The sequence below is a fragment of the Vanellus vanellus genome, assembly GCF_965231255.1.
Source record: "Vanellus vanellus genome assembly, chromosome: 11".
Taxonomy (NCBI): domain Eukaryota; kingdom Metazoa; phylum Chordata; class Aves; order Charadriiformes; family Charadriidae; genus Vanellus; species Vanellus vanellus.
In genome coordinates, this window is record NC_138916.1 from 2,667,785 (window position 1) to 2,811,963 (window position 144,179).

Genomic DNA, 144,179 nt, shown 5'->3' on the forward strand with positions numbered 1-144,179 from the left:
CCATGTATTAAAATATTCTATAAAATCAAGTGACCAAAAATCTATAGCTCTAAGAATACCTGGTTATCTTCTTTTTTTGTTGTTTTTTTTTTTTTTGTGTGTGTGTGTTTTTTTGTTTGTTTCTAATCACAATTAAACCTAAACAAAAGAAATGGAGAAAAAAAAAGGGGGGGGGGGGAAGAAAAGGAAAAAATGATTCATGAAAGTCTAATCAGGAACTGAATTGCACAGCTGACATAACCAGCTCTCAGAAGGAGTCCTCACAAATTGGAGGGCAGTTTGGATCTGACAGGTTCCAGATCCCCTGTGAGCGCTATGGATTCTTTCCGCCCACCAGCAGTCAGAGAAGCGGCGCCTGCAGCGCTGGCCCCAAACACCAGCGGATGTGGTAAAGAACCTGAGGACATCTGACGTGGTAAAGTCACACGCCCAGGAATTGAGCTGCAAGGCTTCCCGAGAAGTCCAGTCCCTCCACCAGGAAAAGGAGAGAAGCTGGAAACAGACTCTCTAGAGGAATGAGGAGAACTTTGGCTCAGTGTCTGAGCCAGCTCTTGGGGCAAAGATGGCTGGGAAGCAGAAATCAACTTGATGTCCTGGTTCAGACGTCCCGGTGGCACAGGCGGCGTGCTCTTGGACTGCAGGATCTGCGGAGGTGGGCTGGCGGTCTGAGGCAGGAGCAGAGATCCGTGAGAGCCTGAGGCCCCAGAAGGGCCACATTGAAAAGTTCTTGTTGCCGCTGGGCTCTGACTAGGAGGACTAAGGCCAGAAGGGGTATAACAGGGAGAGGCGACACCAGACTGTTGTAGTGGAGACATGGAGGCAAAAGGTGGCCGTTCTTGATGGAGCTGGGCTATCGTTCCAGTTAAAGATCCTAATGCACTTGGATGTGTTTGGCACAGGCCTGAGGACAGCCCACCAGAGGCCTGTGCCAGCTGGCTTAGGCTGGAGGATGGAGAGTTGGAAGAAAGAGGGGCTTGGAAGTGATTCATTCCCCCCAAAGTTCCACTGCCCGAGAGCTGCTGTAACTGTCCCCCCTGCAGTGGTCTTGTGGTGGGCTGGAACTGGTTGAGAAGACTGGGGGGTGAGTTTGATGAGAGCTGGGTGAGTGATGTTGATGGGGAGCTAGTTGTGGCTTGCTGGAAGTGCCCAAATCCACTGCTGGAAAGGGCTGGCTGCTGCTGCTGCTGCTGCTGCTGCACAGGCTGAGCTGTACCTAAGGGTGATCCAGAAGGTGCCTGTTGGAACTGGCTCAGTCCCACCGAGGATGCGCCGCTCAAACCCGGCTGGCTTGAGCCACCTGGAGGGGATCCCACCTGGAACTGGCCTAAGCCGGCGGCAGCTGAGAATCCTGCGAGCTGCTGGATGTGGAAGGAAGAGGACGAAGGGGTTTCTGCTCCTGGTGTATGCAGCTGGGATGGAGTACTGGAGGGAGAGCCAAGGGCAGAAGGCCCAGTTGACGGGATTAGAGACTGAAGCCTTTTCAGCTGTCTTGGAGTCTGGTTGGATTGCTGTCCCAGGGAACCCAAGACAGACACCGGAGGACGGAAGATGGCTGTTGGGAGGCGTGGGTGGTGGGTCAGAGCTATAGCGACAGAAGTGGTGGCTGCTGCAGCTTGCAGGGGTGCCTGGATCAGTGGAGTCCAGATGACAGGGGTGGGTGTGGATGCAGCAGCGGCAGCAGCGGCGGCGGCAGCCTGGACATTGTGAGCACAGTGGGCCATCTCTCTGTCGTGCTGCACAATCTGCTGGATGATCTCATTCTCTTGGTAGTTGAAAACACCCGAATTGAGGTCATGCTGGACTTTGTGCAGCAGAATGGAATTTTTCTTGCCTGTAGAGAAAGGGAAGAGAGAAAGAGTCATTCTGATATGTCAAAAAATGGGAGGCCTCCTCAAAGCTTTCTGCCAGACCTTCCTCACATTGCTGGCGCTGTCTCCCCTCTACTGTCATTATGGGATCTGTGTACAGTCTCTCTGCTCCAGCAACAAGATGACAAACATCACATCTTCTGCTTTTGTGGTATGATCAAGAAACCTCAAGATCCCATAAAAATGTGCCCAACAAGACACACGTTCTTAGTTAGACAGTAAAGCCACTTTTGGTAAGCGTGGCAAACTGGTATCAAAGCTTATGAATCTGGAAGACTCTCATTTTGCATCTCATAATCTGTACTTCCAGTAGAAAAGGAGGATAAAACCAAAGGCTGTAATTTTTCTTTGTTTACAAAGGAAACCCTCAAAAATATAAGTCCAGTGAAGTCTCCTGAGTCTTCAGCTACTCTCCAGCAACACCTTTTCCTCATCTGTCTTATGCTACTTGTTCACTCCAAAGTCAAATATGTGTTTCTAGAGGGAAGGCAATTTCTCTATGAATAAGGGACAGACGGACTTCGCATGCTGGAAAGGCTCAGCTGGCCCAAGTAAGAGCCCTCAGACATGCTGCAGCTACCATCTTACTTGGCCGTGCCCTTCTAGCCCCAACTATAAGGAAACCACAGGCTAGCAAACGTCACGTTCCAGCTGGACTTCCTCGCCTGCAGCAAAATATTAGCTCAGCGCTTTGCCTTTTCAATGGGCTGGAAAATGTGGCGTAATGAGTTTGTCTGGCCTGGGAGTGCACCTGGCACCAAAAGGCTGCACTCTCCTGGACTGAAGGACACAACCATTCAACGCAGGAGGATGAGATGCTGCCAGTGATGCCCTTTCACCAGAGCACAAACGCCTTCTCAAAAGAGAAGGTTTCTGATGTGGGCAGGTTCTCTGCATAACGGCTTTCATATCTCTGTTCTCATAACAGCACGCAAATCGGTACCTGTGCCAGCATTGATTTATAAGGAGCTGGGATATGCTGATTTGAATGATTTTCTTACAAAATTGGTGTGAATTAGATCCCTGTTCTTGCCTTTTCAAGAGTCCTCTATCCTAACAACATATGCCAGTTTGAATTGATAACAGCACCTGCCTATGGGCTTCCTTTTCACTTTTGTTTGGATTTGAAGGGTTCAGCCTAGTAAGTTCTGCGTGTGCGTGTGTCTGTGTGCGTGCATATGCCTACCTGGTCCTCTGGTTGCGTGTCTGTACACAGCTCGTTTTGTAGCTGAAGCTCAGGGGGCGAGTGTAGAAGGGTCACCTCTAGATGAGGCACCAGCCAGTTTGGATCAGATCAAAAGCTTTATTAACCCTCCTCCTGAACCAAATGTATCCTCAGGCCCTGCACCCATTAGCAAACCTCTGCTCTGATTCAAATGTCATTTCTGCTGGTTTCTGTCTGATCACTTCTAGTTCTAGACCAGGACAAACAGACAGCGTCTTGCCAGTTGCTGTGGATTTACAGAGCATGAGATAGAGGCAGGTATGGAATGGAGGCCTGGAGGCGAAAGGGCCTCTTTTTCTGAATTTTAACACCCAAATTACGTCATGCTTTAAAAATTAAAGGCTGGCGGCACAGCTCATGTCAATTAAGTTTTGTGCAAACAAGGGCTTGTCCATTAAACTCGTCTCCACGCTTTCATGAAATCACAACACTCAAGATAAGTCATCTGTTGATATTATCCACTAAGACCACAATATGATATTTAATTTGTCCCACACGGCATTCTAGTTTAAACTGGTCAGCTGATCGTTTCCAAGAAGGAATGGTTAAAAGTGGACTGCCGTGTTGGGGAGTAGTTCCCAGTTAGATTCCAGAGGAATTTGCTTTCAATCCTATGCCAGTCAGATCTCAGCTCTTTGTGTACAGATGTGGGTACACCTCTGTGCATAGATGACATCCAGATTGTTGGGGTTTTTTTAACTGTATGGTGTATCTTTTATATCTGTAATAGATAAAAGAGTCAAGAGCTTAAGGACATGCCTGTTACTCTAGTCAAATGTAAAATCAACCATCTGGCAGAAAAGAACTTGAATGACACTCTGAAGAGCGTAGCTGGTATCCTGGTGTCCTAAAAAGGAACTCTGAAATGGTGGAGTCTTGAATATAACGAGTTAAGTTCCAAATCTACCACCAGAAAAGGGTGAAATAATTGTTGCACAACTAAGAAGGAAGTTACAAAGTGTAAGAGAGATACTAGTCACAAACACATAAAACACCAGGAAGGCATACAGTATGATGTTTTAGTTCTAGTGTCTAGCTGCCAAGCATGAAAAGGTACAGAAAATATCCACAGAATCAGGCTTGAAAAACATCAGTGAATAAGTACAACGTATTCAGCTTTTCTCAGAGAAGAGCTGATGATACTGATTCATAGGGAACTTTACAGACGAAGGAAGCTGCTAAAAACCATTCCCTTTGGTTCCAGAAGGACCCATGAGATATGGTGATTTCAGACAAGCCCAGAAAAAAAAAGAAGGAGCAATCTAACTGTAATTGCAATTTAGCATTGGAAGAACACGCTAAGCGTTTTGCCTTCACTGTACATTTTAAATTAAGCGTTTATCTCTTTATAAAGATGAGGTGTGACTCTAGCAACTGAGTGCTCTGCCATAGTGCTATGCAATTGTCCAGAGCGGGTACAGCTTGCAGGTACCGTGGGCTGAACTGCACCATAAAACCAGACCACTAAAATGTGGACAGAGTTTAGATTCTGGATCTGCAGCTGGTGTGTTTGGGATGTGTCTGTTTGGGTAGTGCTCTGGGATGCTTAATGCTTTTGTGTTTTACCTACTGCTAATCACTGCCTCCAAAAAAAACAGTGAGGCATACGGACTGGCCTTTCTTTTCTCACCTTGGAGAAAGACACCAGCGCTGGAAGGATGCAGTCCTGAAGGTAAACAGCTTTCTGAGCCGCTAATGGCATTACAGGCGCTGGAGAGCTTGTCTGCACTGGAAGTTCTTGTGTAGGATACGTATATAATGTCTGTTTCATTGTATACCGGACTGGAATAGGCAGCACCGGCTATCGCCTGAACAGACAGATCCTGGTTCTACCTCCCGTCCATGTAGCCAGGCACACTGGAGGGAGCGTGACCGTCACCTTTAAACTTAAGAGCATTTTTGCAGTGAACATACAGTGAAAGGGAGTGAATGGCACAGAGGGGCACACTGCACGCACACAGACAGTAATTTCCACCTGGTATCTACTAGAATCACGCACGCGCTCGCAAACAAATTAGATCACAAAGAGCTTCTTAAACAGAAACAGAAATACCAACTGCTCCAAGTCTGGAGAGAAGGAACAACCTGTCTAAATAAAATTGACAGGTAAGAGAGGATCTGGCAGGCACACTTGAGTTAAAGAAGGATTCAGGCTGCAGGTTTGTAATCATGCTCTTTCTGGAGTTGAAGGTACAAATCCCAGCATGGGGAAGCTGTAGCTATCTCACGCAACTGCAAGGTCAGGATGTGGATGGGAGACAGCATGCTGAGTTCAAAGCAGACAGGCAAAAAAGCTGCCTTACCACATTTGCTTTCTTGATAACAGACTGTAGCAAAACCCAACTGAGGAGGAATGGCGAGGGTAGAAAAGGAGAAACAGCAGATGTTGCTAGTGCAGCTTTCCAAAAAGCTCAATACCAGCGGCTGCGCTGTGTTTCCATCATTACACCTCATCTCACTCTTTTAATTCCATGTCACCTGTCTTTGGCATCTGATTTGTTTGTCTGTGCTTGAATAGCCTGCAATTTCCAGTGCTGCCCTCAATTCAAATGAGAACCCATAGCGATGTTAATCAGAGCTGCGCGGATGAATTGAGGGGACTGATGTTTTCATAACCGGAGTTCTTGACGACACAGAAAGAGCTGCACAGCGGACTCTGGTTTCCTTGGCAGAGCATAGAGAATATGCTAACATTTTCCAAACATACATACTATATACTGGAAAATGGCTTGATCAAAGGTCCTTAAATTTGTGTCAAATTGATGAAATAGTCCCAGCAAAAAGCTTGGAATTATTATTTTTTTAGTTTTTAAAACAGAACGTTTCAGTTTTCCTTTGAAATCGCATTCCACTTTACTGTCTTCCTAAGCCCAACTTGAATGTCTCAACTGTTGCATTGGATCAAGTTTTTCTTTTCTGCTTTGCCAAGAAAGTCTCAAATTTCTGCCTCAGAACATTTAAAAAATTACTGAAAATGTTCTTTCAGTTATTGAAGGGGAGAGGAATTTTTCAAAATCATTTTTCAAAATTGTAATTGTTTGGCAAACTGAAAAATGAATTGGTTCCACCATCTAATTAATTGCATCATTTACATGATGTTTCCACACACCAACGTAAGTCTTATTTGTTGCTTCTGGAGAAAATCCTCCTTCCAGCCAGCACCAGATGAGAAGAGGCACACAGCAGAGTCCTGGTGGGACAAAGACATTTTCCTGGCAGGTCTGACTAAGGTTCTGCATGAAAAATAAGCCAACAGTGGAACGAGGTAGTAGGAGCAAGTTTGCTTGGGCCGGTGGCTCTGAGATTATTTCTCCCCCTCATCTTATTTATGAAATTGCTTCAGTTTCAAATTCATTTTTCCTGCCCTGGATTTATTGCCACAGCACCTGCCTCAAAAGGAGAGCAAAAAAGACAGCAATCAAAAGGACTGAAAAGGCTGATTAGTTTGGCTCTCTGTAACCCTAATTGAAATGATGTTCTGCAGCTCACAGCTACACTCGGTGAACCGCAATAGACTCCTGTGTTCTTGCTAAACCAGTGAGGAGCTTCATTAGGAGAGAGGAAAAGGGACTCCTGTTTCCCCTTCAATCTAATCACTGAAGCACAGGAGGCTTACGTTACAGAGTTTCTCCTTCTGTGCTGTTTATCCCACATAAATTAAAGTGGTGAGCAAAGTCTAAGGTACTAAGATAAACAATCCACTCAAGCATTTCTCCTAAACCCAAAAGCACTATACAAATTCACCGAGATGCCACGCAGCTGGCGTAGGAGCCATCCACAACCACCTCATGCACCAACTCCTCCCCCTCGCTTAGTTTGAGGTAGCTGAAGGCGTCTTACCTTTCTACAGAGGAGAGAGAAGCTGCCTTGGGTTTCTGCAGGGTAAGTGGTGTGTGATAACCTGGTGAAGGGAAGACTGCGTGGCTCCCGAGAAGCCACTTGGGCTGGATGTGCCCAAGAGCAGGACCAAGGGACACTTCAACTAATGGAGCTGCAGGAGCACAGTCAGGACTTAAGGCTAAAAGGTCTCCACGGCCCAACTGACTCTTTTGTTCTCTTTGTACAGCGCCTAACACAATATTATTTTTTCCCATAGTCAGACAAATATAAATATCATAAATGGAGTGGTCTGGGTTCTAAAAATTCCCTATTTTCCTCACTGCAACAAATAGGCTAAATACAGGGGTAAAAAAGGAAGCTATTTAGAGCCTAAAAGTTCATAGCAAAGTTACATGGGCTTTGGAGTAGGGTATGTAAAATTATGGAAACTAAGCAAATAGACGTTGCTCCCTTAATAAAGAATTGCGAAGTCAGATTTTCCTCAACTGTAGATAGCGCACAAAAAGGCAGGGAGAAAGGCTCATGCAATTCCATAAAAGGAGCCAGCGCTCAACAATAATTCTTCTATCAAATAATCAAAATTAGCCTTACGTTGTTAAAATTCTGCACATACACAGGGGAAATTAGCTGTGACTTTCTGTTCATTTCTCTATTCAGTTCTGTCTAAGCCCACTGGATGCAGTTTAATAATTCAGGTCACTAAATTGCCTTCTGAATTTGCATATATTTGAAATAATCTCACTTTATTAGGCTGGCTTATGCCCTGGCCTGCTGTCAAAGTGGCTGCCCCCTGCCACATGGTTACTTCTTTCAGGTCTTCGCTTCTTATTATTCATGACTAGGCACTAAACATCCTGCTTGGATCACTGGTTGCAGCACAGTGCTCCCAGCGCATTGCAACGTTGAAGGTGGTCTTTGCCCTCCCTTGCCTATGGCTTACTTGTGTCCTGAGCTGGTCTCCTGTAGTAATGCCGCTTGCTGCCATCGTCCCCAACTGGCAATTGCAGGCAAAGAAGCCCTGGACATACTCAATAATTGGCAGTTCATCACAGCTTACTTCTGTGCCCCAGGGGAACTCTTCTGCACTGGGATATATTGGTTGGAAGGTCTCTTGCTGCACCAGCTCTTGCCCTGTCTTAGAGTTCATGTATACAGAGATTTCAAAATAATTCTTAACTCCCAATATATGTGCTCTTTTCCTGTTCAAGCCTGACTTTCTCTCAAATGTAAGTTAACTCACACTGAACTACATTAACCGTCTGCTCAGAATCGAAGTAGCTCTTGGAAGCAAAGCAAACCCGACTGGATGAGCTCGAAGAGCATCCACAGAGGAGTTCAATGCACTTAACAAATCTGCTCTAGAAACTAATTCAGATTAACTTTCCTGAGAGCCTGGCTGTGTAAAAACATTACAAATAGGATGCGCAGGTCTGGATGAACTGCTCTGCAGTAGTTGCCATATGTGTGCCCTTATGCCACGATGCACACAAGGCTGTGCCCACCTGCATACTGCAGTTTCATTTCTCTCTTGCCATGGCTGTACCCTTTGAACTCTGGTGGTACATTTAAAATACAACAATATCTCCTTCTCCCCTGCTCTGTCCTCTGCTAGCCTGTGTGGAGTTACACCTGTGCACAGTGGTTTTATTGCAGGAAAGCCAAATACCGTATTGAAAGGGAAATAAATTTTAGCAGTGTAGAGCCCATTGTACTGGGGAGGTTAGCTGAATCTGTTTTCTTATTACCTTCCAAAAAAAATTTAAATGACGAGTTCAAAAATTTAAAATGGACAATTCCCTGTCTTTCCCTCCCCATACAGCTCAGGCCTACCACTGATTACTCCTCTCCTATAAAACCAATAGAGATCTTCCAAAATATGTGGCATCTCGTTTAACAGACAGAACACAACCTTTAACTGGGCCAAACTGCTGTAAGTCAAACGATACACTGTGAATAATGTTATCTGATGAATCTCATGACAGGTAACCAAAACTTAAAATAAATGAAGCACTTGCCCCCTGGTCTTTACAGTTATGCCTATCACACAGAGCTTTGCAGAAAAAAAAAAAAGGAATATATAGAGCTATCCAGAGCAAACTGTTTGTGAATATCCATGAACGGGTCTAAGAATTGTATAATTCTGGAGTGCTTGTGATGCCCTGTGCTGCCTGAAGCACGGTGTCCTGGCTGTTACTTAACACTGGAGACTGAAGCCAAAGAGCTGCCTTCTCCTCAAGTGGCAGAAGTGCTTGTGTCTGGAGCCAAAGCTCCTGCACTCAATTCTCAGTGCCCTACTGGAGCTGACAGCTGTGACAGGGACAGATTCTGGAAGACTCTGGACATTCTGGCACTGTTTTTCTGTCAGTTGTGTGCTTTGCAGTGTGGTCTGGTCGCAGATAGCTACTGGACTGCCTTCAAGGCAGGGAAAGTCCCCTGAGTCTAGAGCTATGGGTGGTAAGCCAGTCCTACTTCATTTAATTAAAGAGGGTGTTGAAAATGATTTTAAAAGGTGTTGGAATGGTAAAATGTTATCTGAACAGATGTTTTATTTTTATAGAGATAGCAAAGAGCCGTGGACATGACTCTAAACATAAAAGAAATCTGTGAACTTGGGGGACCCGTGGAGATGAGGCATATATTTCATATCCTACCACTCCTCCAACTCTCTCATTTCTGCTTAACGTCTCCCAGCTAGCTAACTATCCATCTGTGGCACCAGTGACTCCTGCCCAGAAGATCAAACTTCCCAGACAACTTGCACCCTGCAAAGTAGACATGGGTTGGGATAAACCGAGGTGACCAAGGTCATGCACAAAGTCAATGACAGGTCTCCTGAGATTTCATCACCACCTCCCCCTGTTCCTTCTGTTGGAGTGTCTTAGGCTTTATTTTCCTTCCAGAGTTGCATGAGAAGTGGCACTTCCATATTCAGGTGAACAGGGTTGCCAGTTCACCTTAATTAAGCTGAAGTCATTTGCATTCATTCAGGGCTGGTGAGCTGCTGATATCTTTCCTTAGGCTAAACAGAAAATACTCTTAGTCTGGGCCTTCACTTCCAAATAAAAAGAAATTCAAATATTTAATTCCTGCTTAAGTCCAAGTTCCTACCCTCCATTGCTAGATAGCATTTCCAGGGTGGGATTCACCTAAGCCATTTTAATAGCCACCTTAGGAGAAGATGAATCATACTCTAAATGCCTTTTTCTCTCTGCTGACTATAAAAGTCAGATGCAGATCTCCACATTGTACTGTTGGAAATGATGGGAGAGGATTTCAAGTCAGAAGAATACACACTGTGGCATTTGAACTTTGATTCCTCATAAACATTTATGTTTGTGGGTTATTCAGGTGATCAGAAAGGACACAACACACGAGAACCTATGTTATCTCGTCAGCCACTGATACCCTCACCTGCTCAGTACTTGGATAATAAGATTCGACCTCCCTAAAGGACTGGGCAGAGTTCAATGTGATTTGGAAATAAAGCTTTCCCCAAAGCACACACGCTCTGTCACTGTACACCTGGGCGACGGGAACTTGTATCTTTACATCACCTGTGCCTGTATCAGCAGCCTCAAATAGGCAGCATATATATCTCACTCTCTCTCCTTATGACCAAATCTGCTTGCTCATCTCACATGTGCAGCTCTTTGGGGGTCACTCACCTACATACAGTAAACAAATTTGGGACTACAATGTGGATCCAGTGTAAAATTTATGCTGAGTACATATTGTTTTATTTATACACATTTCAGTCTGTTTTATTTATTCTTATGATCTTGCACGGCACCTGCCACGAGGGAGCAGGCAACTAAGAAGCATTCAGAGACTGAGCTCCACCTTTGTTAGTATTATTTTCCCTGTAGAAGAGATGAACTGAGGCACAGAGCAAAGGCATGACAAGGACAAAGAGGGAATCTGTGGCAGAGCTTGGCACAGGTCCCAGATCTTCTCATTCACAGTTCACCTAGCCTGCCACAGGCCAGCCCTTCCTCGGAGGCAGCGGATCCCAGAGTATTAGTCATGACCTAGACAAGCAGGGTTGCGAACCCAACAGGATTTCAATTGCAGAAGTGTGACCACCAGCTGACAAATAGGGCGCTCAGTCAAAAAGTTTGGGAACAGCTATTGTCGTGGCTTGTTTATATGACAAAGCTTTTAAAACTCCTACCACTATAATATTTTTAACAGACACTCTTGTACCATAATAGTATTATGTAATTATATTTAGAGATGGGTATTGTGTTGTCTAAGCTTTTCTTTGTTTTTTCAGCATCTGCAATGCCTGGAGGAAATGCAAGGTGCTTTTAATCCTGGGTTAACTGGGATCCTTGTATCAAAACATACAGGACTGGCATTCAAAATGGATGCGTTTCAAACTACGTGGTGAAAAAGTCTGATTAAAATGAAAAAAAATAACTTCCTCTGGCTTTAAATATGCCTTCAGTGACCTTGTGTATGACCAGTGACCTTGCTATGGATAATAAGCAACCTTATGACAAGACATTTATGGTATTTGTTACAGCATAACGAACAATGGAATATAATTGCCCCCCAATATTTTTCGAACGCACCAGTGAATTTTGATTTGACAATATTCACAACCTGCATTGTATTTACTTTCAATGGACATTTGAGCGGTTGTGTTTTACAAGTGCAAATACTTGTGAAAATCTAATTTTAAGCTTCAGTGGTCACTGAAAGCCAGTTTCAAAGCCAGTCAGGAGCAGAATGATGCGACTTACGTAACTAACTGACACATCACAAACTGGGACGATTCACAGATGCTTGTCAGACAAAGAATTACTCGCTGGAGAAATGAACAAATCATTTCAACACACAAATACTACAAAGAATTTTATAGCTTGGTCAAGAACAAGAAAAAAAGGAAGATTTAATCAGTTACAAAATGATCATTAATCAGTGATCAGCCTATTTTTTCTGAGTCTCAATCTTCAGACCCTGAGCCTGTGGAGAGTGTGATATTCTGCAGGTTGAGGAGTTCCTTAGAGCCTGAAGTTACTCAGAAAGCTGAGTTAAGCAGGGACACAAATCTTTGTAGAATCCCAGCCTTAGTCAATTCATAGAAACTAATCCCTTCCAGTCTTTAAAGAGCTCTGCAAGTGCAAAACACCTGGGAAACTTCTTCCCCGGCCATGCATGGCACAGGCAGGACGCCAATATCAATTTCCCATTAACAACAGAGGTTAGAAGGATACATCAACATGCTCTTTGCCAAGCGATCGATGTAGCTGACAGCTCCCTGGGGGGCTGTGCCCTTCATGCTGCTGCACTGCCCACCTACCAGCGGGAAGCAATGGGGGCACGCAGATCAGGGTGCATCTGCCCCTCTCCTTCCCCTCTGCCTAGCTACAGGCTTTCAAACTGCATTTGCTCTGCAAAGTGAACGCCTCATCGCACCTCCAGTCAACCACTACTGCTCCTGTTGCTTCAAGGAATGAGGTCTTACATTCTCATCCTGCCTCCCTGCTACCTAGACAAGCTTAGACCATGCTTTCCAAATCCTTCGTGTAGCAGGTAATCCTGTAAACACCTCTCCAGTCACAGTGATTGGAGGGACTGAGATTTTTCTCCCTGCTCTCTTCATTCCTCACTCCACAGGGGCAATCCTGGATGGATCTTATCCTGGTACCAGAACAGTGATAGAGCCCTCTGAATCATTTCATGTACTCAGCGAGGCATGGGCTTCTCAAGGACATGTTGTCATCCTGGTAGAAGGTTGTTAGTGAATGCACCACTGACTTGGAAAGAGGCTCCCTTTGCTTCCATCTTGTGTACAGATCCTGAACTGAACACAACAGGAACCAAACATGTGGTCCTGCTTCTCTTCATACCTGCCTTCTATGAACTGCTGTTCCTTAACTTCAGTACTCTAGAATAATGTCTCTACTTTCAGGAAGAGTCTCAGCAGAATGCAGTAATCTTGACTTCCCTATAAAGTCACATGCTACACAGCTACTGAGTTGCTCTTTATGGATGACGCACGTTTCAGGGGAAGGTGAAAAAATGCCTTATCTATAAAGACAGGGATTTCCATGGGATCTGCCAATTTCAGTAGGGTGCACATAACTCCCTTAGGCTCTTTTGGGAAATTCCAGCCAGAGAGTGTTGGGCACCACGGGGTTGGAAGGTGCTATGAAGATGCTATTTTGCAATAGGAGAGGATGGAAAGTTGAGAGCACAGGCAGCTCTCAAGTCTGATTGCCAGGGAAACAGGGGCAGCACTAGGATTTTCAGTGTACAACTCTGAAGGTCTCTGCGTTTTATATGGCACAGGGACTGATGCTGCCTCAGGTCAGCAGAATGGCAAAAGGAGGGAAGGACAATGCCGGAGCTCTGCACCAAAGGGCCTGTTATTCCAGTTGCTCTGTGTCACTTTCTGACCTTATGTTGACATTTCGCAGCTGCACGTGGAAGGGAATTTCTCCAAGGGGAAGAATTCATGCGAGGTTCTTTATGCGGGTTCAGAATTTTCCATGAATTTTATTTACGTGTGCAGCGGCACACAGAGCAAAAGGACACCCTGCCCACTTGTATACACAGTCCCAGAGAACATCAGGCTGGGAAGCTGAGTGGCACTGACCTTCTAAAGCCAAAGAATTTGCGATAATGTCAAGCTGGCCCATCCCTGCTTGTGCCTGACGTTACATTTTGTTAGCGGTTTGCTCAGTCTAATTTAAATAACCCAAGTGATGGGACTATTGCCACTTACACTAGGGCCTCATTAGCATGGGCTTTGCCAAACTCTACATATTTAGCTCATAACCTTTTCCTCTGGGGTCACACTTTCTGATTTGCAGCAGGTAATGAGATGCACAGAATACAATGTTCCTGGCATGAAAAGCCCCAGAGGCACCGCACCCCTTGCTGGGATGCCAGCTTATTCCCTACCCCCCTTCACCCTCATCCTCCTTGCCTTCTGCAGTGCATTCAGACCTGCACTGACCTTTTTGATTCTGAAAAGCAATGAAAATGCATGCAGTTTAAAGAGATGTATAATAAGAAGCTAAAGAAGTTAGACTGGGACTCAGCTCTGCAAAGACTTCTTGCATGACCTTGTATATGTCACTTAATCTCTCTGTGTTAAACGTCTCCGGCTGCGACTAAGGAATGTTATCCTGGTCGTCTCTAGTTAGACAAGGATGTTTGCAGCACAGGTTATGTCTCCCACAGGACAGGAGAGCATCCTGGGATGGGGCACTATGAGCTATACCAATTCAATAATACTCCTTGGTTAATTGTCTTTAATTTGGGCTATGGAAGGTTAGATTTTTATCGATTGTTTCATGTCTTTGTTCAATTAGGTGGCTATTTCTACTGAATATATTTATAGTTGGACTCTAATGGACAGCTGGGCAGGTTCTTTGTGGTTGTGTTTTGCTGACAACTTTGCACGAGAGTCTCTCTAGGATCAGAAAGCACCTGAGGCTTTCCCTACAGCAATTCCTGCTTCTCCAGTTGCTTGTCAACTATGACCAGGAAAACACTTGACCCAAAAAGGAGCATTATGGTCTGGATTTCATTATGCATGAAGAGTATTCTTCCTCATCGACGTGGTTGCTAGTTTTTGTCTTATAAAAGTTTAATACAAATAACCCATACAGTCATATCCTAGCCAGCACCCCTGCAAAACCAGGTCACACTCTAACAAACACCCAAGTCCCCATGCTGAGAGATGATTTCTGCCACAGAACATTTTGCTGAAATACTGGGGTTTTCTTGCAGGACTTTGGGCTCGCAGCCTAGTCTGTTTTCTCTTGAACCTGGGAGGCTGTGGGTATTTACATATTCTGAGCTAAAATTTAAGATCTAGTGAATTCACCAGCATGGCCCTGATGGCCTCCGATTGCCAATCTTGGTTCTTCAAAAAGAACTCTCAGAAAGGGAAACAAATGGAAGCAGGAGTGGGCAGAAATGTGTACGTGTGAAAGAGAGAGAAGGATGTGGATTTAATTGATTGTGAATGGGGTTCCTTGTAGTAGCTGAAGTCAGGCAAGGAGAGACAGGCTGGGACCTCAGTTCACAACTCAGCAAAGGAACTAAGGACCAAGCCTGGAGATGGGGTGCCAGGGTAGCAGGTACTGGGAAGGAGACCCTCACACCTTCTACTTACCAATTCTGTCCAGCCTGTCAAGCGCCACAGTTTCAAAAGCTCGCCGCATCATGGGATACTCTTCCAGCACCTCGTTGAAGTTGTCTACCGAGAGAGAGTAGAGCCGGCAGTAGGTATCAGCTCGCACGCTGGCTGTGCGCCGGCCACGGGTCAGCAGGCAAATTTCTGGAATGAAAGACCCAGCCTGAGAACACGCGGATAGACACTATCACCCCTGCAATACAAGACCTGGCACTGTCACTCACGGGCGGTCCTGCCTGCCACCCAGGCTCCTTGCTAGCTGGACTCTACCTGCATTCCCACTGAAAACATGAGCAGTGGTAATATTCTGCATATGCAGTAGCATTTAAAAATACCAGGGGGCTCACTTGTGTCAGCTGCTACATACAATTGCACCTCAGGGATTCTGCTGATCTAATTAACCAGTCAAGTTTTGTTATGGTGGATTATCAAAGATACCATTTGTGCATTCAGAGTGGAGAAGCTGTCTTTCTCCAGCTCCTCATGGGCACTGGGAGCAGAAGGTCAAGCCGTGCTCTCACTGAAGCTAATTGTCTCTCTAGATTTGTAGTAAAGGCTCTGTGCTGACCTAGGGCCTTGGTGCCTGGTAGTAATTTTGATCCCTATACCCGGAACGTTTGTCTTTTCAAAGTTTTCATTTTTTTGTAGATGTGCCACCAGCTTACAGATTGTCAGGGAAAGTCAAGTTCATGGCACCTACTAAGTCTTGGCGTATTTACACTGCAGTCTGCTACTCACAGGACGATGCTCAGCTGGTTACAGAATAGAAACCCCTGGACTCCAACATAAATGCCTGACTTGGGCACAGACGCTCCTTGAATACTCAGCGGAGAGCTCCTGAGTCCTGCTTTTCCACTGATTACACAGAGTATGGGCAGCTAAGACAGGCACTTAAAGACAGACGGTGTGACATAAAGACTGACACCACTCTTCTCTCTGCTGTACGTTGGGTGTCAATCCACCAGCACGACTCTCAGGATCCATTTTGGGTCTACCCCAAAGCACTGGTATAGCAGCACTACAAGGTTATAAGTGCATTATTACGCTGCTGTCCTAAGAAAATCATGCTTATGAGGCAGTGCCAGCTTTGAACGTGTGTGAGGAGTTGTGTGTATGGTATCTAAAACACACTGAATGTCATGGGCAATTTTAATCAAATCTGTCAGAGTCAGGTTATCCTGACTGTAACTCCAAATCCCAGCAAACTGACCCAGCTTGCTAGGGAGGTACAAAATCCTTGTACTTCAGGTAGGTGCAGACAGGTTGTTTCACAGGAACTAAGAGGCTAAGAAGTGTGTAGGAAATGTAGGATTTTTTAATAGAGAAAAGGCCTTACAGAAGGGAAGGAAAGGCAGGTTTCATTCTGCCACCTCTCAGTAGGCCACTAATTGTGGTGCACTGAAACGTGCTTGTATTGAAATATGTATCTACCAGAGAGGGCTGGAGCACCTCTCCTCTGAGGACAGGCTGAAAGAGTTGGGATTGTTCAGCCTGGAGAAAAGAAGACTCCAGGGAGACCTTACAGCAACTTTCCAGTATCTGAAGGGCACCTACAAGAAAGCTGGAGCGGGACTTTTTACAAGGGCATGTAGCAATAGGATGAGGGGCAATGGTTTCAAACTGGAAGAGGGTAGATGGAAGAGGGTAGATTTAGAATAGATATTAGGAAGAAATATTTCACTATAAGGGTGGTGAGGCACTGGAACAAATTGTCCAGGGAAGTTGTGGAGGCCCCATCCCTGGAGGTGTTTAAGGTCAGGTTGGATGGGGCTTTGAGCAACCTGGTCTAGTGGGAGGTGTCCCTGCCCATGGCAGGGGCATTGGAACGAGATGATCTTTAAGGTCCCTTCCAACTCTAACCATTCTATGATTCTATGACCTGTCTGTCTTGGGCTGTCAGCGTGGCCTCTACAAGGCTCAGCTAGGAGGGGGTGTCTCTGTGTTACTCATAAGAGCAATATCCTAAATCTTCTCTTACAGTCATGCTAGTTTCATTGTTCCAGAGCTCTGCTGCTGATACATTACGCCTGCCTGCTGACCTTCACGACATTTTGCTGAGCCACAGGCTGGGGAGATGATAGACTATGTTTTTTCCTCCGTGTTTATACAGTACCTCCTATGATAGATGCCCGACAGTAGGGCTAGGCAACATATAAATGTGCTTGGAGAATTGAGAATGCTTCATTTTTTTTCTTTAGGTTCTCAGCTTCACAGATCTGTCAGTTTGCTTGGGGCAAAAAGAAATGAACCTACAAGAACTAAGTTTCCCTTCTCTGTTTTGTTATTATTTATTGTTTAGATTCCTGCACTCCCCCTGAGTCCCAGTCACCTCCCATTGCACAATTTCCTATATGGGAAGCTGCAAGACAGGTGGGATGAACAGAGACAGAGGGTGGAGGAGGAGGTGCCTGGGGTATCAGTTCTACATGCTGCCATGCCTGTGCGTCCAGGACAAGTTAAGGAACATATGAGCAGTAGCAGTGGGTAATGCTGTATAAGGGTGATTGATTAATTAACACGCACCTCCAAAGTAAGAGCCATCTGCCAGCTTGGTCTCCTTGTTGCCTTTGGTGAGGACGCTCACCACCCCGTGCTGGATGAAGTACATCTTCTTGCCAATGGTGCCCTCCCGGATGATGTAGTCCCCTGGCTGAAACACCTCGAACCGCAACTTGGTCAACATGGATGTCACAAAGTTGGGATCTGCATTGGCAAAGAGGGGCATGGAGGCAACCAGCTTCCGGCAGTTGAAGTTTATGATTTCCTGACCATGATGTGATGCAAAAGAGAGGGAGAGAAAGAGAGAGAGGGAGGGAGGAGAAAAGATGGGACAGGGAGCAGAAAAGACACACACATATATTTAGTCAACTTCTAATAACCTATGAAGATTCCACACTTGACCTGTACCTTAGAAAGTGGGGAAAAAAATGCTTTTCCCTTAGTGTGGCTCCCCCAGTGCAGGCTGGAATGGGCTCTGGATGCTTTGAGCATGTAGCAGTGCAAGCTGAAGCTGACAGCTTGACACATGCTTCACTGCTTTCATTCATATGCTTTCTTTTTAAGCAGGGATGATACCTCCCAACCTCCCAAATACACACAATATACTCCTTTCTGTAGGAAACCTTGGACTGTGAGAGGTGCACAGCACTGGTGAAATGCTGGATGAAAAAGCCCAGGGCTCCTCTCTGGGAAAATGTAATAACTCACCTTGGCAGCCCTACGTTTTCTGTTGCCCTTCCTTGTCAATGAGGTATTAAACAGCAAAGATGTGCCAAGGTGCTTAGAAAAAGAATTATCCTGAGCAGCTGGGGACACTGTCAAGAGAGGGGAGGGAGAGGTGCCCACCAGTCACTGGGGCATGGGCGGGATCGTCAACCTCAGATGAAGAAAACCCAATTCAGCTGTTCAGCTGTCATACAGCAGACAGGGACTGTGCCTCCTCCTGTGGCTTGGTGTCACTTGGAGGGTATGACAGCACTTTCCACTGCACAAGAGCTGCTCTATGCCATGTCAGCTCAGATTCAGAAAGCGGCAGAAAGTGATATTGAGTAAATCACCTCAGCACAACGCTCCCCAGCCAAGCAGGGAAGCAGGATCTGGATGACTGGAGTGGGAAGAAAGAGGGCTGGGGAAGCATCTGTCTCCTCCTCACTGGGGTTCTTTTCAGGGTTCTTTTCAACCCTTTTAGACTCTGGCAGAACTAGTTTTAATATGTGGCTGGCAGATCCTCAGCTCTTCTCTCTCTTATGGAGATACATGACTCAGGGAAAGACAGAAGACCATTTCTGGTGCTTGTGGGTAACATATTAGAGGCATGTGCTAGGGAGAACCTGCATTTCTAGGCTTCAGCTCGGGGAGGGGGTTTCTGTAGAGAATCCTCTCGAGTGTGGGCCCCTGCCAGGAGGCTCCTCCTTTCCTCTAACTCCATAGGCTGGTACAGCTGATGGATGGGGCACAGATGAGGCCAGCACACCGCAGAGAGGTTTATATAAATACATGAGATACAGGTTAATATTAGGGAGCACAAGACGGGAGCTTACTGAGACACTGTACCAGGCAGGGATGCATGTGAGCATGAGGAGGGAAGGGGTCTTCCAGAAGAGTGAGGTAATAGGAAGGCATTTTCCAGAGTACTCTCCTACAGGGGTTCTTTGGGAATAGGGAGGATGTTGCCAGACATTGCCATGGCCTCAGAAGGTGCCAAGATGTACCTGTTCACATGATGAGTGGGTGGCAGGGCCTGCATATTGCAGCCCCCACTGCCTTTATGTCAGATATCACTTGTGCTGCAGCAATTAACAAACTCAGGCAAGAGTCCTGCAAATGCCAAAGGCCTGGGCTTCTCTCTCTACAGCAGTGACTCCTGCTGTGACCAAGGCAAGGGGATACCAGACATACACCAGTGGGTAGGGCATTCACTCCTTCTGAATGAAACTGCCTCCAACAGAGATGTAGCCAAGCGGTGGACCATGTTCTTCTCGGCCTTACTCTCCTAGACAGTTAGGCACAACAGAAAAGCAGGTAGAGCCTCAAGCAAAATGGGGTCTTTATGGCTGCTCAGACACATGGATATGCTGTCTCTGCTGGGCATGACACTAGAGCACAGACACAGCCAGTGCTAATGGGAAAGCTGGCCTCCCACCACTCCCATCAACTGATGGTGTCCTCTGCAAAGCACTGGGACAGGACGCTGCACACCGGGAACTCCACAGCTGTCAAAGATGACAGGAACATGCATTGCCCATTCACTGCCCCCTCCTTACCTCCCGGAGGGGCTCACTCAGCTCTCCCAGGATGCTCTCTTCATCAAACATCTTCCCCTGGTAGCGGTGCTCATAGTAATCATGGATGCGCTGCCGCATGTCTGCAGGGAGCTTGTGGAAGGACATATACTGCTCCACTTGTTTGTACTGCACAGGGGAGAGAGGAAGAGAAGGAGTTACCAAGACATGCAACAAATGGCACCTACTCATGGACAAGCACATGGTAGACTGTACCCATACCTGCATCCTTCATGTCAAGCCAGGCCCAGGCAGATATATCTGGTGCAGGAGAGAGCAACTGTCTGAACACATGGGAAGTCTGCAGACACCTTTGTTATATTCCCCAAATGGCTGTCCCATGTCTTAGCCTTTAAACTTATCCTCAGCGAGTTACTCTGTGGAGACAACTCCCCATTCCCTGGCTGCTGAGCAGCCCAGGCGCCTGTCCCCCCTTACACATGCGGCAAAAGCTGGGAGCAGAGATGAGTGAGAAGTGCTCAGCTGGGAATCTTCTCTCAGCAAATAATGCTGAGCAAAGACTGTCCAAACCCTGTGCAGAATGAGGGTACGAAGTACAATGTGCCCTCAACAGAAGGTTTTCCCATGGCACGCAGCAGAATGGTGGCCAGGGTGTATGACCTGGCAGCTTGGCTCTAGACCAGTAAGTGATGTGCAGCACCTCGAGGCCTCAGCCAAGCACAGGAACCCACTGTACCAGGGGCTGTACAAAACAGCAGAACACAGGCCTGCCTTGGATGTTCACAGTCACAGAGAAACTGAAGGACACACAGAGGCAGAAATCTGTCAGTTATTTGACTGAAGCTGCAGTAGCCGTGGCTTGCCTTTCCTCTCCTCTGTGTTCTCGTCTACCCAGCTATGACGGCACCTTTGCTTTCCCACCTAGGGCTGCACAGGTCCAGATCTTCTTCGCCTTTTGCCAGGTCCCTATTGCCCAATGCACTTGTGCTATATAACCTGTCCATATTATTACCTAACAATTTGCATTTCCACCATGTCATTTAGAGGGGAATACAAGGGCACACGGACTGATTCCAGAGCACTATTTGGGGGTGAATGGTGCTTTCTATGAGCAAATGACACCTCCTCAAGGGCACAGGACTGTCAATGGGTCCACTTGCCCTGAAGGTGCTGCAGGGACAAGGTGTGTACATTGCAATGGTCATGCTCCCTCCCACTGGTACGCATTACAGAATACGATCCTGAGCATGTACCACACTAAATAATGCTGACAAAAGGATTGTGCTCTCCCTTTGCCATCCCTCGTTCCCCTCTTCCCCCTGATAAATCTGTCCCTGAATGTCCCTTTACTGCAGCTTGTGCTGAAGTGCCTAATTACCAAACTTCTGCTCATTACAGACCTCCCTTGCACACACCAGTGTCACTCTGCTCTCAGTACAGTCTGTGCTGGCACTGCCTTGCATGCTAACAACTTGATCTGCACCAGAGAGGAGAAGGAATTACTCTAAGAAGCCAAGGTGGCAGAGGGGACACTCGGGGTTTCCTGGCATTTCCAGAGCTTTTTGTCTGTAGCTAGCAGCAGAGGAGCTGGCTGTAAATATTCATGATCACTACAGCATGATCAAAGTCAAGCAAGTCACCACCTCCCCACAGGGAGCCTGGCAGAGAATTGGCAATGAACGCTGCACTTTATTATTTGGATTGCCAAAGTTCTGTAGAGACTGGCAGGGCGTTGTGTCAGACAGCGCTATGCTGGGCGCTGCACAGAGTCTGCAGCTTGTGAATGAGGAAGATAAAGGGAGCAGAAACCAACATCTCACATGTGGACGACTCACTGGTCTGAGGACTTTGCAGGTGATGCTCTTGAATGCAGAAAATTTAAGGGCTTGGCTCAGATGCCTAAACATAGATGTCTCTTACCACTGGAGATGCACTGCAGCATTTGAGACATCCGCGGGACCTGGCAAATCGGACACAGGACATGCAGGATGCTCATTATAGAAAGGGAAATCATTAGGCACTAGCTTTGGCTGACTCAGGTTTATTAAATTTATCCTAAATCCACAAGCAGTTCCGCTTGTTTTAATGCTGTATTTTTGCTGAATAAATAATTTGCCAAAAATATCACCTTATACTCTCAGTTTTTGCCCAATGTCTTGAATTGGAACATTGACCATTGTCACAAGATGCCTCTCATCACCTGCTGCCAGCCACCTGCCCGCTACCCCTCTTCTCTCCACCATAAGCACTTGCAATCAATCTTCATCTGACCTTTGCTTCTCAGGAAAAATACCCCCAGCTTCTCAGATTCACAACCACCAGTTGGATGGGGTGACTCAGACTCTTTGCTTATTCACTACTGTACATGGATTTATGGCTTTGTAACAAAGAGCAATAAATTACTGCTCTGCAAAGTCCCTAGGGCTTGTCAGATTCTCCTACAATCACTGTCCCTAGATAAGGCTCAGAGTAAAAGCAGGACAAATTTACTTCACCAGAAAGAAAAAGGTTCTGCTTCCGATTAAAAATTAAAAACACGGTTATAAATGAAAATTGTAAAATAAGAAACCATAATTCTCTGTCACAGTTAACAAGAGGTACACATTTTGGCTCTCCTGTCTTTGCTGGTGCTACCTCCTCTCACCCATGCCAGCTGGAGAGTTTTGTGGGCTCTTAACTCTCCCTTGTGCAGAGATGGAGTCCTGCAGAGGTACTCAGAAATGAAAACACCAGCCCCTTCTCTTTACATTGGATGAACTGAAGATTCATGTGAGGTTTTCCTCCTTTCCTTGGAGCTGCTCAGCCAGACTGAAGGCCACCACTCTTGCAGCGTCAAGCACCAATAGCGACTAACCAAAAGGCCACTAAAAAACTGCCTGAGGGAGGGTCTTTCAAAGTATAGTGGGATGAACGTGTCTCTTCTCAGTGATAAGCTCTAAACGAGATCACTCCTGAGGTCACCAGCACCACTCAGTGATGGGACAAAGCCAAGGGGTAAGGGTAATCGTGTGGTGAACATCAACAGCAGAGTGCATGGGGATTAGACGTTGCCTGATAACCCTGAATTTACAGGTCTTCCTTTTTTTAATGGAGGCCTTGATAGCGTCCAGATCTGGCACTCTCTCAAGCCTCTTCATGCCCCCTTGAGTTGGCATCCCTTTGAGTGCCTTTCAGATGTGGCCAGGCTAACCTGACAGCCCCCTTTTGCCTCCTTTCTCCCTTGCACTTGTCTGTTCAGTCTTCTTACTTGCCTCCATGTCCTCAGTCTGACCTGTGCTCAGAGGAACGCGCAGAGATTAGTGGCCTCTCTGAGTTCAACTAAAAAGACTCATTTAGGAATTATTTAAATCTCTCTGAAGACAATCGAGTCCATTTAAATCCTAACTCATTTTCTTAAGTCTGTTTTTCCTCAAATAAGCCCTTGAAGGAGGTATTAATATATCAAAAGGGAACCATTTAGCTGAGGATTTTTCCTTCTAGAACTGGCCACTTTCCCTAGTTGTCTCACGACTCCCCTCCCCTTCTACTAAAGCTCAGATCATTCACAATCCAAAGGGAACTAAATATTTTTAACTCCTTCCATGCCCTCAATCTCTATCACGAACCCTCCTCTCTCTGGCGGTAATAAATCCCTGCCTGAAAAGGCTGGACTATTTCCTTGCCCTACTTCTGAATATAAAAAAAAGATCCTGCACCCGAGAAGGGCTGCTCCCAGCCCAACCCTGGCGTTGATACCTCTTTGAGTCCTCTTTTGGTCCACACACATCACCCTTCAGAGCTTCAGAGAAACCTTGATTTCCATTTTTGCATCTCAGTTAATTCAAACACACACACTTTCACAGTATGCCTGCCAACGTGGGCTCACACACATAACCTACTGTAATGAAGGCACTTGGGATGCTTGTCTCCTTCTATCCAAGGATAAATATCCATTTCCTACACTGAGCTGTACGTACTGCTTGCATCCTTCCAGAAACAGGCTGCAATCACTGTGGGACAGAGTTTAATCTTGGCTACAGTCTCCACATCTGGACTCCAATGAAGTCAACAGAGATGCACTTGTGTAAGACAAAGGACGATCAAGCAGAGTAATGCATTTTCATTTAAGTGAAAAATTATGAGGCTCTGACAGTATTTCAAATGCTGGTAGTATATATTCTGTGAGACTGGAGTAAGATATACATGAGCAGCCACCATGTACAATGCTGTGACTCTCTCAAGTGGATTAGGTGTTCATGGGGTAAAGATCAAGTCATGAGATTCACCACATGGAGTGTCTTGATGGGACCCAGTTGCATCTTGTTTTATTTTCTCTGACCTATGATTAGAAGTAGAACAGTGCAGCTCCCCAGCATTTAGTAATCATCCAAACCAAATAAATCATAGAATCATAGAACGGTTTAGGTTGGAAGGGACCTTGAAGATCATCTAGTTCTAACCCCTTGCCATGGGCAGGGACACTTCCCACTAGACCCGTCCAACCTGGCCTTGAACACTTCCAGGGACAGGGCATCTACAGCTTCTCTGGGCAACTTGTTCCAGTGTCTCACCACCCTCACAGTGAAGAATTTCTTCCTAATATCTATTCTAAATCTATCCTCTTCCAGTTTGAAGCCATTACCCCTTGTCCTATCACTACATGTCCTTGTAAAAAGTCCCTCTCCTGCTTTCTTGCAGGCGCCCTTCAGATACTGGAAGCGGCTGTAAGGTCCTCCCTGGAGTCTTCTCTTCTCCAGGCTGAACAACCACAACTCTCTCAGCCTGAGATAAGAGTTCCTTTTTTTTCTGACTCCCATTTTTTTGTCTTTTAAGCCATTCATATTCCCATCCTCAGGGTTTGTTCTATGACCAGATACACATCTTAATCAAAATGATCAAGACACACATTCTCCTGGAGTCAAATGACTCCAGGAGTGAGTGATTTAAGGGAAGAAAAGTGAGTTTTTGTAACTCAGTAAAATCATGATGACCCTGCTGGTGCAACCTTTGTTGGTTTCCTTTTGCAGAGCTCCATACTTGATCATATTTAGCATGAATCCTAGCTTATATAATGTTGCTCTTTTCTCTTCCTGAAATTTTGCTGAGAACTGTAACTGGTGCAGGCTATCTCAGTTTATGCTGAGTCTGCCAACACTTATGAACGCAGTTGGCTCTACATGCATACTCATGCTTATGAGCACTGTCCTGCTGTTTTCCAACAAGAATATAGAAGTTCATAAAATTAAATGTGCACGGGGCTGGCTTCTCCATAGCAATGGGAAAGTGATTGAGAGGAGCTGTATTCAGGCATATGCTGTCCTTCCCATACCCTCCAGCCCCTAGGCAGTAAGAGGATGGGCTTACAGATGAGGCTGAAGCAGGAGCTGGATGCCTTCACGGAGGAAACCAGGGGAAACTCCAAGTGGGGAGACAGCTGGGCTGCCTGCATGAGGGGAATGGTATGGTGGGAGATCAGAGTGTGGTACAGGCAGCTTGTAGCAGGTTGTTTAGAAATTGGTGGTTATTTCAATACCAGAACATCTCAGACCATATCCAGCACAGTACCAAAGATTATCAGGGCTACTTTTGCTTTCTGATTAATAAAGTAAATTTAAACCCACGTCCATCTACTCTTCAGCTTTGGAAGGTATTCGATACCTACATTCTGCAAAAAGCTTTACATAATGTCCTGGTTCTGAGTTCTTCCAAAGACTGGGTTAATTTTGGTATCATGGCACTAGCTCAATTTGCTACTGGAAGATGATTTTTAAGTGTTGCATGTTACATGCTGAAATACATGGAACACTTTTACCCTTACCACAGTGATACCTTCAGAAACTATCTTACCTCTAATCAGGCTCTTTATCTCTTTCTGTGTTCCAAAGACCACAGACACTAGCAGAAAATTCTTGGAGCTTTTTTTCCACTTTCTATTCAACATTCATTACATTGAGGGTGGCTGTACTGATCAGGTGCTGTAGCTGCCTCCCTTTGCTGTTAATCAGTACCTATTCAAGCAAGGATTATGCTTCAGACAATCCCATTTCTGGGCTGTGGGATGTCAACAGACTGAGTAGGGTCAATTATGAGCCCGATGAAACTGTTGTTTGTTTCCTCCCATCAGCTGCATTGCTGCAGTGGCCACAGCACAAGCCAGGGAACCCCACCACGGGGGATGGTGCCGTTAGCACACAGCGCTGAGCTTGCAGTCACACACCCAGAGGACATGGCCTGGCTTTGCTGCAAGCAACGGAAATGTCTGCTAACTTCAGGAGGTCCTAGGAGAGCAGATCCAAGAAATTTGGGACAAATCTCTGCATTAAATATTGTGGGCAATGCCCCGTTTGTCTGCTCTTGCAGGTGCTCAGCCATAAGGTCTGATCCTGTGCATCATGGCAAGGTGGTACAATGGTGAATATACTATGTACAAACTTGTACATCATGGCTACAGAAATAGCTTGTTTTCCATGACTAGCTCCAGCCTGGGAAAAGCACCTGAGGAGAATGACTTACCGGGTTTGAGAGGACCCATCCTAGTATAAGTCAATAGTCCAGCAGAAGGAACTTTTGGACCTGGTCAATGAATCCTTTATTACTCATTAAGCACTGTGAAACTCATTTCACAGGATACTTTGGAGATGTCGGGTCATGTCTCTGGCTCCACATATTTGGAGGCGTGATGGGGAAAGAGAGATCAACATTACTTTCATCAGAAGAGTAGAATGAGCAAGATGTGCTAAAATCTGCCACCAGACAAAGGCTGGAGATGGGGAAAAGGGAACAGTGAGTCTGTGCAATTTGAAATCAGTATTGCTGGGAGCAGCCTTTTGCCAGGAGAGACGGCTCAGCAGGGAGGCTTAGCTCTTCGCATTATGATGTATTTATTTATTTATTTACAGTTCAAGTGCCAAAATGAATTTCAAAACTGATAATGAAGTTTGAAATCCCACACTGGGATACGAAGAACTGCTGAGGCAACACCACTTTCCTTCCCGTGACAACACACGCAGTGCTCGTGCGTGCACAAACATACTGCTCAGACCAGGCTGTCACCGACATTGCTCAAAGAACAGAACTATCTGTCCAGCTTCCACTCTCAGAAATAAGATATCAAAATCCTAGCTATAATCACAGCAAACCAAGACGAATCCCCAACGTAAACCTGCTGACAGAAGGCAATCTACATGGCAGTTTCATTTTTCCTTCTGTAAAGATGTGCTACAAAGACACCGCAATGCTGCTCTTTCCTTCCATTGTTCGCGTGAGCATGGAGTGGGTACTGCATGTACCTCTGCATTTCGTGGCAGTCATAGGCTCCACACAGGCTCTGCCACCCATAAGATGGACACACACACACCTGGGCACTGTCTGCTGTAAGTGCCGACTGATCACACCGCATAAATATCTAGAAGACGTTTTTTACAGCTTCAAAATGGGGCTTCTCTGTAGCACATGGGTAAACAGTTTCAAGGAATAAGAAGTTCACCAATGAAATATTCTTTCAAGAACAAAAACTACTCGACCCCAGATTAGTTAAGACTATAAAGGGAAGGCAATTAGCACTGCAAGATGTTTTTAAAAGAAAATATTAGGTTTTCATTCAACAAACATTTGCATTTTATAACTGACCCAGGATTCTTTCATGAAAAGGATTAAATAACTTTAAAACAATTGACACAAACTTCTGATTTTTTGGTTAGGCTGAACTGAACAAATCATTATTTATACCACTCGGTTACCTGTTTCTTACAAACATTCTTCTAAAATTGAGATGGATGTGGTATCTGTAAAAGGACAGCCACCTTGCAGCGCTGGATGCACAATCCTGAGCCAGCCATTCTCACCAAGTCTTGGCTGCTCACTGCCTGAAAGCATTTAGGGACTTTAAATAAGAGTCAAAGAATGATATACGTTGGAAGGGACCTCTGGGGGATCATCTGGTCCGAATTCCCACTCAAAGGCGGGCAAACCTACATCAGGTTGCAATTTTCTGGCAGCCTCCTTGGAACTACTGTCACATGTGGGTGGGGATGCAGAGAAGGTGGGGTTGGGTCCCCCATGTACTATTCCAGCCATTCTTTAATACGTCAGGGGGGAAGTTGGACTCCTCCTGTAAACTGAAGCTGCATCTAACCTTGTTCCTTTCACTTGCTGACTCTGAACTGCAAACCAGCCAGAAAACCCAGTCCTGATTACAGAAGAAACTACCTAGAGGCATTGCTGAGACACCCAGCCCAGTGCACATCAGAGGCCCTTGCTTCTAGACACAACCATTAAAGAACATCATTTTTTAGCCTTGTTATCAACCCCAAATGCTTTGATTGACAGTAACATGGGACATAATAGTTCTCAGGCTATCTCTTAACAGACTGAGGTAATACACAACTATTGCAGTCATAACAGGATAAAGCAAGGCACTCCAAACTTTTTCCAATTAGGAAATTTGATTAAATTTTGCATTTGATTAAGTTTTCCAGACAGCTTTAATTTCTGGAGTGCTGCACACTCTCTACCCTCTCCTTCAAACACATTACCAGAAAAGTAAGGGAGCTTTGCAGCTTTCCTGACATCCAGAATTGAGATGTTAGCTCAGGAGGGGACTTCTACATAACCTCTTTGGACTCTAAGAATCTTGGAATGCTACCTGAGAACCTACAGACATTGGTGACCAATCATCTTGGGAATGGCACTTCAAATCCTGTCCAGAGTGCTAATGAACATGAAATCTCCCATCCGACAGGTTTGTGGCAGAGTAGATGTGGGAATAATGGCAGCCTTTGCCCAACTCCACGCTAACAGAGTGGCTGACACTAGTTATCTTAATATATCCGCGCTGCGTCGTCCCCAAGGTAGCACTGGCTAAGCCAACCCTGAAGCCACAAGAATTAACACAGCTTCGGTACAGTGCTGCGCTTGGGTTAATTAGCTCTGCTTAAAGGAGAGCTGGAGGGGGGCTAATCAGCAAGGGCATGTTGCCAGGCTAATGTGATCATACTGTATCCAGGACCACAGCTAGGATCTCTGCACCAAATTCCCTGCACGCATTCATTTGGAGGCACTTCAGAACACCAAACTGCATAGTAAACCAACATAAAACCACAGGAGCAGCCATGAAGGGTCAGGCTGAGGGCTCCTCTCACCTTCAGGCTGATGACAAGGCCCGAAATGTTGAGAGTTGGACAGTAAAGTGCTTTTTTGCTTGGATAGCCAGACCACGGGATGAAACTGTGGCAAGAAGGACTGTGCTGATGGTTTAGTAGGGCTGTTTCAGGAACTGAGAGGCGATGTCATTAGTGCTTCGGTAGGATTTATGAAGTGATGCTCTCTTTAGTGTTACCTGCTTGCCCCCTTGCAACTGTGCTGCAGCTGGTGCTTCTTCAGAATATGCAAGTATGTACCCAGCTTCAATATATATATTTTAAGAACAAGAGGCATTGTTCAGGGGGAGGAGGAGCAGGAGAGCAAAGAGCTTGAGAGAATGCCAGTGTAGCAGACAGATCTTGAGGAGAGATGCGGCTCTGGAAGGAGAGATTACGGCTTTACTGGGCTCTGCAATGCTGACAGCAGCAATTCCTACCTCTCATCAGTCATTCTTCCATATGTACCTGAGAAGATAACACAGGAGAGTTGAGCCTCTCTGCAGGATGCCCATCACTGTTTGCATCCTGCTGGGATGGGAGAGCGAAGCCCAGAGTCTCTTTCTGCTTTGTTCCAAGGAGCGTGGCTGCAGTAAGCAGCATAATCACCACTCCCAAAAGCCTCAAGGTTACGGAGTCTGCTGGGGAGGATGAGTGTGTGTGCGTGTGGTGACTTGACATAAATATTAATCCAGCTGAGCTTTGGGATTAGAGAAAGAAATTAATAGGGGAACCTGCAAAAAGCATGAAAATAACTTGCATATCAGTCTATTCAGCTCCTGGGCAGGAAACACTCTCTCTTGTGAGCCACAGTTACTGCAGGTTGTGGGGTGATTTCACAGCCAATGATGAACTTACATGTTAAGGCTTGAGCTGATCCAAGAATAGCTGAAAAGGGCTTTGCGCCTCTGCTCTTGCTTATGGAGCTCCTCCACCAGCACCTTGCACCAGCTTTGGCACTCACTGGACTCTACAGTAAGCTCATTCAACCCACTAATCTGGCAGAAAACTAACTCAGAAGAAAGAAATCAGCTCAGTAAAGGTCTGAGAAGTATGAAAGGTGGTGCACAAGAGTGAAGCGGTGCAGCTGAGAATAGTGGCAGGGAGCACTGGGTGAGAATAGGTATGTGAAGCTTCCCCTCTTTGGTCAGAGCTCTGAGATCAATTCAGTTATAACATGGAACTGCACAACACGCCTTTGGGAAATTTTTCCATCAGAATCCTTCAGGATGGACTTGTAGTAATATTCTCTCACACGTAGGAAATAGACACCAGTCTTGGGTGCAAAGATATTTCGGAGTTAGACACCAGACTGAGGTTAAGAGACAAGAGTCAGCTCCTGATCCTGCACTGTGACCATGTGATTTAGGGCATAACACCCTCTGCGATGCAAGATGGGACAGACAAGTCCCTTCTAACTTTGCCTCTAGGACTGGAAATAAAACAGTCACTTCAGAGTGCCAGATCTAAAGAGCTATTCTGATTCAGAGCTTTTTAAGGGAGGCACAGAGCCAGACCTACATGATGGCTGTGCCAGTTCCAGTGCCCGAGCTGGTGTGAGTGCTCGACACCACATGGGACTCTCCACTCGTACTCAGAAACCTCGGCACTATGCTGTCTTGGAGGGTGAAACTTCCCTCTCCAAATTCTCCATGCTTCCTACCACCCCATCAATCCTATACCACTTCCCGGCCTTGCAGAAATTAGCATAGCATGATGTCAGATGCTACAGGAGGACACTTAGACAGGACAGGGATTAAGTGTCCAAATGTTCAATGAATCCAACCCAGAGTGAGACAAGACTGCTACTGAAGCCAACAGACAACACATCTTGGCTTTTATTCCTCTTCTCAAAAGCCCTGTTTGTACAAGGGAAGAACAAGTTGGTTTGGCAGAGATCTAGACAATATGAAACTTCATCACAAACTCACTCCTGAACCTTGTCCTGAAGGTTACACAAAGCAAAGCCTGTGAGTACAGTTACCAGCTTTAACCACCTGTCCTGTTACCATGTTATTTCTGCTGTTCCTCCCTCTCCCCACTGTCTCCCCATTCTTTGGCTACTCCCAGAACAGCTGCTAAAATCTCTGTAGCCTGAGCCCCTGCTGAGGTGAGAGGCAGAGCCCTGTTTGCAGCCTGAAGGTGTACTCAGCAGAAGTTTCTAAACTGCTGCCTGGTTTTACCAATCAACCTGCAAACTTGTTGAGATTCTTTGCTTATAATATGCTTCAACAGACACATTGTCCCATGAGGACTGAACTAAATTGAGTTGCAGGGCTGCAAATCACAAAGCAGCCTCATTTTAATCATGGCTATTCAAGTGCTAAGGAATGCAGAAAGTAAATACATATTTGTTTTAAGGCCATCATTTGTCCCATTTGCAAGAGGAAAACGAACATACTCAATCCCTGAGGCTTTATTCCTAGGAGAATACCTTGGGAAATGAACCTGCTTTAACCGCTACACATGAAATACACCCTTTGTTAAATCCTCTACCCGCTGCTTTTGTCACATAGCTTTTCTCCTGGTTCTATTAAACCTCTTGTTCACATCTCCAATTCTAATCAGGCTTTAACATCTCACACTTCTTCTGCCACCTCAGCCACAGTTCTTGCTGGCTTACCAGTGACTGATTTCCCTGAGCATTGACCAGAATCCAACTTCCAGGGTCAAATTCTGCTCTTGTCTTCAGATCTGGCTGGGGAAAAAATCATAGTGCCCAGTCCTGCAGGTGTAAATTTGGCTGCGGCTAGGTTGACCAGGTGGTTGGATTTGCAAATCAGTCCTTGACTTCTATGCTACTTCAAACACATTTGAATAAATACTCTGCATACACAGATTTGATCAGCTTGCATTCCTAGTGCTGCAGTGTCCTTCTCTTTGGCACACCTTACTCTCAATTAGAATTAGTCCAGCCAATTTGTAACACAGTGGTAAAACTCTAAACAAAGCCCAGTGCTCCTAGTCCTCCCCACTTCTCCTAGGCTTTTTCTCTCTGTTAGCTCTAGCTGCATTTGAGATCTTCCCTATCCTCAAAGCAGGATTCAGCCTCTGGTCTTCTTTGCTTTCACTCTCTGCGCTACTGCAAGGTCTTTCTGTGGTCCAGCGTTGGAGCCCCCATGTCTCAAACGTGTTCCTAGGCCATCTAATAAATCTTTTCTCCCACCTCCTCGCATGTAGCAACTTAAAATTCACCTTTCTTAAGCCTTGTGCATGCTAGTCATACTTTACCCACTTGAAAACAGCTACCCTTACACCTAATCTAACTGCACCTGGCAGGGTCAGAATAGGGCTAGCATCTAATTCTTCTTCTTCTTAATCTTCAGATCAAATGTATCCATAAGACCCTGACCCTAATACCTCCTTGACTATGGCATTCTCAGCCCTAGTAATTGAGGGCAGTTGCTTTTGTTGATGCCTGAAATTAACCTACTGTCTTTGCAGTGAAGTCCCTTCCTCACCTCTGCGCCACACAGGCGCCTGCTCTTCGTTATACACAGTCACTCTTCAATTAACTCTCCTGTTCTGTGGAGGTGCAAGCCTACCGGTTCAACCAGAAGTTGGCAACAGAAATTTTGCCTGTCTATGTCCTCGAGGGAAAAGTATCATTGCACCAGCACCCCCTTTGCTTTAGATAACAAAATGTCACTGTGCGGACAGCAATATACTGAAGGCTTGGAAACAGGGAAGGAACTGATGCACTCCCATGAGTTACCCTTCATCGGCTGAATCACAGAGACTGGCCCAGTTTGCCCCCTACCATCTTCCAAATTCACAGCATTGCCTTAAACCCACCACGACCAGTTACTGTTACAGCAGTGGTAACTTGAGTAGTTGTGACATTTCTGTCTGTGCCCTACATTATGCAATCCAACAACTGTGCAATTAATTCAATAGCTACCTGGGGAACCTGTTCAGAGCTCCTGAGCTTTGATCTGTGCTTTGGGGTTTGTTACGTAGTTTCACTCATGAGCACTGAAGTGAATATAATCTGGATACTTTTAAAGAAAGTACTTGCTAAACAAAAGCTGCACATTCTGGAACATTCACTCGGGATTTGAAACAAGATCTTGGAAAGGAAAAAGTGACTTACAATTTTAGATACCAGTGACATTGATAATGTTGATCTAAAAAGACAGTCAGAGACAACAAAAATCACCCACTTGCCCTACTATTATTCGTCTGATCTTGCAAGTATTTCCTCCTGAGCGTCTGTTTGAGTGAACGGATGGGTATGAATTACCAATAAACAGCCGTGTGACAAAGACACTGTACCTTTGGCCTCTCACACGGGTCAGTGACAGCCCTGGCTTCCTCCAGACCGTGCATAAACCACCCCTGGGTCACATAAGGGTTGCAAAACCCAGTCCTTACCTTCTCCTGGTACTGACGCCGTGAGGAGTCCAGAGACTGGATTAGGGCTGTGGCATGGCCGATGAACATGGCATAGCAGGTGGCACCGACAATCATGCTCAGCATAGTGAGCCACACATCTGACATGCCAACGGGTGCCTGCTGCCCATACCCAATGCAGAGCATGTGACTCATTGCCTTGAACAGCGCATAGGAATACTGCTTCCCCCAGGAGTCATTCTAAAGAGACAGATAGACAGACAAAGCTTTAGCAGTGGGACAAGACATTCTCTGGGATGAACACATTTTAGAAAAGGATATCTAACATTAGACCCAAAAGTCCATGTTTACATGTTAAACATACAATTTAATTCTTTGATGGCTTGGAAGTGCTGGGCACGCTTTAATTTTTTTTTTTTTAAAAAGCCCAAATTTAGTCACCCAACATTAACTGACTTTGGCGAGGGTTTTTTACAGATTCCATGTACTCTTTCCAGCAAAACTTTCCAGAAAGGAAGCCAGACAGTCTGACAGACTGGTAACCTGGGATAAACTGCAATGATGCATTGGGATATTATCAAAATGACCCACATGTGGGAGAAGGAACTGAAGCAAATGATTACTCCACCGGGAAATGGACTTTAACAGAGAAATGGTAAAAGACAGCCTGAGCAAGGTTGCCAGCAGGAAGATCTTAGAGTGGGGAAAATCACTCCCCAACAATTTAGGAAATGGTCAAGATCTCTGGTCATTACCTGAAGAGATGGGACGGGCAGAAAATTAAGATGATAATGTCCAGACAGCAAGTTCTCAGTGTAACACAGGGCTTTTTTCAGGGAGCTGAGGAAACTACAAATGGTCTCATTTGAGAGATGCAATAAACCACCGTGAGAAGCCAGCTGAAGTCAACGGCTTCTTTTGGACACCCTGTGCTCTCCCACTGCAACTAACACAAGATGCACCTCAGCAATTACATCATGGGATAGGGAAAAAAAAACAGTATAAGTTTCATGATTGTCCTGATTAGCCGGAGTTCATGGAACAGCCCAAGGTACATTTACTATCCTGTGGGTATTATATGCTAGCAAGTCCTTGCCACAAAACCTTATAAAGTAAATGCACTGTCATCACACACAGCTATTACAAGGTATGTGAAAAAATACCTCTGCTACAGAGACATTCATCTCAGCACATAATCTGTACATTCATCAGTCTTCTTTCTGTTCCTAGGAAGGTGTTAACATTATGGATATAGCTGTGCAGATACATGCACCATGGCAACTTAGAAGGTCATTGTACAGAAAGCCTGGTTTGTGGCTTGTCAAATAGACAAGCAATACTTTTGTGAACTCCATTCAGAGAGATTCAGCAGCCTCAGCACCAGTGACCAGCGATGCTGGGAGCCCTGTAGTTTACTGGACACCTCCTTGGAGGGATGTAATCACAATCAGGTGGACGGTTGATGACCTCTCTGCAAACAGCTCTCTGAGCGTCACTAATGTTGATGGAAATTTTTCAGTAAGCTTACAAGTAGTAAACAGAAGCGAAGCGTACTGTTGCTGTTTGTGAGCTGTGGCAAAGAGCTGGAACCTCTGAAGAGTGTTAATGCTTGGTTAGGAGATAAGCACATGGACAAAGACAGGTGATAGCGTTACCCTGGCCATATTCAGTTACATTATGCAACACAGGCCTGATTCACACTGCAACAAGAAGGGCAAAGCAACAGAAGTGACAGCGAAGCGGACACAGAAAAAGTAGCACATTCACAGCCCCAGAAGAGACTGCTCCCTGCTGGCGCCAGCCTGTCTGGGCTCACCTCTCTAATAAAGCAGGAACCTGTTCACCTCCTGCAGCCAACAGAGAGAGAGATGAGACAATGTGGCCACTGGTGTCTCTATTCCTGGCTATGCAGTTGGCTTGCCAATGTGTGAGGAGCCACAGCCCCAAGGGGAGCCAGCTACTGATGAAGGCAAGGAGCATTTGCATTCTGCTGCCTGTACAAGGCAGGAGGAAGGATCCAACCATGGGCGCTGCCTGACATGTAAACACCAAGGGAGTGAATCTGCTTGCTCCTTTGCCTCACCCATGTCTACGCTGTGGCTCCTACAGTCCTAGCCAAGCCAGTGTGGGGCACCCATTTTTCCACCACCCACGTTTTATGTCATGTTGCAGACCAATTTCTGATCTCTGAAGGCATCAAGCATCTCACACACCTTACACAAGCATCCCCACATCTTCACTGTTAACATTTCCAGGAGCCACAGTCCCTTTCCCTCAGCCCTGTAGAACTAGCAGTCACGAAGTCATGGCCCCTGCACCTACAGAACGGCAAATGCTGCAAACAGTATGGCTTTAGCCCATCTATTGCCCATGCTTCAGCAGCTAAGTCATCATCCTGAGACAACAGGCAGTAGCAGTCATACTTGACCAACCTTTGCTTAAAATAGTGCCTCATCTGTAAAGGTGGGCAGCACATTCGCAACTTTGCTGGGGCCAAAGTAGTAGTGCAGGTGTCCTGTCCCATCCCTTCCTTGTTAAATGAATTCCTTTCCCATGCAGGCATTTCTCAACGGCCACTGTAGAAATGCTGCTGCCTTCTGAGTTCAGTGTGGTAGTAGTTTAACAGGGCAGCACAGCTCCACAACAGAATTGAGAGCACGGAGAAAAGAAATGCCGAGCTGAAATTCCAAAGGGAATTTGGGGAGACAGAGTAAGAATAGCTGAGCTGGAATTTGATACACTGGGAAACTGGCTGCCAGGGTCTTTAATGGCCGGGAATGATCAGAGTCTAAGAGGAACATCTGGGTCTCAGGCAGGTTCAAATTTTAAAAGCCATTCTTCCAGCAAATTGCTGCTCGGGAGTGCTGTTTACGAGGAAGCTTGCCAGTGTTTTGTAGGAATTAGTCATCCAAAACTACAACATCCAACATCACTGAGCCCCCGTAGCCTGCAGAAATACTTCTGGCTCCCTGGGAACTCTATACTTACAAGTCGCAACCCCAATTCCCATCAGCAGCACGACTCCCTGTGAGGACAGCCTGCTTTGTGCCAGACCGAGGAGATCGCTGAGTAATGACAGACTGAGGGGTGAGAGCTGGAGGAAAACAAGCAGTGTTTAAAAAAATCCTGAGCAATGTGGTCTGCTGGGAGAAGAGATCAAGGACTGCTGAAAGAGAGGCACTTCCATGAAGGGGAAACCTTTCAGAGCAATTACCTTTAGGACACAACCTCTGAGCTCTTTGAGCATCTGTAAAGAGCACTGGATCCTCACGGCACAGTCTACGTGATGACTCTTTGCTTATAAGTTTCGGTATATGTTTAGTTTTTAGGCCTGCTCTACGCTCTTCTGTTTCCCACAGAATAAGCAGGTCAAGAATGCGGTACTTTAAGCCAGACTAGTAGTAGTGGTTCCAAATGTACTGTGGTCACAAGTTTACTAGCATCGTGGTGCCTTACACTGATACAGCTTGCTTCTATAAGAGCCATACCCCTGTACTCAATATACCACTACACCAGTCCCCACAGTGGGAGGGTTATACTACTTCAAATATACTGGAGTGGCTAAAATGATCCATTAGAGTAGGTAAATGAGGCCTTAAACTACAGAAAGAAAATGACTCCTCGTTAACCAAATCTCAAAGCAAGGTAAAATGGAGCTACAGATCTGTGCTTAAACATAGTCAAGAGGGATGTTATCTCAGACACATGCCAGGCACTAAGACCATTTGCAAAAGGGAGTTAAAATTATTTTGAAGCTGCTTCTAGGACTAGCTCGCTTTTAACATCCACGCTGGCAGGACTATAAGGGTTTCTCTGGGATTAGTGTCTCGACTGCAATGCCTCTGCTCAGATCCATCCTTGAATACTTGGAGACACGTTCCTGGCACTTTTCAAAGGCAATGTTGGATTCTGCAGTACCTTACAGAAGCACCAAAAGAAACAGTGTGGTGTCTTATAGGATGTTCTGGGTCTGATGTACATGTGAGTGTACCTGGTTGAACCCTCACAGAAGAAGATTAGAGAGAGGGGAGACACAGAGAAATACTGGCAAATTCTTGGGGTAGGTGCATAGTCCACGGGCATAATGTTATGCCTGACCTACACTGCTCACTTTTCATAGTATTAAGGAGCTGTCTGTATTGAAAGGGCATATTTCAGTCTTGTGAACTCCCACATTTGTCTCAGCAGTGATCTTATCTGGCCACAGAGTTGTTACTCGGGGTTTGCTACTGCACACCACTTGTGTGCTGTGAAGTAAGGCCTCTGAACATCTCTGCCCTCCCCTGGACAACACTGCCCTTTCCTGGGCAGGGAAAACATACCTTTTGATACAGTTTAAAGGAAGGGAATGGTGGGACAAGAAATGGAGATGATGGGTCAAACTTCACATCAGACAGAACCTGTGTGTTCTGGGCTTATTTCCAAGAAGAGCTTTGCATGGCCTTCATCTAACAGAAGAGGAGATTTTCTTGGGACCCCGTGCTTTAATTGCCCCAGTCAGCATTGCCTGGGACCCCTACCCACGCACCCATTGTCCCTGGAGCTCCATTTCAGCCCAGGCCTGGCATCCATACCTTGCTTGAGCTAGCTATACCTGCACCCAGCCCTGGCCCTGAACATAAATATCTATGTTTTAGCCTCGTTTCCAGCCTTGCCTCTGACTCCATCTCTTGCTGCTCCTAACTGGACTCCCTGGGTAGACCCTGGACATGACTGTCACCCCGCCTTCACTGGAATGGTCAGAGGACGCTCTTATCACAGTTCTGCTCTGCCCACCCTATTTCGGACTGGTAGGACTGTGCCCTAGTAGCATTGCCTGTGCAGGGGTCACCCTTGGCTCCTGGCTCATATCCCATCATGGAGCAGCCCCACTCTTGCTGCTCCCTGACAGATTTTATAAAGCATGATCATCTACTACACAGCTTCATATGCCTGCTGAGTGAGGGCATGAGGGATCTGCTGGACCAGAGGCTTGGGAGGAGTTAGGAATCACAAAGGAGATCCATGCAGGATTGCTCTGTCTTCCACAACACATGCTGCATCAGTTTCTCTTCCTCCTTTCTATCAGTAACACTACAAAAACGTGCTGGGAGGTGGGAAGGGGGGGTTAAGCTCAAAAGGAAAGCTACTCCCCTTCTTTTGGTAGAAGGGAAGATGATTAGTATTTCCTCTGCAAGGTCGCTGCATTTGACATGGGGATATTTGCCTTCCCTACAGGGTTTATCAGTTCAGCACAATACCCAAGGGAGCAAGCCACGTGTTTCCAGCAGCTTTCAGGTCTCAGCAGAGCTCAGATTTCTCTGATGAGGAGCTGCCAGGAAAGGGTCTTGGGGAGATGCTGCTGCCCGCACACATGCCGCTCTGCAGCTGACTCACTAGTGTTTCTCTTTTTAATAAAGTGCCCTGTAGGGAAGCTAATGCTGAAGCCCCTGAGATTGGGGCTGAGCAATTAATGCTGAAAACATCCTTCCCTGCCATTTCAGAGCCAGTTCAGAAAGAAGTCATACAGAGACTCACTCCTCCTACAATTGTTAAAGGTGAAACATGGAGCATGTAGAAAACACCAAGATGAATTGGACCCAGGGATTTATCGAGCCCCTGATATGATTTTGGCAACACCAGACCCTTCACAGATCCCCTGGAAGAGGATCAAACCTTTAGGAAGCAGATGGGAGGTGATGAATCTTCTTTCCGTGCTGTGTTGGAATCAGAGCTGGTCTCATGGACTGCCAAGTGGCTAGGTGGGAAACTCCGGAGCGTCGAAGAGCAGCACCAGCAAACTCAAGGAGAAAGCCTCCAAAGCATGTGGCACCTCACTTTCAGCTCCCTTTGGCTGTAGCAGCTTCAGAAGATTCCTTTTTTCCCTACAGTGGTTCCATCCCAGCTTTTTGGCTCCTGTGTATAATCAGAGCAGTCGTGCACCAAGTATATTTATCTCCTCAAAGCTGTGACCAGGTCAGTACAGAATGTCCCAAAATCCAACCTGCCGACTGTCACAGACAGATGCCGTCCTGGCCTCCCACTTCCTAATCCTGTCCATCACAGCTCTCAAACAGAGCCATTCTGGAAACTACCATCAAGATCTTGGCACCAAAGTCTAAGAACAGCCCAGACCACCAGTTTCTTGTTTCCTGACTCAGTGGTCTCTCCTATTACTTTGCTACAGACTATAGGTAAATTGTTGCACTAATAATGCCATCCACAACCATCACTGGTCCCAATGACACATATGGAAATCTTCTCAAGAGATTAGTGGACAGAACCTTATTGTGAGAAGAAACTATCTGATTCCAGAAAAACTAATCACTCCCTCTGTTAAATGTTCTAAACCCAAGCTATTTTGGGGCTGGCATATTCCTGTACAGCTTCTGGAGTGGAAGCCACCTGAACTATAGGTGGGGTGTATAACCATCTCTCCAGTTCTTCATCCCAGTTTCCTGAGGCTCAATTTCTGAGACAGTCACTGAGATAATAATTTATTTTTTTTCACTTTTATTAAGTGGAAAAAATGAAGGTGATTTAGCTGCAGAGGAGAAGCAGAAAAGATCACACAAGGCAAGTTCAATTCCCAGCTTCACAGGCTCTAAAGGCTGGGAAGACAAGTACTGCAGCATGAGTCCTTGCCTGGTAAAGTCATACATCCTCTTCTGGATAGAAACTTTCTACCTTGCCTATCCTGGAGATTAATGTCCTACTTTCAGTCAGTGCCCCCACCACTGCATTATTCTTCCTCTCACCATGTGTGTTACTGCTAGTTATTGCCTTCTGTGAAGGTTTTCCATGCACCTTGTTGTTTTGACCCTTCAGGTCACTTTGCAGCTTGTGTTGCAGCTCTCATCCGCTGGCCTTTGAGCCAAGTGCGCTCCTCACACTTGTAACTGCAACCCTAGCTTTTACCTCTTTACCCAGGGCTGGATGGGAAAAGCCAACAGAAGCTGTTGCCATCAGACAGCAGCCTCCACCCAAATGTTAGGATAAAGGAAACATCGTTCAAATCTGCTGCTCTGAAGCTGTTCTGCAAGGGCACCATGGCCAAGTCACTTCATCGGATGGCGATGATTTCTGTCTGCACCTCTGTGCTCTCCAGGATGAGGAGCTTCATGTCCTTTTCAACAAGAAGAGCACAAGCACAATGGGGCCCTGATCTTTCATTGCTCCTGCCATATAAATAATAAAAAGGCAGCATGGGGGAAGACAAGGCAGCTGCTGCATGGGTTGTTCTTCTGCTGTAGATAAATAAACGGTTCTAGTCTCCAGAACTGTCAGTCTGGCACCTTTCAACAGTGGGAAGTGAATGATTATTGCAGAGGGAAGAAATGAATAAATAAACACCAAACAGACGACTTTTTCATGGATGCTCACTCTTCTCGGGCATGGGCAGCATGTGCCCACAGCTCTGCATGTGGGAGGCATGGGAAGCTGGCCGTTCTTTTATACATTTTACATTTGTTCTGTTCTGCCCGAGTGCCTGATTATTATTATTTTTTAAGAAGAAATTGGCTGGGGGAATCTGGAGGTTAAGAGCTGCAATAAGAGGCAATTTTTTAAGCTTTGTCAGTTTTTGCTGCTTAATCAACTGGACATTGTCCCTTTGAATAAAAGATCCTGAATTCTCAGTGAGATGGTTGAAAGGTACCATGAACTCCCCGTGCATTTACCATATGGTATAAATCTCCCTCATAGCAAACAGCAGAGTGAGCAGCACAGCTTGGGACGTTATTGGGAAGTCTGGGTACTGATGCCACGACGGGAGGTTGAACTGTGGCTTGGCAAGGTCTGTTACAGCCCACTCTCATGGGATATTGTGCAGCTGCCTAGGGAGAAGGGTTGGTGATCACACCGACCCTTCAAGCAGATACGGAGCAGAAGGCTTAACAGTTTCCTTGAGACCAGTAATGGCTCTAGTACCCCCTCTGCCTCCTGCCTTTGGGTCAGTCTGCCCACATCCCAGTAGAAAACCGTTTCCATTCTTGCTCTTTGCTGTTTCCTGCCAGGAGGGGGAGCCTGGCTCCTGCCTTCTGCTGCAGGCAGCCCGCAGCAGGCTCTGCTGGGGCTGGTTCCTGCTCTGCAGCCCTGGGACTGTCTCGTTGCAGAGATTGCCTCAAAGGAGTCTCCATATCCACAGTGCCATGGCTTTCCAAGTGCCTGCTGGATAGTGGAAGAAGGCTCTACAAGGACGGGGAGTGGAAATGGGAAGCTGGGGGATGCCATGTTAGTGCTGGGAGGTCAATGCTGAAAAGATGATGCTGTGACCAAGGGCCTGGGCCATGAGGGAGCAAAGCAGGGCAGGCACTTACCACCATGCGGTTGAGGGACACCCAACAATCGTCAGGGAAGTCCTGCAGCATAGGAACAAGGAACTGGAGGCAGCCATCCCAGTGACACAGCAGCAGCATCATCCCGATCAGGTTCACAATGCGCACCACTGCACTGGCCAGATCGTAGGTCATGTGGAAGATCTGCAGGGGCCAACAGGGAGCAGATTAGATGGCAGTCCCCCAAACAACCAACCCAACATAATTAGATGCAGTATCAGGGTCAAGAACCTTGCTAAAGTAGCAGAAAAGGCTGCATCAGCTCAGTGCAGGTCAGCCACAGCATGCAAGCAGAACCAGCTGAAAAATAGATTAAAAACCAAAATACAAAATCATAATCATTCACCCCTCTTGTCCTTTGATGTTGCCTTCTAATTTACATTAAAAGCTCCATAACTCATTTTATAAAATAAGTTGGTTGCAAATATTTCTGAAACATCAGCCACTCCTCAGAAATAAACTCTATCATTACATCTTTTTAACTCCAATGCCCTTCCTTGATTTCTATTCTTGCTGAATATATGCTACACACTGACCCATGGTGAAAGCTGTCTTTGTACCGGATGTCAGATGCAGTCTCTGCAAGTATCAAATGGAAGAAAGAATGGCCTCAAACTCAGCACAGACTTCTACAAGAGGCTCTGATTCAACTATTTTCAGCTATTTCTTGTATTCTGCTGCTATATCGCTTCCAGTCTTATGTGAAGGAGGGCAAGGAAAAGGGAAACGAGAAACATGGCAGAGCATTTCTTAGCAAGGAAGCCCGAAATCTGTGAACAGGCAACAGCAACCACACCTTTGCAGTCAGTTCTCTAATGCAAAGGGAGTCTATGACCGTGTTGGCCGTAGTACAGGACACACTGAGAAATCCAGGTGCCCTATTATCAAAGCTGCGTATACAGTCAAGAATTACTTGACGGACACTATTTTTTTCCTGCGGGTGGTGTGTTGTGGAGACACTGGGACTGCTTGGCTCTTTTATGGCCAGCTTTGTGATGGCAGTTAGACACACAGGGCATGCCAGCAACTGCTATCCTGAGCTACATATCTGCCCAGGTTTGGTTTTCCCTACCTTACAACATGCCACAGTCAGAAGAGATGGGCTCTGGCGAGCATGACTGTCCCTGTGTGGCTCAGCACAGAGCCCACCTTCTGGCCTCGTTTGCCATTAACACAGTTCATGAAGAGAGGAGACCTTTAAACTGTCACTGGGCAATGGTTTGGGTCCAGTAAGGACCATACACTTAGTCCTGACAGTGTGCTGGCTTCCAGCTAAAGCAGCCTACTGCATCACCCTGAAAACAGAGACCCTGAACACATCCGGCATCCTCTCCCACATGCTGCTGTGTCACCACGGCAATTTGTGACAGAGCTGGGATGGATGGAGGCCTGACAGCCATACTCCGGCCCTGCCAACATGTCCTACCCTAGCGCCTCGCCTGGAGAAATGTTAATCATTGCTCCCCACATACGGTCTTGCTGTTTCTGGTAGAGGAGGAGTGAAATACTTGGACAGCTGTGTGTGAATGAAGCGGAGAGACTCACTGCTGTCAGCTGCCGTAGCTGGGCCTTCTCAAGAGGCCTCCTCATGGTTTGAAGGCACATACAGCCTGGCTGTTTTGAAGCAGAGCCCCCAGTCTGGTGACACAGTGTCCTAGTTGGGTTTAATGGAAGGGAACAAAAAGCAGAGGCATGTGAGAAGGAAACAAGACTACCGTGAATCAGATGAGGCTGCGTGTCCCAGCTCTGTTCCTGCATTTCCACCCTGACCTGCAGGATGGTACTCCCTTCCAGGGTGTATTTCAATCAGCTCTCTGCTAATCCAGCTAAATCAGCTTGGAGCTTCCCACAGAGCTTGTCTACCCCACCTTGCAGCCCCTCCTGCTGTCTCAGCCCTGGACTCCCCAACAGCTCTGCCTCTCTGCTATGTCATCTGCAGAGTCCCCCTCCACAGCTCTGCTCTTGTACCTTGGCCCTGCCCTGCCGCTTCAGCCCCGCGTGGTCGCACTTTCTGTTCTCTGACCTGCCACCACACCTCTCATCACAGTGTGACTCCCAGTGCAGTTGTAAAACTGACCTCCAAGTGAGCCGTGCAGAGCACACAGTGACACCTATCCAAGCTCACCATTTCCTTAGGGATGTAGCAGGATTAACCGTCAGTACTTCAGATGTAAAATAAACCTGTAAACACAACTTTCTTACGGGGCACCAGGCAGCGGGCCAACAGGCAGAGAGACACTGATACAGGCTTATACAAGATAGCAAAGTAACTTTCAGTTTGCTGTGTTATTAATGAAAATTGATAGCGCAGTGACTGAAACTGCAGGGAGAAGCACACCTTGTGCTTCCTGAGTGCTGCACACCCCCAGAGCACTGCCTGGGCTGCACTGAGCCCCCGTGTAGGAAGACAGGCGTGCAGCGGGGACTCAGCTGCCTGGGAATCACCTCTGGAGGGGCAGGCAATTACGGAGGCAGATGACTGTCAGGGAGGTATCTGAAGCAAGGGACAGGCCATAGGCATGCTATGTGACTATACGGCTAAGTTCATATAACTCCTTGCTGCTCCAGAGATAGTCCTGCTCCTCCCAACCACCCATGGTAGTACGTACCTGCCATCTTTGCCTATACCAGGGATCGGCCTCCTCTGATCCCATAGTGAGTCAGTTCAAGCAGCTAAAAAGGCAGAAAACTTTTGTCATAAATGAAAGGAATTATGGTTTGCCAGTTTAGCTGCCTAAATTGGCTCATCACTCTGTTGTCAGAGCTAGATGTTCAATTTGAACGCCTGTTTCCACACCAGATATTACCACTTCCCCACCTAATCAGGATGCCACGGGGTCATGTGCATTGAGAGATGCCGACATGCTCAATCCAGACCGGGAGGGAGCCACAGAAGAATGCTGGAAACCAGACGGATGAATGATTTGGATAACTGCTTCTGAACCCCATTATTTTTGCTGCATCCAAGATGCAGCTGGAGTCCTCAGTGTCATTTAGTGTGAAAAAGGCCATTCTAGCGATATTTCCGGGCTGAAAAGAAGAAAATATTCAAAATCCAGCATGAAAGGCTGTTCTAGGAAATCTGACTCTCAATGCTGGCTCAATAGGTCAGTAGGAAAACTGAGCACATAATTCATACAGAATAATTCCTACTGGTTTCATCTTTTTTTTTTTTTTCATTATTTTCCATTGCAGAAATGATCATTCTCATTTAGATAACCCAAAGTGAATCCAGCCTATTTGAATGACAGCCACGGGCTATGCTTTTAATGAAGCCAGAGCAGCAGTTTGCAGAAGGATCACTGAATGGATCTTTTGTATCGCCAGGGTTTTACTGTGCTAATGACTTTTCCTCTTCCACCTATGTGTGGTTTTCAAAAAGCTCCAGCCCACCTGCAACCCAGGGAACTGCAGCCAGCGACAGGGAGAAACCCTGTCATATTTAGGAAGTGCCTTCCTTCCTTTAACTTATTAAAAGCAGAGAGTGAAGAGCCTGAGGGAATAGATGATTTAGAGGAAAGGTGAATGGTTACAGAGCTTCTTATATGATGCCTGGGATCTATTCTAGACAGGCTAGGGCAGAAAGCCTTTATTCTTTGGTGCACCTGTGAAAAACCGGAATAAATGAGTGTGTTTGCTTCTTCCATTAGGCCCTGCTGCCTCCTCTCATGCACTAATAACTCACAGATTTGCTGGTGGCTGAGAAATGGCAGCTCTGTGTAAAGCGCATGTACGTCTTGGCTCACACGTCTTCCTTCACCGCTGGGTCACCACCCATCATGTAAGCCACCCAGAAGCATAGGACCCAGTGCTGAAGCACGAAAGGGAGGATAGTCCTGCCTCTGTACTAACACTCCGGGTGCATCTGCCCTTGTAGTGCATCGATGTTGCCATCGCAGAGCTCAGAGAGGCCAGGAGCTCAGTGGCCACTTGGGATTGCCCTCTAATGGCCAGCACTGACTAGAGGGAAGGATCACAACTGAGCTGACGTGAATTTCCCACACAGGTAGGGACAATATCTGCTTTACACAAGGGTGGATTCAGCTCACCTACTTCGGACCTTCAGATCTAGACTGTATCATTAGAGCCATTGGATGGGAACACACACCCAGAGGGTGAAACATCTGGTTTGTGGCACTCGTTTAGCTGAGAAGGAGATGCACCAAGTCTCAGGAATTCCTGTTTCTCTCTGCTGCCCATAAAGTTAGCCTAGGCAATGAACTCCAACTGTAAATGTCTGAACTGCAGGTGAGACAAATCCAATTCCAAATGTCAGTCTCAGGAGCTACCAGCTCAAGCCCACTCCTTGGAATACATTTGCATTCACATGCAAGAGAAAAATAAGAAACACTTGCTGTGCAGCACACAGGAATAACTGTGAAGGGGTGTGAACGAACACCTTTCACTGAGAAGCAGCTCCTACTGTAAATAGGTGCCTGCGTTGCAAGAAATACTGACTCTGGAGAGTGTCTAAGCCCGGGCTGCAGTGCCCTAAAGCAGTCAATAGCCTGCCAGGGAGAGGTGGGAAAGAAACATTCTAGAATAGCTGGTCCACGAGCAGAGGAATTGGCAATTGGAACTTCTCTGGTATTCATAATTAACAGTCAAGGCTTTCTTGTTCTGTTGTAACACAACCCAGGCTGGGTCCCAGAGCACCGTACCTCCTTCTGCCCCTGGAACTGCTTGTGCTGTCTGGCTTTCTGCTGCCTGTGATTTGGAAAAAGGGAGTGAGGAGGAGAAGAAGGACAAAACATGGGTTCACGCTTAAAAGCACCTCCTTCCAAGGGTATTCTCTGATACAGCTAATATCCCTGTTTCCCGATTGTCCAAAACAAGCTGTGGCTTCCGAATCCCTGTTACAAAGCCAGCTCTGTCCTTCTAGCCAAAGGACACCTTGCAACACTTTCTGAAAGGACAGATGGGGAAAGTGGGAGGACCAAAACTTTCCTCAACAAAGTCATCCCTAGTTATATAAGAGCTCCATCTTGGAAATCCTGCTTATACAGAAGAAGCTATCAGGATCCTATCAGGAAGAATCTGAAACCTTGTGAGCCCCCAGTAACTCCTCAATTGGCTCTGTACTGTAGCAGGGTTCCTCAAACATGATCACTTGAGCTGGAAGAAATCAAGGACACCTTGGAGAAGTGGGGGTCTGGCTCCAGCAGTGAAACAAGGGCTTTGACTGAAATCAAAGTTGTATGTTTAATTAGGTGTGTTGTTTCATGTTGGCACGCAGCTCGGTGTGCCTATCCAAATGAACAGGTCACCAGAATTTCTCAGACCCTTAAGAGCAATGTTGCATTAGTGTGTCTGTCTGTCTAGGGCCGTGGAGGCTGCACTGCTCCGAGAATGAGAGCCCACCGAGAGGACACTGTGGGGAATGCCATGCAGGGAAGGCAGCCCGGTCCAGGCACCCTCTGCACCAGCCCTGCCAGGCCCAGGCCAGCTCTGGCTGTCTCTGCGCTCAGCTCCCCAGCGTGTCAAGCTCTGCAGGCTGGGGTGCGATTGCACATCCCCGCTGGCTCTGCACATACCGAAGGTGCAATGCTTGCGAACAAATGGGTTTTCCTGAGGGGCTGGGGACCACGATGCAGAGGCATAGTAATGATTCTGTTTGGAGCCAGCATGGCTGAGCTGGAGCTAAACACCCTGCCAGAAAGAGCTAACAGCATCCACGCTCGCTCAGTTGAATGTTGGCTCTACACAGAACTGACTTCCATCCACAGGGTTTATGAACAGATTCTGCACCACAGGAAAGCAGTGAAACTGCTTGTTGCCCTTCACTACCTCTACCAGCAACATAGCAGTGTTCCTGTAGCACTGCATCCAAACTAAGAAAGCCTGCTGGTCCTGAGCCAGTGCTGGTGTCTGTATCCACACTATGGTTAATATACAACTGTGATAAATCCCCTGTGGATAATCAAGTAGCTGTGACACTGCTCCAGCTTAATAGAAAGCAAAGAATTTACTTGTAATTTATGGCTTGAAAAAAAAAAGGAAAAAAAAAAAAGACCGTAAAAGGAAACACAAATCTCAAAAGAGAATCAAAACAATATCATATGTTATTCTGAGTGCTCCACTCAGAGTGAAGGTTGTTCTGCTGTGAGGAAATATGTATGTACCTGTATTTAAGAAGAGTATCTGTGGACTATGGGGAAGAAAGTTGAGATGTCTTTCACTCTTCTTTTCTTGGTTTTTGTAGATAACAACATACGTAAAGATACATTTTCCTCATAGAGGCATTAACTGCTTTTTCAAACCTAAGTGTTAATCTCTTGATATACTGGGGATAGGTGGCTGCTGTGAAGAGTTTTTCTGAGCCTAAAATACTGTTAGACAGATTACCGTAGGGTGGTTGTACAAAGTCCCAGCATCATCAGCCACAGTTTTGCTGCATATCACCTATCTAATCACCGACTGGGCCTCACCCTGTTCAGTTATGAGAACTGACTGGACAACAGTTTCAGCTCTTTCTCGTTCTGGCCAGCATGTAAACTAAAGGCAGCTCACTGAAAAAACAGTGGGTTTTCTCATGTAGGGATCACTACCACAGATCAGTGCCAATTTGTGTGGCAAGGGGCAAAATGTCACCTTCTCCACATTTAGCAAGAGTCTTGACTGACACAACCTATGTAAGAGGGGAAGGGCTTCGGAGCCTCCATGTGCGGATCCACCCTGGGAGGCTGAAGTGAGGGGAGAGAGAAACAACATGCAGAACTCACAGGATGGGCTTCCCCCAGGAGGAAAAATCCTCCCCAGGCACACACAGCATTATGCACGTTAGAGCACCGAAGCATGGAAGCCATGAGCATACACAAGGCGCACACAGAGCCAAAACCCCTGAGCAACTCAGACACTGTAAGGACACACAAGAAATCAGAGTCGAGAGAGAAAGGGGCAGCTCCCCAAGAAATCCAGCCTGTGGAGTAAACCCACACCACTGGGAAACACAATGTTTCAGCAAAGCAACGCAAAAGATCTCAGCTGCCATTTTCCCTCTCCTGATGCTGCTACAGGAAATGCATCATCGATGCATCCTTTACTTGCTTCTTCCTCACCCTCCCCAACTTTCTACGTATTCTCCCAGTGATGTCACATCTCAGCTGTACCAAAACATAAACTAATTTTACTCCGAAAGGTTTACCAGGCCACACATTTGGGGTTTTTTTTGAAGAATGGGCAAAATGCTGTTCTTGTCACTAAAATGTACAAAGATAAAAACTCCGAATTTCTGATGCAAGTGTTGCTCAGGCTGGCCTGCTGAAAAGGGGCTTATTTAGGAAGAAAAATTATGTAAAGGAACACAGTTGGGCTTATTTACAACTTCCCAGTGTACTGGGAAACAGGAGTCCCTTATGAAGGATCAGCTTTGGGTCAGAAAGCTTTGAGCTGTGCTAATCACAATGTGTTTGGCAGAATGGAGCAGTGGTATCAGAGGGAGGGAGCTTTGGGATCCAGATTGTATTGGGACAACGCTGAAAGCACCAGCCAGCACAGAGCAGATGGACTGGAGATGGGAAATCATCTGTGGTGCACAGATACATCTGCAAGCAGTGTGCAGATTCAGGGATGCGCTCGACAGTTTGAGATGGTGTGGGATTTGGTTTTGCCTGCTTTTTGCTGTGCCAGCAAGGAAAACTATAGCCAGAAGATCAAGTTTTAGATGAAGGCGAGAGTTTGGGCTTGATTCTCTTTTTATGCTTGCTTTGCAGCAAATGACATAATCAATGTCAGTGGAGTTGCTGATGCTGCCTTGAGTCAGTGTGAGAGGAGAATCAGGCCTGTGATTCATTAGGTTTAACGCTCACGGGGGAAGATACTCTGAAGTATGCTTGTCTCAGGGCTGCCTGGAACGAGTTTGAGGGAAGTGCACCGAGTGCAAGGTGTTAAGAGAGATATCCAAGTAGATTTTACACTGAAAATATAATAATCCTTTGTGCTGCTGTGGCAGTTTTCATCTGAAGGTCTCAAGGGGCTCGGCTGACATTAATCTGGTATGCTTCAATATCTCCAGTGAATGCGTGATCTCCATTATACTAGATGGGGAAAATGAGGCACATAAAAGGGAAAAGCCACTTGCCAGAGGTTGCACAGGAAGCTGAGAACAAAGTTTTGATCCAAATCTACGGATGCCAGCTTTGATCTCCTGCTCTAACCACTGCCCGTGTATTGTGGTTCCTAACTAGAGCCCAAGGAGGTACCCTTCGCATCCAGGAACTGCCACATCAGGGCCAAGAAAAGCCAGAGTGTGTATGTGCACACAGGACAGGGAGAAGTGATCTTGCAGCAGCCCGGTGCTGTTAGAGCTCTGTAAGAACACGATGCAAGCCTGCAAGCCTCTACCTCCTCCTGAGAGAATTTAATTCTTCCCAGGCAGCTTGCTTCTGGCTAATGGAGGTTCTTCTCCAGGTAGGAGCTAAAGGGGCCATAGACAGAGATCAGAAGATAGCCCATGTAAAAATGAAAGAAAAAGAAAAAAAAACGTTTTCTTGCCTTCTCCCTCAGAGACTTGTGTCTACTGGAAAATATTTACAGCAGAGAAAGGTGAAATAGCAGGACTAATTAGCATGGAGAAAGCTGGCATAAATGGCAGATGTTTGTAGATATATATAAACCCCAAAGATCCTGCCACCACCATGTGTTTTGCCTCTTGCACTCCCGGAGTTGAGGTTGTCATGACAACAGCCCCCCTTCCCCTCCCCATGCCACCATTCCCAGCCTAGACTTTAATCTTCATCATTTTAAGAACTTTTGTCACCACGGCAACGTGACACAGACTTTTAAAAATATTTCCTAGCACAACTCAAACGACTGTCTTTCCTGCACAGTTTTCTTTAAACCTCTATGAAAAAACATTGAGGGTTGTATTCTGTCTCCACTCAACCGAGCTGTAAGCCTCCCATGGGTGCTTAGCTAGCAGGGACAGGAGCTGGCCGATGCCTCCAGCGCGGAGGGATGATGGCATTTTCACCTCCCAGGGAACGTGTCCCAGAGCAGCAACGCGAGGCCCGGGGCCAGGGCTTTTTCAAGAACCTCTATGACTTTGGAGAATGCTTTGGAATGGGGCTTATGTTCTCATACACCTACAGCTCAGGTTTTCAGCAGTCTCTCTCGATATAGTTAAATGCCTTTGGAAAAAGAAGCAAAAAAAAAAATCAAGCCCCCAGAGCTGTAAGTAGGTTAGGTGTCTCATTCTCAGTGGGAATTAGATATCTTACCTGCCTTGGCAGTTTTTTTAATCTCTCGTGGCTCTTATCTGCATCTTTGGGAATTGTAGTTCTTCTGAGATGCTAGCAATGAATCACTTCTGGAAATAGGTCACAGGCTTTTTTGGAAGTTTAAGAATGACCACAGTCATCAGGCAAAAGGTCTGTCTAGCTCAGTAGCTATACATAGATACGCCTAGGGAAAGAAATATCTGGGAGGCTGAAGAGAAAGGAAGCATAAATACCTGAGGAGACAAAAAACACAACTGGTTTGAAACTGGGGCCTCAAGGCCTGGAAATGGCATCAAGAAGGGGCACTAAGTAGTCTGAGAGGCTGGTCCACATGGCTCTGCACTGGACTGGCACTCGGTGAAGGTATTCATTGCTGGAAAAGGCAGCTGAGCAGCAAGATGAGGTAATCGATGGATGACTCAGATGATGTAGGTGAGTCCAGGCTGCAGACTGTGTCAGAAGGACCTCATTTGTGGTCTGATCAAAAATTCACTGAGCTAAGTGGGAAAACACCCCCCGAGTGCACTCAGCTACCAGGCACAAAGTCAATTAAAACAGTTAGCATGGACAAGTAATGAGACAAAATACTAACGAGAATATTGATCAGGTTATGCTATTACCTAGGTCAGTGACACCTTTTCCCTTGGAGCACGGATCTATTTTCATCGAGGAAATAAAAAAATTGTATAAAAGGTGTCCTGAGGAAGGGGATCCCAATTTTCTTTCCTCCCACCAGCAACCCCAGGTCCCAAAGCTGGGCCACATCACATACTGTTTTGAAGCTGTTTGCCTTCCACTAAGCAATAGCTTTACCATAGTTCCAAGACTCCTGATTGACAGGTAGGAGTTAAAAAACAGTAACTATAGAACACCTTCTGGAACAGAGGAAATAGTGATGGGCAGGTAAGACGCATATGTCGCAGAAAGACATCAGTTTCATGGGATAAGCTTAGTGCTCTTAACTATCCTCTCTTACCCAAAGACAAGAGGACTTTTTATCAAAGTGAAGGATCAGCTGATGAGAGGAAATGCTCTTTTTTCCAAACAATGTGCAGTTCAGCTTGCAGAATACATTGCTGCAGGAATCCTCCAGGCCAGGAACTTGGCAGGATATTAAATACATGCCTAAATAAATAAATGGCTGACTAATAATAACTTTTAAAAGTTGGTTTATACATTCCTTTTCAGTGCTTAAAAAAACCCTGAGGAACAAATCTACCTGTGAGCAGATTATTTCAGAGCTGTTGTTTTGGAATTCATCGCATGTTCCTTCTGAAGCATTTGATCACTATTAAGAGCAGGAGAGTGGACTAAATGAATGTCTGGTCTGCCACAGTGCCTCCCTGTCCCCATTTAATTACATGAAGGAGCCTGACCCAGAGAACTAGGGACTGCTAGCTTATTTGTATCCATAAACACACAACCAGAACACGGGAGAAAGAAAATCAGATCAAGAGAACAGACCCTTCAAATGAGAAAGAAAACCATCTTCTCAAAATTCAGATTGCCTGTAAAATAGCCATAGTTCACATTCAAGAGAACGCTGTCGCAAATTACATTAGCAGTGACCTTTGTCTTCATATTTCTTTCAGTCACACTTGAATTTTTTAGTTTAAGATTCAGAACAGATTTTTAAAAATCCAAGATTGTCACTTAACATACTTATGGATTCATATGATTACGACCTGGGATATCACATAAACTCATTAGGTCCTGCCCAGTAAGTGGAAACTTGCTGAAGAACTCCAGAACTCTTATTCTTGATCAATTAGTATTTCTTTAATGCACCTTGCATGTCAATCAAGACAGTAAAGCACATGCATATTAACCACTAATAAGCCTTATTTGGATGTCTGTAAGAGCATACCAAAAGAAGTTGAGCCAAAAACTGCACACCCCATAATGGAACGAGCATACTCCTGTTTGTCTTCAAAACACTTTTCTCCGCATAAGCAAAGCAACATTTGCACACACAGGTGAGACCTCCACCTCACCCCAGAATGGGCTTGAGCAGTTGGAAGCTGAAGAGTTTATAGGCTCTTCCCTATAGAAATCTGGTCCACAGCTCCACAGCTCAACCTCCGTATGGAGGACTCTGTAGAAGCAGCGCACAGAGATCAGGGCAGCAGCCAAAATGAGTCCTACGGGCTCTTTAAAAGAACTGCAGCTACACATATTTTCACACTGATCTCTCCCCTGCTCTGCAGCTAGCATTTGTTTAAAGGATCAGGCTTTCTGTCAACTGAAGGGATGGCAAGTTTTTTCCTCCTGTTTTTAAACAGAGCCGATAATGTAAATTTCTACTTGCTGCATCTGCCCTCTGAGGCTGGTAGTGTGTTACATTTGACTGTATTTATGTCCAAAAGCATAACCTATTGCTGCTTATAGCACAGCTCAGCCTGCCAGGATGATTCACGTTCTTGCAGGGAGACTGAGTACTTTCCACCTAACTCAATCCTCTAGTTTAATTCGATTACAACCACGGCAACCAAGCACCACTTCCACCCTTGACTGTTTTTATGCTGTTAGTGATTGTAACATCCACGGAAGGAACCGGCCTGGCAGGCCTTGAGACTCGAATGGTTTCACACGCCACGAGGCAGAGAGTGTGAGCAAAGATAATGACAGCTCCTCTGGCTGCAAACTCAGTGACACTGTATTTTAGCAGAGCCCAAAGTTCACAGACTGAGGATGCTCAGCACAACCGCCTGATTTTCAGATGGGCTGAGCATCTGCCTGAAAAGTCTCCGTTGATCCACTCTGGGCACTCTTTTTCTTGCTAGCAACATTTCAGAAACAGCAGATGAGACGAACGGCGCACTTCATACCACAGCACATACCAGGCTGCTGGGCAGGCTGCTCTTTGGTCCCTAGTAGCACAAACTTAAATTGCTTTGTTACTCTGGGGTTTTCTTCCTAAATTGCTGTGATGGAGGCTGGTGTGAACATTTCCAACAAGGATCTGAATCATTTTTTGAGGGACCTCAACAGTTTGCCAGCAGAGTGCCAAAAGATTTCATTGCACAGACTGATGCAAATTTATTTGCATACAGTGTGTCACACATGTCGCATCCGGCTCAAGACAAGTAATGGGAGACGAATGCCCTCCTACTCTTTTAGAGTAATAATAGCAATATAACCTTTTCAGCATTGCAACGTGCACCTTAGAGAAGACATCTTTTACAAGAACAGTGCAGTGAAAATAACTCCCTGAGTAATATACCTCAGAAAACCCGTACCCTCCCGTAACCTTCACAGAGGAGCCACGGAGACATTAGGGGAAGAGGAGCTGCTGGAGGAAACACGGCCATTACCCTCACATGCACGCAGGCTGCACTGATCCCAGGAGGAGAGCGAAGGGGGGGTGAAGTGGCTGGGTGCATTTTTTACTTGCTTGAAGAATCTGGGGCAGGGAAAACTGTTTTTCAACCAACAAGCAGTGTATTCATGTATTTATGAAAGTATGACAGGTTAATTCCTGCTGTGGTTGTATATAGATACTTTGGCTGATTATAGCAAACCGAACTAAGTCAGAACAAAGATGTTTAAAAGCAGTATTTAAACTCTACCTAAAATGTTCTTAAATCTCCCTGAATATATGCTGGGCAGGAACCTAGTCCCTAAAGGCTGCCATTTTAATTAGAAATCCAAAAGGAAATGCTGCCTGATGACAGGCATCAAGGCAAAAATCCCCAGAGCTGCAGCCCAGGAGAGGGAGGAGATTTGCCAGCTCTTTTAGGGGTATAACAGAATAATATTATAATAATCATAGTAATAGCAATAATAATAGTTTGGCAGGGATGTTGTATGTTCAAGCAAAATACCAGGGTGTTATAAAAAAAATGCTGCTATCCCCTCTGTCTCCAGTTTTGCCTCAGAGGATGAGGGATGGAGCATGTCATCAAGCTGATAATGTAAAGGGGAGTCCCCCTTCCTATTCGCAGTATCAGGCTTGTCTGTCCTTGAAACAAATCTTCAAACTTTGACACCCTTTCTTTGCAGCAAACCTATACCAACCACCCATCCAAAGAGCAAAAGATATTAGTAAGTGCTTTTAAAATGCCACGCCCTTCCACAGGCGGGTTTTTATCCTTTTCCCCTGAAAAAGAAGAGGCATTCGATACGGGGTACTTGTCTGTCAGTGCTGGAAGGGACCCAGACACCAGCAGCGCATTGCAAGATGCTTGCCCAAATGTTAACGAAGTCCTAGTGAAACCTTTTCTTCTTGTTGTATCATCTGATCAGAAAGTATTCTATTGGTATTTCTCCAAACAGCACATTGCATGATAGAATTATTTGAACAAAGTTACTTGCTTGGGCCCAATTTTTGCTATTTTCCTTCCAAAATTGCTTTGCTGCTAAATCTATTCAACTTTTCCTTTTAATCCTGACGGGAATGGGACCCACCACTCTCTCCTGATTCACTCCTCTCCTGGCCTGTGCTTGAGCCTGGCTTCCTTCACATCAGTTGAAACCACAACTGAACAAGGTCAAACCACATCAGATGTGGAGCCTAACTACTCCTGAAAGCTCTCTTTGGCAGCAACCAGGATCAGTTAATTCAGAACAAGGCATAGGAAACCTCACATCAGGCAGAGGGATGATAACCCACCTCCTTGTAAGACTTCAGCTGACTGTGTAATAGCGAGAGATTGATTTAAACTTGGAAGCAAGAGTGTTTTTTAACCTTCCAAAGCTCTTGTCTACCTTATAACTCTGGATATACTTACAGCTAACATAAACAGCCAAAATGCCTTTGAATTGTGTTGTCTGTGGAAGAAGCTCCAATGTCTGAATACATGCTGTCTGAAAGAGTATTTCTTGAATGCATTTGGAATTTGCTGCCTTATCAATTTCATTGACTGCTCCATATCTTTGCTGAATACGGTGGGAAAAATATATACGGCCATCAACTTTTTCTAGCTCACTTATTACCTTACAGGCTTTTTCTTTTAATCTCTTCTCCTTAAAGGAAAGAATTTCAAACTTTTCATTTATTCCAGGTTGTTCTCAACCAACCTCATCAGTTTTCTCTGCATTCACTTTACTCCTGCAGTGTAGAAGTAGCCCAAGTAAGTAAAATTGGGATATTTTTATCCTCAGTTATCCTATGATGGCCATTTGTATTATTTTTTAATGCTTGCCTCCACCCCCAAGCCCAGTTTTGCTTTTTTATTCCCTCCAGCAGAGAGGGAAGACAGTAAGAAGCTATACAGACAGTAAGAAGCTATACTGAAGCTTCGATAAAGAAGCTATACTATGAAACAGAAATGGAGCTGCTTTAAGCGTTCATATTTACTCTGCTTGGTTTCTTGTTCGGTTTTAAAAGAAACTGAGTCCTTTGGGAATTCACTTCATAACCTGCTCATTTGACCTCTCCTGCCTTGCCCTCTAGGGTCTGGATCATTCTTCAACTTTTGCTGCCTTGTCTCATTTAATGACACCTCATTGCTGTGAAAGCCCCCAGTCCAGCTGTGGGAGTATTTGCCCCCATCAGTGTAAGAAGAAATGGGCAGAAGAAATGACGGTAGCAGCACTGAAAAATTACCAGGGGAAATGAAGTACATAAAAATGACAGCATTGATCATTCTTTACAATCCCCTAGCAGCTCACTGCATGCTACCACGGCAGGGCCTCCCTTGTCAATACCTCTGAATATTTATTCAGAGAAATTAAGTCCGGGGTAGAATCTGCTTTACCTTGGTGACTGACTGGGCTTTACAAGAGCTATGTCTACACTGGCTATGTCTACAAAGGCTACCGACTCTGTACATAGAGGCTACATCTACACTGGGAAGTAAGAATGGACTCCAAGAAGCAATAGGTATGTGGAGTCAGCCTCGTGGCACTCACTTTTCCATCCCGAGCAGTGGTTGCAGTTGTAGCACCGCTTCAAAGTATCAGCAGCGAATTTAGGAAAGTTGAGTATCTCAGGCTATCTGCTGCTGGATGGTGTTCAGCCTCAGTCATACTTGATCTGTCCAGACCACATGAACGAGTTGTGCAAAAGGGCAGAAAATACTCCACCTTGGAAGAAGTAAGGCTACAGTGTAGTTCATGTCTGGATGTGTGCTTGTGCAGATGCCGTGCAGACACTAGACAACCTGGGGCAACAAGAATTGGTTCAGACTCAGGCAGAAGTGCCAGCAGGAATAGAGAAAGGCTGACGTTGCCTTTTCTTCCCCAAAAAAGAGTACTAATAGAGTGGTAAAACTGCAACACAGGACTAGATTTCTGCCCTAGAGAGCAAGCCACGCTGTGAGAAGGGACCAGCGCAGTGCTTCAGTGGTTTGCCTTTACTGTAATGAGTGTCTTTTCCATGAGCATTTCTAACCTAAGGCAGAATTATTATTAAGCGTCAGCGGTGATTATAAATGAAGCCGGATCCCTGACCCCATATAAAGCTTTGGCAGAGCAAGAAATGTGAATTAGGACACAAGCATGTCGGGCAGAGGATGTAGATAGCAGGAGCAGCTGCAACATATGGGATCAGGCAAGGAGAACCAGCAGGGCAGTAGGGACATTCTTCCTAGACAACGTTAATGTACTTGTTTCAGAAAGCTTTAGCACTAGGACTAAATGATTCCCTGTTTTAAATAATACCATTAGTTTCTTTCTTTGTGTTTATGGCGCTTTCCACTTCGCAAAGGGAATAGGGAGTTAAGTTGCAGACAATGAGTTCTGATCAAGCAACATGGGGTAAGAAATGCTGTTTTGAAAGCCAACTTCAGGCAAACTTGACCTGTCATCTCAGCACTCTGAGAAGGGGTGGTGGGATGCCTCAAAAAGACAACATTAAACTGAGTACAGGATGAAGCAAATGCAGGACACCAAACTTGACCTCTTCAGATTTCAAAGCCTGAATGGGAGAATGCAGATATGAGCCTGGTCCACTGGTTTAGTGCTTAGCATTAATTCAAAACCATGGGATCTGATTTCCCAGTTCCATGTCCAATACAGTTGAAATCTCACAAGATGGAAGATTTCACCTCCCTTCACTAAACTTACAAGAATATCTGTTGGATTCACAGCACCATCATATTTCAGAATTTTGTACACATGGTGGGCAGCTAGCGAGACACAGGAATTGCTGTGAAGTTTCTCTTCATGACCACCTACAAACTGGTGACTTCCTCAAGAGAATTGGCTCTGAAGCACGCAGATGGGTGTGGGCACTCCAAAGAGCAGTTAACAAAATAATCTGAGGGATCAAATATTTCACAGCCCCCAGTGGGAAGACTGAAAATGGAAGGGAGTCAGGAACAGATGTCTGATATCTGAGTTACTAGTTTGCATCTCCCTAAAACCCCAGGCACCTCAATCTGTGGAAGGATTAGACTGGTGTCCAAATTTTGAACAAATGATTGGTATTTCAATCTGAGCTATGCAACTCTCCCTACCACAGAGACAAGAAATGATCTGAACATCGGGATTTCATTACAGATCCTATCTCTCATCTGTAGGCTAAATATCATGGAGGATGCAAACACTTTTGCCAAGACTAATGAGGAAGAATTTGGCAATCGTCTCCTCTTCAGATCTGCTGGATGTCAAGAGGGAGGTGAGGAGGGAAGTGTTGAGGATCATTAGGGATGAGGTGAGCGGCACGGAGTGTTTTGGGATGCAATTAGGGAAAACCCTAAATTGAACATCAAGGGAAAATACTGATTGTAAGGCTCTTTTAGCAGCATTACCTTGCTAAAGGAAAGGTAGGAGGCCACATCACTTAGGACATCAGAAATCAGGGCTGATATGGAGTACAGGAGGCTTCTGTGAGCAGCTGCAATTGCACCTGGATCTGCCCAACCCAGCATATCCTCACTATGATTCAGTACACCCAAGGTGACCTGGCAAATCCTTATCATCACAAAAGACATCAAGGGAAGACCAGCAGTGACAGCCATGGAGAGGCCGGGCCAGCCACAAAGACGAGTGTCTGGCCAGTATGTCCCGTCACCCTGCAGCAAGCCAGCTGGGCTTTGCTAAGTTGTCAGCCCCATACACAAATATACACACGTACGCAAGATGAAAGGATGTCTCCACTAGAACTGATGACCACAGATGACCTCCAGCTGCCACTGCTTCAGAAACCAAGAAGATCTCTCCCTGGTCAGCCTGTGAACTGGCTGACAGTGCTCTCCTGTAATTACCAACTGCAGGGAGCTTAGCCCTTCGCACCTGCCTTCAGGTCTTTCCAGCAGTAAGCAGAAAAGCGCACAGCTTGCTGTCCTGCTCCCAGGAGGCTCCGGACCAAGGACTCGGAGCACTCGGCTGCCCTCGAAGTCAAGCCTCCCAGTCAGCCACCTGGTGTGCCACATTTCCCAGGCTTTCAACACAGAGTGCATAGCACTAACCCCCCTCACATCGTTATGTCCCAGGCTTGTTTCTCCACCATGCCCCCGTCTTGCTTCTGGCCCTTTCTCCTGCCACTTTTCTGATGCCAGTGCTGGCATCTGGAGTTGGCAGCTGCCTCTCATCCATCAGCACATCCCCTTTTCTGTGCCAGCTGTCAATCAAGCTGGCTCATGGATGCAACCTTCCCACCTTCCCAGCTCCAAAAAGCAACCCACAGTGCACTGAACTGCCAGTCTCAGAGGCAAGGAGCTGGTTGTTAGCTGTCAGAAAGGGTAAGCTCTGGACCATCTGCAAACAAGTGATGGGAGCAAGAAGCCACCTGATGCTGGGTGCTGGTGCCCAGCCCTCATGCTGAAGAAATGCCTTGTCTGGAACAAAATATGCTCTGTCCCTTTTAGCCTGGTCTTTCCACTTCAGTCACGGTGGAAATATCCTCTCCCCCTCTCCTATATGAAAAATGTCTCCACAGAATAGTTTGTCCCCCCTTCCAAAACAGTACAGGAAGTTTTGGGGTGGTGTCCTACAGCTCATGCCTCCCCCAGGAAGGAGGGAAGACATGCAGGCAACTTTTTCTCTAAATGACCAGAAAAATTGCTAGCTAATCAAAACAGGCACTGCTTCACTCAAATGACTGATTGTAGCACTGGCTCTTCTCCCTTCCTTCACCCCCATTAGTTGATCAGGGTCAAACGCTCTGCTCTGAGGGTACTTCCCCTCCATCTCCTGCTGCTGGCCAGAGGCTACGGAGGTAGGAAGGAAAGGCTGAAATAAGCAGCACATCCTGCAGCCTGCAATCGCTCAGGCCGGGGCAACATTTATCAGACAAGGAAATGGCAGAGCAGTCCAACACTTTCACCCTCAGGAGCTTGCTGCACTGCACTTGTAGCCCACAGCAGCAGGTTTGCTTGACTACAGAGAGCAGGGAAGATGAAGCAGTACAAGCCTCCCCAGGAGCTATGCAAATGTCACCAAGGCCCACGGGTATTCGATGGGGGTATGGTCCTGCTCTGACATGTAAGATCCCCCCTTCATGGTGCTCCAGACTAGAGCAAAGTCGGCAGAGATATGTATGCATTTTTCTGCAATGCTGGTGAATTTTTAAAAGCTGGGGGGATACCTCTCCCATAACCGTGCATGGCTGGTTTAGCAGATGCACGGCTGCAGACAGGCTGGGAGGGAGGTCCGGAGAGCTTCCTCTTTTCAGCAGCAGATGGAAAACTGCTGCCAGCTGCTGCAGGTCCCCAGTCAGCACTCTGTGCAGCACGTCCACATCTGAAGGCTGCAGATAAGGGGAGAGTGGTTTGCGATAAGGTTCTTTTTAAAGGAACCATCTCCTGCAGGAGCTTGCGGCATGCTGTGCCTCGGGAAGGTGGGGGGGGAAGGAGAGGGTAAAGGCCAGAGGAACATGTTCCAGCCTGGCTCCAGACCTCATCGTCTGCATTCCCAGCACTCACAGTGAGCCAAGATGAGAACTGAAGGTTTTTTTCCATCTTCCTGAAATGGGCTGCATTCTTCCTTCCCTGCCAGCTGCTAAAATGACCTTGAAGAGGGCAAGGAGAGGGGCAAAAATCTGTATCTGAGAAGCAGCAGCATTGTGTGCTTGCATCTCATGTCCAACAACATTATTGGTCATGAAAGAAGGTCCAGGAAGGATTCCTCAGGTTCCCCTGAAGCATAGCTGCACTCTACCCACGTGCACTCATGGGATGCACTGATTAAGGCAGCAAAGCAGGACGGAGCTGCAATCTGCTACGCTCACTGCTACATGCTGACCCCTCTCCCTCCCAGTCGATATGAGAGATGTCTCTCCTTTTCCTTTCCATGCTGGAGAAGCCAATCTCTTCCCCCTGGCAACAGCAAAGACCATCTCTCCACTCTCCGGCCCGCTTCTTGTCTGTGGGCCAAAGCACAGTCAGACCCTGGCTCCGCACAGCGATCTACTGCTTTGGAAAGTAAGTAATCCTGTGCACAGTCTACAGGACAATGCTGAAAGACTAACATCTTAGAAAAAGTGACCAGGTATTGCTGCTTGACACACTTAACACTTATCTGACAACAGCCCTTGAAGATCAAACAGACAACTGTGCCAGGACAGACTAGATGATGCAGCAGGCCTTCTCCATCTCTCATTTCTTTTGTCTCATTTCACAGAAGCCCTCTTCGTTCTGCTTTCCTCCCACCCTGCTGGCCTGCTTTCACATTCCAGAGCTGGACTGGGTCTGCCTTATGCTCGAGACAACACACAAACATGTCTTTCAGGTCTGGAGGGAAGAGAGCTAAAGGGGGAAGTTCCTATCTGTCCTTCCTCATACCTACAAGCTTGAGGTGATTTATGGACTGAAAAAGGCAGTGGGTAAGATGCTTGGGCATCCTGGCAGGTAACAGACCTTTGCCAAGGCTCACCCACAGGCCAGGCCTGTGGGGAAAGGGAAGAGCCTGCTGGAGAAGGCACAACCAACCTCAATCACAGATATTTTTTTCCCCTCTCCACCTTTATGCAAATGACAGCCCTTTTTATCCTTTCGATGCATGAAAGAGTAATATGGAAATAGAGAAGGCGGTGATCACGGCACAAGCTCCCAGTGACTCATTAGTGGCTCCACTTTGCATCTCCCATGGATGTTCTCGTACAAGGCAGGGACGGAGATATAAGGAGAATGAAGAAGTGCTGGGCTGATGTGATAACCAAATTTCATCAGTTCATTACAACACATTTACACAAAGCCACCAGAAGAATATCCTCCTCAAGATGTGGGGGATATTGCCAGCCTGCAGGGAGCCCCTGGGAGGTGTGCAGTTGGCTGAGCTTTCTCTAGATGGACTCTTCAGATATCCCTCTTGCACATAAGGGCAGGTAAAGGCCATGGTAAGGCTCTAGACTTGGGCTTCACCGAGTTTGTATAAATAACTACACAATTTCAGCTTGATTCTTTGTAGCATCAGAAAAGCCAGTCGTACTGATGGGATAAAGTGGAATTAGTGGGTGTTTGGGTGATGCATACTGGAGAGGAGTCTAATCAACCCTATTCGAGGGACAGCCTCTCCAAACTGGGCTGCATTGAGACACCGCAAATCAAGAGGAATTAACACCCGGCAGTTTGCTAGGTGAAAAAAAATAAATATATAAATGAAAAAAAAAAAAAACAAAACCCAAACACAGCTGCTGCGTCTTAACTGCTCTCCACCCCCTCCAGGGACTTGAGGAAGAGCAGGCCTGTCAGCTGCTTTAAGGGACATTATCCTCACAGTTTCTTCCCAGTGTTTACAAGGAAGCACTGCTGCTGCTTGTTTGATTGCTTGTCACTGCCAGCGCAGAAAGAGGTTCTCTCAAAGTTCACCCTCCACAGGCTCCACCACCAGAGAGTGGAGCCAGACCTAACATGATCCTACGGGCAGACTCCCAGCTGTTCCCTGGGGTACAGCTCTGTGCACATCCCAGATCTGGGCAGTGTTTTGCAGAGTGCCTTCCCCTCCCTGAGCTCACTGCCCAGTGTTACAGCTCTCTCCTCCACTAGCGTTGTTGCACCAAGTCACTTCTTTTCCAATTTGTCCTCAGCCATCTTCAGCTCCTGGCCAACACTTGACTCACTCCTTACCTCAAGATTTCCCCTCAGGCCCATCTCCTTCAACTCAAAATCCACTTGCACACTCCACAGACCATCATCCTTTCTTGATGACCTACCCCGGCTGGATCCAAACTTGAGAAACACATTCCGCAACTTTCTCCTTCTCTCCTAACCCTCAGGGATCAAAGATACACAGTAACCATCATACCATCCTCTTCAGTGCTCATCTACCTTGATGACCCCAAGTCAACAGGTCAAGGGAGAGGATATTGGATACATCACAGACTAATGAAAAGCCACATGAGACAGTAGGGTGTACTAAGATAAAGATATGTACGTCACACATTGGGCTAGGGCTCTGTTTCTAGAGAACAGTAAGAACAGTGTCCCCCCAGCCCTGGGGGCAGGACCCGCCAAAGGGTACTTAGCAGAGAAGTATGTTTATGTCATATCTCAATGGGATTGTTCAGGGTCTATGTCAAAGCAGATCCCAGGCCTAATGGCACCTCAGAAGCGTGAATGAACTGCAGCTGTTTAAGATCTGTGAGGTGACTACATTATTATCTTCAGTTTATGGAAAGGAACATTGCGGACTACAGTCATGTGACTTACACTAAGCCCAGAAACAAGCTAGAAGAAGAATTCTGGTATTTCTGTTTTCAGATCACATCTCACTTTCTTTTTACAGCTGTCATGAAAGGCAGAATGTTTCCCGTGACCAGGCCCTCCCTGATTTCTGGTTTCTCCCTCATAAATAGTGGATGAGCAAATGGCAAAGACACGATCACCACCAGTTCAGCGGGGAACTGCCTGCTACATGGCTCTGCCAAGGCAGATAGAGTCACCAGTGCCATTTTACACAGTCGGGGAAAATAGTTTTGTCTTTAGGTTAAAAAGCCAAAGTCCACAGCCTTCCTTCCCCTTTCCCTCTCTACACATATACGCCCTTGCATTCTGCCCTTGACCAACCTGATCGTGTAGAGAACCACTGAGGTGAGAACTGAGAGTGCTGCATGGTCCAGGCTCCTCTGCAGCTGACCCAGCTCAGCACTGCACAGTGTGTGGCTGGCTGCCACCACCCGTCCCTCCGATGCTGCAGTGCATCCATCGGCAGCACTGCTGAGTCACACGCTGAGTCGCTCAGGCAGCCTTGGGGCGGGCTTGGGCTGCTCTGCACTTTGGGACCATTCTGCCATCAATCCGCTACAAAAACCTTGAAACAAGGGGAACCAATGAAACATTTTTGTCAACTTCTATAATAAAAATCCCAATCACGGGGCACTGACTGGGGAGAGGAAGAGAGAGCTACAACTCACATTTACCTGAAAGAATCAAAAAACTAAAGTACTTTTACTTTCTTGAACATAAGAGAATCATGATGGGTAGGTGGCAGCACAGTAAGCTGGGGCTGAAGATTTCTGTTTTAAAGTTTTATCCTTAGTCTAGGATATCCTTAGTCTAGTCAAGGATTTTGCGTCTGTCACTAGACTGAAATACCATATGTGTGGTGCAACCGACTTCAGGAAGTGCCAGGGTTAGGAGAGGTGGCATATTAATCAAAAGCAATCATTACCCTGCTCTCTTCAATTTTATGGCACACTCTTGTTGAGGAACTTCTGGACAGAGATTATCCAGCTCATAGCTCTGGCAGCTGCTGTTCTGCAGGACTTCTTGCTTAGGAAGGGGAGAAGTCACTAGGCAGGAATAGTTACCAAAATATCCCTCACCATGGGGGAGTAGAGAAGGTGACAGACTCTGGAAAAGCAGAGAACAGGGGACATGCGATCCTTGGAATGAAAAACTGGGGTGGAGATCAGCACTGTCAACAACAAATGAGAATTCTTCCCTGGTGAAGCAGTGCTGGAATGAAATCAATAAAATGGTTCTTGAAGTCATAGAGGTACTTCCAAGTCCTTTTCCAAGAAGGCAATAAGGAAAATTTTGCTGTGTATGGCAAAGAGATTTCAGAAACATCTTCCATTCTATTGTGACTCTGGGAATGTGGAAATTGCCTCACCCTTTCCTCTAGCCCTTGGGGTATTCCTGCTTAATCAAAACTGGGAGAGGGAGGAGTTAAAGTAGAAGAGGAAGCTTAAAAATATGCATCCTTATGAGAGAAGCAAGAATAAAATGTCATCTCTCAGCTCTGAAAAAGTTACCACATTGATTTCTGCTTCATAAAAATGAGGTTAAGTTGAATGCATTAAGCTGGCAAACTGGATAATTGCATGTCCTGAAACTGTCTTCGAAACAGCTCTTTTCACAGCGGTGCTCAGAAAATAACTTCATCAATAAGGCTCTTGCCCATTAAACCTTCGCACCTCTTTGTGCTCAGGAGTGAAGCTTGTCCTTCCCAAGAAAAGACTTCTTCCTTTCACCTCAAACTAGTGGGGAAAGTAAAGCTGTTTTGCATTGCATTAGCATATTTCTGGCAAGAAGAGAACAGGGTGAAAACCAAACATGTTCTCAGGGCTGGGGCTTTCCAACTCTGGTGCCCTACACATGGTGTGTTGCAGAGTCCTGCATTGTAGCTGGCAACGTTTTCTCTCAAGTGGAAGTGAGAATTGCTCAGAGCCAAAGCTTGGCCTTGGGTTTTGCTGCCCTGTCGAAGAGCATTCCTTCTTTCCCCAGCCAGTCTGGCTAGGGTGAGGCCCTTCCAGACAGTTAGGCCCTTGTATAGCCCCACCAGCAGGATGGGTCCTGACCTTTCTGCATGTCTGACGTTGCTCTATCCCCCTTGCTCAGTGCACACCACCTTTGAAAGGCAAGAGCTTGCCTTCGGCTACCTTGTTTGCATGGCAATGCGTATGAATTCTTCAACTCACAGTATTATCTAGCAGTGGTGCTGGAGCCTGAGGTCTGAATACTGCGCTCCATCCTAGTGAGCTTTGTCTGGGAGAGCGGTTCAGGCTTCTGCTCTGCCTTGAGCTCCACAACACAACAGCACTTGCCACAGGGTGTTGTGTCTACAGACAATGAGGCCTATTAATAACTGGTTGTTCTCTCCCACCAGCCCTATCCACTTACTGGAATAAAATGGACTAGGCAGGTACCCACTGCCTCTGGTGTCCAGTTGTGCCTCTGAGTGCCCATCAGCTTCAAGGGGGCAGACAAGCAAAGCAAACCAGACAGAAGAAACCACACACGCATCTAAAGAGCTGCTCAGACACAAATTCTTTTCCAGAATCTAAACGCTTAATTTTGCTAGTGAGTGAGGTATTTTTCTCCTCCTGCTAGCAGAGCTTTGCTGTCCCTTTCACTCCAACTCCAGCAGGAGCAGCTGTTCAGGTCCCCATCTGGCACTTCCCCGTGCCCAGTGACTGGCTCAGAGCACATCAGGATGCTCTGTGGGAAGATGAAGTAACTGACTTCAATCTCTCTTTTGGCAAAAAGCAACTCCATGCTGATGTGCTCCCCCTTAAACCCCCAAATCCCCTCTTCTTCCTCTCCCACTAACCAACTTGATTCTTTTTTTCCATAGTCAAATTTGGGCCAAGCTCCTGCTTCATTCACACAACTTACAGATTCGGCACGTTCCTTTCCAACCCCATCTTGCTAAATACAAAAAGAGAGGCAAGGAAATGCTGTTCTCTTCAGCTACCTCATTAAAGTTTTTCACTTGATATGAATGCAATCAATAGTGCCTTCCTGGAAGAAGCTTCAATGAGAGGAGCAATTCATTTGCTACCACTTGCCAAGGCTAATGTACCTTAGACACACTGGCCTTAAAGTATTGGGTGAGTTTGGCAGAACTTGATTCCCATACTGCTAAAAGACAAAAACAGGTTTGGCATTGGGTCAGCAACTCAAATGGTAATGGGAATCTCCCTCTGAATGGCTTCAAAAGCTGTATCAGCTGTTCCTAACACCAGCACTATATATATGTACATCACATATACACCGTACGATCTATTGCCTCAAGGCTGGGCCCTGGCTATGCAGAGCACTGTGCAGGCTGGTTACGGCACATACACAACCAGAGGTGTCCAAGCCCAGGCCCATGGAGGGTACAGACCTTTCACGCTGGCCTTCACGGTGCTTCTTCTATGGGGCACAGCCCTACTGAGGAGTAAATCTCTGTTCCTACCCATCTAAGGGAACTGGACACTGCCCTTGCTGGTTCCTGAGCTCACAGGATTTTTCTGTGATTTAGAAGACTCCCAAAAGTTTTCTTTAAGCTTTGCAGTCAGAGTACAGGGTTCTCCAGACCCTTCTCCCTGTTACAGATGTACTTGATGTAGGTCACAACACCCTCCATAAGCATGCCATGATGCTATATGGCAGCAACATGGCAGGCTGTGTCAATATGTGAGGGCCCAGGGTCCCTGCATCGCTGCAGCTGGAGCGTGCCTCATCAATAAAGTGCGAAGCCTCAGTGGTATTAAATCTTAGAAAATGATACTGATTGCAGGAAGAATCTCCTCATGCCAGACTCCAGCACTTCTCCTTTGAGGACCCTCTGTTATTGTAACACAACAGGAATAATAAAGCCTGCCAGAACCCCCCCTCCAGAAACAATGGCCTCAAGAAAAATGACAGGCAGCTGGCAAGATATGGGCATTGAGCTGCAGGCAGCTGGTGCTGGCAGGGAAATACAGAGACGTGAGCTCCCCAAGAGAAAGGCAAACTTACCACAGTGCCCAGTGAAGGGACACGTAAGGAGTACGCTGGGAGGAGTCTGAGGGAAGAGGAAAATGAAAGGCTGGAGCAGCAACCAGCAATCACAGTGATTAGAGATCATTAAGAGATCAGCCTCTCTCTTTTGAAAACCTTTATAATTCCATCCCTGCATAAAAGCCCAGACTGACAGCCCTTGTGACACAGAGAACCAGAGGCTGGGCACAGGCAAGACCCTCTTATTAACACATCTTACACCCTGGTCAGTGGAGACCGCTTCAGATGTGTGAGGGAATTTAACCCCATTGCTTCTGCTGCAGGGAACCTGAGGTTTACCAGCGCCAGTCCCCTAGGTGATTTTGTCACACAGGCACCTGTCTACTAAGAACAGATTGGAGAAAAAACATCCATGAGATGGTAAATGACTTTCACTTGCTACAAGCTGGATCTGAACTACTGACCTAGAGACAAATGGCTCTGTGCCCTAATCCCAACCCCTCAAGCTATCTATTCCCCCATCATACCGTCCTGTTGACAGAAGACACATTAAGCACTGCCAGAAGGTGACTGTAAAAAAAAAATAAAAGGCTTTTTCCTTTTTATGGCAACCTCTGTAGCTGCTCAGCTATTCAAATATTTGCCTGGCTCCTTATAATTCATTATAACCCATTTTTTATGATACTCTCTTTGAAACTGTATTCCCATTGCTCAGGTAGAAAGCTTAATTTGCATTATAGCAGTAGAAATTCCTGCTGAAGACAAACTCCACCAACATACTTTTTTAGGTTTCTTTCTCCTGATAGGTAACATGGCACAGGGAGGGGGATGGATCACTAGCTGCCCATGGGCAAGTGAGGGAAAACTCAATGTCTGTACAGGAATGGAGAACATCTGTTCCCTTCTGCTGTCTGTCCTCCCTCCGCAAGGATATTGTGCTGCACAAGTGAAAGCAGTTCAGTGTAAATGGCTGTGGTAAAATCTTGAACGACCTTCTTCTAATATGTCAACAAGAGTTTTTTGCCATTGACTTCAGCGCAACCGAGATTTTCTCTAATAGGAAAAGATGTTCGAGTTTTGGGTCACTTTGTGCAGTGAGAATGCAAATTACTTCAACTTGCATTATGGTTCTAATAAGCTCCTGTAATGACATTAAAGACAAATGCTTGATAATGCTGCCTTCAGAAATGAGGTAATGCAAATTTAGGAAGAAATCCAGCCCATTTTCCCCCTCCCGGCCACATTACCAGTGTTTGTTGAATCTGATTTTACTCAAGGGTGGCCAGAGGTTTTAACGAGTTACTCTCATGGGTCTGCCTTGCCATTTAACATGACAGAATTGCAAATCATATCGATAAAAAATCTGCTAAGCTATTTTGAACTGCTCATAGAATGGGACCCTGCTGTGCTACTTGAGAACAATCATTTTGCCCAGCTCCTCCCCTCTCAGGATCCAGTTATGGATTTATCCTAACATTACATCCCCCCAGGCCACTAGCCACGTTATTTTAATTTAATTTAAGGAAGGCTACAAATAGGTCAGAAGAAATTAAGGGAATTAGCTGTTCAAATCAAAATGAAAATCAATTGGGAGACATATTCTTACAGTCTTTGGAAGCTCTCTCCTAGTCCTTACACATGAGTCCTCCAGCATTTGAATCAGTTTTTCTGAATATCTGTGAAACCTCTTAAAGCGATGTCATCTTTAGGATGATGTATTCTGTGGCCAGTAACCAACCTGATAAGATTCATTCCCTACATTCTAAAACTTCTGTGCAATATGGAAACTCAAGAGAAGAAAAGGAAAGTTTTCAAGTTTTCATTGATGCAATAGTTTGAAAATCACTGAATTGTCCTTTTCTTCAAGTTTCAGCTGCCAAAATTGAAAACTGTAATTTTTTTCTGACAAAAATCTGATAAAATCCTCTCATGATAATCTTATCATTGTGATATATATCAAAAGCAGTTAGTTACTTTCCTTCCCATCATAATCCCTCACATAGATTCTGAAATCATAGTATTTTGGTTATCTAAGCCTATGTGCTATTTGGAAACCAATTTATAGGAGTAGGAATTTACAGTTGTCCCAATAAATGTTCCTTACTCATAAGTCAAAATAGTTTGATCTTAAATACAGGTTACTGCATCCTTGCACCAAACATGGGGGTAGATGCTGTGCATAAAATAGGGAAAGCTCAGCAAAAAATTGCTCTTAGAAAAAAAAAATCAATCAGTTTTGCCTATGAAAACCTAAAGAGTGGTTTTTGTTTAACACTCACAATCTGAACTGTATTGGTTCAGTTTGCCTGGGTATATGGGTTACATGGTGTTATTCTGCTTTTATTCTTTCTGCTGGGTGACCTTGGGACAAGCTTTGTAGGATGCTAATGTTCAGAGTCTGGTTTTTCTGAACAGTTTCTCAGAGACAACAGTGTGCAGGCCCAACTCCCTGACTCTGTGAGCGACAATGTGCCTCTGTGTTCACATGGTCAAGAACCACAGACCAACACAGATACCCTGCAGAGCTGTTGGAGTGGCTCAAAGGCCAAGATGACAGGAGCCCTGGGTACGACCAAGGCATGACTGGAGTACCCCTGTTCATTCTAACCCTGGCAGTAGAGCTCCAGGCACAGACCGTGCCAGCCCTCCTGGATCTCTGCTTTATGACTTGGTAACTACCAGACACTGAAGTTTCTAATACGATATTCAGGCAAGTTAGGCTCCAGTCAGGGTGAATACGCCTTCCTACATTGCAATCAAGCTTCCTACTGCAGGGTAGATATGGCAGGCACTTCAAAAAGACTCTATTCATATTCTGCCCTACTGGTAAATTCATTCATTGGACCACTCATGCAAAATGGATAATGCAAATGAAACTGCTACATTTGGAATTAAGTTTATTTTTGTACTCCAGTGAACATGAGTGCATTAGATTGGGGGTTTTGGTGTTTTTTTTTTTCTGGTTTTTGGTGTTTTTTGTTTTGTTTTTTTTTTTCTTTAGGGTGTTTGCCCAGCTGTAGTCCCCAAAGCACTTGTTTCAGATCTGGGGGAGGATGTCAGAGTAGTTTGCTGCTGAACCAGAATGGTGCAGGCACTTCAAACCACTGACTCTCGAGCCCACAGACTCATGACTAGCATTGATCTGGAACTGATGAGTGGCTGGCTGTTTTACAGCATTGCAGCCTTAGAGAAGGCTGCTCTCTCCTCACTGCAGGGTGAGTGATAAATTCATGCAGAGCATGGACAATTGCAGGGGAAGAAACGGAGAGGCTCGCTGTGAACTCAGGAAGTGACCACTTACCCCTGTACTCACTCAGAGTTATGCTAACGCACAGATGTAATGTTCATCTAGGAGGCAGAGTAAGTAGATTAACATCTCTGTGTATATTGGATCCCCCTCTCCTCCTCATGCAGGACCTGAAGTCTCAGCACTAATAATAAGGAAGGAGTTAAGTTTCCCATGGCAGCAGCGATTGCTCCATCAAGTCACTGCATAAGCTCAGTACAGGTGAGCCTGGATGCTCCATCCAGACACAACGCAGCATGCTCCCTCTCTGACTAGTGCATCCACCTCTGTTAATTCTGCCTCAGACTGCCCTACTGTAGTTCGCACACATACTCTTCTCTGGTGGACCAGCGTGCCCTACTCACAAGACCTTTTTAGTTTATCCAGTTATATGCAAAGAGCCTATGAAAGAAGGGTACTACCTAGCAGACAAGAGTGGGAGTGGGACAGTGTAGGGGAGCAAAGGAGAACAGAATTCTTCAGCAACCCCGCTCCCAACAGTCCTCCTCTTTCTTTAACTCTGCACAGCAACCTGCCCCTTACGTACACCCAGGGTAAGACTCGTCCAACACTGCTCCATCCCACAGGAATTAACACTTCCAGATCACCACTGCTGATTTGTGCTATGTGGAAAGATTACTGTGAACTTTCAGAGATGGATCATCTGTAGGCACTTCAGAGTAAGACGAAGAAAGAACTGTCAGCGTGGTTCCAGGGTGCACAACCATTTACTCCCACGCAAAGATGAAGCAGCACTTCTCTTCCCCATCTCCTTGTGGCTTTGTAGCATGCACTGCACCAACGACAAGGGATCACCCCTTCTCTCTGCTTCCCTCCCCCGTTTGAGAAGGTGGAAAACCTCCTAGTGTCATACTCGCTCCGGGAAACTGCTGCTTGGGTTGAGCCCTGTTTGAAAAAAAGACTATCATGTTTGCTCTGCTGGGCTCTGCAATGCATAACAGAGTCTGCATTGCAGTCTCAAACTGCAATCCAACACCATCTGTCCCTTCCACTTGCAGCACTGCATCACTCTAGGGAGTCCGTTCTTCAGGGGGGATCCTGAGAGCGCCTGGCTGTGCTGTCCCCCAGTACCCATGACAGCCAGCAAAAGGGCAAAACACCCCACCGATTTGTATTACGAGACTGAAAATAGAAATGGCTGCTCAATGAAACTGTACGAGAAGCAAGACAGGGAAAGGGCACTGATTTGCTTTCATTTCATTAGTTTTTAAAACAAATTCAGTACAATCAACAGCAAATATACTTAAATCCTCTTCAACCACGTTATGGCAAGGAAGTCACAGAGCAGAGACAAGCGAGCACGGAGCTCTGCACTGCTGTGGCTACATGTAAATCTGTATGAAGGAGCTACTTTGACAATAAACAGCCTAAACCACCAGCTCGCCTCTCCGGAGTGTTCTCGGATTAGAGGACAGAGAAACAATGCAACCAAGGGACAAGACAACAGACCTGGAGATATTTCATTGCTCTGCTCAGTCTCTGACTTACTGAGTCACACCGGGAAAGACACTTCTGCTTTATTTATCTTCACCTCTCTATGCACTTCCTGCCTGCCTGTGCTATGAAGCAAATTAACCTAGTAGTGAATTCTTCAGGGCTGTAGCCGTCTCTCCCTGTACCTCTGTACAGCACCTTGCACAATCTCGTCCCAAATTTCAACAAGGCATTACGCTCTGCTGTAAGCGAAGCATTCACAAATTATACCACCACAAAGATGAAGCCTGAGATTTGTAAAGTATGCACCAGTGCTCTCCCTCTGAGTCTATGATGCTGGGAGGAGGAAACCGTTCAGCTCTGTCATGAATTAGTGTTCTGACAGCTCGGTGCAATCTAGCCATGACTTGCATGGCTGCTTTCCCTTCACATTCCCAGGAGCACACTCTGCATTAGATCATGCTCTGCATCAGGCTCTGCTCCAAAGCAGAGGAGAAAGTATGGGGAGGAAGATTAAATTTCCTTGACCAGCTTTCCCTCTCCTGAAAATATCCTCCTGACACGTGGAGAAAGCTGCAGGGAGCTTTCTCTCTGCTTTGGAGAGCACAGAGACAGTAAAAAATAACCAATTTTCAAGCTCCTTCTAAGGTTGTGGCTTCACTCCCATTAGGCTGACAACTCACCCTCAGTATTGGAACTCCCCTGGGAACGCCACAGGGGCCAGGGGTAGTGGAGCCCTTGCCTTTCCCCAGACCTGGCTGTCTTTAAACAGACCCTATTTGTCTGCAGATTGCTCTTCTTTCCTCTTCCCCTTAACATAGCGTCAGAGAATTTAGAAAGCAAGAAGGTTATAAACACATCACCAAGTCATTTATTCAAGAGATAAGCATGTAAAAGAAGATGCTTGGGTAAACAAACGCCACAGGTTCTGTGAATCAGCTGTCTCTAGATCTTTCCTCTGAGCTGTCTCTGGACCTTTTGGGACTCTGAGAGGGCAAGACCCTGCCGCCTGGCTAACTGCTCCCCTCACAGGCAGCTCTTTAACTACACGCTTCCTGCAAGGGGTCCACCTGTACTTACTCTCCTCCCAGCCCACGCATCATCTCCACAGATTATATATATTACGATCGTGAAGCAGATAGTACAGCCTCAAGTGACTACGTAACAATATGCTGAAGGCCCTCTCGGGAACCTGCTAAAATCAAAGCATTAGACTCAAGACACAATTCTTTAGCATTCACACTGGCATAAAGTAAGAGAATGGGCGTTCAAAGAAAGCACTTTTGTGTAATGCGAGCATAAGTGGAGAAAAGATTTAGGACGCAAGTGCATCACAGCCTCTGCTCACCTCTTCCCACTGATGAATATAGCGGATGAGCCGGGAGAGCCGCAGCAGCCGCAGGAGGCTGAGGATCTTAGTGAAGCGCACGATGCGCAGTGCCCGGGCTGTCTTGTACACCTCCGAATCAATGCGGGTTTCAACAATCAGGAAGATATAGTCCACAGGGATGGAGGAGATAAAATCCACCACAAACCAGCTCTTCAGGTATTTCATCTTGATCCTCTGTGGGTCTAGGATGATCTCTGTGTTGTCCTCCACCACAATGCCTGTTCGGAAGTTGAGGACAAGGTCGATAAGGAAGAACGTGTCCGAAACCACATTGAAGACAATCCATGGGGTAGTGTTTTCATCCTTGAAGAAAGTGATGCCCACAGGGATGATGATCAGGTTCCCTACCATCAGGAGCAGCATGGTCAAATCCCAATAAAACCTGGACAGCAAGACAGAGACAGGTGAGATCAGCTATAGAGTGGGAGATCAGGGAACCCAGGGCAATAGAACTACTGTCATTCATTCCCTACGCTCTGCTAGTCTGCCTGATGTACTCAGAGTGCACAAGGTGCTAATTAAGTACTTAATATCATAGGAACGCTCATCTTCTGGTTTAGAGGGTTCAGAAAGGAATTGAGTACATGGCTGGACATGCCCACTTTAAAACTCTGGGACTTCAGAGCCACCCAAGAAGAGACTGACATACTTGCAGTTACTGCAACAACTGCTAGGTAAAGAGAGAGAGCAAATATTTGGAAGGCCTCAGAGATCGCGTGCCAATAAAGCCATTTGGGGTTAAAATCATCAGGATTCCTCCTACTGCCTGATCTTTCTTTAGAAGTAACCAGCACTGATAGCATGGGGATGAGGATGGATCTGGAGACTGTGCTGTGATCTACAGCGTTCAGTTTAGATTTCTTGCTGAGCCAAGCTTACGCTGAGCCTGGACTTTAGGAGTTTAGTCCACACACTATAGATTCCTGTGTTTTATAGAAATGATCGATAAAGCTCAGTCATGTGCCTGGAAATATCTTTCATTTCTAAAGTAAGCAACGACAACATTTAACTACTGTTCCATGAAGCACAGTCTCCCAGAAGCTTATCTTCACTCTAGTGGCAAGTCAATACTATCCAGTGGGCCTTACAACAACATCCATTTTTTGTTTTGAAGGCGCACACAGTCTGAGCACATTTCCCAATTGATTTGTTTGGAAATTTTTAAGATTTTCACTGGGTATTAGTGTAAAAGATACACAATCACACAGCGTTGCCACATCTCACCCAGAGTGAGAACTAAAAACTTTTCTGGGTCTCATACTCGGTTGAGGAGTCTCACAAAGAAGCCTCACTGCCCAACACAGTGGTGCTCCAGTCCCCTCCAAATGTTTCATGTGTAGAGATGCCAACATACTGTGATTTCACACTGCCAAGATTTCATCAGCTCAGCATTGTATACTACAGGGCAGTTACTATAATATTGTAAGGTATCATAAATAATTTGTATTGAGATGCACTTGTCACAGCAAATGAGCAAAGTACACACAGCAAACCGATTATCAGGTTTGGTCGCTTAAACCTGAGGTTGCAACATTCAGAAAGCCACAGTGGCTCTTTCAGTCAGTCATACAAATTAGTATGGTGTTTATATTATTATTAATCTTTTGACTACAAAATACGCCAAACTCCCTAGACAATAAAAAGGCGACAGCAAGTTAACACAAGGGAGAGAATTGAGCCTTCCTTTAAACCAATCATCCCAATAGCAGCGAAGTCAACAGAGTGACTCTGGATTTACAATGTTGTAACAAAGGAAACTGTTGGGTTTGCTGCAGAAGGACACACACATGCTGCTTCTCTATCTGTCTGACAGATTACAGTCAAAATCACTGAAATGTTTTAGAAGAAACAGATTTGCCTCAAAGATTCTTAAAATCTAGCTTTGGTAAGAGTTGTTCAGCTTAAGCCTGGCCCTTGGACCAGACGGAGCTGCTGCAGAACAGTATCACTATAGTAAGGCAACTACACCGAATTGTTAAACTCTCAGCAGGAAAACAAAAAGGGCAGAATATGCCTTAAAAGCCTTCTCTGTATAGATTCTCTCTCCTTATTAAGAACATGACACTTTAAAGCACCTAAAAGCATATTTAAGATTCCAGCTATTACACATGTACAGACAGGGTCACAAACCAGCAGCGCACCAGTAATTCTCAGAAACGTTCAGCAGAGGCTGATGGGAACTGACTTCAGTATGAGCAAAGTTATCGACTAACGAGGTTTCTAAAAATGTCATCAACTATCTCTTTCTTGCTCTCAAGGTGCCATGCCCCTGCAGGCAAGGTAGCATGCAATCCTTCACTTTTAGTATAAAAGTACAGTTGGTGCTGGTAGACACTCAGCAATGAGATTTGTCCATATGCTTCTAAAAGCAAGGCCGTGTTACACAGTAATATGCGTTAATACTGTATAAATCCATGTTGCAGTCTTCCTTATTAAGGGCCTGAGATGCTGCTGCAGCTTTCCTGGTCAATTAATCTAAATAATCGCACAATAGCAGGAAGTCTGGAAGCCGCGTCTATATTATTACCAAAAATAAATAACTTCCCAGCCATCTTTAATTTGCCTTGGGGGATACAGAAAGAGATATGCACGAAGAAAATTATTTTTCCCAAGTTTCAAAGTAATGAGACAGACATGGTCAAACATGCAGAGATGTAAAGGTAAGTGGCTTTCTTCAGAGATCTTGGGATTTTTCTGCCTCTTATTTCTACGCTGGCTGGTGATTTCAGTACTCAGCAGGAACAGGGTACAATGACAACAGTGGCTACGATGGGTCACAATTTAAGATGTTTTCCCCACACACACACCAGCAAAATGCTTTCTGCCTGACTGTAGCACTTCCTGCTACCCCAGTCTCTTATACTCAAGCCTGGTCATACCACGGCCAGCTGTCCTGCATCCTGATTTACAGCATTCCTTGCTATTCCAGTTCTAAGACCTTCAAACTCACTTCACACATGCTCTTCAGTCCCAGTCTGCTCTTACTGCTGAATTGTCTACAGAGAATCATGGTTTGCAATGTGGACAAGCAAAGATGAAGTGCTAAAATTCATTGCCATGTGTTTCTTAAACCACAGTTCTCCTCAAGGGTGTACTAGTGACTCAAGATTATTGTCACGGGCTCCCTTCAGTTCTGACCTTTAAAGCCATCACTTACAAAACCCAGAAGGTAAACTTTTGTATCCAATGTGCCCCTGCTAATAAAAGGGTATCCATGGTGTCCGGGAGGAGATAACCTTTGGACTCTATGAAGCAGGCAGAAAAAGCTGAAAATCACCAAGAATTTGGTCTGCACACCAATTCCAGCACAGGAAGTTCACCCGTCTTTACAATGTAAACTGTCTACAAGTTAAAATTTAACTATTAAGATTCCACAGCTCCCGCACATTTTAATTTCACCCACATATGAAGTATGATCTGCTCAGGGTGGCATCACTGGATTTAGACTAAATAGCCTCTCAGGGCCCGCAACACCTCAGAGGTCTAATATCATCCATGTGTCATTTTGTATTTACACTGAGGAACATCTTTTCACTCCCTGTAAATTATTGGCCAGAATGACTAACGGTGCATGTGATGTATGTAAGGGCAAGCACCAGCTATTAATAACCCATGTTTTCTGTATTTCTGTTGTTCCTTTCACCCAGGGATTCCACAGAGCTGACAGTGATGAAATTGGCTCTGCTGCACCCATGAGAGACAGATAGAGTCATTATCCCCATCTTGCAGAGAGAGAAGCTGCATGGCAAAATTAAGAGAATGGGATTTGTCCATGGAAGTCTGAGGCTAAATAAGGGTTAGGACCTGAATTTGATTCTTGAGTCTAACAAGATCTGAAGCTATTCATATCCCTTGCAAAAGAGTTTAACAGAGACGCATTTCGTGGACATCCTCCTCCAATATCCTGTCTTCTTCTCACTTCTCTTCCTGTCTTCAAAAGCCTACATAAAAAAATTAATAAATATGAACGCATTCTTTTATTATAGTTGACTCAGTGTGACTGAACAGCTCACATCACAGGGAACAGCCAGCACTATGTAAACCAGATGTCTTGTTCAAACATACTTGTTTTTTATACTACAGCCTACTCTACGCATGCTTCTTAGATCTGAAAATCACATCCTAACATGCACCGCTACCTCCGATCTTTTAATTCCTAATATATTATTTAGTTGTAACAGGATGCGCCTGAGAATGTATGGCAAAGACGCTTCAAGAATATATGCTCTTTAAGCATTGTCAGTGTCACTCAGCTGATTTGAGAGTATGTACACTTTGTAGGTATTAGTTTGTGGGTTTTGACCAGGAAGTTAGATCATCTTTCCGTTCTGTCTAGTGCATAATGTAACAGCAGGCTAGGAATATTGCTTTCGGATGTCGTTTTTTAAATTAAATAAACCTTGATTTTTCAAAACTATTCCGTGATGCAGTCTAACCAATTACAGTGCATGAGCTGAGGAAGGATTGCGACCAATTTGGGAGAAAATAGTGAATTGCAGAGGTGAGCCCGGTCAGCATCACTCTGTCAGTCCAGCATTCAAAGCCACATTCATGAGCCTTAACTTCTGTTCTTGCTCTGCAAGTGTTTGCACTGTCAAAGAGAAAATAGACTCGAGCAACCTCACCTCTAAATTAACAAAGCTTTTTGGATGTTTTCAGCTTCTGCTGAAAGGCGGCCAGCTCTGGGTTGAACTGAGGCACTGCCTGAAAGTGCACAGAAAGGAAGCAAAAAATAAAAACACATCTAACTGAAAATGCCAGGGAGCCAGGATATTCTCACCAGCAATGGAATTCAGCTCAGACACCGTGGCCAACCTTCCTAACCTTACAAGAACAGATCTTTAATGAACACATCTTGCTAAAACCAAAACCAAACATAAATCCAATTGCTCTACCAAGCCCAGGCAGGAACACCGGCTCGGTGCTGACTCAAGAAACAGAGTGCCACCTACTGAGTCACAAATGACATCTCCATCCTCTGCTTTGCATGGGGAGGAATTGCTGCTACATTTTTCCTTTAAAGAGCTGATGAAAATCTGCCCTTTTTGTCCAGAGTGGCGGCTCCCTTCCCCCCCTCTGCGTTGCATGTTGAATTAGACACTGCTGTGCTCACCAGCAACTATCCTGACAGGAAAGAGGTCGCACTTTAATTCCCAGGACTGCTAGTCGGGCTAGAAATAGAAATCATCTTTTGTAAAGAGCATTAGCGGATGTCAGTGTGGCTGGAGCAGCAACGGTGGGAGGAAAGTTTACTCCAGAAAGCAGCCATTCACATAGGTATCTGAACACAGAGGAGAGAGTAAAGAGAAAAAGCAAGAAGAGATCCTTCCCTGTCTTCAGAAGCATTACTTCTCCCAGATATGAGTAGGCGTATTTCTACTGAAGAGTTACAAACTTTGCATTATTCACAGAGATAATAAGAGGAACATGGTGATTCACTGCTCCTAAACACACTAAAGGACACTTAACCAGCTACTGAGTCCAAGAATTCACTTGCTAGAAGAATTCATTTATTTACAGGAAGTTATTCAAATACCTGTGCTCTAGAAAACCTCTTTGAAATGAATACCCGCCAAAAAAAAGAGTCAAATGACTTACAAAAATATTCTGTGTGCTATATGATAGGAAGTGATTAGGGGGACCCAGCTAAAGAACAAGACAAACAGTTTTAATTCCTTCTGACCAATCTATGCAAATAATATGTATCCTCTGCCATCCTGAATAAAACCCCTGAGAGCACTGATAATTAGCCATGCATTATGACAGCAGGAGGAAAAGAGCTCTGCTGTGTCCCAGCCTCCTCTAGAATTCCCTGGCTGCCTGCTTCGGCAGCACTGGCTGCTTCTCATTCTGCTGTGGTTGTCCCTGTCTGTTACAGAACATGGGCTGCACCAAATTCAACTTCACTGCCAGTTGTTGCCATGCAAATACAAAGAAAATAAACAGTGGAGATATACCCAGGGCTGCTACAGCGGTTAAGGGCTACATCCCGATTACCTGTACCTGTGGGTCTAAGGAAGATGTTCCAACTGTCTCCTCACGGTGACAGTAAGGAGGCAGGACTAGGAGCCCTGTACAGCTGCTAGTCTGAGCTCTTCATCTTTCTTTTGAACTTCGAAGCCGTAGTCACCATGATGCCTCAGCTGGGTATCAGGGAGTAAGTGGTATCAGTGAGTTACTAAGATGGGATACATTTCTACATGTGATTAACTTTCCTATCAGGAGCAAAAGGACTATTAGCTAGTGATGAATTTTAAGTGCTTATATAAGCAGGTGTACAAGTAGTGATATCTCACAGTACAGTGTTCGCTACAAACAAGGTGTATGCCTTGGAGCACTTACCATCTAGATTTCCAAAACCTCACATGTTGTCTTTGACAAAATTTTCATTGAATTCAACTGTCAGTTTTACTTGAGGCAAACTATTTTCCAAGGTCTGTATTTAGCCTTTCACTTAGATTATCTCCAGTCTACATAATTGCTCACCTAATCCCCTCTGAACAGTGCGGAGTTCCATACTGTGTTTCGAGTTTAACACATATGCTCATATTATTACCTTAAAATATAATTACATGGATTTTGGGGAGTAGAAAATTAAGAAAGCTATTGCTTATGTAATACTTTAAAGTGGCATTTGCAGTCCAAGCAAGGTAGCATGTTAGCTTTTTATTGCTTCTCTATCATCAGTTTTTAAATCTAACACTATACATTATTAAACAATAACCAACACCCTGCATTTTTCAAAGTAATGTCCATACATTAATTAAATCCCAACAGATAAAATTAAGACGGTATTATCATCCTATATTACAAATAGATAGACTACGAGATACTAAAGACTTAAGTAACTTATTCAGAGTTAGAACTACTATCCAGAAAATATGGCTGCCTAGTTTCAGAAGAGGTTTCCAGTCATGTTATATACTGTAATTTGATTAGTAGCAGCAAAGGGGAAATTTCCTTTCTTTTCCATTGTGAAAATATAAATATACACATTACTTTGTGATATTTTTATTCCAGCTATAATACTCGACAATTTGCAAACAACACATTTGAGGCACTGATGCATTTAACCAATTATAAGAGTACATTGTGAATTATGCCCTTTCTTTAACTTAGCAAACACAACACATTATATCAATATGTGTTAGCTTAAATTATTAGTTCTTTGATAGTACCTACAATACACCCACTCTACTGTCAGGCTTCTTACAGAGATGAAGATTTGTGTGACAGAGTTTTTTACAGGAGAATTCAAAAGAACTGAGAACTAGTAAAGCAGACCTTATGTTGAAGGTAATCTACCAGGGAATGTGTGTGTTTGAACTACAAAACAGCTCAATGTTTTGAATAAACAGAGTTTGGTAGTTGTTGGCACAGCCCCTGCTGCCAGCGCGGTCAGAGCGGATCATAGACAGCAAGGTGGTGGGCAGCCCCCCTGGATGAGCCCTGGCTTTTATTGCTATGACTATAAAACCCTTGGACCTTGCACTTCCCACCAGCTCTGGTCAAAAACTGCCAAACACAACGTGAGTTCATTACCAGAGGAGTTGCCTTTTTCATCAAGTATTAGCTAAGGAGAAACAGCAAAGCCTTTGCCTTGTGTGGGCTTTGGCCTCTGCAAGTAGAGAGAATGTGCCATATGCCAGGACCTCCAAGGAAATCTCCCCTCCGGGGCTCTTCAGGGTAGCGGGGACACTCAGTATTGCCTACCGGAGCTGCTAGAAGAGCCACCAAGAAACTGGTGGTGATTGTCCCATAAAAACTAGATTTATCAAGATACAGACATTTCTATGGCATCCATCTCATCAGTTTAAAATGGGCTTTGTGACTCAGCCAAGGCAGACAGTCCTGACGTTCTGCGACTTTGTTGGAACAACTTCATTGTTTCCTATTTTTCTGTCTCAGAAACCCCAAGCACTTTGTATTATCTTTGCACTGAAGTGCACCAGCCATGAACCACAACCACATTAAGAAAAGTATTGTTCAAGCATGTAAAAAAAACTATGGAACCTTATCCCAAAGAGCTGCGGACACCCCTTCTCATAAGCATATTTAACTTTCACTCAGATAGGGAAGCTGATGATAGAATTTAAGTGACTTGGCTAGGACAACAGCGCTCTAGCCACTAGATAGTGCTATCTTTCACTCAAGTTCCCCCAAATGCCATACGGTGTATGTGAACTACACAGCAAGTGGTATCACTACACTCAGTTTCCTGGAGACTGAGCAAACCTTGAGGGGTGTAATTTCATTACACTCTGAGGCATGTCAGGACAGAAGGAGTTCATGGAGACTACAGCACTGCTGCCTGGCTTGCACATGTCCTGGGATAATGGGAGTTCTGGACATCCAACCTGTAAAGTCAACATCTACCATCTAACCCTGCAGTGTGCTTAATAGAAACTGAGTGAGCATTTTCAAGTTTTCGGTGCAATCTGCCATTTGATAAATGCAAATGTATTGGAACACTTACACCTTAGTCCTTGGTCTGCAGACTTACTGTATCACACACAAATAATATGTTCCTACACTTCATTTCCAATAACGCTGAAACATAAACATGTCACAAGAATAAGAAAAGTCACAGTGGATTCTGCATGAAGTATTCAATTGACCATTCTCCTCAACTCCCGCTGCCTTCCTGCCTGCAGATATCATCCTAACAAATTAAACCGTATCTTAAATCTATACTTAGAACCCAATCTTCCCAGAAAGGTAAAAATAAACAAGATTTCATTTCCCCCTTTGGGGAATGCACACACAGAAACAGAGATAGCCACAAGAGACTTCGTTTGTTCTGGCTCTAAATTTGGAGGATGGAGGCCAATAGAGCACACATCCCGATTCCGACTAAAAACAGCATTAGTAATATTTTCTCACTTGCTTGGATGCAGCTATTAGGAGCTCATGGAGGATTCCCCTGTGACAAGCTTTAAAAGCAATGAAATTTTTGTGGGTACTACCTGTAGGAAAGCTTATTCCCTCTTTTTGGAGGCCTAAAGGAAGAACATTTACACACTGCACCTAGAAAATTTATTGTTGTTCTCATAGCACCACTGAGATGATCAAAGATATAAATTGTTCTGCAGTGGAAATTCATTGCAGCAGTGGCTGCAGACACCATTGGGAAGACAATATGGTACAGATTCAGTGGGGGATTCATAAGCACAAGTTTCCTGTAGAAGGAAACCAGGTCAGTGCCACCACTGGCAAACCAAGCTCTAACCTGTCTGGATGGACTCCTCTCCCTTCTGGTGGTACATTAGACCACTTCAGGCTCCCTGTTGAGGGAGGGTATAGACAGACTGCACCCCAGCTGCTGGTGGTCTGGGATTACCTCCTACACAGCCACATCACAGCAGAAGTGTTCCACTCCATGGCTGTCTCATCAAACTTCATCAGAAGGAACCTGTGACACCACATCTTCCCAGGGTTAAAGAATCAAGTACAATTTTCTATTTGTAGCATTTAACCAAAACTGTGCTCGTGGCAGAAAGCCGAGGCCAGAGAGCTTAACCCTCTCTTCATATCTCACCCTAATGCGCTCACAAATATGTCTTGATTCCCCCCTCCTCTTCCCACCTCCCCCTTGCCGAATCCCGAAGGTTTTCAAGGTGTTAGATGTGTATTGATTTCACAGAGCTCCCAGAATACATTATGTATGAGACTGACATGCTAAGGGCCTGGCAATTCTGCATTGTTTGATCTTCTGAAATCTCTCGCTTGTATGAATATGGAAAAGTTCCTCTTTGTTTGCTGTCCATTGATCCAGACGTTGACCCTTCTCTGTGTGCATTTATCTCTGATGATTTAATAATGAAAAAGACCAATAAACTGAGGAAAGGAAGGAAGCCCCTTCAGGGGGACCTATTGCCATGGAAACGTGCCATATGTTGTTGTTGTAGAGAGCAGATAGATCAATAAGGGCTGCAGCTTCCAAGTCATCATGAATATGTTGTGGAATGTGAAGGACTAAAGCCTAAAGACATGCATAAGTTGTGACATTATTAAGTTCAAGCCTTGGCCCATATCCAACATCTAGCATGAGTCAAATTCAAATGTTCGGGCAGTCTGTCAGAAAGGTGGATCTGCACTAGGGAGTTCTGAATTCTCTCAAAAAGCAGCGATATTGGGTCAAGGGTTTGAGTTGCACCCAAGTATATGAAGGAAAGAGGCTGTATCTTATTTCACAGTGCCCAGACTTCAATTTCTCGGAGACATACAGGTAGAGGTTTCAAAGCCCACTTCTCTGAATCTGATCTTTCACCTTTATTTGCCAGAGTATTAACAGCAGCTCACACTTACAGGATTCAGTGCTGCAGGTACAGACTTTACATCTATCTATATATATAGAGAGATGATATACATACATACATGTATGTATGTATGTATATTAGTTCAGAGTAAATGCTACTGCAAAAGTGGCAGAGGACACACGACATGACCTGATGGGCAGGTATGTTCCACCAACTTTTCTCAGTAAGTTACAAGGATGACAGGCCGGGTTCTTAACTATTTTGAATTGACATGGCTCTCTTGACATAATATGAGTTTACATGATGAGGATGTCAGCCTCACCACTTGGAACCCAAATTTACTAAATTTAAACACTAAAATAGGGCAGAGAGATTACACGAGTAACATAACTAGATAAGAATCAGTTTAGAAAGTGGGGGACAGTGGAGGGGACATTGCTCTGCTTTCTGGTAGCTGCCGTTTTGCTTTGGATTGACAAATTTATGCCCTCATGCTCTGCAGTAGGACACAAACAGGTGACAAATGCATGCAGCAAATAGCTAAGTCATCTGCCAGGCTGAGAAAAAGTCTTCTACAGCTTGGCATTGAATAGGAATCACAACTCCAGTCTCCCCAAATGGAAAGCAGGGAGAAACAGAAGGTCTCTTACTACAACATGCTAGGCGCTCCTAGAGGATCCTAGAGACCCAGGTTTGGGTTACCCACTGTAATTTTTGAACCATGCACCACCAGGACAACCATCTCCGCAGCAGGTCACCAGTGGGCTTAAGTAGCCTTAGAAACAACTACGTATGTAGTTTACCTGAGTAGTTGGCCATTTACATCCAGTTTACAATGCAAGACCAAAAAAAAGAGGAAAAGCTTCCTGCGCCTGAGGATGGACCAAACCTGAGCCTGATCCAGCTGTTGTTCAGCTACATGAAGCCATTTACTCAATGAGATACATCTCTGCTTGCAGGATAAGGCACATATGCTCTCTCCTATTCTCTCTTCAGCTTTTAGAGTTATCAGGATTTATGTCTGAGACAAGCAACAGCATCTGCCAGACTTCAGCACCTGTGCACGCTTATTCCTACTGCTCTGTGTGAGCCCTGGATATGCCGGATGGGGCAGAGAGGAAAAGTTTAACCTCTTTCCTGCTTAACGGCAGGATGGGAATCCAAAAAGCTGCCAGGAAGAGCTAATAGTAGTTTGCGGGTTTCCAGTGGTCTGCTGGAATGATCATATTGAAAGCTGTGTTAATCTAAAGGCTCAAAACTTCCCAAACCACGTGCTCACTGAGGAGAGAAAAAGCCAGACTGATAGAACATGTTGCCTGCATGAGCTTTCATCCCTTTCGAGGACACTTCACCACACACCTAGGGGTTATGTAGCACAGGGGTAAGAAGACCTGGAAGAGAGAGTTCACTCCCAACTTACACTCCCAAGTTAAATGCCTTCTTTAACAGGTATTGCTTCTGGGTTAAAAACACTTTGGCCAACGGGGATGACAACTCTAGAGCAAATTTTCTGCCTATTTTGTGAACAGAAGTATGGCTTCAAGTGCTAGAGGTTGGGGGAATGCCAAAGGAGCAATGTGTAAGAACCACGGATTGGGATGGATGGAGTACTGTTTTTTGTACTGTTTCCAAACTTTAGCTTCTACTGATCAGTATTACTTTATGAGAATCAACAGAACACTGATTTACATCATTACTTTCAGCCGTGGTGGGAAATGTGAATGTTGGCGTCACTGTTTCAGACAAGCTTCAGCACAAAATGCCAGCCATAAAGCCTCTTTCTGTGGGGAAGACGAGATGGGGGTGGAAGGGAGTATGACATCTGAAATGATAACGTAGTGGTGACTATGTGTGTTTCAGTTTCAAAAGCAGGAAATATTTTTCCTCCCAAACTCTCCTGCTGCTAAACATCAGACTCTTGTTTGCAATGAGTTATGCAGGCTGGATTGGAGCACAATGAATCCTCAAAAAGACTAATGCTGCTGGGATCTTGGGGCTACTGAGGTATCCAAGACCCCAGACAAGAGATGAATCACCTTCTAAAAATGCAGCAGTTAAGGAAAAAAAAAAGTCCAATTGCCTCTGATTATTTTAGGTCTCAGAAGAAACATACTGTGCTAAGGCTATGCTTATCTAAGGCATCCACGTGAATCCACTATCCCCTCCAAACATCGGATGCTGAATTAATTACTGCATGTACTCAAACAGTATGTAGCTCACAAGGGATTTTTTCCTTTTGACCTCAAAGCACTTTATGGCAGGTGGCTGAGTCTCAGCATCAGCATCTGCCAGCTGGGGAAACTGAGGCACAGAGAGGCAGTTATTTCTGCAGTGCCTCACTCACCTGCAGGTCCACAGGAGAAAGGAGAAGAGAGACCAGGAATCCTGACATCCAGTCTAATGTTTTAAGGGCACTCAACTCAGCTCCCAACTTTGCACTTCAGCTCCACAGAAAGGCAGTTCCTTATGCAAGGAGCCACTGTGCTCCAAAGCCCTTTTCAGTTGCTGAGAAACTATTATTTGGTGTCCCAACAAACATTTCTGCATTGAACCGACTGAAATGGGGAAACCCAGCAGAAGCTGAAGGGCAGCAGGAGACTTGGGGGAAACTGAGGAGGACTTGGTGCATACTCTGAAATAGGAGAAATGAAAACCTCAGAAACTGGACATTTAAAATATATTCTCCCCTAGAAAGGATACTGTCAGACACACTTACCCAAAGAGGATGCTTTGAATCACCAATTATACAGAATATAAAAAATTCAGTAGCCACATTCAGGGCATATAAGGCCTGTCCCCTCATGTGAGACTGGTAGAAGCCATTTTGGCTTTTCATCCTTCTGTGTGGCATGGAGCATGCTGCATAACACTCCTGTGAAGGAGGCAGGTGCTAGGGGATCTGGGCATTTTCACTGCCCACATATCTGGCTTTTGCCAAGATTCAGGACGTTGCTGGATATCTCCCGCTCTTTCCACAACACGCTTCAAATTTCTGACTTTTGATCTTTTGCAGAAAGGGCGCGTCTTTGTGGTGCGGTGGGGATTCTCAGGGGATTCTCCTTTATTAAAGCTCTAATCCATTTTGCAGGGTCTCAGTGACCCACACAGTCTGCTCCAGCAGTTTGTTCCAGTCAAGAAATCTTCTGGAGCAAGTTGAAACTGCAGCCCCTTCTTTCCTCACCATTCCAAATCCCCATTACAATCAACGGGAGTTTGCATAATATTATACAAACCAGGAAAACACTGGTTGCAAAACAGAGCAGCTTGCTGTAACTCTACTATAATGTTCAGTGCTGCTCCTCCAATGTATACAGTATTTTTCTGCCAGGGACATCCAGATAAATAGTGATGGGCACCATTAAAATATGCTTAGATAAATCTTTTCCAGTATGGGCTGGGCTCGATCTGCTTTATTTAAGTCAATGGAACACAGCCATTGAGCCCTGGGGGAGCAAGTGCCAGCCCTAAATCATTCTTTGATTAATTGTTCTTGGGAAGGAAGAATTCATTAAGCATTCCGTTCAGCAATTAGAAATAAATATATTTTTAGAATGAACAACCTGCCAGAAACAAGTTGTTTCAGAAATATATTCAGATTGATGCAGCCCATTTTCCATCAATACATAACAAGGAGGCTCCAGCCTGCCAGTTTCCATCCTACCTAGAGGGAGACTGCAGAAAAAGGCAGGACAGTCCTGTCACTGAGGAACTACTTGTGCTGTCTACACAACTGAAGTTCAGATTCTGTGAGCAACTCTCTAGAAAATAATGTAGTTTGTCTGTATATTAGTTTTCCAGACATAAAATGGGAATATATATCCTTGCAATTTCACAGAAATATTACAAAGCTATTTCTACAAACAGCTGGGACAGTGCAGATATGATAGTCATGAAAACCCAATAAATAATGAAAAAAAAACCCTGTATTTGCACTTCAGCATCAGGGCTCAGACACGCTACAAAGTGAATGGGAAATAACAATCTCTTTAAAGATTTTTGGACATATGACCAATATAATACAATACCACAGACTTCAGGTATCCCTGAAACATGCAAGTAGTTTTGTTGACACAGTAAACAATTACCAAAAGGATAGCAGGACAGGTATCTATTCCAAGGCAGTGATATTCAAGCACTTTCCTGCCTATTTAAGGTGCAGATTCCACTAACAAATGAGGTGTATATTTTAAAATGTAAGTGTGTATGTTAAATCTACCTGATCCTACTTTAAATTTTAAATCCCCTTACTTCAAGGCAGGAACTCATCACAGAGCTCTTTCTAGATTCTTTTCCTCTTTTGGTGAGAACAGGGTCTATTCATGCCTGAAGCCCAAAGAAGCACATGCAACTGCAAGATGAGCAACAGCACTTTGCAGATGCCACAGCCCTCTTCCCCAATATAGAAAGATGTACTTCTGCTCCTGAGTCTGGAAAAAGAAACCCCAAAAGAACCTAAGCATGCTCTGGGTACTGAAAGGTAAAGCCACAAAAGACTATTCCAGACGTTTAAATTTTGTGTCTTAAAAGAAAAACGTCTTACCCTTTGCTTGTGGTGCCTAGAGGCAATCTGTTCCCTGCTCTGTTTTGGGTACCTACAATGGCAGCAATGTCTCAATAAATTCCAGCTTTTCAAAGAAGCAACACAAGAACGCACTCTCAAAGGCCCTCTTCTCTAAAACATGAAGTATACTTGTAGTTTCTTACTTCTACACATACCAATTTCAAGGCCACTGTAGCAGGCACTGACTTAACCTTTGCTTTCAGCAGGAGCAGGGATGTGCTAGCACATTATGTAAACTAGCTGGGAATTTGTGCACTTCAATGATGCTTGATTACATGATTTCTATGTTTTTCTTCTTTTTAGTTAATCTAGTCCTTCTGTTTAAGTAAGCTTAGTAGTAAGGCAAAAGCTAGGGCTTTCCTCCATGTTCTTTCAAATACATCCCACCAGAAATACACGTGATGTGACTCAGCCCAACTGGCTGGCACTCAATAGATGACAGGAAGGCTGAGAAAGAGAAGTATAAAGATGGTTTAGTGATGAGGGTACCTGGAAGAAAGCTCTGCATGTCACTCGAGCCAACGACCTCAGCGCTCCCTGGTTTCAGTGGGGAACAGCGGAAGGTCTTTCACCGGAGCCCAGGAAAAGCAGATAGCAGATTAGCTCTGCTCTCAAGTATATCCAAAAACATTTTAGCTCATTAGATATTCAGATTGTAAATTAGGGATCTCCTTTATGGAAGACATCATTGAATCAGAAATAGCTATTTTGTGGATGAAGAGCAGAAAAAGTGCTCTAAAATCCTTCCACTGTAGCAACAGAGAGCTAGCTTACTAAATCCTGCTTTGAAGATCCATGCCACAAACATCAAAATGTGAATGTAATCTGGTATCTCTCACTGTGGTGCAATATTAGCAGGTCTCAGACGGTGCTAGACACAGCGCCCATATGTGCCTCAGAGGTACATGTATACAAGAGAGAGAGGCCAGAAGTAGCTCCAAGGAGTAAAACTGATTCCTGGTGTCAGTAGCTGCAATGGATTCTCACCAAGGAATTTGGCTCCATACGTCTACTGATAAAAACTCATTTCAAAAAAAATGATGATCTATCCTACTGCATCCACGAGATCCCCACTGTGTGGAGAAATAATTTTACCCAGCACTGTAGCAAGGCTAACGCTGAGGTGAAATGCAGCAGCTTCAGGGCAGGGTATGAATAAAGCTGAAGCCCACCATTTAAACTGTACTAAAACTACTCCCAGTGTTATCTGGCTATCTATAAAGGCTAGTAGTCTGCTCTGTCAACAGCCATGGGTTTTGAGTGATCAGGGTAGTTTGTATTACTATAAAACTACTTTATTTGGAATATCCTCCTTTCTGCTTTCTGAGCTAACGAGGTCCATACTTTGTTTTCCTTTGAAAAACAAGTTTTCAAAGAGCTGGTGAAGAATTCTCTCCCCTCCTCTTGTGACTGGCTGTAGGAAAGCTATGTTCCACCGTGAACCATCACAACCAGAGGTATAGCCAACTATATGTCTTTTTTTCCTAACTGGACCGCAGATCTTAGCGTCCAAGTTTGGGGCAGGCACAAGTTGCCACTTACGTGTCCTTATTTGAAAGAGGTGCTTCTACCCTAAAAAACCCCTCAGCCCCAAGGATGTGTACAGAGAGCAAGGCCTAAAGCTTATTCACGGGCCAAGCTGAGGAAATGTGAATGACTAACATCAAGGCATCTTGTTCAGCTCTTTCACAGCTTGTCTCTGTACATCTTATCTAAGAAGACTGGAAAGAATTGCTGATGGCCTGCCATTACCGAGAAAATGTGTGTGTGATGATTACACTAGAGGAAGTGTTTAAGAACAGCTCAGCCTTGTGAAAATAATACCCTATAACAGCTGCCAAGTCCCAGAGGGGTTACAACTCCCATCTCCCCAAGTCAAGCATGACTTCTATACATCAATGTCTCCAACAGCTATGCTTATGGATAGGCATTGTCTTTCATCTCTACGGACAAGCCAACACCTCTGTCATTTCCTATTCACCAAGGGGTGCTCTGCCCTACAAAGAGGTTGTGCTGATGGGGGGACTGAGCTTTTGAGACATTTCACTGCTTTTCTTTTCCTGCTTCTAAATTTCAGCTATGGGAAACAGAGGACTGGAAAGACATCTGAGGTGTTTTACCGTGGGAAGAGCAAAAAAGAGGTAGTGGTGGTCTGGCCACGGGAATCAGCATCCTATGGTACCAGGGAGAGTGATCTTTGTACAGATGTTCAACATGCTCAGCTCTGTTTTACGCTTCTCACATCCACATCACTCACAAGGTATTGTATTATTAGATGCACCCCCGATGTTATGTATTAGTTTCCAAAGCAGAGTCATTCACACACACATAACACATCCACCCACATGCAGTAATGGTTAGACAGACACAAAGCCATCCAGCAGCCAATTATTTGGGGTGGGAACAGCTTGCATTAGCTCATGATGAAGCTTAGCCTTAATTCTACTGAGCTAGAGAGGCTGGGAGCTGTGCATTGCTCTCCTGACTGACTGCGGATCTCAGAGCAGGGCAGATGATGTCAAGGCAAATCTTTTTTTGTCTGCAGTGCAGATTTTGCTGTGTGAATTTACTTGCAGATGAGGCTTCCAGATTCCTTGTTCAAAAGCAGGAGCCATAGGCCATACCCACATCTGCCACCCTTAGCCTAAATTCTTGTTTGAGCTGCAAAAGCAGCACATAACCATCAGAACTGCCCTCGTTTGGAAGTCTTCACTTTGGCCCAACTTTCAATCAATATATGTAGACAACAAGAAGCCAGAGGAATTTGCCCTATTTGGGTGATGGATCAGGAGTAGATGAGAGAGGAGTGCCTGTGGCGCAGAGAGACAGCAGGGGAACCCAGTTATAACAGGAATACACCCAGAGAAGCTCCGAACACTGCAACTTTACATGAGGCTTTGCAAAACTGAGGACCAGAAACCTCCCAAATGCAGTCAGGGTTGAGCCAACAGTCATTGCCAAACCTGGAGTTTAAGTATGTCTTTGACCCACGCATTTGTTCCAATTCCCAACTGTGGAACAAGCCTAGTTGCTCTCTAACCATAGCATTCACAGTGTATCACCTTAACCACAGCTGGCATGATCTGAAGCACACTAGTGTTTGCACTAAAAGCCAAGAGTCACAACAGATTATCGGAAACATTCAACAGTTGATGAGCTTAGAGGACGTTTCCTAAAGCTGCCACACCACAGAAAAGGACAGAAAACTTGCTATCTCCTGCGCCAGACCTTTTGTTCAGACCTTTTGTATTTACTAAAGTCAAGAAGTTGTATATTCCCAAAGCAAAGGACGGCACACCTTGCAATGCACATGACCAGTGAGGAAAAGAGGGAACATTTTCATTTTAGAGCATCTCCAAACCCCATGCAGGGGCTGCACAATTCTCATTTACAGACACAAAAGGTAAAATTCATCAACTCCCTCCCCATGCAGGCTTTTTTTCTATCCTCTTCCAGCCTAGTTCTAAATGTGCCACACAATATAGCACCATACATGGAACGGTACAGGTGTGGGTAACCAGTTTCCTCAAAGGAACCAATTATTCAGAAATCACCTAATAGTATATGGGTCTACTCATTTTTGTGGTCCTAACAAAAGATGGACAAGAAATGTAACCAAATCAACAGCAGTGCACAGAAAAGGTTAATCATGAAGAAATTTTTTTTTTGAAGAAGGAAGTCTTAAAGGCGCAGGAGCAGGTTGTCCCCATGTGCCAAAAGACAAGCCGTCGGGGAAAAAGACCGGCCTGGCTGAACAGGGAGCTAGGATTGCAACTTAGGGGAAAAAAAGAGGATTTATGGCCTTTGGAAGGAAGGGCAGGCAACTCAAGAGGACTACAAAGAGGCAGTAAGGCTATGTAGGGAAAAAATCAGGAGGGCCAAAGCCCCGCTAGAACTAAACCTGGCTTCTGTTGTCAAGGACAACAAAAAAAAATTCTATAAATATATTAGCAATAAAAAGAGGACTAAGGATAATCTCTGTCCTCTAGCAGACGGGGCTGATAACATAGTGACCAAGGATAAGGAAAAGGCTGAGGTACTTAATGCTGTCTTTGCCTCAGTCTTCAGCAGTAGGACCAGTTGTTCCCTGGGTACCCAGACCCCTCAGCTAGAAGACAAGGATGGAGAGCAGAATGAAGCCCCTGTAATCCAAAGGGAAATGGTGAGGGACCTGCTTCAGCACCTGGAGGTGCACAAATCTATGGGCCGGATGGGATACACCCAAAGGTACTGAAGGAGCTGGTGGAAGTGCTCACCAGGCCACTTTGCATCATTTATGAGCAGTCCTGGATAACTGGGGAGGTCCCAGCTGACTGGAGGTTGGCAAATGTGACGCCCATCCATAAGAAGGGCCGGAAGGAGGATCCAGGGAACTACAGGCCAGTCAGTCTGACCTCGGTGCCTGGGAAGGTCATGGAACAGATCATCCTCAGTGCCATTACACGGCACATGCAGGAGAATTGGGTGATCAGGCCCAGTCAGCATGGGTTTGTGAAAGGTAGGTCATGTCTGACAAACCTGATCTCCTTCTATGATAAGGTGACCTACTTAGTGGATGAGGGAAAAGCTGTGGATGTTATCTACCTGGATTTTTGCAAAGCTTTTGACACTGTTTCCCACAGCATTCTCCTGGAGAAACTGGCTGCTCATGGCCTGGACAGGTGTACTCTTCGCTGGGCAAAAAACTGGCTGGATGGCCGTACCCAGAGAGTGGTGGTGAATGGAGTTAAATCCAGTTGGTGTCCGGTCATAAGTGGTGTCCCCCAGGGCTCGGTGCTGGGGCCTGTTCTCTTTAATATCTTTATCAATGATCTGGATGAGGGGATCGAATGCACCCTCAGTAAGTTCGCAGACGACACTAAACTAGGCGGGCGTGTTGATCTGCTTGAGGGTAGGATGGCTCTGCAGAGGGATCTGGACAGGCTGGACTGATGAGCCGAGGCCAATGGTATAAGGTTCAACAAGGCCAAGTGCCGGGTCGTGCACTTGGGTCACAACAACCCCATGCAGCGCTACAGGATTGGGGCAGAGTGGCTGGAAAGCTGCCTGGCAGAAAAGGACCTGGGGGGTGTTGGTGGACAGCTGGCTGAATATGAGGCAGCAGTGTGCCCAGGTGGCCAAGAAGGCCAACAGCATCCTGGCCTGTGTCAGGAATAGTGTGGTGAGCAGGACTAGGGAAGCGATGGTCCCCCTGTACTCAGCACTGGTGAGGCCCCACCTTGAGTATTGCGTTCAGTTTTGGGCCTCTCACTACAAGAAGGACATTGAGGTGTTGGAGCGTGTCCCAGAGAAGGGCTACAAAGCTGGTGAGGGGTCTGGAGGACAAATCTTATGAGGAACGACTGAGGGAACTGGGGTTGTTTAGCCTGGAGAAGAGGAGGCTGAGGGGAGACCTTATCACCCACTACAACTACCTGAAAGGAGGTTGCAGAGAGGTGGGGGCTGACCTCTTCTCCCTGGTGACAAGTGATAGGACGAGAGGAAATGGGTTCAAGTTATGTCAGGGGAGGTTTAGATTGGATATTAGGAAACATTTTTTCACTGAAAGGGTTATTAAACATTGGAATAGGCTGCCCAGGGAGGTGGTAGATTCACCATCCCTGGAGGTGTTTAAAAAAAAGGATAGATGTGGTACTTAGGGACATGGTTTAGAAGTGGTTTTTGTCAGGGTAGGTTAATGGTTGGACTTGATGATCTTAAAGGTCCCTTCCAACCTCAGCAATTCTATGATTCTCATTAAATATTTTAGAGTTCTGCAGCATCTTCCATGGACCCTGGCAGTACCATCACCCCCTTTTCAAAGCTGGGGAAATCAAGGCACAAGAGTGTTCTGTTCAGGATGGCTCACAGGGTCAATACTAGATGCCTGACCTGCCTTCCAGTTTGTCCTTCTATCTGCTATACATTGCTTATGATTCAAAGTGTATTTGCACCTAAATTGAGCATGGCAGAATGATACAAAAGATTTGTACAGGCATCAAGGAGGACAGTCCATGAGCTGCAGTCTAGATCAGTTCTTTCTCCTGCCCTCACCACAATTCACAGAAAACCAGGGGTGGAAAAAAATATTCCTCTTGTTATTAATAGAACTTTTGCACACATTAGTGCTTTAAAGTGAAGGAGGAAAGATCAAGCATTGAGAATTTGTGCTTAATGAAACTGGGTTTGCCATTGTTAAAAAAGCTGCACAGAATTAGTCATCATTATCATTTCTGTTATCATTTTGACTGTTGGGAGAGCTAGTCCAAATCCTGCCACTGCCAGGAAACGTCACCTTTGCACTGTTTCGCTATGCCTAATGCAACTTCTGTCTCTCAGCAGAGAACAAAGATGTCACCATGCTCCCTCAGCCCACAGCCTCGTGCTCTGCACCATCCTTTCAGCCTAGTCACTACTGTGGACAGAGGTGAGAGAACTCGCAGAGCAGGGCTGGGTAATTAGGGGCCTCCAACTTCCTCCCATCCCCCGGAGACATGCCATGTACGCATGCGCACACACAACTCCTTTGCAGATGAGACATTGCACTGGGTAACAATGATGTTAGTATGGTGATGAGTTAGCACCTTGCCCTGAAATCACGTGTGAAGCAATGACTGGGAGGAAGGGACTTATTAATGTGGAGTCCCTGAGTCTTTGGAATGCAGCTGTTATCTCCCTCACAAGCTTTGGAGAGCTGATAACTTTGAGGACATTTCGTTCCCACACCAAGACGTTTCTTTCCCACACCCAGGGAAATCCAAATGCACTTTGCTAGGTTTTCCTTCCCCCAAACATGCAGGGGGTGGAACTGAGCATCAGGCTGTAACAGTGCTCAGCAGCTCTGACCAGGAAAAACGAATCCCATCTGAGTTCCTCTGCATACAGTCTCATTGGAGCTGCATACAGGGATGAGGAGTTACTCAGTGTACAGCTGCTGATTTCCTGGCAGTCACAAGAACCCTGAGCACAGCTGTGAAAATAAAAAAAAAAAAAAGGAGTTATAGCTCCTACACTAGAGTCAGCTGGCAACCTGCAGCACCTCTCCTGTCTCTAAGCTCTTTAACAATAGATGCATAAACACAGACAACCTCTCCATCCAGAGAGGCAGAGATTTAAATCCTTAATTAGCACATTTGGACGAGTCACCACAAATGAGATTAGCTTTTGCGTATCGCTGGGGAAGCAGTTGTGCCCCTATAATGTCCAAGTGGTGGGCCCTCAAGCCGACCTTGGAATTCCCCTTTGGTTGCTCATCTGCTTTGCTCTCAGCAGCACTGTCTTCCCCTGCTGCAAGCAGCGTCTCTTCAGGAGTTAACAGCCTGGGTTTACTACAGTCTGGTGCTAACACTAGGCACGGGGTGACCATATTTGATGTCAGCCACTGTGAATATACTGCATGGAATGAATAATTTCGATTTGTAAAGGGACTTCCCAAGTAGCAAACCATTCAACACGGAAAAGGGGCAGAAAAAGGTGTCTCTAATAGCATGTTGTTAGCCCAGCACACATCTGCTCTTCTCTGTGTCTGGAGTCCTACCTGCTTTGTCTGCTGACAAAACCCTGGGTTTAGTGCTGACAGCACTGCAGAGCCGTAGAGCTGCACAGAGCCAAGCTGCGTTCTCATCTGCCTTGTGCTTCACCAAAAAAAAAATGCCCACTTAAGCAAGGACACCTGAGCAGTTCTTATTGCTTGTCATATATAAAGCAGCTTTGACTTGGAGACCCTAGGATGAACTTACAGTGCCGCTTGGTCAAGAAACCTTGTCCTGACTTGTAGGCTGAGACGCGACTGTTTTACAACTGTCTCACTACGAAATGCTCAGATAATGTGGGAATCAGCACTGTATTGCTGCTAGAGGAAGAGGTTATCTAAACGTTTTGGAAGAGAACTTAAATCAACCCTATTCACCATAAAAACTCTGACTCTTCTGCAACACAGAGCAAGTAAATCTCATGAAATTATAGGTCACTGGACACCAAAAAGGTAAGGATGTCACCAGCCAGGTGCTGCCTGATTTGAAAGATGGTTGTGGATACTACACCTGCATCACCAGTCGCAGGAATGCATGTGGGACACTGAGAACCAATAAAGGAGGAGAAGAGGATGCAGGTCTCTCCACATGGAAATAAACCCATGCTGCTTCACAAACCAGGGAAGGGATAGAAAAGCATTTGTCAGAGTTGGTGATTTTTCTTAATTCTCCTTCTTGGCCTTGAGTTCTGGATGTAGTCTCGGCACAGAGGAGCAGCCTGGACCTTGTTCAGCCATAGGCCACGTGGCATAAGTACTTAGGAGCAAAACCTTATGCTCTCACTAGCCACTTCCCTACCGACTGGCCTTTCCCTTACACTCATCAGTGGAAATGGGTTTTTTTGAAGTTCTCAAAGACAGAAAAGGAGTTGGCACCTTTCTTTTTGAGTGACATTCATCTGTAGGTAAATTGATTTAATAGCTTGTTAGAGTGCCAATTAGAACCAACAATAACTCAATTGACCTATAACTGCCTTGGCACCAATACAGCTTTCAAAAATAAGAGAAAGGAAGAAATCTATGCTCTGGCAGAGATGAGAGCTCAGATAGTCGGTTTCAAGAGCAAACTGAGGGATTCATGGGCTTGCTAATGTGATGCTCATAACACATCAGAAACAAAGACAAATTTCAATGGTTTCAAGCTAAAATGACACTACGTTATCTCCAGACAAAGATCACTCTTTTATCTGTATAATAAGTGGATTTCAGTGCAGCAGCAGTGACTCTACAGTAGAAAAAAGAACAAATGCAATGGAAAGCACTAGCACAGTTACCTAACCAGAATAACACCGAACTGAAAACTTAAGTTTACCTGCTTATAAGAATACTGAAAAGTCCTACACTGATTTCTACACGGTGTGTGCCTACTACTACCAATAAATACCTTTAGAAAACACATTTTCCCATCAAATAAAATCCCATCAAATGCAGTGGAGATAGGGCTTCTGTGCAAATTCATAATTTTAATTGCTTAGCTCCAAGAATTGAGATATTTCAAGCTTGAAAAACAAAAAATAGGTAGAGTTTGTCTAAACATTGCTGGGCTGGTGGTGTCCCAGGATGGAAAGAGTGATAATGTGGAAGGGTTTTAAATGACTAGGCAAAATGATCCATTCTTAAATCAGGAAGAAAAGCAGGGACTGAGAAAACTGAGATTGAAGAGTCAGAAGGACGACAGCAACTAGGAATATATAAAAGGAGAAGAAACTATTTTGGGGTGACCCACCCAGAAAAAAAAAAGAAGAAGGATAAGGATGGAGACGGAAAAGGGACAGAACTGGACTGAGTTAAGTACCAAGCGTAACATACTGCGACTAGAGCATGGGCGGGGGGGGGGAGAGGGGGGAGAGAAGAGACATTGCTAAAAACTAAGGTGAGGTGGAAAACAGTGATCAGATGATAAGCTGGGTATTGGGACCTAGGACTGGCTGGAGCAGAAGCCTGCCATGAGAAGCCCAGAAAATGGAGATGGGACTGGTGGGATAAGAAACACAAACTTGAAGTGAGGGATGGGGAAAACAACATGTTGGAGAGAGTGGGGCAGAAGGCGTCCTGTTTAGGTACTAGAGAGAAAACAAGCAGAGAGTTTGTAATAAGCAGAGTACATTTCCCTTCCATGCCTGGAGAGTAACCCAAGAATATGGTGCATCATCGTTCTTCTGCTGTAACTACCTGCTGCAGCCATTGCTTAATTCAGAGCAGAGGGCAGTGCAGGATATCCTCGAAAAGATCCACACCTGCTAATGAACCCAGAGATATTATTATTATTATGAGGATCGGGATTGATTTGGTTTTTTAAAACCTTAACAACCGTACAAAACCACTGTATTAAAACTTAGACTGCAAAGTCAAAAGCTCAGGTTATGAAATAGCAGGACGGAGGTTAGCTGTACACATATATTATGTGACAGTCATTACATGATTCAAAACAGTTCTTCCCATAGAATTCATGCTTCATGCAAGACAAGAGGAAAGGTTTGAGGCAGATGTATGCAGGAAAGAGATTTTCTATAGAAGCTCATTTCTTGCACAATCTGGAAGGTTTGCAATAAAAGAGATAAGGAACTGCAGAATGAGATGTGATGGCTAGGGCAGATGAGATTCCATCTCTGCCAAAAAGTTCCTGCAGAGGTGTTAGGCAAATCGCTCAATCCAAAACTGTAATTAGAATAATATTCTTAGGTGATGATTAAAGAGAACACTATCTCATTGTTTACAGCTATGATATTTTTTTTTGGCTATAACAACAGCTAAACTAACAAACACCAGAGGATTGGGAAAAGGGTGGGTGGGATCAGCATGCCTATTTCTCAGTCTGGCTGCTCACCAAGCAAGTCTAAGAAATGGCCCAAATCGGAATGTCCCAATCCTCTTAAAGCACCATTACTCTTAAAACAGGTAGTCATTCCCTCGGTGCCCTTATCCTCTGGGTCACAGGGATGTCTGATTCTTCACTAAGCACCCACAAAGGCAGAGCTCTGAACATAAGGTATGCTGTGTAATGCTACGTACTCTGCAAAACAGGTCCTCAAATTGACTACACCAAGTTAATGAACGTTTTTGACCTTAATCTCTATGAGCATCTGCCATGTTGCTATAAACTGGGGATGGTAGTACCTGTTTCCTAGCCAAAGTGTCAGGAAGTGAAATGAACATTTATTGCTATTATAGTTGAATATTTTATAAGTGCCAAAGAAAAAAAAGGGCCATGAGGAAATTAACCTGTTTTTTCAGAATAGGGTCTGATTAAGATATGATAAATATGGTATGCTATCTTATAAGGAGAGATGGAGAAAACGCTAAATAGTTTTTCACAAAGAAACCATCCCTATGTGCACTGAATGAGGCATGGGGTTCTGTAGAAGAGACAACTGGTTCATCTATTGGCAGAGATTCCTACAAAGGGCCTCCTGAATTAAGTTTACGCAGAAAATCTTAATCATAGCACTTCCTTAAATCTCAGTGCTTGCTTTAGTGTTTATTTATACTCTTTCATCTCATTTTCTGCATGTGAACATACATGAAAATACTGTAATATTATATGATAATAGTCTTAAAACATATTATGGTGATACACTGAGGTGTTTCATTTCCTGAGTCCTTCCTGTTTTCAAACACTGCCTTTTGTAACATCTGAACATGTCTCATACAAAAACCTATATCCCCACATCAGTTGTTTAGCGAGGGATTTTTTACCCTCTGCCTTATGACATGTGAACTAGGGCATGAAGCACGTGATGACTTGCCCATGGACATCGGAAGTATGGCTGCACTAGTTTGGTCCCCTCAGTTCATGATCACAAAACCATGTTTCTTCTCCTGCAGCCTGATTCACAGTCCACTGAAGACAACAGAAGTCCAATCCATGCTGTTCAGTGGGATTTGCATTATCCCTTATATTATTCCTGTTTGGATCCCCTCATTCTGCTCCAGCAAAATTGCCCTGGGAATTGGCAGGAAAGTTGTCTGCAGTAAAGACAGCAAGATCGGACTTCAGCAAAGCATCTCCCCTTCCTCAGCCAGCAGTGTCCCCACAGTATTTTGAGGCAACTGCCATCCGTATAAGCAAGAAAAGAAATTAGCCAAGTCTATGAGCTGTGTCTATGAGCCAAGTCTATAAACCTGTGCCTGACTTGTACTTTGTGTTTGTTTCTAATGATGGGCACGTGTTCTGCTACTAATGCAACTGCTTCCCTGACCTTTCCCTCTAAGCAGAGGTTTCACTGAGCCAGAATTTGAATTTGCTGGACATAAGGCTCACACAATGGGTAGCTTTCATTTTACTTTGCTATGAGCAGTGGGCAAGTCACAAGATCAGAGTTTGCCATTGTGGGCAGCTTCTGAATGTGGATAGGCATGAAGCGAGGCTGGCACAAGAAGCAGCATTCTGGGCAGCAGGTAAAGAAAAGGGCGTTATTGTCTGAGAGCAGGGAGAGGAACACCCACCTAACTGAACTGCCAAAGTCAGTGAGCAGCGCTGCATGCTTCACAAATCGTTTACCCTTCTAACAAAACAGCGAAAAGCTTACGAATGAAAACAGTCTCCACAGACAGAGCAGCACGCTGTTAGGCACTCTGGAAATCAGTTCTACTCGGAAGAGTGGAAAAGGTAAACATGCATCCTTCCCATTTTTGCTCAATCCCACTCCTGGTCTTGGGTTCAGTATTTAGTACTGTAATTAGTAAATCCCACTGATGATTCCCCACGAGAAGGCAGTCTGAATGACACTGCTCAGAGGTCTGGAGCAGCATGAAGGGGAGCTAATGATTTTGTTCTTCAGGAATTCCCCTACCTTACACATCGCACCTGAGCATCTATTTCTTTTGGTGCCACAGAAATCTCCCCAGGTTTCCAAGCAGAGGGAGGGCTCTGGCAGAGGAAGCAAATGAAAAAAAGGATCTGTTTGCAGACAAGTAAGGGAGAACAGTGAAAAGAACAATTCTAAAATCTGAAGATGGGACTGTTACCGAGTGGAATATTTTCCATTGTTTTCAAGGAGGCAGCAGCTTCTCTTCTGTGAAGAAGTTAACAGATTACTGGGCAGTGAATAATGTGCAGTTCTATTTACATCCACTGTTTGGACTATTTTGGTCCTTCAGATAGTGTATCTGTTTTCAGGCCTTTCTAAAAGCAGCACGCTACACTTTTTTGCAAGCCGTTCTGGATAGCAGCTACAACCAATATGCTTCAGTCAGCTACAAACTAGATAGATCATTGTTTGTCTGGAATTTTTTTATTAAACCAATTGTACTGGATCAATGCTTCCTCTAAGCAATAAATTACAATTCTATCTACCCAGTGAAAAAGCTTTCAAAGTCACAGATAAATCCTGATCTAGGAAATACAGTTTGGCTCTGCACCGATGTGCGATCAACCACAGATGCAAATAAACTCAAGCCGCTAGCACATACATCCCCACCTCAGAATAGGAAGCAGTATTCTTCTTTTCATTAGAAATTGCTAAGACACCTTTTAAGTGCTTCTAGAACTAGTCCACTGCATTAGTCATGAGTACTCAGGAGCACTGAGTTCGGTTTTTATAAAGGTCATTTGGTGTCTTTTCCCCTCACAGTGGACTAAAAGCAGAAATCAACAAAGCCTTAATCTATATTACTTTGCTTTACTCTTGGAGGGTCATGGATTTGCCACTGGAATTAGCCATATTAGATGCTAAAATGATAATTTAATGAGACTATGATGAAAGCCTCTGTTCTATTCTAAGAGAGGAACACCTCTCACGCACTGCGAAGGAGAAGCAACTCCATGAATTCAGAGGAATTACACCAATGTCACTTCACAGTGGAATCAAGCTCCAGTAAATAGGGCTGGAGTGTTCCATTCAAAACTTCACATCTCAAGCCGTACTGAGACAGGAGTCCTGAGGTCTGGAGCTCTACCAAAATGCCTGGAGATGCATCTCACTCTCAGAGGTGAAACTGGTTTCTCCAAAAAGACAGAAAATAAATCTGGGTCTAAATATTTATTAACTTGAAAGCTGTACACCAAATGCTGCTGCGCAGCTTTGGTGACAGCAAAGTGCAGGATAATGGAGACTCGGAGACTCATGCCCCTTGTAAGATCCTGACGCTCCAGAATCTGCACCCATCTATAACAAGGAGCAATCACGCATTGTACTGCGTAATTTGCAGAGCAGAAAATAGAGTCCTTTGGGTCAAGGATATAGCTCTTGCAAATATTTTGATAATATCTGCTCTTTGGTGCAATATGCTGCATTTCAGAGGTCAAAAAATGTTATTCATATTCATGTGAGTTGTTTCCAAGACAGATGCTTTAGTAGCATCCAGAGAAGGAGGGAATACAAAACCCAAACAGAATCTGGGAAAGCTCCCACTCTTCTCCTTCAAGGCAGCCATTGTTCATAGGTCATTTTTCACGGGAGCCCATGCATTTTCTCTAAGTGGCAGTCATATTCAAACAGATACGCTGCAAGTGACCTAAAAACAGGGGTGAACAAAGTTCCCCAGAAAATGTACATACTGACCATACAGTAGTGCATCCAACTCCTCTGGCTTCTTCAGATGTCTTTCCGTATAATCAATACCACTGCCCCATGTGATGTTGATATATAATATTAGGGAGAAAGCACGTATTTGTGTGCTAGGCTTCTAGCACCAATTTAGAAGAAACACAGAGCGGCAAGATATCAGCCTACCTGGAATCTGACCCCAAGCAGAGAGTGTCTTGCACCAGGGTACAGATATCCAACTCACTGTGCTTTCTCTGCACAAATGCAAAGCTATGTCAGGGCAGGATTTTATTATTAATACTGACGAGCCATACATGCATTCATATATATCTGCATACATACGAACATCTGAGTGTTAGCAGACTCAGTGTGATCATCTGGCTTGGGAGAGTCTAGCTTGCCTGCATATTTCATTCCTTTGTGTAAGGCTAGGAGTGGCCCTATAGCCAAGGATCTCAGAAATATAAACTTACCTCATAATTTACTGTGCTGTTTTAAGGAATAAGCAGTGGTTCGCTAGGAATCTTAAAAAAATAAATTCTTAGGACCATGTCACCTTGGGCAAGGTGGTGACCTCAGCTACTGCTACAATCCTCTTACTGAAGTTTGCCAGTCTGGTTCTATGCTGAAAACATAGTCAGAAAGGTGGAAGGGAATAAACTCACTATACGGATACATAAAAGATATGCAAACTGAATGCTACTTTTGCATAAATCCAAATACAATCGAGAGACTAAATCCAAAATTCCTTGACGGTGTGACACACAGAGAACACCTTGCTAGAATAACCCAAGAAAGCATAGTAGTTAGCTTTTAACTCCAGACTTGTGGCAAATAATACAAAGATCTATAGCCAAGAGTATGAAATTGGTTTTATTTTTTTAAAAGCTAATCAGTCTCATATCACACTGTGTTTGTGAGGTGTTACTTGATCAGGTCACAACTGGCAGCCAATTTTATACTCTTTCCAATCTGGGTTTGAATAAGATTGTACTTGCAAGGACTACGTGTCGTGATGTAGCTGCTGGAAACCCTCATATGCTCGGTCAGCTGTGTGCTTGGGACACTTGAATGCCCTGAATTTAAACGACAGTGCAGTCTTCCAATTCACATAGCCTTCTAATAACATTTGTTAATCCAAGCAAATATCAAGGAATCTGTTCAGTGCCAGTGCTGAATCTTCTAAGCATGTGGACTGCTTGCTAAATCCCTAAAAGGTAGTGTTGAGAGGTTTCTGTCCTTTCTGTCTTTGGGCACCCAAATCCACTCCTTCCTGCGATTATCTTGCTGACTGTTTTTTAGGGAATAAGGCAAGTTTTCTTGAAGAGTCCAAGAATTCAATAAAATCATACATTTTGATAGATAATGTGTTTGAATAATGTGCTTCTGCTGCATGCTTTTAAATGTGACACTTAAGCCAGTTGTAATTAAAGTTGAAGCAATAAACCTTAGCCATTGATTGCACTAAGTAATTAATTATTGATTGCAGTACTTTACATACATATTGCAGAGGACAATTCACCTGTGCAGTAGACAATACTTTAGTCAGAAATACCCAAACACAACCCCTCTGCTACACATAACTATGCAAAAATTTGCTCTAGGGTTTACAAGTTAATTTCCTTATTAACCTTCATGGAAATGTTGCTGCCTGAGTGAAAGAAAACCATTTTCATAAAGACAATGTTAACTATTCCCTATCCAAATTAATTTTGCAAATAAGGATCTTCAGATGCAAAAGAAAATCTTTCTCTGTAAGACTCTGAAGGTGTTAAGTTCCTTCTTAATGCTGTCCGCTGCACGTACCAATTCCTGACAAGCGATGCTGCAGGAAGAAGCTCTACAGAACAGCAACAGTAGCAACATCCTTCCCGAACTCTTGGGGAAGGAGACGGGAGAGGACTTTGAGGCACGAAGATGGGAACTGAAACATTAATCAGGCAGACCATATGTGCCAAACTAGAGATGTAGGACTAGTTAAGCAGCAGACACCACGCTTTTAGTCTAGAGTTGAGCATCAGGTGGGAACATTTTTCCCCATCTACACTGAACTTATGGAGAGACTTTCCCTTATAAAAAGCCAAAGCGAAAGACATTTATTGTTTTAAAAACACAATTTAAAATTAATAATGGTGTGGGGACACTAAAATTAAGCTTAAATGTAAACAAAACCTGCAGATTGTCTGGCTGGAGCAGATCTCGGATGTGTCCTCCAGCTCCTCTGACCAGGAGGAAATGAACAAGGAAAGTTACGCTTGGGTGTGTGCTCTGTGCGGGAAGGTTTGAGCTGGACATGGTTGGGGAAGGGGCAGGCCAGCTAGCTTTGAGTGGGCCAGGAGGGGGAGTGGGGGGGGGGGGAATTGTACCTGAAGTCGCTGTAGGGATGGATGATCCAGAACCCGGCAGACTTAACCCTTTCCTGCTCCCTCTCCACGGCCTTCTGGCTGCCAAACATCCTCAAGGAGAATTTGTTGACCCCTGGCTGGAGCATGGCCCCGAACTGCCTCTGCATGAAACCGGCTTGGCCCAGCCTCTGCTCCTCATCTGGGGTGATCTGGTCGCACCCTCCACCTCCTTCCACTTTGATGGAGGTAGAAGAGCAAGCCCGGGCGGGCTGCTGCTGGGGCTCCGGAGGGGACGCTGGTGGTGGGGGCGCAGGCAGTCCCTGCTCCAGCTCCCCACTGCCGGGGGGGCTCTTGTCCTCACAGGGGGAGGCCGGCTCCCCTTCCCCACCGATCAGCCTCTTCTCCTCGGCCGCATCGTGGAGGTGCCTGCTGGTCAGCGACGACAGGCTCCCTTTGAAGCGGCGGCAGTCCCCGTTGGTGCTGGTCTTGGCGCCCTTGCTGCCTGCCTCCGTCTCCAGGAGGCCGGGGTCCCCCCCTCTGCCGGGGTCTCCCCCGACAGCCCGGGTGCTCCCAGCAGAGGGCGAAGGCAGTGGCTTCAGCCTGATGCTTTTCCTCCGGGTGTCCTTGTCGCTGTCTTCCTCCTCGTCCATGATCGACGCCTTGGGTCCTATCTGCTGGGGCAGGCTGTAGAGCCTCTTGCGCATGGAGGGGGGCAGCTTGTCCATGGCCGATGCTGCTGCTGCTCAGTTGGAGGGAGCGACCCCCCCGCTCTGCCTGAGGAAGGGAACCGTCACTGCCCCCAGGCCCCTGCCCCCAGCTCAAGGAGCTGAAAGGACCAGAGACTGGCGTGTCATCTCCTTACCAGACTGTGGCATCCACAGGCTCTGCATCAAAACACGAGCTCTGCATCCAGAAGGGAAGGGGAAAAAAAAGAGGGAAGGCAAAAAAGCCCCCTCCCTTCGACTCCTTCGTTGTCCCGATTTGGCTACTTGCTGCTTGTCTCCCCCTTGGTGAGTGTTACTGCAATCCCTGTCTGCTCAGATCCAGAGCACTGGGCAAGAAGTCTAGAGGAGAGCCACACACTTCTGGCTGGAAGGCGAGGGAGGGCGGCAGCAGCAGCAGCAGCCGCCTTGCCATGTTGGCTTCGAGATGCAAATGTGCCGTGGCTCCCGGTGGGCAGACATCATCCGGAAAGCGAAGCTCAAGCCCGGGTGCCTCAAACTCCTCAACCTGCCGGCCAATAACACAATGAACTGCAACCTGCAGCAGCCACTGCTTGCTTACATCACTGTCATCACTTATTCCTCATGCAGCCCCAGCTCCTGGGAATATTCATGAAGCGATCCCATTCTATTGGGTTGCCATAGGAGCGACTACTGCACACAGGCTCTGCCTACCTGAGCCAGCACCCGGGCTTCTTAAAAGGGCAACGCCTGGCTGCCGAGGGGGTGTGCGTGGCCGAAGGGGCGCCGCAGGGCTGCCGCCGCCGCCGGGCTGCGGGCACCGCGCCGCCCCGGCGCTGCAGAGCTCCCGCCGAGGAGCCACTGCCACCCCCGGCTCGGCTTTCGGCGACACCGGCAGGCTTAACGCCATCCTCGCTGTAAAGGCAAGGAATTGCCGGGTGGCCGCGAATTTAAAAATAACAGCATCATAAACATTAAACAAAAAAAAAAAAAACAGGAGCAAGAAGATTCCTTTTCTCTTAGATGCTGCCGATCCTGTCTCCTTCTGGAGTTGTTGCGTGTTTTGTTGCGTGTGAAGACACGGGGATGGGTGGGTGGGTGGGTGGGTGGTTGTGTGTGTGGGGGGGAAGGGGCGAATCCAAACCTAAAGGAAAAACAGCGGTTCACCTTGAAAATCTCACTTGCATGCAAAGCAGGGGCTTGGGGAGTGCCTGTCTTTTCCAGCAGAAGTTTGCCTGCTGGGAAACACGGTGTGTTTTGTACCTGTCTGCAAACCACCGAAGGTTTGGAAGGTTTCTTGTTCCTTCGCTGCCTTGCTTCCCCCGTTAGACACGCAAAACGTTACTATTTCTCCCCTGCGGGGTTAGATCTGTAGAAGTCATTCAATAATAATAATAAAAAAAAAAAAAAAAAGCGAGCTGCATCTTCAAGAGCTCCCCTACCGGATTAAGGGAGGCTGGACTGGGATGGCGAAGGAGCGTGTGGGATGCGTGGGCTCTCCCACGGCACGGGGAAACCCACTTCCCGGTGGGCACCTGAGTCAGCACTTTCTGCAGCTCACCCTCCGCTCGCCCGTCTGCCAGGAAGTTGGTCCTAGGAAAATAACGGCTCCTGGTGGGAAGCCTTTCACTGCTGGCTGCAATGCACCTCATAGAATGGAGGCCAAAGCAGTGGAAAAAAAGGCTGAAATCAGGCTTTTCCCTACTTTTTGTTCTTTGAGAGGTGTTTTTGGAGAAAAGAGGGAAAAGAGGTGGCAATCAGTCCAGCCCTGTGCTTCTTTGGGAATAGCTGTTTATTCTGTTATGTTTAAGAAGCTCTTACATTGATAAACTAGTTCAAATTATTTACTAGTGAAATGCCTTTGAAATCAGCGGAGTTAAATTAAGAATCTGTTTAGCCATATGAGAGACTGCTTGCGTACATTTTTGCATACATTCAATATCCCAGGCTTTCTGGAATGTTTGTTGTTTTATACATTTAAAATCATACCTCCTAGGAAAAGGAAACCACGTGAACTGCGCAGACAGGCAGGGAGGCTAAACGCAGGCAACGAATGCCCAGTACAAGTGGTGAGGAAATCCTCACCCGATCCCCGCGCTTCTGCTTTCATAAGCAAATATTCACCTTTTCCCTTCCAGGAGTCACCTGTCACCGCCCTAAGGTAACTGCGCCATGTAAAGCAGTAGGATGTTGCTTAAGCTCTCACTTCAAGGAAATGCAGCCATCAGCAGTGACTTCACCGTACACACAGACAGCACACGCTTCCTCATCTTTGCCTGCCTGCTCTCTCGCTCGCTCTCCTGAATCCTTTCTCTGATGCATTCACCTGCTTCACTCTTCTCCTCCCACCTCCTGGCACAACCTAGACTGGCTGTGACTCATTTGAAATACTCTACAGCGAAGCTACCCAGTGCAAATATTATTTCATATTATTATTTTCACCAAAATTTCTGGTAGAATGAGCTTTTCGGGGGAAATAAATCTCGATTTTTAAATGCTTCTGTAGATTAGATAATGTGAACTAAGCCAGTGATAGCATTAAAGGTCTTTTTTCTCTTCTTCTTCCCTCCTCCAGGCACTAGGGAGGCTGAGGTGTAAGCACTTCTGTGCCTAAGCCTGCAATCAACTGCCTTCCAAAAGGATGTGTTTTGATTAATGAGGTGCATAACATCTGAAACTGATGCAGCTTCTTAAACACAGTCCCTAATGTTCCCAGAGAATGACAGAGCAATAAAGGACGTGCTCAAGGAATCAAGCTGTTAGTCCTTTTTTAGCTATAGGTATTCTAGCTGCCTCTTGGAAAATCCCCACACTCTTTATTTCCTGGCCTTTCTAGGGTTATTCTCTGAGTGCTGCCTTATTTGATGACACAAATAAGATTCTCTTACAGCCCTGAAGTGGGGAAAGAACACAACAGAGCATCCAAGCAGCAGAATGTTCCTTTATCACTTCTGTAGCTAGAAAAGAAAATTGTCAGGTGCAAAGACTGAGTCAGGCTGACTGGAACACTGCTGCACAATTCAAGAAGCATGCAGATATCCCCCAGCCCAGAATTCTGGATAGCACTTCCCACCCTCCAGTGTCCAGTCTATATACGATGCATATGATTCCTCAAACAGAGAGAAGGTTTTTAAGTTATTTTTTTGGGGACCACGTCTGTTTATCTATAAAGCATTAAGCTTCACTTCAGTATCACTCCTGCTTTGAAGCAATTTTTCGAGCACATCATCATAGCAAATACCGTAGTCCTATTTTGAAAAAAAAAAAAAAAAAAGAAAATACTTAACTTGAAATAAGAACCTAAGTGCTGTTATCAAATCTAGGCCTTGTCTAGCAGATAGCCCAAAGCAGGTAGCCCGCAGTGCTAAAAGCCAGAACATGCATTCTTGTGTTGCTCTGTTTCCAAGTGTGGGTTCCTAAACATTTCTAAAAACTTGGCTCCAGGAGTTACAGGTACCAAACTCAGAGGAAGTTTTAAACTCCTTAAAATGTAATGATAATTTTGTGTCCAGAGAACTTCAAAGTAATGATATTTTATTTGAGAGCCTTCCAAGAACTAAGTGCAGGAGGCTGGGTATTATCCTTGTCTAATGGTATGAAACTACTATCATGGACATTATTTATTGTCGACATTATGGCAGTGCTTTCCATGTCAGCAAATGAACCTTTATAGGCACATTTTTAGAACATTTCAGAAAATCTAGGCCTGCTGTAGGACTAAGTCTTGCCTGTCATTGGCTGCCCGGTACATTCAAAGGGGGTATAGAGAAACCCACCTGCCAGAAAAAGGGAGAACAGTTTTTGAGGGAAATGATCTCCTTTTTAACAATGTTTGTCAGATACTGCTCCAAGACTTGGCATAGATACAAAGGGAATGGATTTAGTAGGGAGAATGCAGATGAAGCAGCCAAAGATCCATTTGTTTTCTTAGGGGATTTTGCCAGCTCATATATACATACATATATATGTGGTGGTATTTTAATAAAAATCCAGTGCTGCAATGAAAATGTGAAAAATCACATTGCTAATGAGCTCAGGCTATAGAAGAATAGACTGAGAGCCATAAAAACTGATATCCTCTAGCTCAGGGTACAGAAAGCCGCAATGCAAACCTGGCCTGTTAGGACCACCTTTGCTTGGGTGAGAGTTTCAGTCATCACCCTTGAACCCTTGGATTCTCAGATAAAAAAAGGAGTCAACAAATATGTGGTATAGATTGGAAGAATGGGAGCAAGTCCTTTCAAAGCTGCCTATTGTTCCTTGCAGGCAGCAAGTAACTCATAATTGGCATTTGAAATTCATGAAGTATCCAACACTAAAAAACAGGGAAATTCTACCTCAGAGTTTTAGTGGTAGAGTCTGCACTCACTGCCTCTTCAGTGTATACCGTACCTACAAGATAAAAGAGAAATAATCACCATAAATACACAAATCCTATCTCCCCCTCGCCGCTATTAATTACCCAGGTGTGCTGTCACACTTGTAGTCGTTGAAATTCAGCCAGTGCTTTCTCATTGCCCTACCAAGTTCTTTATGGAAACTGTAAAGTGGGAGGGGATTGAACTGCTGGAACATATGTTGAAACCTATTTAAGGCACAGAGAAGAGGGCACCTGAGCATCTGGCCAGGATAAAGGAAAGAGCTGAGCAATGGGAAGTGAGATCCATGCCAGGACGCAGGAGTCTGGGGAGTCAGCTCAGAGGGCAGAGGGGGAGAGAAGAATCCCACAGAGCTGGATGCCAGGATGGAAGGAAGAAGTCCACTTTTGCTGTGCAAGAATTGTTTTGGTGTGGGAGAAAGAACACTTCAAAGTCCATCAGTGGGACTAGAGAAATACTAAACAGATCCTTAACAACAACGGACTGTGGAGCCTGGCAGAAGATGAGATAGGCAACAGGACAGGAAAGCTTGGATCAGGAAATACTTGGAAAGCAACCTTCATTCCAGCTTCCAGTGGTAAACAAATCTGGGGCAATCCCACTCTCTTCACCGTTATAACCAAGATGAAAATAGGAGCACTTGTCTAGAATATAGGGGGGTTGCTGGGAATGTGCTTATAACTAACAAACAGCTTTGCCTCTGGACTGCAAAAAAGGAAACGTTATCCAGAGAATCAGCCATGTTGGTTTCCACAAAAAGAAGTTACAGGCTATGCAGAAAACAAAACTCTGAGATTTTCAGGATGTTTAGATGTTTTGCAAAAGCTGGTAATCCTCACTAGAGCAAGTAGCTAAAAATACCTAGAAACAGATTGATTAGCATGAGCATCTTGCCACCGGACCTTTAATATTCCCCTTGGAGAACAGAAAACTTAATAGAAAAAGGAAAATAGGGACAAGTAAACAGGTATGAAGCTATGAGGAAGAGAAATTACATAGAATCTGAGAAGCTGCTGAGATTAGAGCAACTATATGATTTAGTCACAATTACTTTTAGTTTACGAAGTACCTAAGTTTTTACATTATGGTCTAAACTCTACCAATGAATTTTCCAATATTCACACTGAGATGCTCATATTAAGCTTGTATCTTAGACTTCAATAAAATTTGCCTTCCAAATGCCTTCCATCAAATTTCTATTTAAAAACTGAACACTAGCTTATTTTTCTACCCTCATCTGGAATTACTCAGGAGAGGGTTGAGACAGCATGGGGAGGTTTGCTCAAACTGGATCAGTTCAGTGACTATCAAACGACTCTTTCTGAAAATAGCGCCTTTCACCAGCATTTAATGAGCTGTAGCTTTACAGAGAATAATGGATCCCTCTTCATGAGTCTGTCCCCGCCGATGTATCTTCTGTCTACATGAACTGTACTATTTTTTATTATCGTGCAGTGCTGGATTTGATGGGAAATGTGCTATTGTCTCCAACAACAGTAATGGCAGCCGCCAACTTTTCGAAGTCCAGACTCTGCTCTCAGTGATCTAAATTCTGTCAGGGCTGACTTTAACCCTTTCTCTTCCTCAGTATGTGAATCAAACGAGCTCAACATCATGTTGTAGATGCAACCGCAAACTGAAGTTTCACAGCCATACCACCTGTCAGACATTTATACAGCTCTGATTTAAGAACTCATAATCCTAATGGATATATCTTAACAATGCCTCCCTTCAGCAAATTGCTGAAGACAGGCAGAAGATTTAAAAATTTGAAACAAGAGACTAATTAGAAACAAGATGCTCTGTGAGCAAAACGGCTATGAAAGAAATGTCCCATAGATTTATGCCTTGTGACTGGAGTCTCCCATGTCTAATGTGCAGGATTCAATACAAACTTTTCCTCTATAATTCATAATTGTACTGGCATATATGGATTCCTTGATGTGTAGTAATTTATTGATGCCAGTGCCATAGGCTGCAGCAGCTTTGAGCAGAAGACTCTGAGGTCCCTTCCAACCTAAATTATCCTTTAATTCTACGACTCCATGACTCAACAGGAATTCTCTCTTTACTCCAGCTACCTACTTTCACAAACGTAGGAAGATACTATCTTTGAGACAAAATCCCTCTGTCAAATTTGTTTGAAACCATCAAACAGGTTCAAATATTAGTAGGAGGGAACTGACAGACTGATGGATACAATGCATGACTGTATAAGCTTTATTTCCTCAGGTAAGCAGCTAAAAGTCATGATTTTGGAGAACAAACTCAGGCATTTTTATGCTTATTCACGATTTCTGAACTCCTGAAGATAGCAAAATTGCAAAAACTAGCTTAGTCAGCATGTCTAAACAATATGACAGTAGAACAACTTCAAGCAGAGGATCCTAGTTTATCATTACCCCTTACTGATACCCCTGGTCATGCTGCTACCCACAGAGGGGTGTTTCAGGTAGTTTTCCCTCCCACTCAGCAACTTCAATGCAGTAGAATTTCACTGCCAATAAAAACAAGGCCAAAGGCAAGGGAGATAGAGTATTTCTGTCTGCATTTCATTCCTTACTGGCATACGTATATCCTCTACAAACAAGCAACCAGGTTAGGCCCGTCTGAGTCCTCAAGACATTCCCATTATCTTGCAAGAGCAGAGTGATTTGTGCCACCGCCATGTCTGTTGCTCAGCAGCAGTGTCTGCAACTGTCAGCAATGCCGAGTGCCTCAGTGAGCCAGTAGATAAGTAGAGGAAAGGGAAGAGGCTTCAGTTGATAAGGCTACAAATAATTCTACGAGATTAAAATAAAGGCCTCCTCTCTCTGGGCTTTGCTTTTAGAAACCAGCCCTTCAGTGATACTACATGTAACCCACTCAACACCAGAAACATCTTGTGGTTATCATAAATCTGGAGATTATTTCCTGAGTTTGCGCATGCCTATGTCTACACATGCACATTTGTGTTTCTGCTAATCAAGCTCTTACCTCAATTCTGGATCAAACAAGCACCCTAGGTCCAATTTGAGCCTCTGTCTGTCATTTGTTACTTTTGTTTAATTATAAGTGTTACTGAAGCATTTAGAAAATTCTGTTGCTACCAAAGCCCCAGCAGAGGAAGGTAGTCCAGTCACAGTCCAAACAGAAGAGGAACAGAATATAGCAAGAGAATAAACAATCTCATGGTCTTCAAATGCCAGTTCAGCACTGCGTGTTTCCTTTTTGCTTGTTTAGTTTTAGAGAAGGCTTTGTTGAGAGGAGCTAGAGCAGGGAAAAAAGACAAGGAAGGGTGGATCCAAAGCAGAAGGGAAGAAACCAAGGATGCGGAAAGAGGGCAGGTAGAGAATTGTCTGCATTGCATTTGCCTTTCTGTATGATAAAGTTGTGCTGCAATGCTACCATTAAGGAGGGTACGAGCTTCCATTATAAGCTTCTTTATGGTCATTCTTGCTCTCAACCAACTAAGCTGACACTCTGAAAACATTATCTTTACCAAAAAGTGATTTTCCTTATTTTGAGCGTTGAAGCAAAACCTGCTGGTTTTGGGAACAAGGAAGTTGTATGTGTAGAAGAGAAAAAACAGAAAATGCACTTTTCCTGTTCTCTTTTTTAAATGCCATTTAAGGAACCAATGTATTGCCCAAGTGGCTAATAATAAAATGATGTTTGGACTTCCTATTAAAAGGATAAACAAGTGCTGTACACAAAGATTAAATATCCAGTAAACCCAGAAGGGTGGAGGCAGAAGGTTCATTCAGTGTTTTCTTCTCCGTGCCTCTTCTTCCCTGGATGGTCCTTGCCAGCCACATCTATTCAGACTGTAAGCCCTTTGTCCTGGTTTGAGGTAAAACAGAACCAATTTTGTTCAGTAACTTCGCTTCTTAGCTGGGCCTCTTCTAACAACTGAAATTAACTGCATATTGTGCAGAAAATGTTCACTCTCTCAGAGTGATAAGACCGATGTTTATAGCTGATGCCCAGGCATGGTATGCAGAGAGGCTCCTGCTTACACTTATTGCCATAACAGCCAAGGCCAACCAACTTTGTTATTTGCCACGTTGGAGGGTCGGAAGCAGAAAAGCATAGTGGGGTCCCACCTGCAGGGAGGAGCGGACAGGACAGGTGACCCAAAACTGACCAACAGGGTATTCCATCCCATCTGCCTCATGCTCAGTATAAAAGCTGAGGGATCAAAGGGTCACGGGCTCTTCCTTCAATGGCCGACGTCTGAGGAGGACTCTGTTTGTCTGCCTGTGATCCCAATCCTGACTCCAGATCCGGAATCCAGTTCCCGTCTGTCACTGAGTCCAGCCTGGGACTGCCCCAGTGCCAGCCGGTGACGTGATTGTCATCTCAGGAGCTTGATACGGTTTTGTATATATTTTTCATTATTTCTTTTTATTTTATTATTAATATTTCATTAAAGTAGTTTAGTTTCTTCTAAACTCTAAGTCTCTTTTTCCTCCTCCGCCTCTCTCTTTGTAGAGGGGTAGAGGGGAGCATCTGTCGGTCCCGTCTGGGGTCCCTCGGGTCCCCAGTGGTGGATTCGGCCTAAACCACGACACCCTTGTATTAATTAGTGGCTGTCATGCAGGCATCTCCCCAGTTCTCAGGCACAGAGACTAAGGACTAACTAACTTTTTTTCTTCCACAGTGCCACACAAGCTGGCCCCGATTAAACAATGTCAGATGCTCCTGGAGCTGAGCTGCAAGACTGTGTTCAGCTCAGCCCAGTCAGGGAGTGACCAGCCCTGCCTCACACTGCGACACTTCTAGAAGTCCACCCAGGGACTCCCCATTGATTAATTTTCACAGCCTGTGCTTTCATTTGTTTTCAACACTCCACTGACCTTTGTGTAAGAGTTTAAACAAAGCTCTACAGACACTTGAAGCCATTGCCTTGATAGTATCAGTTCATCATTGTATAAATTTGTCTCAGTGGATGGTAGTCTTGTGTTTGTGTATGTGTGTTTTTGTGAGGGGAAGAGATCCTGCTCACCTGGCTCTTCTGTGAATGCTGAAGCTTTTTTCAGTGAAATCAATGAGAAAACTTCACACTGCAGCTAATGTTATTGCTCTGTGCTGTTTAATGCAAGGGCAGGACAATACACAGCAATTCCAGATGCTGCTTCCTGGACTCTGTCTTCTTTTTAGACAATGCCCTTTCCCATGTGATTTGTAGAAACCTTCCTGGGGACAGGACCAGAAGTCAGGTCTTCCTGTATTTCCCCTAAACCATTAGCTGACAGAATCATATTCCCTCCTGTGCTCTCCTACCAACTGATGGAATCTTAAATCTTCTGTTCAATGGAGCAACTTCACAAAGATGCTTCCTGTGGGACACTAGGGGAATTAGGAAAGCGGCATTTGCTTCACCAGCTGCAATTTAGGAGAAAAGTGTATGAACTGTTCTGTTTTTTTCTTAAAAAAAGCTTAAATCTTTATGAGAGGGTTCTAGATGATGTGAAGGTAAACGCAGTCCCGCATATGACTGAACCACGATGAGACGATGGGGAGAAGCAATTTGCGGCTACTTGATTTTGTTAGCATTTCCTTCATGGCTAGGTTGCTCCCTGCTCAGCACACCGGCTGCCCCATAGTCCCTGGGGAACCACCAAAGCACAGGACAGAAAGGTTCAGTGTTCCACTCTGGGCTTGGTTGGGCCCCCAGGAGTTACACGCTACAATACACAACGCCTTTAAGCACCTATATCCTTCGCTGGGTCTGGCATAAGAGGCTTGCCTGAGGTGACACAGGACATCTGTCCATTTAGCTTCCCATGTTATACATGTTCCTACAGTGTCTTAACAGGAAGTTACTAGCAAAATATATTTATTTCTGCTTGCTTCTTCTGTTCGCTACTGCTGTAAAAAACCTGCATACATATACATACATATATATAAAGTAGCTTAGCAAAGCAGACCTAGACACTGCAATCATTCTCTCCTCCTACTCTTATAGAGGGATGTCAGACTAAACAGCACTCTGAAGCTGGTGAGATCTCAGTGTATACTGTACCCGAGGAAGCATTTAAGGTTAAGGAACAACAACAATAACAAATACCACTTTCCCCTTCTGAGCAACTTCATGTCATAGTGGATGCTCGACAGGCTGCTGTCCAAAGTCTGCTTGAAGAAAAATTGTATACGTTACTAGCCACTTCTGTACTTGTTAGATTTGCAGGTTTCACTTAACAGGATTAGGCGACAGGATTTATTTAGAAATGTGTGGTGATAAAAATACCCAGTTCATGAGTAATGGGGGGAAAAGCTCACAGTTTTGTTGTTGCTTTTTAAAATTCAAACTTCTCAGCAGGGGAAAAGGTTCAGATCAGGTGTTTGCCACCCACACTTTTCAGCACAAGAGAACGCATAACTTTTTCTGGCATGGAGAAGACTGGAGTAGAATAGAGAAGACTGAGTCTTGCTGTGAGACCTAAAGAATGTAAGATTCAAAATTACTCGATCTTCCCATCAAGCCTAGGGCTGACATAGAATTTGTTAAAACATCTTTCTGTGATTTAAACAGTCTGTAGACTTCACTAGCTTACATTGGCTTTTCACAAGAGGCAGATCTATATTAGTCTAAGCTAGCTAGAACATGTAGATTTCAACCATGTGCTTACTCCCTGCTCTACAAAAGGGTGGTATCAGAGCTGCTTTGGTGATTCTGCCTTTCCCCTTTTCTTGGAAAGCCTTCCCAGTGCAGAAGACTCTCAAGAGGTGTATAAACTGTACTCAGGACTGCCTTTGCTGTTTGTGGTAGAAGATGTTGGCACAAAATCGAAGCTGAACATCCTTCTCAGTGGAAAAGAGCCCGAAGACATATTTTAACAGAAAAGATCCTGGGAGCTTAGTCTTTTTTAGTTAAGCAAAAGGAAGTATGAGTAATTATTTGATAATAATCTGTAAGTACCCACATGGAGAGGTGGAGACCTAAACACAGAGGAATCCTCACACCAGCAGACACAGTTGCAAAAGCGATGCTGCCTGGAAGCTATACACATTCAGGCCAGAATTAAGTTAATAATTTTTAATGTTGAGGGCAACTAACCTCTAGATTAACGTGATGAAGTTTTCCATAGATTCTCTGTCAGAGGAAATTTTAAAACCAAGATTAGATATTCTTTATAAAAGATCTGCTTTAGCTCAATCCCAGATACTAGACTTGAATCTGCAATTAATTTGGGTTAGTCCTAATTCATGTCACACTGGAGGCTAGAGGAAAATTTAATAATGTTCCTTTCTACATTAAAATCTGGAAAACTGGAAAAGTAAATGACCAGTAATAGCGGCTAGAATGCTCACACCCTTTTCTGGTCATTTATGAATATGCTGAACTGTCTACATGCCAGCACAAATCCCTAAAGAACTGTTAGCATTGTCCTTCTACTATGAAGCTTGATCATTTACTTCTACCATCTGGTTCTGTTGTCTACCCAACTCCTTACCCACGCTAGGACCTGCCCTTGTCCTCTCCGGCTGCTTAGTTTCCGCAAAAACTTATTTGCCAAAGCCCTTTGAAAATTCAAATATACAGTATAAATCAGATCATACTTACTCCATTTATTAATAACTCTTCAAAGACGTCCAAGAGATTTTTAAACTATTAGGATTTCTCTTTACAGAAGCCCCTCTGACACTTCCCAAGTAAGACTGAACTAGATCATATTTATCCAAGTTCATGTCCTGTAGGAGGTTTCTGGTCCTCAGAAGTTCACCATTCTGGTTTTGGTTATAGGGATCTATTTGGATATTAAAGCTTTCTTTCTAAGCTGAGAAAAATAGCTAGCCATTCACAGGTTTTGTTGTGCTGCGCTTTTAATAGGATCACAGCCAAGCGCTACGTGTCCTTTATAAAACCAGTATTATAAACCAGAAATGGACTGATTGTTCTTCCTTTCTAAGAGCTGCCACTACTATTGCCACAACACCCACCTGGCAATGCAATACTGCCTTCACCTGAATTGCAATATCCCCATTCTGTCCCTGCCAACATCTTCTGTAAACATCAGCCAGCCCTCATGCACATACTGCTCCACTACTTGGAGCAGAAAATCTCTCTCCAGAGCAGAACTGCAGTAAGAATTGGGGTTTGAACATTCAGTTGTGTAAATCCCAGTCTACAAAGAAGGTGTATATCATGTAGTTACTGTACTCAAAGGACAGGAATACTGAATTGTGTATTGCTTATTTGATCCGGCATACAGTGGAATGCTTGCTTAATATCCAGTCTTATCCCGCTACATGGATGAAGCTTGGAGAAGATTCAGCCTGGAGAAGGCACTGGGGAGACCTTATTGCGGCCTTCCAGTACCTAAAGGGGACCTACAGGAAAGCTGAGGAAGGACTTTTTACTAGGCCATGTAGTGACAGGATGAGGGGGAATGGCTTCAAACTGAAAGAAGGTAGATTTAGAATAGATTTTAGGAAGAAATTTTTCACTTCGAGGGTGGTGAGGCACTGGAACAGGTTGCCCAGAGAAGCTGTGGAAGCTCCATCCCTGGAGGCATTCAAGGCCAGGCTGGATGGGGCTTTGAGCAACCTGGGCTGGTGGGAGGTGGGTCTGCCTATGGCATGGGGGTGGAACTCTATGATCTTCAGGGTCCCTTCCAACCTACACCATTGTATGATTCTATTCTATGATTCTACATAGTTTTGTAAGTCAGCCAAAATCTCTCCACACTCTTCTTGTTGACATTGTACCATTCTCCTTATTAAGCTCTGTGTTTTGCTTACACTTCTGATACTTTTCAGTGCCAGCTCTGGCATTCTGATTAAAATAAACCTGGAGGGGAATAGTCACATGTGCCTGAAGCTGAAATAATACCTTTCCTTCCTATTCCTTGGCTTCTCTCATATTCTTGATTGAACTCCTAATATGCCTACATGTACAACGACAGTGTCATACGGCCTTTGGGTCTTTGTCCCCTGAGAGTTCACACACACTTGTCAGATGCTTGTGTCCACATTAAATGGGAGTGCATGCAGGCTTTTGGTTTTTATGGGCTGAGTATCGAGAGCTTCTACCAGGCTGGACCATCACAATTCCAGTTTCAATATGGACCTGTTTCAAAGAAAGACACAATGGATTCTCAGGGGTCATTTCTTTGCTTCTTGCAGATATCTTGCTGGGAGTATGGCGGTGTGGCCTAATGGTGAATCCAAATCAAAACCCACAAATGGTACACTTTGTTGGTGCCTAAAGTTCATTTTCCTGTAGAAAATGAAGGCAACATAATGAGATTTCCCAGTCTGTGTAACTATACTGCATGGATTTCTAAATGCAATGAAGTCAGCTCTAGCCTTTCATGTTTTATTAATGCCTTGTAGCTAAGTAAAATGACTAATAAACTGGCATTTTAAAGAACTGGATGGAGCCATTCTGAAGACTGAATAATAAATAACCATTCATTTACAAAGTTCCCTCTAGCAGTTTTTCAGTATACACAGAATGAAAATCATGGAGCTACTGAAATAAGTTCACTCTACTTTGCACCAAATATGCTACTTATGGCAGGTGTACATATTCACTTCAGCACCTTCTGTCTAGTTTCTGTGTAGGGAAAGGGAGGAAAAATTGTTACCTTGCCCATATTACCCCAAAGTCAATCCTGGACCCAGAATTAAACACCTGTAACAGCCTTGCTGTCACTTCCTACTCATTAGTCACCATTCTGCAGCATATTACAAAGGAAGAAAGTTAAAAAGCTAAAGATCCCCAAAAATCCAAATTAGTTTGAGTGGTTCTTTACTTATAAATCCTCTCTTTCATTCTAGTTCCTCTTTATAAAGGGACCAGAGAGAGAGGATTTCCTGCAGTAGGGGAAAACTAGACAGAGGCACTCTTAGATCTGTGTTTTCCCTCAGTGAGAACAGGAAATTCACACATATTATCACTCCCACTGCTGAGACAATGACTATCGCCAATATTTTCCTCTCTACTAAAAATTAACAGAGGGAAACCATATGCATTGCTTAATTTTCTAAGCAAGGCACATTCGTACTGTATCAAGCTGCTAACCTGTTCACTGAAGCACGCTTTAATGCTACACGAGATGAAATAAGTAAGATGTTCACTACAGAGAATCTAAAAGAATTCACCAAGGCCTCTCAGCAAAACAGTGGCAGGCCAGGCACTAATAGACAGGATTTCCTAATTTCCTCATCCCATAATCAGTCCATTGGAACAAGCTATTTCTCTCCACTTGTGCTTGTTCAACACTGCCTCTTAAAACCAAAATCCAGCTGTTGTCACTGAACTCAAAGCAGCTTTTGCTAAGCATTTCCCTAAATGCATTCCAAAACATGTTTGTTTCCACTAAACCTGATCTACCAGCTGCCACTACCATTGAAACTGAAACAACTCGCTTCAATCTCCATCTGATATGAATGTTCTAAGTAGACATCCCTGACCGAAAAATAAATCCCAGGCTGGAAATTTATGGCTAGTCTCACATTTTTTTTCTTTCAATGTATAAGAAAAGAGATAATAATGCAGTATACAAGAAATTGTACTGCATTATTCAGAGGGCCCTATTCACCTTTGATTCATGTGCTGCAGATACTATACTCTGGCAAGTGTATGATTTGGAACTGGAAGTTTTAATAAGACAAATAGAGCAAGTGGAATTAAAAAAAAAAAAAAAGAGACAAGACTTGTAGTCAGGAAAGGTAGAAGGCACTGCTGTTTCAAAGTTGTTTTGCATTTCAGATCAATAACAATGAACAATCTCCCAAGCAAAGTCAGCTAAGGTCTCTGAGCCTCCACCAACAGCCACCTGGTCTCTCCGCTCCTATCCAGCTGTATGCACTGTGGGCCACTTCTGCAGATGAACATCATGCACTATATCCTATGTAAGTTGATGTGAAAGCTGATGTGAAAGACACAAAATCTGAGAGCCTTCCAAAGATAATAAAATGGGGATCCTCAAAGCCTGTGTAGCCTCCGTTCAACTGAAACATTCTGCAGTTAATGGGAATCATCATATTAGAGACAGTTGTTATCTTTTTGCCCTTGACAGAGGTCAGTCTGGAAATGCTAGAGGTGAGCGTGTGTTTCCCAGAAGTGGCAGCACATGTATGACATGGATTTATGCTTGCAATTCAAATAATTCTGCCTTCTTGAATTCAACCCTAATTGTAGTGTGCCTTGCTGATAATTTAGAGCATTTGATTTACTGATCTTATTTTACTCTTCCTGCAATTTCACCTCTTTGATCAGATCTTGCCAGCAGGTTTTCATTACCAAATAGGTGGTTTTTTTAAATAGCACAATTGCAAGTCATCATCATAAATATCAATCTTCATAACTCATCTGAGCACTCTATGTTCTTGTAATGTCGTGTGTCAGGATTCTGCTGCAGAGACAAACCCCCACCTGCGTGGCTGCCAGCTTCTCATTCCTTTATTGATTCTCCCCTATTTGCTGTAATTGAGTTTTTATACTTACCTTGTTCTTCAGTACATAAATGCCTATCAGAGACAGGAAAGAGAGACAGACCAGGGATTTCCACTTCTCATCACCTCTCAGCAGAAGAGGGTGCTGTGCAACACTGATTAAAATAGATACTTCAGCAACTGAGGCAGTTAAGCTGAGGATTGCCTATCCAGGTATCAAACCATGTACTACTCACATGTCAGCAGATGACTGTAGGAAAAAGCTTATATTCCTTATTTTGGGGAAGGAGAAGGGAACAATCTGCAATTTTCCAGCACTGACTCATCTGTTCTAAGTTGCTCGTGTTAAAGCAAGCCTTAAAGGGAACTTTTTGTTTATTTTATTATACAGGACCATAGACAGGCTCCAGTACATGTCACTGTTCTGAAGTGCTCGCACGTTTAAAATCCAGATTCACCTTTAATTTAATATGGACTCAACTATATTTATAGGTAAGTGTTTGCAGGTATGTGTTTAAGGATTGCGTCCTTAGCTGACAGGCAGCCAATGAGCCTGTCACCTCCCTGCTATTACTACTTTTACTACATGACCCCAGCCTCTGGTGGACTGGTAGTTACACAGATCACTCTGCACAGTTCATGCCGGCTATGCCAGCATAAGGGATCACAGACGATGAGCCACAATTAAACAGTGAGTTAGCCACCCCTGAGATAAGAGGCAGTCAGGTGGGTAAGGACTTCATTTCTAGCTTTGCCTCCAGTTTTACTGGCTGATCTCTCAGTTTTCCAGGCTCTGAAAAGACAGTATGCACCTGCTTAGAGACCCTCACAAGAAATCCGTTAGCTATGACTAGATACAGGACATCTGCTCTCCCAAAGAGGGAGCTATAGCTCCCTCACTTTCCATGAATTGCCAGGAGAGGCCTTCGAGATGCCCCTGGCAGACAATGCTGATGACCATCTTCTGCAACAGGCTGCCACTTCTTTTCAGCATGCAGGACGGCCTCACACACCACTTTTATTTCCTAATGAACCACTCCACAGGGCTGTTTAACCGTGGCATGAAACAGCTCACCTGGTGCTGCTCTGCTTGTCCCAGCACAAAGTGAGGGATTCTGCTTACTGCTGCTATCTACTGGCTGTAACCAACGGAGCAATGTGTGTCCTGGGCCATCTACTGCTAATGGCAGAGAGAAATTTTCATTCTGCAAAATCATCTCTGCACGGGCTCCTAGAAAAGCAAAAAAGTTCTCACTTTAAAAGCTTCCAGAATTCAGCATAATGATTGCTCTGACACTCTCAGATAGGACTACGCATATACATATATACCAGATTAAACGATTTCTTGTTCCTTTTTCAGTAGTTTAGATACTTCCATTTTCCAAGTTACCCAGTTGGAATTTGGCAGCCATTTTCAGGTCTGTGCGGCAAGAACAAGGCATGCACGTATGCGTTTGTTCTGAAGAAGCAGAACATTTTTTGTCTTTTTTGTGCTTCTACCACTAGAGAGCAGGAGAATGGTTCTCCCAGCTGACTCTGGCAGCTCCGGCAGGGATAGCTGCTGTGAATCACTGAGAAGCTCCTTATATAAGCAAGTTTCTGAGGCTGACACTCGCAGTGAAGCTGGACAACCTTTCAATCTATTTATCAAACCCTCGCAGTTGCCATTTCCAGACAGATGAAACCAGGCTAAGGATGAAGCAGAAAGAACAGTCTGCATCCAGAATAACGTGTTCAAGTTCCAACAGCAATACAGACGTACAGACAGTCACCACCCTGTGTTTCACGGAGACAAACTACTAGTTCTTTTTTTCCTTTTAATATATGAGTCTAGCCTAGATTCCACCCCAGGAGAAGAATATTCACTATTAAGGGTTGAACTCTGCCAAAATATACCTAGAACTGGAATTACAAGGGAAACTACATTAATGTGCTTTGTGGTCTGTGATCACTACCCTCTAGACACTTTTGCATAATTACGAGAGAGAGGTCCCTGAACCATGAAATTTGGTTCTAGGTTTTCAGAAAATAATAGGGTGAAACTACAGCTGTGGTTTCACACACTGATCTGCCAGCCGGCAGATGCTGAAAGAGCACCTTCCAGCTCTGCTCTCCCTTCCCCTTTCCTTGTACTCTTGGGACCTTCACAAGTAAAAATTGCTATTTGCTAATCCAGAAAAAGCAGCGTTTCTTTTGGTTTGCTTCTTTAGTTGTCTGACAGATTAGTAGACTACATCTGTTTATTAAAGCACCTGATGAGAGCCACAGGCAGTAAAAGTAGCAGAGTGTAGGAGGTAGCTCGGGAAATAAAGCTTCCCTCTTTCAGTAGCAGTAACCTTTTGATCACATTCACTCTGACACACAAAGTCGCAAGATAAGGTAGAGGCATCAGGAAGGAATTCCTTGCCAGGAAAGGTGCTGAGATGTTTTCAGAAAGAAGTGCTGGAAGCCCTGAAGAACATTCTGTACTGGGCTCTGACTGGTCAGTATCAGATAGTACCTTTATAGGAGTCTCAGGACTCTAATTTCAGCAGCATACGTAACTCCCTGTAAAAAGGGACAGAGGAACTGTGATTTGCCTTGCAGGACAAGCCGTCATGTGAGAAAGGACAAAGCAGTGAATCACAGACTGAAGGAAGACCTCAAACAGAAACAACTGATTCAGACTGTATTTCCCACTCCACATATCGTGTTAATTCTTCAAGTGCAGAGTCTATATAACAGAGTCTACTGTCCTGCCTGCCAGTCAGCATTACCCTGAAAAACCTTCTGGAAAAAGCTGCTGTAAACCCAGCTCTTACAAAAAAGCGTTGCAAGAAAGTAAGGATATGATTGGCTCTGATTGGACTTTGCATCCAGCAGTCCTCTCTGAGACATGCTACTGGCCCAAGAGTGACACGGATCTGCTCAGATAGAGTTCCTGTGATTTTACAGTCCAAGAAGTATTGGGCTTGTTCTTCTGCTATATACTTTAGAGCAAATGCATTGTTAGGTGGGACAAAGACAGGCAGATACCAAGCGGAGTTTCTCAGCTACTCTGAAGTAGATTCAAATTCCTCTTTGCTTTGTTCCTTCACAAAAGTAGCTTTTAACACTGAAGTCATTTTCCCACCAGGTTGTATCAGCAGATTGTGCTGAAACCGAAGGCACCAATTTTCTCACCTGCGATAACTAGCTAAGGTTCCACTTTACATATTGACTGACCTATTTAAGAAAACAGGCAAGTCCTAGGGAGCGTGCTGCATAAATCAAATGTGGCAGGCAAAAGAGCGAAGGCTCAATTCCTACTGATAGTGAAGAATGTGCATTTGCTTGTACACTTAAGTTGCAAACTTCCGTAAGTGGACTGATGCAATCAAGGGACAAACTATCTGCATTATGGCAACGTGCTCCAGACAGAAGTCCTGTTAAAACTCCTGACTGTGAAGCCACATATTCTAAGATTTAGAATAGACAGGTCAAACTCTCTGATCTGAGCTTAGTTTATTTCACAAATTTGTTTTAGATTCTTGTTCAAGTTAATTGAATGAAATTAATCTTAGAAATTAAAGCTAGAAAAGAACTGAGAAGGAATGAAGAACTGACACAGCTTTGAGAAAGGAAGATGTAGAGTGGGAGCCTGTCCCTAAACTTCATGACTTGTCCATGTTTTAATAAAATATGAAGAAGCCCTATATCCTGTTACTAATGAACTTTAAAGAGGGCATTTGTAGTTAGTACAAAAAGTTAAGTCTTTTGCCTCCAACTTCCTTAGTGGGAAACTCTTCCAAAACATCCCTGGCTTGATGCTTGGAAAGCTCTTTTCCTACCTTTCAGCCTAAATTTTACTTGTGGCCAGCTTATGGCCGTATATTCTTGTCCGAAGCGTATGAGCTAAGTGTATCTCAGCTCATACATGTTTTAGATTACTTGCATTCCCTTTGCTGCCAGTCTTGTCCTCAGTAGATTCTGTGGGATTTAGCCCCACTGTAGTTCAAATAACTCAGTGAGGGGGGGTTATCACTCTACTCTATTTCTGTAGTTGGTTCTATTGTGATGGGCTTCATTATGGTGATTTATAGGAGAATCCTAGCTAAACCCAGACTTTGCTGTGTTAGGCACTGCATAAATATACTTTGACAGGCAGCTGTTGTTTCAGAGGGCAGATAAAGGGTCAGAGAGGTGTGTTGGTTTTGTCTGCGGTAGAGTTAATTTTCTTCACAGTAGTCAGCAGGGGGCTATGTTTGGATTTGTGCTGGAAACGGTGTTGATAACACACGGATTGTTTAGTTCCTACTGAGCAGGGCTTACACAGAGTCAAGGCTTTTTCTGCTCCTCACACTGCCCACCATCAAGTAGGCTGGGGGTGCACAAGGAGCCGGGAGGGGACACAGCTGGGGACAGCTGACCCTAACTGACCAAAGGGATATTCCATACCATATGATGTCATGCTCAGCATATAAAGCTGGGGGAAAAAGAAGGAAGGGGGGGACATTTGGAGATACAGCATTTTATCTTCCCAAGTAACCATTAAGGGTGATGGAGCCCTGCTTTCCTGGAGATGCCTGAACAATGGAAAGTAATGAATGAATTCCTTGTTTTGCTTTGCTTGTGCGCACGGCTTTTGCTTTACTTATTACACTGTCTTTACCTCAACCCGTAAGTTTTCCTTATTTTTCCGATTCTTCTCCCCATCCCACTGAGGGGAAGAGAAGTGAGTGAGTGGCTGCGTGGTCCTAGCTGCCAGCTGGGGTTAAACCACAACATGAGCAAAGAGAGGATGAGGGTGGGAGGGTGATTTAATCATGCCCACATAGTCATTCAGTGGTGAAAGCAGGTGTAGGGCCAAGGTCTCCTGAGCACCAACCCAATTCAATATACCAATGCTGTTTCTCTGTTACAACACTTTGATACGTCAGCTAATTTTCCATTTGCACAGTTTCACCTTGTCACTATCTATGTAATAGATAACACCTAAAACAGCTCCAATCTAAACAGATCGGTTCACACAGTGCAGTCTCGAATGTGTATAGCTGCTTTTACGAATAAACTTTGCTTTCCCTTCAGGGGATTGCAGACAACCAGCTCTGGTGTGCTTGCACACCAGATAAACATAAATTTGTAACTGATTGTTTACCTTGCCAGGGGCAGTTAAAAGCAAGCAGTTTCAGATATGGGCCATTCCTCAGTCGGAAAGGTGCCTGTGTATCTGAGGTGTGAGGTCAAAGGTTGACGCAGAAAATTAGTAACCAGAGTTCCTGTCTCCTGTTCTCAGCTCTGGCCATGACTCATTACCTGAATTTAGTTCTATTTAAACTGGTGTGCCTTGAGAGACTCTTGCCACAAGCTCTATTTGCCCTGATAAATAAGACCCTCATCCTTCCCACACACAAAAAACAATCAAAAGAAGTTGAATTGTTTTTACAAATAACTTAAAACCAATAACTTCCCCAAGTCCTATGTACTATGTGTGACCATGGGCAAGACCTGAGGCCTCAGGATAAACAGAATATTGGAGGTAAGTTTTCACTAAAATACATCTGCAAAAAGGAAGAGAAAACAAAGACATTTTGAGGGAGAATCTGCGGCGGCATTGTATTATGAAACAAGGAAACAGTAAAATGTATTCTTTCCCACTGTGGTGAAAGTGCATCTATAACATGGTGTTCTGTGATGGGGTCCTTATTATCATAAAGACATTGACAGATTTTGTAGCAAGATCAGAAAAGAGCAACATAAGTGATTATGGAGCTGCAGGGATTGACTGGTGAAGAAAGATTAAATTAACAAAATTAAAGATGTATAGCTTGGCTCAGCAATGACTGGGGGCCCATGATAACAACCTACCAACAGCTGACGGGTTTGAATACAAGGGGGGAGGGAAACGTAGTTTGTTATTAAATGCTATAATGAGAAGGAAGGGAAAAAGAATGGAGTAAAAGCAGCATAGGCTAAAGCCCCAGAGAGCTTCCCAAGAGTGAGATGTTGCTGCTACATGAACAGTGCAACTGATAAGACAGAAATGTTCAAAATGTGTGGAAATGAAGGTCTTGAGCATAAATGCCTGAACAGCTCTGACATACAGAACTGGAGCACAGAAAGGGAAGTCACTGCAGAAGTACACTTCACCTACTTCAAGTTCCTGGACAACTCTTGAGTCCTTAGTTGCAAACAGGTAACAATGGGCGATTCAAGAAAAAAGAAAGCAGTGAAAGAAAGGCCTCGGTGAATTTGGGCAGTGTAACACAACAAATGTGTTAGCATGAGTGGGAAGCTTGTTCATGCACTGAGTGACAGCATCTGCTATGTAACAGAGACTCATGGTGACAGCGATGATAAGGTATCTGTATGAAAAGGCACTTGAATGAGTCCCACTATTCTTAGTTTCCATGTGCCTGTCCTTGAATGTGGCTGAGGAGCAGAGTCAAAACTGAGGGAGGCAACTTCTATACAAGTGTAGCCTTCAGCCTCACCCCTCAGTTTTCTTTTACCCACATAAGTTAGAGCAAATTGAAACTGGTCCAACACTTGCTAATTGCCAGATATCCTGCAGAGCTCCCACAAAACCAGGGGCTAATCAGAGAACCTAGCAAGGGAGCATGTGCGTCTTTGTGTATGTGTGTGTAGCACAGCTACCCTTGTTAAGTACCTGCAGGCAGTCTTCACAACTCTGCTATAGAGCATAATGTTGCCTAATTCAGGAAAGAATTTCACCTTGTATCTGTAAAATGGGGAGAATTACATTCCCTTACTTCCTCACAGTATTATGAACCTGATAAACTATTTGTAAAAAACCTCAAGAGGTCTCTGGATGAAAGCACAAACAGTTCATGTTTGCAGAATTCAGACAGAGCAGGTTGTCTTTACACTAACAGCTCTGCAGGGAGTTAGCATTATGTTAAGGACAAAGGCTAAAAATTCTCACCTTTCTACAAGTTATTCTGCTGCCATTAACTGGTATCTCCCGAACCAAGAACAATCGATGTAGTTATTCCAAAATCCAGCTATTTGTTTATTCTTGGGTAGTAAAGGTATATATCAAGTCATACTGTATGAGAGACCTATAGACACTCTAACAGATACAATGGTCAAAGTGTCAGAGAGAACTGTTTTTCCCAAAATCTCACTAGACGGTGCTTTTCAGCAGACACTGATTTGCAAGGCTGCTGCTCTGGCGCTGAGGAGATCAGCTCAGGATATCTTTAGAAATTAAAGTACTGAGTGCACACCTTAGAGAAAAAGCAACACAGATAAAATCGGGATATCGGTTTCTGCTAAAACGTTGGGATTGTGCTTGAAAGAAATAAAATGCCTTCAAATTACTAAGCTTATCTCTTGGCCTTGTGTTTTTCCTGTGCCTTGAAGATGTCTGCGCTCAAAGCTTTTCCCTTTCTTGGGACAATAGGGGCTGCAAAGGAGCCTTTTCAGTGTGTCAGGTCAATAGTCCAAAGACTGAGAAGGATTTATGCTATAGATAGTAACAGCATCAAAGAGGCCATTACATCTTCAGCACCAGTAATCCCCATTTTAAAAACTCCATTATCTGACTGGTTCTTCATTTGCTTGTCACGTAATCCGTGTTGTTGTGGTAACTCAGAAACGAATGCTGAGAGCTTAATAGAGACAGTGACAGAATTGCCTGTCCTTGGATTCAGCCAGGATGGTTATGGGCAAGACAGAAAAAAATCAGAGACTAATAAGGAGTTCAAAGATGTCAACTGAACAACCGGAAGAAAGTCAGTGAGGATGCTGCTGCAATTGTGAAATACTTATCAGACCTTCTTAGGGATCAACTATTTTCTGATTTTCATTAATCACTCAAGATCAAATCCCTGACTGTCCAGTTTTTTAGAAAACCTTTGAGCATAGGTCAAGAATAGTGAACAGATCTGTTCTCTGGGTCAGAGATTGCTGGATTTTTACAGAAATCAATGTCTGCTCCTCGGACGATGGAAAATGAGTTCCTTTAGTAACCAGAACACCAATTATTTGTTAATATTTATATCCTCTTCCATGACATTAGATGTCTTGGTAAAACAAAAAGATGCAGCACCTCTCTGCTCTGGGGGCACCAGTCGCAGTCTAGTTCAAACTGGTACAAGACTCAATGTATTGACCTACACAGGAATGTTTGGTTTATTTTGGAGGACGTGCTGTTAACTTAGGCAGGCCTCTTCTCTTTGATCAATAAACTGAAGGTAGAAGCAGGGCTCATTTCTTATCAAAAAGGTAAAGGAAGACCAATAGGCTTGTAAGCCAATCATGGCTTATCCGTGAAAGAATCCCTTGATTTCAAAGACTTTTCTTAGTAGCCAAAAAATAAGAGTGAAAAATAAGAGACTGAGAATCAGACTGATCATTCCTGGGAAGACCTCATCAGGTGTAAGAAAGACCATGCTCCTGAGTGCATCTATATCCCAAATCCAGCCTCTACAGATCACAGCCCTTGGTAGCCTAGTAAAAACCAGGTTTCTGCAGGATTAGGGAGAGATTATCACAAAGCTCTCTTACTAAGAATGTGCTAAAATAGGGAATACAAAGAAGACCTGTTACGGCACCGAATATTGTCAGATCAACTTTAACTCTCAGGACTCTGATGCAAAGTATGCTTTAGAAAAGCTTTTTTTAGATGCAATGCCTCAGGCAGGCCCAAGACACAGGGCCCATGACTAAATAGCACTTTGAAACAATGACACCAAATCAGAAAACATAGCTTCTGCCTTAACGAGCAACTTCTACTGCGCTTCTCCTGTATGGAACTGAAAGGACTCATCACTAAGCTGTAGCATCTGACTGAAATACGGACTTTCTCTTTGGGGGAATAGCCTAATATTTTAGTCTTGAATTGGAGCAAAGTTTCTTGTGGAACAGAAGCCAAAATGCAATGTCTAAAATGACAGCTTAGCAACAGCCCATGGAAGAGCCTGTAAGATAGGAAGACACTGGAGTGGTTTGGAAATGTCAACTATTTGTTTGCCTCAAAAACAAATAGTTAGGAATTAAGGAAGAAAAGATAGCCCCACCTCAAGCTGCTGTATATATGAAGGAGGGTAGAAACAAGTTGTTTCCTTTAGAAAAGGTTCCCAATCATTGGTTAAAAAACCAGATGTGGTAGGGATGGATGTAAATTCTTTGCTGCTGCTTAATGAGTGGCAGCTGGCACACATCATGGACTAAAGAGATATGATAGCTGAATTTTCACGACTGGAGTTGAGGGTGGGGGAAGGTTCATCCTTCACTGACTTCACTGTCACCATAACAATGATGCGACATCTCTTTCTGTCTGCAGTTTTGGACACCCAGCAGGCCTCAACAAGAGTAATTTATTACCATGTGCTCTTCATTTATTCTATCCTATGAATTTGCAGGAAACAGCAGTTAAAGAAATGAGAAGATAAACCTGCATTTCAAATTGGCTTGTGATGACACTTTGGAAAACAACAGAATTGCTTTACCATAAATTGCTTGCAATGGTCAGGCTGTGACTGGCTTTAGCAGATTCATTTCATTTGAATGAAGGGAACAGCAACTCTGCATTCACAATGCCAGCCAGCACTGTGTGAGGAGACAGGAAAGCGAGCACTCGTCTCTCTTTAAAGAGAGATCCCTATTCAACTCATAGTGTCAGGGTCCTCAGTGCACCAATGGACACCACTAGGCACCCAAAGGACAACAGGTCCTCAGTGTACCTGTTGCCCCACCAGCCATATCCAAAAATACTCTGTTCTTTGCTCCAGGAGCTCCATTCAAGCTCAAGCCTGGGCACCCAGTCCTGGCCTGAGCTACGCTGTAAGTGTATCTGTTTCCATGCTTGTTCCTGAGATGTTATTTGGCTTTCCTGGTCTGATCTTGGACCTGACTTGTTCTTTACCTGAGGATGGCTGGACTGTTGATGGAATCTGTTACTGTCACCAGCCCTGTCCCACTTGCCCAGCTGAGGTACTGTGGGACCGTGCCCGTGGGTGAGGATGCTGCTCCTGCCTGTGCTGCGATCTCCCTCAGCTGCTGGTTTGCCTTTCCTTGTGGAACAGCCCTGCTCTTGCTGCTCCCTGAAACATAGTGATTTCACCTATGACCTCTTGGTGAGGGCAATGTCTGTGTGGATGAGAGGGAGAGAGACGCATGTGGGGGGAATTAAAGAAGCAGTTCTTCCATGATTACTTCCTCGTTCATAGTTCTCTCCTTTTCCATACACTTCTGTTGTGCAGCTGCAATTCACTGCCAGGAACAAAAAAAAATTATAGTCTCAGGACTAACTAGGATGAGGAATATGATAAAGAGTGTCTTATGAATTTGAGTTAGTGTTAGAAAGAAGACAGAGTGACTACAGAATGGCTCTGGTAACCACGGCCTCAGGAACAAATCTCACTCACACGCTCACATCAGTAGAGAGCCAGAATCAATGCTTTCTCTTGATTACTGGGTAGAGAACATTAAAAGATTTCAGTTCTGTTCCCAGATAGAAACTGGCTCGCCTATTAAGAACTGGATGAGCCATGGAAAGCAAACTTTCTCCCTTTTTAGAGAGAGTGTGCCTTTTTAGAGTGGAAAAGCAAGGATAGGACAAGTCTTTGTGCTTGAATCGCTTGATAGATGTGTAAAAGTCTGAAGTTCCTCAGGGCTGCTAAATATTCATCATTATGAAAATCATACATATTCAATGGCAGTGGTATAATTTGAAAAACGGGGCAAGCTTTTGGGCAGGTGAGTAATCTGACAGATGCGTGTGCCTCAATTTCTCAGATTAAGCTTTTCACAATGTAGGCACAAACTACTTCCAATGTGATGCACCCCTGTCTACAGATATTAAAAAGGATGAGTGTATGCACTGAAGTATGCTTCCATTCCATAGGTTGATTTGCCTTCATGTTATATTGACTTTAAAGTATTAGAATTATAAAATCTCAGTACAACAGAATGAAGAAAATATTGCTAATGCTGCAGAGTTCACAGCAAATTGTAGTCATGTATCACTCAAGCATGTGAATTGCAATAATGCTCACTTTTACAGCAGTCTTCCTCCTAGGAACTTAGTATACTTTTTCTTGCCCTTATTCAAGAGGAGGATTAATATCCCAAACATGCAAATAGGGGCATATGCAATTTCATAATTTCTGCAAGGTTACACTTCCTAGGTTTCTAGTCTAAACACAAAGTTACTATGCAAAGTAAATTTCAAGTGTGACTATCACACTAGGGAGGATCTTCACAAACAAAATTGCCTTAAAGCTAAAGAAGATCTAACTCTGTAAGGATTATTTGTCTATTTGTCACATTCACAAACCATTTGGTTTTGGTTGGTTTTTTTTTGTTTGTTTTTTTTTTTTTTTTTTTTTTTGCTCTTGAGTTTACCTAGATAAAAGGAAGGTCAGGATTTGTGCTCTGAATTCCAGTGACTTCCAGCTTCTACAACTATTTGATGGACAATGTAAACCAGATCAAACTTCATGCTGTTCAAACTCCCTCACACCCTGCCCCTGCAACAGCCTTAAAATTAGCCAAAAGCCTTAGCAGGCTTCTATGGAGCAGGGCTTACACAAATTGGGGATTTTGGCCCTTACAGTACTTAAATTCTTTACTGCAGTTAGACATAAATGACACTTTTCCCTGCTGTTAAAAAAGGCACTATGTGCATCTATGCTTTTCAACAGAGTTCATCTTCCTTCCTGCTGTCAGTGACAGCGATATACAGCAGAGGGACCCAAAGTCTTCCGCAGCTGTGCTTGAGTATTGTGTTACACACAGCAGGAACATGGTGAGGACAGCCTCTCACAGCAGTGCAGGAACTGGGACAGGGACTGACAAGAAAAAAGTCTTTTGAGCTCAGTCACCCAACACACCAATTAAACAGGAGCAAGACACGCATATATTTCTAAAGGCTTTTCTTTCTGCCATTGTTACAGGTTTTTGAAAGGTAGATGGATGGATCAGACCAGTGAATAAGTGGGACAGTGGTAACGCTTCTAAAATAGCATCCCCTACCACTAATAGATCCTTTTCTCTGTACCTGAAGGGTAAAATGTCAGTTTTCTTTGCCTTTCTTCTTCTTGTTGTTGCTACTACATATAGGTCTGAAAACAGATTTTTATAGTAAACAGCTCTAGGGGGAAAAGGTATAATTGATGATGTCTTGGACAAAGAGGCACCCTGTTGATAATCAGACTGGGATAAAAAGCCATGTTCTACACCATATATTTTCACTTTTTTCTCCCCACTGAAGTGGAACTTTTGGGGTTCTTTTGAGTTTGAGGTCTATATTACCCTTGAAGTATGTGCAATAATACCGTCCAGCTTTGACAATATTTTGTACACCCCACTGCTCTGAGTATGATACACATTTCATTTTGTGCTGCTTTACTAGAAAGTTATTTATTTCTCTAACTTGGTCTTTTAGCTCAAGCTGAACTTAAGAGTGATGGTTTAGTTTTTTATCTCAAGTCAAAACTTGGGCTATGGAAGCAGCATTCTCAAAGGAGTCCAAAGCGTGATCTCCATCAAACAGCAAATGTATGAATGACATGAAACATTCCCTTGCAGTTCAGGCACCTACTGACTTGGGATACAGTAAAGCAAGTCCCCTAGCTGGTACTAACAATGAGCAATCTCAAGCTGTTGAACAACACATCTCACCCTAACTCCACTCTTAGACTGCAAGTGAGACATAATCCAAGAAGCAATACAGAACTACAAATTGCAGCATTCAGAAAACAGAAACGATCCATTTCTGGCAGTAAACTGAAGTCTCAGCCATACTATCTTCTAATCATATTTGCAGACTGACAACCAAGACACAAGCTCAAAACTGATGTTTCAGTTCCAGAGTCTATATAGATGTGCATGTATATGTGTACACTTATATAAATGCATATGTATGCATATAGGCAACGAACAAAGAAATGCACATCAGTGGCAGGGTTTCTTACCCAATATATGCCCAATCTAAATAGTGCACTTTTTTAAAAACCTTCACTTAGATATTCATACATCACATCCACTGCTATTCAGATAGACAGACGCATGAAACAAAGCTGCATACAGCCTCCATATACCCACTCCTTTGATCTAGAATACCAGCAATTTGCTTATTTTTGGAATCTGTGATAAGGATTTAATCTTTCTACAGAATCTACAGCTATCATAAACAATTACTACTTGCAGCTACAGAAAGAAATCTTCTAAAGAGAAACCAGAAATTTCACAACACAGCAGAAATTTACCTGCTCCTTACCTGCTCCTTCCCCCAATCCATGTCGATGTAACTTGTGGCATAAAACAAGTGATGCTGAGTAACATGGACTAGAAATATGTGGGAGCACAAAATGAATAGTCTTGTTCCTTGACTGCCAATGGTTTCTCAAAACTTTAACTGTCCTAACTCATTGTTCCAAAAGAAAGCAAGTTCATGTTATTAAGGAATATTTCCTTTCACCTGATCATCTTATTCTCTCTTCTCCTTCCATCACACTTCTCTACCACCTACTACACACGTACAAGGATGCCCTCACAGCATCATTGAGATTAAGATGGACTTTTGCACAATACTGAAACTACACCTTCAGTGTCTTTTCAGAAATAATTTCTACTTTAGCATTACCAATTCAAGTGTTTTAAGCCAGGCCTTCAAACCAAGAGATCTATTTTATAATAACTGCTTAACAATGTTTTTCTACATCTACAAATGTTATCTTCCACCACCAGCCTCCAAAATAAATAACAATGTGAATCTGTGATGTTTGCATTGTACTCTTAATTTGGAAGCTCCTGCATTTGAGAAGTACCAAATATTTTGTGACTCAAAAGAAAAGAAAACCCCGAGATCTAACTATATTGTTGAAGAAACTGTATTTAAACTGCCACAGCTGACAAGCTCAGTCAGAGAGGCAAACTTAAAATATATCCTATTTCTATCAGTGGGCTGCTCACTTACCTGGGAAAAATGATCCAACCGTCCTCTCCGGATGGCAAAGGCAATCTGAATTCTTTAGCCACCACAGAAGGTAGAACAATGAATTTTTAAAAATCTGATTTAATATAAGAAGCTCTAGAGTACCTTCACCGATGACATTGGGATGAATTCCTGTGTATTTACTCAGTGAGACTGAGAGCAGAGTTGAAGCCCATATATTCAGACCACGCTTTGGAAAAGATTTACTGCAAATAAGCAGCCATTCAGGCACCAACACCTTTCTCTTGAAGGCAGGTTAACTGCTTAAGTGAGGACTTACCTCACAGACATCAAGAAGCAAATATTTGAGATTTAAATTCTCGTATTTCAAAGAAGCTGTACCAGCGAGAAATGCTTATTTGGATATCCACATTAATGAAAAAATACCAGACTAGAATTTATGCTTGGCATTACAAATGTGCTTAAGCATCATTGAAGCCAATGCTTAAAGCTATACATTCCAAAATCATTATATCAGTCACTACGCTTCTGAGAATGTACAGGTTTTCTTTTAGGCCTGAGGCATTTTCTTACACACTTACAGGGCAAAACACAAATGGGTCCAAATATTGCTAATAGCAGGAAAAGAACCCTAGCCAATTCCAAATCCCACAATGACAGTAAAAATAGCAAAAGCACTGATTAATTAAGCTGTAAAGTTTCCACTTCCAGACCTCAGGAGCAGAAGGAATGATATAACCAATAACTATACAAAAGCAGAACTAAACAGATCTGGGAACTACCTGGAATCCCATGAAATTCTAAGATAAGTACAATGCTGAAAATAACATTTAATTTTCTTAACTTTTTAAATGCTTAAGGACTAAACACATTGCTTTTCAAGGTCTGCTTACACCCCCAATGATACATTTTTGTGTTTCTGCTATGCCTTACAACTGTGCCGTACTGTGTGACCAATACGCATGTTTGCTTATTTATTTATTCTTTGCAACAAAGACTGAAATTGACTTGGAATTTACATTTTACTTGGAAAAAATCTTACTTAATCAGCAAGATCTGTCTAAGTAAAAGGATGATTCTCAGATTTCACACTAACAACAACATAAACAGTAACATCACTTAGTTGATTTATGTATTTACAGGGCTTAACATAGTAGTTGCTACTGTAGAATTTGGGACATGTAGGTTATATATAGCACTTATGTATATGAAATACTAGTCAGTACTTGAAGTTCAAAAACCCCATAGCCTAATTCTTGACTTCTGGAGGACAGAAAACATTCTGAACTGGTTCCTTTCCCATGGCTCTATCCACTGATTTATTGAACTTGTATTAACAGTGAGATTCCTAATATCATTCTTCCACTAACCATGAGACTCCTTAGAGCATCCAGTATCGTAACGGATAATCTCCTAAGGGGCTTGATGGTTCTAGAAAGCTGTGGCAGGGACTCAGAGAGTTAATCAATAAGTTCCAAAGCCTACCATATGCCTAACACATCTTCTGGCAAGAAAACATACAAAATGTCTTGATTGTTCACAGTGCTCTCTGTATATTCCAGTTAGAAGGTGTCCAATATATGAATGAAATGGCAGAAACAATATTTTTTCTTGTTTGTTTTGAGACTTGGTGCTCTGTCAAGCACTCTTTTGTATTACGACCACGATAAGCAGTAAACTCTTCCAAGGAAATCTGCAACTAGACAGTAGAAGAGGGCCCCTGCAATCACATCACTCCTGTTAACTGCTGTAATACCTTGTGCTGATGTATCTAGTCCTCTTGGGGCACCAGAAAAATATCAAATGGTATCCACACCTACCTATACCTTCCAGAAGGACACTGCTCTGTCCACCAAAATGTACCTGCCCGAAATGGTCATGAAAAGAGAAGCCTTTATGAGTCATGGGCAGAGCTTTTCAACAGTTGCTAAAGGAGGATGTTAGAACTTCATAGAGAGGTAACAGTTACCTCTCTGTGACTTTTAATAGCTGCAAGTCTTTCCTCTGACTTTAGTGAGCTTAACAGAGCAACAGAAAGGTGACTGCTGTCTAAGGGGAGCTTACCTTAGTCAGTGCAGCACTCAAAGAGGTTTAAAGCACACTTAAATCTTACTGAATTCAATGGGAATTCTGCACATCTATACTACATCCATTACCTTGCACCAAAATATCTTTCATCAGTGCTTACAGCACCATGAGTAACATTTGTTACCTGTTCTTACATCCTCTCAGTGGGGGAAAAGTATATGCAGGTCATTTGTTACCCACCTACATGTGCACAGATTTGTTGTCAAGGTGACGCACACCTTGCATGTGAAGCAAAAAGTGATCAGATTTGTCAAGGTCCTTAGTTTCTTTTTAGAGGATAATAGCGATGAATGCATTACTCAGATGTATGATTTGTTTGACCAAACATGGATGTCTGCAGTGTCGATCTAAGTCATAAGTCATTTACTCATCTCTCTTCATAATCAATGGAGGCACCATTCCTTACTCTAAATGTGTATATCTGTATCTATAATGGGCTGGACACTCTGGTAGTGTCTCTTCTCCAGTGGCTATTAAGTGAGCTATGTTGTGACCAGCTTTGATGTGAACATCTGACATACAACATTTTACACTCAGGGAAATAAATCCTACCCTTGATGCCAGGAAAGGTTCCTCCAGTCTCCTGATTCAATAACTGAAGTTGTCAAGTGTAGACATGTGTCTTCAAACAGCAGAGGCTGCAAGCACCAAGGAAAACATCTCTCTACCTGATTGTCTACCGTGATGTGTGCCTCATTCAGCTTTAACTGCTGCCACCTATTCTTCCCTCCTGGGCTGACCTCATTCCAGATGGTACTGAAGTTGTGTCTGGAGAAGGATGACTGCCCTGAGTGGGAAGCAGAGTCTCTGGACCCATAGGAGCATGAACCAAAGTCCCAGAGTTTTAGAGACTAATGGATGGTTGCTATTGAAAACACAGAGACTGAGGAGACACTAGGAGGCTGCAGAGCTAACCTTTTTCTTCAATAAAGTTAGTCTTCTCCATATTGTTTTGTAACTACCTAACACTACAACATTCACAAGTTCATAGATGCTTCTCCGTAACTTTTAATTGTGCACACCCTGAGCTGTTTTTATGCGACCCTGGTGTGGGTTTTCAGAATACAATGGGAGTACGTTTGACACCTCTGTAATGGGTTTCTGCTGGGAATGGATTTACCCATTCACAAGGAAATCCTATCCAATAACCTTCTTGTGTCAACACAGTCAGAATTAATCACGTCCTCTGTTACACAGGGGAGAAGTTTCCACATCCCACAGGAATATGCTGCAGGCTTGGTAGATATCCTCTCCCTGAGTTACTGATTGTTTTGACAAGTAGGGTCAAAGTGTGTACCACAATTACCCTGGATCGAACACAGCTACGGTGTTCGATGAGTTGAGGTATAGCAGCAGTGTCTGACTGACTGGACCCATTTGCTATATTATCTGGAAACAGACATTCTAGTGGGAATGAAACAATATATAGTTGGAAGATTCTTGACTTTTCCTACAATCACAATAAGCAATGTCATTGGAGCTGGATTCCTTTGTAATTAATAGGGTTCTAATACAATAGTTGAGGGTACTCAGGTAGCAGCTTTAATCTATCAAGTCACACTGCCCACCATCTCCTTGTTGTAGGAATGCGTCACAACTGTGAATTCATTTTAGTGTTACTTCTCTCTCTTCACAATCATAAAGCACAGTAATATCACTCCCATTTTCTAACTAGAGGACAGAGGTACAGCACAGACCGAGGTATATACATAATCTTTTCAGTGCAAAGAATGCTTGGAGACAAAACAGAAAAAATTACCTCCAGTTTTGTACAGCTGTGTTCTAGGATCCTCTTTCATTCATTGTTAGTCTTTTCACAGCTACACAAAGAACATCTGGCCATAGAGATCCAAACAGGAAAGGCAAAGACTATCACTTTGCTCTGCCTAGCAACCAATATCAACAAGCAGATTTTATCATCATCTCTCTTGCCCTCTTACCAATAACGCCAGAGAAATTATTACCCTGTATTTTCCCTCCATGTCATAAGAACAGTTCTGCACTTCAGTAGAAATAAAGTGCCTCACACTACCTATTTTCTAGATATGATTGCACATCTGGGGCATATACATTAGTTCAACAAAAAGTCTGAGACTAAACAGACCAGTATTCTATTGACTTACTCACCTTGGTACTGCTGCAGATATATATTACAGAAGAGAAGTACTACAGTCAGTTCAAATTGCCAGACAATACACTGGCCTGTCAGCCTTCCTAACACAAAACTAAGTGGAAATCATTTTAAACTCAATGAATGCATGTTTTTAGAGGCAGGATATGGATTACTGAGATTTTGTCAGCATTTGAGAGCAAGGAAACACTGCTGCAAATTGACTGAGTGGAATCAAAGTACTCCCTTGTTCACAATTTAACAAAAACTAGCACCTAAACCGCATCCATTTGTACAAGTGATGTACAAACGCAGCAAATGTAGGTGTTACTGCTTTCCTGGGAATGCACAGGTTTTCCACTTGGCAAAGCTTCACCACGTGGGTTCTTGCAGAGCTACAATTAGACTTCCCTAGTCTTAAAACACAACAGGAACAAACAGGAAATCAGATTTCCAACCCAATCTGTCTTGGTAGAGTTGTTGTCAAAGTTGATCTAGGAAAAAGGGACCAGAAATAATAGTTCTGGATCCAACATTTAACAGTGATAACAAAGCAAACAGAAACACACATCTGCACACACACACAAATACACACAGAAACACATTCAAACTAACTTCCTGAGGATCCACATACACAAAAGTCTTTGCCAAATCCTTTTGTGAATTAAACAAAGATTGACAAAGTGTTAAATAACAATTTATCTGTCAGCACAACACAGAGAGCACTTTGGTAAACTGAGATGATTTAACAAAGTTTTTTAATACAGCAATATGCAAGGTCATATATGTAGAAACAAAATATGGAAGTATCTACAGATTAGGGGATAGTACCCTGACAAAGCAGTGGCCCTGAAAAGGACTGTGGGCATGAGCTCTCAGGACCTTTGTGACCATGGACTATATGCAGCCGTGTAGTGAGGAAGAAGTACGAAGATCTGGGAAAAAATGCCTTAAAGTAAGAGAAGAGTTCAACATGCTTAATCTGTTGTAAAAGGGGAACGAGAGGTGATGTGCTTATTTATAAAAAGGAATTACACTAACAACTAAGGAACTTTATAAGGGAGCACAGAAACACATAAAGATACCAAATGTCTCAAAATAAGTGGGAGATTAAACAGAGAGTACATTTTAAAAGCAAGCTGCCTAAGTAGCAGAACAAACTACCAAAGATGATGAATGTTTAGTCATTTAATAGCTTTGTATGAGGACTGGATGCTCTCCTTGGCCAGATATGAATTCTGACCCTTCAGTGAGGAACAGAAGGAACAGAATATGAATTCTGCTTTTCCCTTCGGTCAATCTAGGACAGTTGTAGAATGCATATTATGTTTACGGGAGAAACGCTATAGGCCAACACCCACTCTTTTCTGAACTAACACACGTACCTACAGACAGAAGCCTATCACTATGTATAAAATAGCAACTGCCAAAGCAAGAAGTCATCCATATGATCTGATCATCAAGTATGTGCAGGTAGCAGATGCATGTACAAAACATTGTGCAGTTCGAGATACACTAATTCCCAATCAAGTTCACGTAAACTGTGTAAACATACTGAAGAAATAATTTCATAATTAAATACATTCATAATGTCTATTGCTACTACTTTTGTTAAATTCTTTAAAAATAACTATGTAACAATGTTAGCCAAAACCGCATAGGCGCTGCATACAGATTAGGCTTTAGGTACCTAACTTAAACAGCGGACTTCAGGCTACAGTCACTTGTGTCTGCCGCACCTATCAACTGGTAACTGACAGTCTGAACTCTTCCCAGACAGATAAAATATGTGTCCTTCACCTTTTTGCTCTCTTTGAATAACTGACTTGGTAAGACTGCTCAGCTCTGGCTGTTGAAAGCAAGTCCTATACTAGCTGAACTTCTGTGCTTGTTTTCCTGCTTGGAAAAAGCAAACTAGGTTCCCTTTTTCTAGTGCTGTTAACAATCAACAACTTGCATGGTTCCAGAGGTATTACTGCCCAGTGTGCCATGCATTTAGCTAACAATATGTCAATTCAAATTACAACCGCTCCAAGGAAAGAGCCTAAAAATAGAGGCCTTCCAGGTGGCTCAGCAGATGGATCCATTTGCCATACATGGTAGAACAAGTTAGCCTTTTCAGACTATGCTGTTAGAGTAAAAATATCCCATTCAATTATGACAGGAGTCAGCACTGATCTTAGACCAGAGGAGGACTAAGCAAGTACTTAACTGCATCTTCGGGCAAAACACTGAAGCTTCAGTATTGTATGCCCACAACTGGATATAGGTAATAGGCAGAATAGCAAATAGGTTACTAGACAAAATGCAGGAATTCAGAGGAGTGTAGCTGGCAACTCTTTAAGACATCCCTTATCCCCTAGTCACAATTTCAGATCCAGTCAGGACACAGCACTGGTTGCAGGTTTGTGATTGAATGACTGCACTGTGGCTGTGTGTCTGTGGCAACTCATGCGAAGGCTTTGTGGAGGAACGAACACCTCCTCCTCCCACCTGCCCTTCTCCAGATACTTCTAATGGAGTCCATAGCTGCCAGGCTAAACAGAAAGGTGAACTCAGAACCATACTACAGCATCATTTAGTGAAATGGTACAGCGTCATTTAGTGGCTTTAAACCAAGATCAAATTACTGCTCCTCAGAGAAATGCTCTAGTTCATCTACAAGCTGCAGTAAGAAGCACTGGGTAAAATTCTACAGCTTATGGTATACAAGTCAGGCTGCATGTTCCTGACAGAGTCTCTGATTCTCAAGAAACTGTATCCTGAACTGTACTGTAGCATTCCTTAGTGCAGCGCACAGGTGTGGTATATAGATTCCTCTTCAACTTTCCTCACTGTATCTGACTGTCATCCAGCTGTATGCTAAGCAACGTGACCACATGAAGTTTGTTCTTTTCCTTCCTTTTTTCTTGAGCTCTGAATTCTGTGGTATGTGAACAAAAGGACTGACCAAGAACAGCTTCACAGTACAGCGAGAAGATTCCAACTAAATTGCTCATCTGATAGCATCCACCAAATATCTCAATACAATTGTAAAAATAAATTGTGTCCTTTCACTGTACAAAAGGAAGAAGAAAAATGAATATTGAACAGCCACGGATCCAACCAGACATAGTTCCTGTCTTTCTCTGCGCCAAATTTATAATTACTTTTTCTATTTTATCAAGTTTCAAGCAATGCACTTCAATGGAGAAAGTTAGCAAGAACAATTCTGAAGTTAACATGAGTGTAATGGAATCTGGAAACTCTCATATACAAAAAGACATCAGCTGGAACCTGAACTCCCTGACTTGTTCTCTTTAATCAGCAATGACTTGCCAGTGCCTTCTGGATCTTCAAACCGTTTCAGAGAACATTTTTAAGTGCCTAGATAGAGTAGTATTTGGCATTCTATCTATTTGACTTAACTCCTTTTTGGACATTTCTTCCTTGAATGTTCTTGTATACCCTTGCAATAATATACCCATACACTTCAATAATAATAAGTATCATGATCCCTCTGGCACATGACCCAGATTAAGTTTAGAAGCTATAACATATGCTGAGGTCCTCAGTTCTTAGTGTCACATCATTAACAGATACTCCCACCTCTGTTGTAAAAAAAAAAAAAAAAAAAAAAAAAAAGAGAGAGAGAGAGAGAATTTCTAGAGAATTTCTACTCCTTATACTTGCAAACTAGAGCTTGGAATGTAGTATGTGCACAGTATGAGTGTCTAAGCCTACTGTCATCCTAGAATAAAAGAGGTGATGAACTAGCTCATGAACTAATGCTGATGCTAAAAATTGTCCATTAGTGTCTATAAAATGCAAACAAGATGGCCCCAATGGAGTCAGAGGGTAGCTGCCTGCTGGTGCTAATCCCATATGAATTTACGGCAAGGCTGAGGCTTTTCATCTCATTGTTACTTCATAACTAAGTATGCCCTAGTGCTCACGGAAGAGGCAAACACATTATTCTGCTCAGGCATTACAAATTGCATAGTTCATCAGAATAGATGAACTCCCTTAACTCTCACCTACCAATTCTTGATTATAATTTTTTCAGACAGACTGTTAGAGAGAAAATATTATTTATTTACGTATCATGAGCAGATGATAGAACTTTAAAAAACTGATTGAAGATATTGTGTCATGAAAAGATTGTTTTATATGTGCTTTAATGGGAGAAAATACCTGATGGTTTAAGTCCATGAGCTTGTATATGAAGCTGATCAGTTAGCATTATGAATGTAAGTGGCCATTATTCCTGTATTTCCTATTACAGCAATATGGAGTTACATTTATATTTCATGTTACAGGCAAAGACACCCTGTATTCTGAACCAGGTCAAAGTTGCCTGTTGTATGCAGTTCACAGAATCACAGAATCATCAGAGTTGGAAGGGACCTCTAGAGATCATCTAGTCCAACTCCCCTGCTAAAGCAGGATTGCCCAGAGCACATTACTCAGGACTGCATCCAGGCGGGTCTTGAAAATCTCCAGGGAAGGGGACTCCACAACCTCCCTGGGCAGCCTGTGCCAGTGCTCTGGCACCCTCACCGTAAAGAACTGTTTCCGTGTATTTGAACGGAACTTCCTGTGTTCTTACCCAATTTCTTCTTTGGCCCACAGATGGGGATGGTTACCTAAAACATTGCCGGTGTGTGAAAGTATCAAATTAGCTAGTGCCTACGGTATGACACGCAGTAAAAAGTTGGAAATGCAAAAGAATCTCTTCTCATCTATAGAAAACTGCCATCTGTTGTGTACTTTTTCCCATCCTACTGTCCATGCTGAACACTGCAAGCAGTGTCTTCCCATGCCTGGCACCACTAGTTGGCCCTCTGATTCTGAAGATTATTCTCACAAATTTACAACCATTTTAAGGCAAGAGAAAAATCTGAGTTTAAAGCATATGACAGTGTGATTCTAATGGTTGTCTCCCAGTATATTTCATGTAGCTGAGGATTTACCCATTTTTGTCTGTTTGCATTCTGACAACAGGG

At 44.3% G+C, this 144,179-nt stretch overlaps 1 protein-coding gene across 1 annotated transcript; it reads right to left on the minus strand.

Moving 5' to 3' along the window:
* Nucleotides 1-260: 260 nt before the first annotated feature.
* Nucleotides 261-105,386, minus strand: HCN4 (hyperpolarization activated cyclic nucleotide gated potassium channel 4; the record flags this gene model as incomplete). The annotated part of the gene is made up of 8 exons (XM_082488723.1): nt 261-1,831; nt 15,068-15,232; nt 17,612-17,852; nt 19,852-19,998; nt 33,321-33,539; nt 41,597-41,758; nt 73,457-73,880; nt 104,683-105,386. The coding sequence occupies 8 exons, from the start codon at nt 105,384-105,386 to the stop codon at nt 261-263; spliced, it is 3,633 nt and encodes a 1,210-aa protein (XP_082344849.1).
* Nucleotides 105,387-144,179: the final 38,793 nt, after the last annotated feature.